The sequence below is a fragment of the Vipera ursinii genome, assembly GCF_947247035.1.
Source record: "Vipera ursinii genome assembly, chromosome: 17".
Taxonomy (NCBI): Eukaryota; Metazoa; Chordata; class Lepidosauria; order Squamata; family Viperidae; genus Vipera; species Vipera ursinii.
Window position 1 is genome coordinate 1,365,192 of NC_139530.1, and position 138,345 is coordinate 1,503,536.

The 138,345-nt window shown below is 49.1% G+C and overlaps 9 protein-coding genes and 3 long non-coding RNA genes across 14 annotated transcripts; 7 read left to right on the plus strand and 5 right to left on the minus strand.

The window, feature by feature from the left end:
* Positions 1-15,099: 15,099 nt before the first annotated feature.
* WNT4 (Wnt family member 4) lies at positions 15,100-26,890 on the plus strand. The gene is made up of 5 exons (XM_083375443.1): positions 15,100-15,179; positions 23,176-23,411; positions 25,322-25,453; positions 26,046-26,188; positions 26,284-26,890. The coding sequence occupies exons 1-5, from the start codon at positions 15,103-15,105 to the stop codon at positions 26,749-26,751; spliced, it is 1,056 nt and encodes a 351-aa protein (XP_083231569.1). The 5' UTR covers positions 15,100-15,102; the 3' UTR covers positions 26,752-26,890.
* A 4,993-nt stretch (positions 26,891-31,883) lies between these two features.
* Positions 31,884-46,084, minus strand: CDC42 (cell division cycle 42). 3 transcript variants are annotated; one of them, XM_083375451.1, is made up of 6 exons: positions 45,985-46,084; positions 40,984-41,125; positions 40,192-40,264; positions 38,793-38,902; positions 38,323-38,520; positions 31,884-33,370 (listed from the first exon to the last, which is right to left on the minus strand). In XM_083375451.1, exons 2-6 carry the CDS (start codon positions 41,086-41,088, stop codon positions 33,281-33,283), a joined length of 576 nt encoding a protein of 191 aa, XP_083231577.1. In that variant the 5' UTR covers positions 41,089-41,125; positions 45,985-46,084; the 3' UTR covers positions 31,884-33,280. The 3 variants fall into 3 exon arrangements, with proteins under 3 accessions (XP_083231577.1, XP_083231578.1, XP_083231579.1); XM_083375452.1 differs by lacking the exon at positions 45,985-46,084 and adding an exon at positions 43,808-44,071; XM_083375453.1 differs by lacking the exon at positions 31,884-33,370 and adding an exon at positions 33,404-35,087.
* A 924-nt stretch (positions 46,085-47,008) lies between these two features.
* On the minus strand, positions 47,009-49,841 carry LOC310647883 (uncharacterized protein C1orf50 homolog). Its single transcript, XM_083375454.1, has 4 exons — positions 49,620-49,841; positions 49,061-49,147; positions 48,633-48,764; positions 47,009-48,345 (listed from the first exon to the last, which is right to left on the minus strand). Exons 1-4 carry the CDS (start codon positions 49,779-49,781, stop codon positions 48,160-48,162), a joined length of 567 nt encoding a protein of 188 aa, XP_083231580.1. The 5' UTR covers positions 49,782-49,841; the 3' UTR covers positions 47,009-48,159.
* Positions 49,842-49,946: 105 nt separating this feature from the next.
* Positions 49,947-57,842, plus strand: P3H1 (prolyl 3-hydroxylase 1). The gene is made up of 15 exons (XM_083375430.1): positions 49,947-50,483; positions 51,396-51,548; positions 51,950-52,139; positions 52,355-52,486; positions 52,902-53,045; positions 53,204-53,289; positions 53,660-53,712; positions 53,987-54,108; positions 54,327-54,454; positions 54,763-54,858; positions 55,115-55,265; positions 55,623-55,740; positions 56,120-56,195; positions 56,456-56,596; positions 56,839-57,842. The coding sequence occupies exons 1-15, from the start codon at positions 50,058-50,060 to the stop codon at positions 56,971-56,973; spliced, it is 2,151 nt and encodes a 716-aa protein (XP_083231556.1). The 5' UTR covers positions 49,947-50,057; the 3' UTR covers positions 56,974-57,842.
* On the minus strand, positions 57,007-63,713 carry LOC310647893. The gene is made up of 3 exons (XR_014493976.1): positions 62,953-63,713; positions 61,931-62,101; positions 57,007-57,571 (listed from the first exon to the last, which is right to left on the minus strand). It is a non-coding gene; the product is annotated as an uncharacterized lncRNA (long non-coding RNA).
* On the plus strand, positions 60,362-64,495 carry CLDN19 (claudin 19; the record flags this gene model as incomplete). The annotated part of the gene is made up of 5 exons (XM_083375459.1): positions 60,362-60,584; positions 61,944-62,108; positions 62,816-62,900; positions 63,822-63,980; positions 64,368-64,495. 5 exons carry the CDS (start codon positions 60,362-60,364, stop codon positions 64,399-64,401), a joined length of 666 nt encoding a protein of 221 aa, XP_083231585.1. The 3' UTR covers positions 64,402-64,495.
* Positions 64,496-66,571: 2,076 nt separating this feature from the next.
* On the plus strand, positions 66,572-68,592 carry CLDN16 (claudin 16; the record flags this gene model as incomplete). Its single annotated transcript, XM_083375633.1, has 5 exons — positions 66,572-66,685; positions 67,177-67,279; positions 67,855-68,019; positions 68,124-68,318; positions 68,504-68,592. The coding sequence occupies 5 exons, from the start codon at positions 66,572-66,574 to the stop codon at positions 68,590-68,592; spliced, it is 666 nt and encodes a 221-aa protein (XP_083231759.1).
* SLC45A1 (solute carrier family 45 member 1) lies at positions 68,041-76,392 on the plus strand. Its single transcript, XM_083375456.1, is given in 9 exon segments — positions 68,041-69,949; positions 69,985-70,842; positions 71,362-71,454; positions 72,021-72,245; positions 72,694-73,508; positions 73,510-73,705; positions 74,186-74,362; positions 74,951-75,156; positions 75,579-76,392. Coding segments are annotated over 8 exon segments (2,406 nt in total). The 5' UTR covers positions 68,041-69,949; positions 69,985-70,415; the 3' UTR covers positions 75,846-76,392.
* Positions 76,393-76,697: 305 nt separating this feature from the next.
* LOC310647877 (tumor protein p63-regulated gene 1-like protein) lies at positions 76,698-79,091 on the plus strand. The gene is made up of 5 exons (XM_083375446.1): positions 76,698-76,949; positions 77,342-77,433; positions 77,575-77,751; positions 78,196-78,349; positions 78,786-79,091. Exons 1-5 carry the CDS (start codon positions 76,758-76,760, stop codon positions 78,978-78,980), a joined length of 810 nt encoding a protein of 269 aa, XP_083231572.1. The 5' UTR covers positions 76,698-76,757; the 3' UTR covers positions 78,981-79,091.
* A 1,855-nt stretch (positions 79,092-80,946) lies between these two features.
* Positions 80,947-89,771, minus strand: WRAP73 (WD repeat containing, antisense to TP73). The gene is made up of 13 exons (XM_083375435.1): positions 89,690-89,771; positions 88,761-88,879; positions 87,800-87,952; positions 87,522-87,638; positions 86,387-86,459; positions 85,061-85,164; positions 84,756-84,842; positions 83,921-84,055; positions 83,650-83,727; positions 83,004-83,109; positions 82,731-82,856; positions 82,146-82,337; positions 80,947-81,348 (listed from the first exon to the last, which is right to left on the minus strand). Exons 2-13 carry the CDS (start codon positions 88,830-88,832, stop codon positions 81,233-81,235), a joined length of 1,359 nt encoding a protein of 452 aa, XP_083231561.1. The 5' UTR covers positions 88,833-88,879; positions 89,690-89,771; the 3' UTR covers positions 80,947-81,232.
* Positions 89,772-103,014: 13,243 nt separating this feature from the next.
* Positions 103,015-108,714, minus strand: LOC310647890. Its single transcript, XR_014493973.1, has 3 exons — positions 108,613-108,714; positions 107,047-107,208; positions 103,015-106,409 (listed from the first exon to the last, which is right to left on the minus strand). It is a non-coding gene; the product is annotated as an uncharacterized lncRNA (long non-coding RNA).
* A 4,705-nt stretch (positions 108,715-113,419) lies between these two features.
* On the plus strand, positions 113,420-119,152 carry LOC310647891. The gene is made up of 3 exons (XR_014493974.1): positions 113,420-113,602; positions 115,007-115,168; positions 115,806-119,152. It is a non-coding gene; the product is annotated as an uncharacterized lncRNA (long non-coding RNA).
* The last annotated feature ends 19,193 nt before the right edge of the window (positions 119,153-138,345 follow it).

Sequence of the window (138,345 nt, forward strand, 5' to 3'; positions counted from 1 at the left end):
CAGAAATTGTGGGTGATGCGTCACTGGAGTTTTTTAAGGACTCACTGATTGATTGAAATGGTCTAGGATCTCCGGTTTGAGCAGGGGGTTGGACTAGAAGACCTCCAAGGTCCCTCCCAGTTCCGTTTATTTTCTTGTTGTTTTTAACAGTGCAAAACCTGTCTGGATGCTGGAAGCCTTGAGGGGAAGCAGACCCCCCTCTTCCTTTGCAGGGCTCCTCCTGAGTCCCACCACCACAAGGAAGGGTAGGATGGGAGGCCCAGAATGCTTGACCTGCATCAAAGGACCATTGGAAATGGGGAGGCACTTCAAACCGGGAGAATCGGGAAACAGCCCGTGCTGCTCGGAAATTTAACAAGCTCTGAAACGCAACCTCCTGGGTTGGTTACGAGACAAGAGAAGCGAGATCAAAAGACGCAAGGCTATAAATTGGGCTCCTCCTCCGGCCTGCGAGATACAGATCTCTCCCATCCAGCTGTTCAGAGGTTTCTCCCTTCGTCTCGAGGTTCCAGCAAGTAGCCCAGGTCCTTATTGCAGGATTTTATATATATAATATATATATATATTTATATATATATAATAATTCACCCAAGGTTAGATTCTGCTGGGATCGGAAGGAAGCGTTTATTTGCTCCATGGCTGCATGAGTTTCATCGGCGGACGTTTTCAAGAAGACGCTGGGCAGCCATTTGTCTGGAATGGTGTAGACCTGGGCTCTCCTGCTCGAGCACGGGGTTGGGCTAGAAGACCTCGGAGGCCCCTTCCAGCTCTCTTCTCTTCTTCAATGCCTGGCATTGCATCTGTGCATGAGCGAGGACCTTCCACCCACCCACCCCGCTACCACCTTGCCAATCTGTGCCCGGGCGCTCGGCCTGTCACGCCAGTGACTCAGATGGCAGGGAGGAAGGGAAGCGAAGAGCGGAGAAGCGCCCAGGGAAGACGGTTGCAACCGGGCAACGGGCGGCAAACAAACCCCGGGGTGCGTCGGCCCGAGGGAGCAGGTTTGGCAGGACCACACCTGTTCCGGGCCGTGACTGACAGGGCAAAGGGATCCGTTCGCCCCCTGGCAAAAGGGCTGGACAGAGGTGAAGGGTTCAGAGCAGGAAGGATGGAAGCGTTCAGGTTGGTCTCAAGGAAACCCACTGGATCAAGCGGATCCACTCAAACCCCCTCCCTCACCCTTTCCCGACTCACTCTTCCAGGCCAGCCGAGGGGCAAGGGAGAAGACCCAGAACTTTGGGAGGGTGTGGGGGGGGGTGCTGAGCCAAGCAGAAAGCTGCCCTCCGTTCCATTTTCTCCCAAATCTCTTTTCACAGATGATGAAATGATGATTAAAATAATAATAATTTAAAAAAAAAACAAAAAAAAACACCACCACCACCGGCCTTCCCGCTCAGGAAGCCTGCGTTATCATCGGAGCTGATAGCAAAGGGCCAAGGCCGGGAAGCGGAGGAGAAACGAGGCTCCAGACCTGGGCTGGAAACCCCAGCGAAACCCCAGGAATCACCCAATGGAATCAGAAAGGCCTGCAATCAAGCTGGGTTCGTTCAATGCCAAAGGCTGAGCTTCTGCAAGCCCCTTTCAAACCAACTTTGCTTCACTACAAAAGGTTGAGCTTTTTGCAAGCCCCTTTCCAAGTTTCCTGAACTTTCGGTCCAAAGGTGCCACCGTGTGGTTCCCCCGCCCCCCCGCAAGTTGGGATGACGTCTGCCCGCCTGGCAATCCCTCCCGTCGCTTTCTCACAACGCCCGGGCGACTTCCTCGCCCACCACACCCTGCGGAGCCGACCGGAGCAGCACCAGGATCTGTCCTGCCCAGCACAGCCATCTTCCCAGCCCGCTCTGACATCCGGTGTGATTAAAGCGTCTCCATCCTGCAGGCCTTGCCTCTCCCGGCCTCCCCCGATAAGCAGAGAAGCAGCCTCCTCCTGCTTTATCCCAAGCATAACAAATAGGCAGTGGGTGAATTGGCACTCCGAGGGTCTCCACCCTCTTGTAAATCTTGGGCACCTTTGGGGGGTGGGGAAGAACTGGGCGAAGAAGCAACCAATCTCCAGCTATATGGTGGAGTTTGGGGTGGTGTAGCCGGTCCTTCCGTTGCAATGCTCCATTGCAACCTGCCCTGTTTCCACGACGACTCTTTCTCATCCTTGGTTTGCTTGGCCCAGTTGAGGAGGAGATCCTGCTTTTGGAGACAGATGTTTCTTCTGTGGCCCTGTTTTGCGCTGTTAAAAATCAGGGCCTTTTTTTCTGCATGAGTTGCAACGGGAGGCGTCGTTCTTACCTTCCCCTTTATTTTTGCAAGGATTTTCGCCCCAAAACGATGCTTTCTTTGCATATTTCTTGCTAAATACTTCTTCTTCTTCTTCTTCTTCTTCTTCTTCTTCTTCTTCTTCTTCTTCTTCTTCTTCTTCTTCTTCTTCTTCTTCTTCTTCTTCCTTCTTCTTCTTCTCCTTCTTGATCTGAAATGGTATAGGATCTAGGGGGGTCAGACTAGAAGACCGCCAAGGTCCCTTCCAACTCTGCAGTTCTGTAAGCCGGAGAAATCCGGGTCCTGCTAGATAGGATTTGGGGGGGGGGGAGGAGCAGGAGTGCCCATGCCCCAATTTCAAGAGGCTGCAGGAGGGGTGGCTGGAGAGCTATTTTCGTCCCCCCCATCTGCAAAGTCCAGCCGTCGTAACCTGAGCCCCCAACTTGGCGGGCACCTAGCGGGCCTGGCTGACTTTCGAGCGTGTCCCCCCTCCGTCGGGGTGGGGGGTGGGGATCAGGTTCCGGAGAGAGTCTTCTCTTACAGTGGCAGCAAGCAGGGAACAAGGTGATCGAGCTGTCGAATCCCACCAGCTGCTCCGGCCTGGAAAACTGACCGCTGGCCGGCTGGGGGCTGTTGATTGCAGCCTGATTGATGGACTTGCCAAGGGCTGCCGGGACAGCAGACGGAGGGGAAGAGGGGGGTGTCCCCAAATCAAGGAGAGGGGCACCAGCTTGTTTTCAAGCCCAAGGGAAGGGCTGCTTTGGGGTACGGCGCCTCATCTGTGGGAGGGAGGGGGTGATTAGCCAAGCCAGAGCCCCTGAAGGCCGCGCCACATGGACTTTGTAGGTTTTTTACCCTCGATAAATAAACAGCAGGCCAAAGAGGCGTTTCGCGAAGACAACTGGGCGCTGTGCCCGACAATCACCGGAGGTTTGCAAAAAACAGACTGGGTTCGGCCGGGTATTCTGTAAGGTCCCTCCTGCCTTGAGCAGTGGGGCTGGACTAGATGACCTCAGAGGTACCTTCCGGCCCGATCATTTCATGTACTATGCAGTCTCTGGTCGTAAACTCGGAATCTGTTCTCTTTCTCTCCATCTCTTTTTTTTCTTTTTCTTTCTTTTTCTTTCTATCTTTCTTTCTTTCTCTTTCTTTCTTTCATCTATCTATCTATCTTGAGAGAGAGATCTAAGCTTCTTTGCAAGTAAATACAGCCAGACCTCTCTACAAAACTGCTCTTTCCAAACTGCATTTTGATCCCTGGTCCAAATCTCCATCAGATAACTCGGTTCCCCCCTACGCATGAGGCTGGGGGGGGCTTCAGATCTGGTACACCTGATATCAGAATCCCCCAGGGATTGAATTTCCACCAGCCTCTCCGCATCTAGCTAAGCCCTTAAGCCTGTGGCACTCAATGGCGCAGCTCTGCTTGAGACATCTTAACATCCTCTTTATGAAACCAAGAGAAATAACCCCACCCAGGGCCCGGGCGGATCGGCTTCCAGAGGATGGCTGAGTTCCTTTCTTGCAGATAATAATTAATAAGTAATAGTAATGATGAGGAGGAGGAGGAGGAGGAGGAGGAGGAGGAGGAACTGTTAGATTTTTACCAGCCCCAGACTGTGAATCGAACTGAAGATTAAATCTTAAATAATGAGAACGAGAAACTGTCCCTGGGAGTTAGCACAGTCTGTAGGGCAGAAGCTGTCCCGGACTGCAAATCTGTTTGATCAGATACGAGTATTAACTGTTGAGTATCGATATAACCGTTAATTCGGGTGAATGGGAGAGATTAAGGGGAGAAACAGGAAGGAAACGCGACACAGGAGCTGCAACAATGACCTGTAGACGGCGGCCCTTGACAAAAACGACGGTTGGGTAAGAAACGGAGATATCCCAGCCCAGACGGGTTGGCTTAAAAGAGGGGTTGTGCTCACACAAATCGGCTGACTTTGAATGAAAACTCTAGATTCCTGAGAAGATTTTATTTCTTTTCCCAGAATAACAAGAGTTGGAAGGGACACTAACTGCCATAACTATGAGTCCGTGGCCAGGTGCCCGAATTTTGATCACGTGATGGAAGGAAGGAAGGAAGGAAGGAAGGAAGGAAGGAAGGAAGGAAGGAAGGAAGGAAGGAAGGAGAGAGAGAAGGGAAGGGAAGGGAGAAAAAAGAAAGAATAAAGGAGGAAAGTGAGATAGATAGATAGATAGATAGATAGATAGATAGATAGATAGATAGATAGATAGATAGACAGACAGACAGACAGACAGACAGACAGATCGATCATGGGGATGCTGACATGGTCGTGTGAAAAACAGTCCTAAATAAGTCACTTTTTCAGTGCCACTGAAACTTCAAACAGCCGCTAAATGGACTGTCCTAATTTGAGGACTCTCTGGACAATTTTTCTTTTTTTCTTTTGGCTCCCGCTTCCCTAAACTGGTGCTAGAAACCCATCTGGGTGGCTCCCTGGGGTTTTGACCCCCTCCTGCTCCTCCCCATCCGCATCCTTCCCCGCCCGGCTGGCAGAACCCTGCGAGAATTTCTCATTGCTTTTTCCCGGGGAGGAATCTCTCCTTGGTATGGACTGGGCTACGAGCGGTATTCCAGCTTCGGATTCCTCCGGCGTCTCCCTCCGGGGCTGGAATGGTGGTGTGCGGAGGGGACCCGGTCACCTGTCACCCAGGGGGAAATGCAGCCAAGCCCCCTCCTCTGAGCAGACCCACCCTCAAATCGGGCTCCTGCTCCCCAAAACTGCAATTAGTTCCTTGGCTCTCTTGGCACCTGTTGCTGTCCCTACTCTCCCCCCTCCGGTTTAATTGTACTGAATTAATTAATCTCCGGAAAGGGTTGGGCCCAGGAAGGAAGGAAGGAAGGAAGGAAGGAAGGAAGGAAGGAAGGAAGGAAGGAAGGAAGGAAAGACAAGGTCCCAATGCACAGAATCTCAAAACACCGCTGGGCTGAAGGTAAATTTGAAAAACAAAAGAAGCCCCCGCCTGAAAAAGCCCCTCCTTCAGCTGGGGACCAGAATCCAGCCAGACCTGGTGCCATCCTCTCAGCTGGGGGGGGGGCGCTTGACCAGCCAGCAGAGTTCAGGACATTTCATGTTGCTCCCCACCCACCCACCCACCCACCCCATCCCCTTGGACAGAAGACCTTGCCCCTCAATCCTTCTGGGAGCTGAGCAAGACGGGGAGGTGGGGGGACTAATGACTTTTGCTAATCCCAACCGGCCTCGGGGCTGCTTCTCTGGTTACGGCACCCGTGAATGAGCGCCTGTGTTTCTAAACGCCCCGGCTTCCTGGCATTTCAACCCCGGCCGGTTATCCATCCGGCAGCTTAAGGATCTGCCAGACACCTTGGGAAGCTGGGCACTGGGTGGCAAAGCCTGCACCTGGCCCTTGAGGAACCTCAACCGGGATGGTTCCTCTGGGCTTGAAGACATCCCCTTCCCCCAACCTCCTCCCGTTAGGCTAAAGTTTGGCATCCATGTCCCAGAAGGCCTTGGGGTGGGGTCTGGACCCATGTTAGGATGTGTGTGCGCGCGCGTGCAAGATTGCGGCATCGGAGGGTCAGCCACCAGTCAACAGCTGGTGGTTCTGGAGACGGGACCATCCGTGGTTGAAGGTCTGCCACAGGGTTCTCAAGCTTTCGTCCCTTTCCAGGTGTGTGTGTGTGTGTGTGTGTGTGTGTGTGTGTGTGTGTGTGTGTACTTCAACGCCCAGACTTCCCCAGCCAGCAAGGATTCTGGGAGTTGAAGCTCACCCATTCCGGGAGATGAAAGGGACCTTGGAGGTCTTCTAGTCTAACCGCCTGCTCAAGGCAGAAGATCCATTTTCAAGGGGCGAAGCTGGAGAAACGCTGAAGGGACCCCTTGCTTTCCCATCTTCAAGGTTGGGGGTGTCCCTGGGGGGCCTTCAACGCTCTTCAGATGCCTCCTTGCTGTTGAGACCCTCTCCTCCGTGGGGCAGGCATTCCCCCCTCGGCCGGCTCACCCCCATAGCAGCATTCCTTAGCATATTAAGCTACCTGTACAACCTGAGTCAGGGAGATTTCACACACACACACACAACACACACCTCCCCGTTCTCCGTCGGCAGCTACATTACCCAAATATTTGTGGCCAGGAATGTTCCCTGAAGCATTTCTGCGGCGTTCACCTGAGCAAGTCACGGCAAGGGAAGCCTGGCAATACAAAGGGTGAGGCCCAGGGTGTGGGGAGAAAGCGGGGCCGAGAAAGGGACTTACCTGGAACAGGTAAGGCGGGGTGTGTGTGTGTGAGGAGAGCCCGCCAAGATAATCTCGGCTGGCTTCTGAAGGACAGGGGAACGGCTGGAGGAAAGGGACCCGGGATACCCAAATCTTGAATCTGGGTCCTGAAAAGCAATATTGCTCACAAAGTCATCTTCTTGCCAAGGTGCAGAAAGAAAGAAAGAAAGAAAGAAAGAAAGAAAGAAAGAAAGAAAGAAAGAAAGAAAGAAAGAAAGAAAGAAAGAAAGAAAGAAAGAAAGAAAGAAAGAAAGAAAGAAAGAAAGAAAGAAAGAAAGAAAGAGGGAGGGAGGGAGGGAGGGAGGGAGGAAGGAAGGAAGGAAGGAAGGAAGGAAGGAAGGTGGAGTTAGAAACAAAGATAAAAGGGCTGGAAGGGATCCTGGAGGTCTTCTAGTCGAACCCCCCCCCCCCGCCCCTCCGGCCAAGCCAGAAGACGTTAGGCCATTAAGAAAAAACACACAGCCACACTTGGGTTTTCAGAGGTGTGCAAGGCAATTCTCCACTTCCAGCCACAACTGGGCCCAGGGCTTGCAAAGCAAGGCCACTGTGAGGTGAACTTTGAGGAGAGGAGAAGGGAGGAAAGGGGGAAAGGAGGGGAGGGGCCGGTGGTGGTGGCCTCGGTGCCCCCGTCCGTCCGGCTCTTTGATGCTCCCTCAAAGGCATCGGCCAGCAGAGGGAGGGACCCGGCCCGCCGTATTTCTTCTCCCCGAAGCCGGGGGGTCGGCCCGGCTGACCTCCGCCGACTGTGATTTTTGGCTGAACTTGAAAAGCTCTCCTCGGCCTTCGCATTCCGGAAGACGGGACTCGGCAGGGAGAAAGTGTCCCCTGCAGGGGCGAAGTGAAAGGCTGGGAGGCCCTTTTGAAGACGGAGGAGAGAGGGAGAGAGAGAGAGAGAGAGGGAGAGAGAGAGAGAAGGGCCGGAGGGAAGGATCTGGGCAAGCCCATCATCCTGGCCAGTCCCAGAGGAGCCCATCATCCTGGCCGCTCTTCGGGGCAAGGCAGAGCCAGGGTGGCGTCTCTGGTTGAGGAGGCACGGCATCCCATAATTGAAGGGAAGGAGGATCCGGTCGGATCCAGCATCCATCCTCTTCCTTCCTTCCTTCCTTCCTTCCTTCCTTCCTTCCTTCCTTCCTTCCTTCCTTCCTTCCTTCCTTCCTTCCTTCTCTTCTTCCAAAGCACCTAAGGGCAGGAGAAGAAGCAGTGGGTGGAAGCCTCGACAGCCATTCGACTGGGATGCTATCAGGACTCCTGGCTTGGGCAGGGGGTTGGACTAGAAGACCTCCGGGGTCCCTCCCTCCCAGCCCCGGGGTGCCACGCTTCTTCTCTGCGGCTCTGCCCCACCTTGCTCCCAGCCGAGGGGCGACGGCTGTTTCCACACCCCGGTGAGCATCACCCTGGCCGCCTTTCTCCGCAACAACATTTGACTCATCGCAACCCAAGGCTGCTCGCTGACAGCCAGCTGTTTCTGTTGCTTCCTTTGGCAGAGAGATCAAGGCAGAGCGGTGGGAGGGCGCAAACCGTTTGAAAAGGGGGAAAGTTGGGGCTGCAAATTTAGTTTTGTCTGCAAAAATAATAATAATAATAATTGAAAAATAAAAGGCTGGATTTTCTTCGGGGGGGGCATCAAAAGCTTTTTATTTTTCCCCCTTTCTTTTCTTAAGCGGCGTTATCACGACGGCAGGAGAAAAGTTATGTCTCAAAAGAAGCAATGTTTTGTGTTTGTGTGTGTGTGTGTGTTTTAATTTTTTTTTAAAAAAAATCCCAGTTATCGCAGAGCTCAATCGCCAAGCTATTTGATGAAGAAGAACAGACCGTTAGCAAACATTGGGCCTTAAATGAAAATGAACGGCTTGGGCAATTAACTTTTGCCCTCCTTTCTTTGGGGAAAGAGGAAGGATTTTAGGGGGGGGGAAGAGAAAGGGACAGGGTCGTTTTAAGGCAGATTGGCACCAAAAAAGGGCCTGCTCGGGGAGAAAAAAATAAATAAAATTCCTGGAAAAAGGAAGGCTGTTTGTCCAGGATATGCAGATGCTGCCAGATTTGTGTATAAATCAAAATCGTTTTTAAAAGCCAGCGCATCTGTTGAGACGCTGGCTCCTTCAAAGTAAAAGGGAATTTTATTTACAAATAAATAAAACTCATTCAGTGACTGTTTGAAGTTACAACAGCAGTGGGGGGGAAAAAGGGACTTATGACCATTTATCACACTTACGACCTCAGGATGGCGTGATCGACCTTCATTCAGACACTTGCCAACTGACTCGCATTTATGACGGTCACAGTGTCCCTGGTGTCAGTGGGCGGAGCCAGAAAGAGAAGGGGCGGGGCTTGCCAACCCATAGCATCCTTGTGCTCTTTTTTCTTTCCCCGCAAACCCGCCGTCCTCCCTGGACACTCGGGGTATAAAATCCTGTGCAAAACTCCTCAACGCAGCTCCAAAAGCTGGAAAGACGACATTCCAGGTAGATAGAATTACACTATTTGTGCGGTAACCCAAGGCGACTTTCCTGACCTGGTTGGCACGCCGGTACGGCATTAACCCGTTTCCGGAGCTGGCATTAAACCAGGAGACCGCTAACTCGCCGGACAATCTCAGATTGTGCAAGTACGCGGATGTGCAAAAAGGGAACAAGAAGTGCTCCCCGTGAAATCAGTGCATTGTGGGAATGTGTTTGACTCGAGCTAGTGAAGGGGGGGAATAAAGCAGGGGTCTCCCACCCCCGGGCTGTGGACTGGTACTGGGCCGCGGCATGCCAGCAACCGGTCCCCACAAACAAGCAAAGCCCCATCCATGGGATGCAGGCAGCACACAAAACCACGCGCCCTCCAGACCGCGGAAAAACCTCTCTGCACGGAACCGGTCCCTGGTGCCCGAAAGGTTGGGGGTCTCTGTGGTAGAGCACACACAGCTGTTGAGTAAGGACTGTTATCTGCAAGCGGTCCTCAACTTACGACGGCCGCTGTGCCCACAATTTCTCTTGCTTGTTAAGCGAGTTATCTGCAAAGTTTCCCTTGCTAAGTGAGACAGTCGTGAGTTTTGCCCCCTTTTGACGACCTTAATCGCCACCCCGGTTAAGTGAAGGGCAGCATCCCCGTTGACTCGGTTTGTCGGACGGTCGCAAAAGGGGATGGCGTCGTGAGCCCGTCGGGACGCTGCGACCGTCGGGGATTGTGGGTTTCGTTTTGGGTTTTTTTTTGCACTCTCTTGCAGAAAAAGGAAAGAGGGCTGCTTACTGCAGTTGCACTCCTCCAAAGTCAAGCCAGGGAAGGAAGGGCACGGCGCAGACGGGGTGGGGGGTAGAAGGGGGTGGGCGACAAAGGGCAGGACCCCTCGTCCGTCCGTCCGACGGATTAGCCCTCGGGGCCAGGCACGGAGGGAACTCGGGCCCGGCTTCGGCTGCCCGGCGGAGCAGACACACATTCTGCCCGCCACCTGTTTCCGATAAAGCTGCTTAATCCCCCTCCATAATTATTCTTTTATTAATGGACGGCCGGGGGTCTTGATTACAACCGGGGCCGTAATTAGGGTTTGGGCCGGGGAGCCGATACAAAAGGGATCGGCACGTGTCAAAATTTTTTCCAGCGGGGAAGGTTTTACGCAGCGCGACCAAAATAGATGTTTGTGTCTGGCAAACTCCTTAGTTCCTGTTTCACCCCTGCAGTTGTGAGAAGGGATCCAGATTAATCCGACAGGGAGGCTGGGGAGACGGGACGGCCCGGAGGGAGGGGACACCCGGGCTTCCCCTCTGGGGTCCCAGGCCCCGGGTTCCAAACTGCGTTGGAAAGACACAACTGGATCTGAATCCGGCTTGATCGGTTCAAGGGGAGAGGGGGGAGACCAGCTGCATCGCCGTAGGGCGATGCTACAAAATAGCCAATTCAACCAGAATAGAGCTGAAAGGGCCCTTGGAGGTCCTCTAGTCCAGCCCCCCTGTTCAAGCAGGAGACCCTAGGCCATTTCAATCGATCGATCGATCAATCAGAATATTCCCCAGCCAGTGTGCGTGGATCTTATGTCCCAGAATTCCCCAGCCAGAATGGGAGGACTTCAACTCCCAGAATTCTCTAGCCAGCATGCGGCTGGGGAATTCTGGGTGTTGAAGTCCTCCTCTCTTTGAGCGGCCAGGGTTGAGAAACGCTGATTTAATGGACCCCGTTTTGTTGAGTGCTATTCACAGCCACAGTTGCTTAGCGCCTCGGCAAGGAAACCAAGTGGCGCATGATTAGAGAACCTCCACAGGTAAAGGCAGTCTACCTCTGGATATGAAACTGGCAAGAATCTTGTGGGGGGGGGTGCAAACAACGGAAGGAGGGTAGAACAGTTAGGCCTACAGTTTCACAAGCCTAAGGCAGGCTATATCCGAAAGGATCCCTTCATCTGGATAAACCATGGATTGGTAAATGAGTTTTGCCGGTCCCAGAATCCCAGAAACCTATGGCGGATCCCACCAAACGGCTGAATTTTCAGCTTGCCGGGACGTTTCCCGAACGTGGCTCGTGGCCCAGTCCACAGGGGGGAGAGCGGGATCCGAATTAGCAAAATGTGTTTGTGTTTGCAATTTGTTTGACATCAACAGCCGGCCGCGGGGAGCCTGCGTCTGTGCAAAAGCTTGCTTGTTTTTCGGCACAAATATGTTTGTCTTGGTCTTTCTCCCTTATTTTTCCCTGCAGAGAGGCAAAAATGACAGCAGGCACTTCATTTTTGTGCCCCGGGACGGAGCAGGCGGCTTCAACCTGGGTAGGAAATAGAAGGCTACATTCACACATTTGTGGGAAGGCCACGTTTTGTGGGGAACCCCCAGCTATGATGATTTCTAAACCACGGTTCAGGGAGGAGGGACTACCACCCCGTTAAACCAACGAGGATTGACGTATTGTGAATCCGGTCCTTGACTCTTTTCCACATGCAGACAGGCAACGTCGGAATAAAGAACAAAGGCGGAGCATCGTAGAATGGAGAAGTCTTTAGAGGTCATCTAGTCCAGCTCCCTTCTCAGGGGAGGAGTCTTGGTACATCAGTGTGGCCTCTAATGTGGGAATCGGGGCCCGGCCCTCAGCACAAACCACCATGCCTAATTCTAGCCAGAAAGTCCAGGCTGAGTTAAAGATGAAATTGACCAAGTTGCAGTTGACAGACCAACATGCAATTATCCAGCATGCAATTGACTAGCAATTAACATGGCTCTAGGCACTTCCAGCAGAATAAAAATCAAGATCTATCTATCTATCTATCTATCTATCTATCTATCTATCTATCTATCTATCTATCTATCTATCTATCTATCTATCTATCTATCGCACTTTTACCATGTCTGGGAAAGACACCAATCCCAGCACAAAACTTTTGCCTGTTTTTTTAAAACTTGTTCAGTTTTACTTGTACTTTTTTTTTACTAGTTCAGCAGAGTACAAAATACAATGCAAGCAGATAAAAACCATCTTCCAATTCAGAAATTTCCTTGGAAAATTCTCTCTGCTAAGGTGGAGCTGAGGAGACGAGGCAAAGAAAAAGGAGAGAACGTGGGGGGGGGGAAAGGAGGAATATAAGCATTTGGCCCTCTTTAAATAAATATTTTGCCTGCGCTCGATGTAAACAATCCTGCATCGCGGGAAATTTTTGTTATCGTACAACATGCACAATCTTGCAACGTGGATAATGTTAAAAATTGATATCAGGGGTGGTGGTGGGGGGAAGTCGGTACAAGGATGTTTGCGTTCTGGGAAAGACTAAACTAAAGTGTGTTGTGTTAGAGAGAGAAAAAAAATGCTTACAGAAAAAAAAATTGTGTAGGCTAGGGCTAGGCTGAAGTCGCAAATAATAATATTAAAAAAATCCGGAGCAAACGTCCGTCGAGATAGATTCAAAACATTTCTGCCCACTTTATGAGAAGAAAGATTTCAGAGAAGGGGAGGCATTCCCAGAAACGAAGAAGGAAAAAAACCCTTTGCCAATGTTCGAAAAATGAGAAAAGCTGACGGGACATCAAGCAGGGGGAATGTGGGCTTATGATGCCGGCCGCAGCCCAGATCTTTTCGTGTCCCGGTTAATGATTGTTGATGAGGGTGAAAAGTTCCCAGCTTGCTCAGGAAGAGAAAAAAAACATTCATTCCCAAACCAAGAGGGCTCCTGGCATGCGGAAGACCTGAGAGACTCCGCTGGACGACATGGAAAGGATTCCGGGAGGGGAGGACCAAGGGCTGAGTGAAAAATTCTGCGAGGGGGAACTGGAGTTAATGGGGGGAAAATGGGGGAGAGCCCAGTGTCTCTTGCAGAAGGAGGAGAGGGGACTGATGGAAACAGAATCACCGGGCTGGAAGGAACCTTAGAGGTCTTCTAGTCCAACCCTTGCTCAAGCTGGGTATCCTAGAGCAGAGACAGGGACCGGTTCCGTGGAGAGAGGTTTTCCCACGGACCGGAGGGAGGGAGGGAGGGAGGGAGGAAGGGAGGGAGGGAGGGAGGAAGGAAGGAAGGAAGGAAGGAAGGAAGGAAGGAAGGAAGGAAGGAAGGAAGGAAGGAAGGAAAGCGAGGGAGGCCAGGTACCCTCCCTGAAGAAGGCGACAACCATTCTCCTCCATATCCTGGCCAAAAAAAAACCTCTGCAGGTTGATGAATCCTTTAAGTCTGTCTTTCCCATCCACGCAGCTTGAAGAGGAGTGGATTTCAACTCCCAGAATCCCCCAGCCAGCCTTAATTCTCCCTCAGTCCTGGGAGTTGAAGTCCACCCATCTTCAGGCTCCCAAGGTTGACCAAATCTGCTTTAGAGGAGGTGCATTATTTGAGTGTGTGTGTGTGGGGGGGTGTCTTTCTTCTTCCTTCACCTTCTTCTTTTGGAGGCCTCTATATTTTGCACGCTGGTTCAAGCCACCTGTGACATTAAACGAACCCATCGCCGTTTGCCAAAGCCACGCCGGGGCGCTGCCCATCCACGTGGCGAGGACAAGGGTGCCCAGTGTTTTTGCGAAGGAACGATGGGCCATTATTTGAGCAGAGGGAGGGCTGCAGGGAGAGGGCGAAGTTATTTCAGCCAGCCGGAGAGTGCGCATGGAGGAGGCCGGCTGCGCATTGCTGCACACTGAAGCACGGTGTCCTTTTGCCGTTTCGGTGGCCAGAAGCCAACCGGCTGGCAGTCCACTATTTGCTTTGGAACAGGAAGCGTTTCCCCTCTGCTATTTATACAGTTACCTCAGGAATAAACCAATTACTCGCGTCCGAAAACACAGCCACACGCAACGCCCGCGCCACACCTCTGCAAAATCGGGGGAAGAACGGCTTTGCAAAATGCGACTTTGCTCTCGGTTCGGCCGGCTGGGCTGTCAATTGTGTTTCATTAACAAACTGCAGTTAGACAAGGGTCCCAGAATAGCCTGGGAGAGGCTGGGTGGAAGGTTGAGGGGGGGGCATGAAGGAGGGAAAAAGAAGACAGAATAACAGTAGTTGGAAGGGACCTTGGAGGTCTTCTAGCCCAACCCCCTGCTCGGGGAAGGAAAAACTATACCATTCCAGACAAACGGCTGTCCAGTGTCTTCTTGAAAACCCCCAATGATGGAGCACCCACAACCTATGGAGGGAAGAGATTCCGCTGATTAATTGTGGAGGGGAAGGGAAGGAAGAAGAGAGAGGAGAGGAGAGAAGCCTTCTCAGCAACCATCACAAAGGCACACAATGCAGCCAAGCCACAACTCTCCTTTCAGGGCGAGGCAGGGGAGACTTTGGGGATCAGACGCAGCGCAGGCTCTTCTGCCTGCGGATCGAAACCGTCTTGAAAGCCCAGGCGGTGAGGGCAAATCCCGGAGGAGGAGAGAAAGAGCCGGAACAGGCCAAGGCCTGTCTGCGGTTCCCGTCGCACTTGGCTTTCGGCTCTGCCCGGCTTAGGTGGCACCGGCTAATTCCAGAGACTCTGGAACCACGCCTGCCTCTGCCATTACTCACTCACCCTCTTTCAAAGCCACTTTCTTACTCATCGTGGCCCTTCTGTCCTATTGACATTTCGGCAGAATGCATGGATTCCTAACAAGCAGAGTTTCCCAAGCCTGGCCATGGGTAGATTGGGGGTGGGGGGTGCTTCGAGTCCCAGAATCCCCCAGCCAGTTGTGCTGGCCTCCAGAGGTTGTGGGTGCCCCAACACTGGAGGCTTTCGAGAAGAGACTGGACAGGCGTTTGTCTGGTATGGCACAGACTAGACGACCTCCGAGGTCCCTTCTGGCTCTCTTCTGATTGATTGATTGATTGATGGAAACGGTCCAGGGTCTCCTGCTGGAGCCGGGGGTCGGACTAGAGGACCTCCCAGGTGCCCTCCGGCTGGCTCTTGCCGGGACGGAGCCCGGCCGGGCTGGGCGGCGCGTCTGGGCGGCCGGGCGGGCGCTCCGCCTCGGGGGTGTCCCCGTCCCGCCCCGAGAGCCGCCCCTGGGGCCGCGCCCCGCCCGCCGCATCCCGGCAGCGCCCGGCCGCGCTGACAGTCCGGCTCCGCTCCTGCCGCCGCCGCTGCTCTTGCTGCTGCTGCTGCTGCCCGGGCCGAGCGGGCGGGCGGCGGCGGCGGAGGGCGGAGGGCCGGAGGAGGAGGGCCGGCTGCCCGCCCCGCTGCAGGATGAGCCCGCGCTGCCTCCTGCGCTCCCTGCCGCTGCTCATCCTGGCCGCCTCCTCGGCCAACGCCAGCAACTGGCTGTGAGTCGGGCGGGCGGGAGGGAGGGCAGGTGCGCCGGGCTCGCCTTCTCACCTGGCGGGCGCGCCGGCCGAAGGGCGCGGGAGGGCGGGCGGGAGGCGGGGGAGGCGGTCGGGGGTCGCCGGGGGAGCCGCGGCGGGCGGGGAAGGGCAGCCCCCGGGGCTCCTCCGCCTCCCCACCGCGCTGGGGACTTTGGGGACTTTGGGGGACCCCCGAAGGAGGAAGGGAGGACGGGCTGGCAAAAAGGGAGGTTTGCTTATTTGGGGGGTGGGTGGGTGGGGGTCGTTTCTATCTTTTAGCCTGAGAAGCCGCTGGGAGTTACCTTGGGGGAAAGGCGGCCGGACGATCCGTTTTACAAATAAAACAAAAAATAAAAGCCTGGCTAGCAGAATCGTTGTGAAGAAATAGAATAGAATAGAATAGAATAGAATAGAATAGAATAGAATAGAATAGAATAGAATAGAATAGAATAGAATAGAATAGAATAGAATAGAATAGAATAGAATAGAATAGAATAGAATAGAATATAGAAGGGACCCCGGAGGTCTTCTAGTCCAGCCCCCTGCTCAAGCAGGAGGACCTATATCATTTCAGACAAGTGACTGTCTAGTCTCTTCTTTAAAACCTTCAGGCATGATAGATGAGAGAGAGAGAGAGGGAGAGAGAGAGAGAGAGAGAGAGAGAGAGAGAGAGAGAGAGAGAGAAATAATAGAGAGAGAGAGATTAGAGAGATGATAGATAGAGATAATACATTAGACACAGATGATGGATGGATAGATAGATATGAGAGAGAGGTTTTGGTACATGGAAACCTAAGGGAGCACACAGCCAGGATGAAGCCAGACGGAGGAATAAATGCTAGTTCCCAGGTTACTGCCACAATTTGAATGTTGACCCAACTTATCTTCGCGGTTCCCCGTTTAAAGGCTTGTAATCCAACTTCTCTGGGTAAACCTTTCATTCTTGGGCAAACAGTAAACCCACTTTTAGCCAGTTATCATCCCTTACACGATTGCCGCCGCGGTTGGACGATAAGACTTGAAATGACCAGCCTCCACTTTAAAGCCAACCGAAGGGACGATTTTGTCAAAATGTGCGGGTTTATGCCTTTTTTTATTCCCCCCCCCCTTTCTCTCACGGCTGACCAAGAACTGGAGAACAGGATGCTAAGGCTGGTTTTGCAGGCCCCGGAGCCGGTAACCGAGGGCTCGGATTGAAAAAGCTCGGGGGTTCGCCTGCTCTGTTGACCCGCTTTGTGGATGTTATTATGCAGAATAATTCTGCAACCTGCCCAGCTTCCCACCCTCCCCTTCTTCTCAAGAGGGTGAGAGGAAACAAAGTAGTTAGATCAGACTTACCTGCCTCTTCCCTTGCTTTAAATGGATGCTTTTGACGGCCGAACTCTGCTTCTTTGGTCTCTCGCGAGGCTGAAATAAGATACACGAGTAAGGCAATTATTGCTTTAAACGGGGATGGAAAACTAGAATTTATAGGAAGACCTCTTCGGACAGGGATTGATGATGGTTGCTCTCCCTCTACAGTGGGTCCGTTTAGATTTCTCTTGATTACCTACTCATCCTTCTAAACATACGTTTTTCTTTTGAATGCAAGTAGTTGGGAAAGTAGCTTTAAATTTTCTGTCTTCGTCTTTTTCTGGTATGCCTGTGAGAACCCCGGTTTCTTTGTGCGTGTGGAGCTGTCACCCCTCACAATCTTGCTTGCCTCCAGAAAACTGGAGGTTTTCAGGAAGAGACCGGACAGCCATTTGTCTGAAAATGGTATAGACTAGAAGACCTCCAAGGTCCCTTCCAGCGCTATTCTCCCGTTATTCTTATTATTTATTTAACTCAGTGTTTCTCAGCCGTGACAGCTTTAAGATGTGAGGACATCAGCTCCCAGAATTCCCCAGCCAGCAGGAAGAAAGCGACTTACGGCCGGTGTTGCACTTACGACGGTCGCAGCACCCCTGCGGTCACATGCCCCAAACTCAGGGGCTTGGCAAATGAATCATATTTATGACGGTCACATGATCCCCTTTGGCCACCTTCTGGCAAGCCGAGTCAAGGGGGGGGGGAGAGCCAGAAATCGCTTAACAAGCGTCTTACTAGCTTAACGTCTGCAGCGATTCGCTTAAGGAAGGTCGTAAAACGGGGCAAAGCTCAGTTAGCAGCAGTCTCGTTTAGCAACATAAAACTTTGGGCCCCGCTGTGGTCCTATGTCAAGGACTATTTGCTTTTCAACCCTGAAAGCCGGTTCATATATTGCAGAGCTAGCTATAAAAATCTCAGTGGCTCCACAGCTTCGGGCTGCGAGTGGGCATCAGCCATCGGCCGCAGGGGCTCAAGCGGTCCTCCCTCCCTCCCTCCCTCCCTCCCACCCCTTCCCCAGCCTTTCTTTCATCCGCTTTTGGCACCGGCCAAATTTGCAGCCCGCCTTGATTTTTCTTCCTCCAGTTCAACAACAAGTGCGATTAACAGTATCATAAAGACGAAGGCAAATATTTGCGGCTTAAATTGAGACCCGGATGCGGAGCTGGGACTGGTTCAAGAGAAACTGGGGCCCGGCCCGGCTGGCTCTCGGTCCGAGGACAACCCCAGTTCGAGGTGCCCCAAAGTGTGGGTGCGCGGGGCAGCCTTGAGGGGTCCTTCTCTGCAGGAGTGGAGGAAAAAAAATCCTTATTTATCCGGCCACGTCGAATGTTCGGCCTGTTCTTCTCCGCCAATCTGGGTTTTGCAGGGATACAGCTTACATTAAGGGTAGAGCCTGAGCAGGGGGCTGGACTAGAAGATCTCCAAGGTCCCTACCAGCTCTATTCTATTCTAGAGGGGTGCCAGGAAGGGAAAGGCCGGGCGATTAAGGAAACAAGGTTAAAACCTATGAAGGACGGTTGCAGGAATTGGGTATGTCTGGTTTAAGGAAAAGAAGGACGAGTGGGGACAGCCGGCTTCCAATATTTGAGGGGCTGCCCCAAAGAAGAGGAGGGGGTCCAGCTATTCTCCAAAGCCGCTGAAGGCAGGACAAAAAGCAACGGACGGGAACTCATCAAGGAGAGGAGTAACCTGGAAGTAAGGAGAAACTTCCTGACAGTTGGAACAATTAACCAGTGGAGCAACTTGCCACCAGAAATTGTGGCCGCTCCGTCACTGGAGGTTTATAACAAGAGAGTTATAAACCATTTGTCTGAAATGGTCTAGGGTCTCCTGCTTGAGTAGGAGGTTGGGCTAGAAGACCTCTGAGCTCCCTTCCAACTTGGTTATTCTGCTACAACGTGGAGTTTTAACACATTTCCGGATTTTGGAATGAAAAAAAACTGGGAAGGGGGGGGCGCTAATGAGAGAAAGAGGGGGAGGGCAAGTGGGGTGCAAACGGAGTAGCCTTTCGCGTTGTTGAGCGGTTTGGAAAAGCAGGTGCTGTCATTTTGCAAAATGGGGAAGGGGAGAATTTTTCCCCCACGCTTCAGACCCCCCAAGTCTTAATTCTGAGAGTTGAAGTCCGCAAGTCTTAAAAGTGACCAAGTTCGGAGACCCCCCCCTGCCTTAGAGAAAAAGCGACGATGAATAAAATGCAAGTGGGGTTTCACCACCACCACCACCCCCCTTCTTGTTGCATATTGTGCAAATCCAGCTGCTTTGGCAGAAAGACAATCCTTCTGCTGCGATTATGGGGTTTGAACCGGGCTGAACCGTATTTCTTCCAACTTTGGGTGGTTTTTGAGGTCTCAGGCCCGGTCTTGTCATCCTTCCTGTTTGCCCTCAAGATGCCAGGGGTTCATCTTGGACCGCGACGGCGACCCAGAAGTTGGACAATTGAGACTTTCAGCGCTGGGGGCCGTTTTCTTAAGATTGCCTGTGCGGGATAGTTGCATTTTCCCAGCTTCCCATTTAGCTTCTTTTGACCTTGAGATGAGGAACTGGGGTGGTGGGGGGGAGAGAGAGACGGAGGAGGAAAATGCGATGATTTTTCAAGAGATATTAAATACTTGGAGCAGTTCCACACTGGGATGTGTCTTGTCCTGTAGAATTTTTCTTCCTTTTTGGAAAGGGGGAGAAATCTTCTTGGGCTTTGCTGATTTTAATTTTTTTTTGGGGTGTGTGTGTTGTGTGTCACTACCCAATGTGCATCTGAAGAGAGGGGGGGATAAAGGGGGTCTGTGGCAAGCATGTATGTGTGTGTCGTCTCGGGCCTGTGTGTACCCGGGTGTGGGAGCCATCCCAGCCATTTTTTACCCTGGCGAGGAACTTATTCTTTTTTCCTTTAGGCAGTTGATGGAGACGGACATATTTTCACAGAAACCCTGCCCGGATTAGCGGTTAAGCTCTCCCAGCGCGTTTCGCAATAAAACAAGAGAGTGTTTAGTTCGTATACATAAATATTATACGAAAATATTATCTTTTCAAGAAAAGATAGGACCGCCATTTGTCTGGGATGGTGTAAGGACTCCTCCCTTAGGCAGGGGGCTAGACTAGAAGACCTCCAAGGTCCCTCCCAGCTCTATCACTTTAAAAGAGTTTCTAGAGAGAAGACGTTGCTGGAAATCGCCTCGCCATCCTTCCTGTGCGAAGTGCGAATAACGGTCCTGAGTCACATTTTTTTTTCAGCGCCGTCGTTAACTTTGAACAGGTCGCTAACCGAACTGTGTTAAGCCGAGGACTGTCCGTAGCGCACGGGCGCCCAGGCTGGGATTCGCTTTTTGTAAGGAGTAATCCGAGCGTGTCGAAGTGGCTCTCCGGAAACACCGCCATGCGAGGACTATCTTGGGATAACGTGTAAATGTCCGTGTCAACCTTTCAAGGGCTGTGAAGAGGGCCCCAAGCACTCTCTCCGGTCAGTCGAAACGTCAGGGCTGTGAGCCACACATTGTGCGATGTAGCCGAAAGGTTAAAGATGGCTCCTGGAGGCGGAGACCCCCGGCTGGTGGGGCCGGTGTTGGAGCAGGGCCCGGCATTCGAACGATGTGGCCCCTGGGATCTGCGGCAAAGCCTCGTCCTGACCACCCTCCCAAGGCTGCGCTTGTGGTGGGTCAGTGGGCTTCCTCAAACTCCTGGGAGGAAAGGCAGGATGTTGGCGGGAGGAAGAGAGAGAAGAGCAAGGAGAAGCGCTTACGAAAGAGACGGCGAGACTTTAGAACAGGGGTCTTCAACCTTGGCCCTTGGATGGCTGGTGGACTTCAACTCCCAGAATTCCTCAGCCAGGAAAAAGACTAAGGATGGCATGATAGCGGGGTTCCAGTGTTTGAGGGGCTGCCACAAAGGGGGGCAGGGGGGGGGAAAGGGCCCAGCTATCATCCAAAGCACCACAAGGCAGGAGAAGAAGCAACGGATGGAAATTAAATCAAGGAGAGAAGCAATCTAGAATTAAGGAGAAACTTCCTGACAGTGAGGACAATTAACCAGTGGAACAACCCGCCTCCAGAAGCGGTGAATGCTCCAACACTGGGAGTTTTTAAGAAGAGACTGGACAGCCATTTGCCTGAAATGGTACAGGGTTTCCTGCCTGAGCAGGGGGTTGGACTAGATGACCTCCAAGGTCCCTTCCAACCTTATGATTCTATGTTCTGTGCGTCTGGTGGGCATCGGCCCCTGCAACAAAGAGCATCTTGTGCCCCCTTTGGCCAGGGATATGTCCACCAAGGGGCCTTTTCCTACACCCTGGAAACCACCACCCCCCTCTCCCCGGCTGATCCTGCCCTGCGTTGATTTGTGTTCCTTTTCTTGTCGGTGTGTATAAAAAGGAAGGAGGATCTGTCAAAAATGTTGAAAAGGGCTCGGAGGCTCGCAAGACGTGTCGGGACTGGCATCCTTTGCAAATTGCCTTGCGTGAATCGAAGCCAGAGGTGCAGATCCTTGGGTGTGCTCCCAGCTCAAACCCCGAAAGAAAGAAAGAAATCGCTGGGTGGTGTGTGTGTGTGTGTGTAAAACCTAGTTCTCCTTCCCACCTCTTATCTTCCTGCTGCTGCCTGCATGAAGACACGTCTTTATTGAATTGGCAGCTTGTTAGGAAACTTTCCTACTAGGCGACACCAGTACATAAAAGGCAGGATATGCGGCAAAGGGGCAGAATCGCTAGAAAAGAACTTTCGTGGCTGGGGGTTAAACTGGGAGGTCATGCCAATCAAAGAATGACAGCGTGGGAAGGAAGGGACCTTGGAGGTCTTCTAGTCCAACCCCCTGCTCAGGCAGCAGACCCTAGACCATTTCAATCAATCAATCAATCAATCAATCAATCAATCAATCAATCAGAACAGAGCTGAAAGGGACCTTGGAGGTCTTCTAGTCCAACCCCCGGCTCAAGTAGGGGACCCCCTAGACCATTTCAATCAATCAATGAGGCCTTAAAAACCTCCAGTGAGGCACCTTTTCACGAAGCTCTGCTGAGCCACAAGACAAGACATCTGGCAGACTGTTTTTTTCCTTCGTTTCCCCCCCCTCTTGAGCCTGGAGGACAGCAGCTTTTATCGCTGAAACAACAGGCGTTAATCTTCATTTTCATCCTCCCCGTAGCAGTAATAAGCATTTGTTTGGGAAAGCTCTTATCTGGAGCATCTGTTTGGAAGGATTTGAAAGAGGAGTTCTGGAGACGCCTCTGCCTCTGCTTTGATGCTGCCATCGGCTGGAAAAACTCTGGGAACTCTCCCGGGGGATGGGGAGGGGGGGACAAGTGGGGGGGCGGAAGAATATGGTTTGACCGGCTTGCGCTGCCAAAATGGCAACCTCCTATGCTCCTGTCCTGGCCATCTGGTGATCCCTTGCAAAGGGTGCGTGACAACGGGTAGGATCAGGCATATATTACGTGTTGTATAGAGTTTTAATTGCCCTGTACACCGCCCCGAGTCCTTCGGGAGAGGGGCGGTATATAAATCCAAATAATAAATAATAAATAAATAAATAGAAGAGGGAGGGGGGTTGGAGAGCAGCCTATCTCAGGACTGCTTAGGAATCCTAATTAGGAACGGTGTAGGTTCCCCTGCTTGGACAGGGGGTCGGACTAGATGGCCTCTCGGGGCCCTTCCGACTTCTCAAAAGTCCCTTCCGGCCCGACGATGCCATGACTCCTTTGAGTTCAGCGAGGATGTGCTGGTCCCCAGCAGCTTTTCAGCCGCTGCAGCTGCAGCCTGCAGGGTTTGCTGACTTCGTGCAGCGGGGAGCAGCCAGGAGAAAAAAAAAAAAAAGGCCCAGCCTGGCCTTCGGGAGGGGGAAGCGGTTTGGAGGGAGCCTCCGCTGGATCACAGCGCTGCCCAGGCCGAGGGAGGTTCCTGGCAGCCCCTGTCCTCATTCTGCTGATCTTGGCCGGATCTCCACGGCTTTGGCTTCTTCTCCCAACGGCCCTGGGACACAGTGAGTCTCCTCAGGCCTGACAGGGCCGGCCCTGTCCACTTCCGTTTTGGGGGGAGACAAAGGACAGCTGTTGAGCTGGAGAAGCGACAGGATGCAGGACAGGTTTGGGGAAGGGGCACAGCCTGGGGGGGTTGGACTGGAAGACCCCCAAGGTCCCTTCCAACTCTGTTATTCTATAACCTATAATCCCAGATCAATCAATCAATCAGATCAACCTGGCTTAGGTGGGAACAAGCAGGCTGGGAATCTCCAGCTCATAGCCAGGAAGCTTGAGAAGAGTATCCGGCCGTTGCAAAAATTGGGGGTGTCTAATTGAATGAAAAGAAGGACTGGGGGGTGACAGGACAGCAGCCTTCCAGTATTTGAGGGGCTTCCCCAAAGAAGTGGGGGTCACCCTGTTCTCCAAAGCACCCGAAGGCAGGACAAGAAACAACGGATGGGAACTAATCCAGGAGAGAAGCAGCCTAGAACTAAGGAGAAACGGTCTAACACTGAGGACAATTATATACATATACATATGTACGTATACATATACAAAATAAAAATAGGAAATTAGGGGAAGAAGAAAGAAAGAAAGGAAGGGGGGAGAGGAAAAATACGAGCTACGAGGGAAGAAAAAAAAAAAGTTGGCCGAGTTTAATCCCCGTGTCCCCCCCCCCGGCAGGTACTTGGCCAAGCTCTCTTCGGTGGGCAGCATCTCCGAGGAGGAGACGTGTGAGAAGCTGAAGGGGCTGATCCAGCGCCAAGTCCAGATGTGCAAGAGGAACTTGGAGGTCATGGACTCGGTGCGCCGGGGGGCGCAGCTGGCCATTGAGGAGTGCCAGTTCCAGTTCCGTAACCGCCGATGGAACTGCTCCACCTTGGAGAGCCTGCCGGTCTTTGGCAAGGTGGTCACGCAAGGTACGGCGGTCCCACAGGGGGCCAGTGGGGAGAGGGCAAGGCGGCAGAGGAGGAGGGTGTGGGGAATTCTGGGAGCTGAAGTCCGTGCATTTTCAAGTCACCATGGTTGAGAAACACTGCATTTAAACGGCTCTCAATTCTTCTTCTTTCCTCCTCTTCTCCTTCTCCATCTTCTTTCCAACCTTCCATCTCTCCATCTCCATCTCTCCTTCCTCTCCTCCTCCATCCTCTCCTGCACCCTCTTCTCCGTCTTCCTTCTCCTCCTCCCCTGCACAGCTTTCCTTTAACAAGTCGGCCTTCCTAGTCGGTCACCAAAGCCTGCAATGAAATGTAGCGGCGAGGAACAAGAGCTTTTAGCCCAGAGCTGCCAAACCTGGTGGAGACATAGATTGCTTTCCCCACCACCTTGCTTTTAGGGCTCTGACGATCAAATGTTGTAGGTTTTTTTTTGCACCTTACTGACAGGTTTCCAGGGAATCTGCAGCAGAGGTGGGCGGGGGGGGGAGAGATTGGGTGGAAACGCTTCTCCTAAGCGCTTGCTTCTTCTTCTCCTCCATCTGTTAATCGCTGGATTTGCATCTGGCCTCCCTTTGAGGCAGCCAGCCTCCTCCTTTTCAAAAGCCCCCTTGGCTTCTAATTTAACTTTCCCTTGCTTGTCTTCAGGGAGGGGAAAGGCGGGGGGGGGGGCTGCTCTGTGCCCTGGACATACCAAAAATACCAAGGAATGAAGCTCGCTCTCTTCCCAGCGGCCGCAGAGCGAGACCAGCTTAGCTTCAGCCTGTCATTAACCACAATTAATTCAAAGGTCGTGCAGTTGCTTCTCCAGATGGAGGTGTCCCCGTTTCCCCCACACACACACTCTCTTCCCGGAGCCAAAGCTGCCCAGATTGGCCAGGTTTGGGCTTTGAAAGCCTCTCGCCCCGAAAGAGGGCATTTCTGCCCATTCCTTTGCTCCGTTTGGGGAGGAGAGTGGCCGAGGGAGGGAGGGAGGGCAGCGAAAGGGTCGAGACAGAAGCCTCTGTCCTGCCTCTAACCACCATGGGCAGGAACTGGATGTCGCAAGGTTTCATGGAGAACCGCTAAACCAATATTCCCTCTGGCTTGCAGAGGCCTGCCCCACCCCACCCGCCGGCATCGGGAGGGGAGGGGGGCACAGACCGCCATCTCTTCTAGAGCTTCTCCAGAGGAATGGGGGGGGGGGAAACAGGGCGATCTCCTTTACAGGGCCGGAAAGTTCGGCGAGAGACCAAGCGAGGACACGCGCAGAATATATTTAATTTATATGCTCAGGCAGGAGAACCTATACCATCTCAGACAAGCGACTGTCCAGTCTCTTCTTAAAAACCTCCAGGGATGGAGCGCCCACGACTTCTGGTGGCAAGCAGTTCCACTGGTTAATCGTTCCCACTGTTGGGAAGTTTCTCCTTGATTCCAGGCTGCTTCTCTCCTTGGTCAGTTTCCATCCGTTGCTTCTCCTCCTGCCTTCTGGTGCTTTGGGAGAATAAGTTGACCCCCCACACACACACTCTTCTCTGTGACAGGCCCTCAAATAACAAACCCGGTTGCCTTGTGTTCGTCTTCTTCTCCTCTTCTAGCGGCATCCGCTATGTCATCGGCTTGGGAGGACCCCGGCCACGAGTTGATCTAAGAGGCATGTTTCTGTTTGACTAAGCCTGCTCCCAAACGGCTCCCATTCATGCTGCTACTGACCACATCTAGGGGTCTTTTTTTGGACCAAGAGTTTTAAACACACACACACACACACACACACACACATCAAACTAAGAGTCAAAAGTTAGAAAACATATGCAGGTAATCCTCGTCGTACCAGCAATTCAGTGACCTTCACGACGGCTATAAGCAAGATGTGATCGCCGGCGTCTTTTTTCGTTTCGTTTCTGTTCTGCCAGGGACACGAGAAGCGGCCTTCGTCTACGCCATCTCCTCCGCTGGCGTCGCCTTTGCCGTGACCAGGGCCTGCAGCAGTGGAGAGCTGGAGAAGTGTGGCTGTGATCACACGGTGCACGGCGTCAGCCCTCAGGGTAAGGCTCCTCTCCTCCCCGTGGAGAAACGGGCCCGGCGCAGAGCTTCGGTGGCGTCGGCATCCTGTCTTACAAAACCGTGGGAGCCGTTTCGTTTAGCCGCAGGAAAACGCCGCCACGCGCTCCCTTGAAAGCCACTAACGCTTTTTTTTCTTGCGCTATCACACCGTTGTTTTATCAATTCGGGGGTTTTTTAAAATCCTTTTTGTTATTTTGTGCGAAGAGGAGGACGACTGTGAGGTCCTGGGTGCTCTCTGGACGTGGTGCTTTTCTTGCAGACATTTCATTTCACCCAACTAGGGAACATCATCAGCAGAAGAATGGAGTGGGCTTTGCATTTCTGGTATTGAAGATGTTCCCAAGTTGGATCATGAAACATATCAAGAGTGCACTGAGGACCCTACACTCCTCCTCCTCCTCTTCTCCACACACCCTGCTCTCTTCTAGCACTGACGATATTACCTAGCTGGGTCCTGAAACGTCTGCAAGGAAACCACACTCAGGGAGCATCAGGGACCCTGCACAGTTCAACGCTGAGCTACAAATATTCTCGTCTCTTGGCATCGAGTTCTTCCTCTGTTTCTGCCTCTAGGTTTCCAGTGGTCCGGCTGCTCCGACAACATCGCTTACGGCGTTGCTTTCTCCCAGTCGTTTGTGGACGTGCGGGAGAGAAGCAAAGGGGCGTCTTCCAGCCGAGCCCTCATGAACCTCCATAACAACGAAGCCGGGCGAAAGGTAACAGCGCCACGGGCCTGCCTACCCCTCCAGCAACTACTCCCAAGGTAAGCCTCGGCCTCCTCGTTGCAGCTACCTCAACTTCTTTTTCCCAGGCCATCCTGAACCACATGAGGGTGGAGTGCAAGTGTCACGGCGTGTCGGGCTCGTGCGAGGTCAAGACCTGCTGGAAAGCCATGCCTCCCTTCCGCAAAGTGGGCCACGTGCTGAAGGAGAAGTTTGACGGGGCCACCGAGGTGGAGCAGCGGAAGATCGGCTCGGCCAAGGTGCTAGTCCCCAAGAACTCCCAGTTCAAGCCGCACACGGACGAGGACCTGGTGTATCTGGATGCCAGCCCCGATTTCTGCGACCACGACCTCAAGAACGGCGTGCTGGGCACCCAGGGGAGGTCTTGCAACAAGACCTCCAAGGCCATCGACGGCTGTGAGCTCATGTGCTGCGGCCGGGGATTCCACACGGACGAAGTTCAAGTGGTAGAGCGCTGCAGCTGCAAGTTCCATTGGTGCTGCTTTGTCAAGTGTAAACAGTGCCACCGGCTGGTGGAAATGCACACGTGTCGGTGACCGGGGGAGGAAAGCCAGCCAGCCAGCCAGCCATGGATAACTTATGGGACGCGGTCTTGAGCTCCCTGACCGAAAAGGGTGGCGAAGGAGGGAACAGAGAGCCTTTTTTTAAAAAAAAGAAAGAGAAAAAGAAGAAAAATATTTAAAGTTTCCAATCGTGATTGTAATTTGGGGTTGGGAAGAGGGCATGGTTACCGTACACAAGTGGCCGTCGACCCACGACGGCCGCTGAGTTTTGCCCCCTTTTGCGAGACCTTGGCTGCCCCGGGTTGTTAAGTGAATGGCTGAGGTTGTTAAGCTAGTGAGACGGTTGTTAAGTGGATCGGGCTTCCCCACTGACTTTGCTGGTCCCAAGGTGGAAAATTTCTCCCTTCGTTCTCTCCTTGATTCCATCTTTTACTTCTTGTCCTGGCTTCAGGTGCTTTGGAGAACAGGTGTCCTTCCTTTTCTCTTGCTGTTTCCTTCCTTCCTTCGTCTTTCATTTCCTTCCTTCCTTCCTTCCTTCCTTCCTTCCTTCCTTCCTTCCTTCCTTCGTCTTTCATTTCCTTTTTCTCTTGCTTTTCCTTCATTCCTTCCTTCCTTCCTTCCTGGTATCCATCCATCCCTCTCTCTTTCTTCTGCCTTATAAAACCCTAGGGCTGGAAGATGATCTTGGAGGTCATCTAGTCTAACCCCCTGCTCCGGCAGGAAACCCCACACCATTTCAGTCAAATGGTGGTCCAGTCTCTTCTTAAAATCTTCCACTGTTGGAGCACCCACAACTTCTGGAGGCAGGTTGTTCCACCGGTTAATGGTCCTCACTGTCAGGAAATTCCTCCTTAATTCCAGGTCGCTTCTCTCCTTGCTTAGTTTCCCTCCGTTGCTTCTCGTCCTGCCTTCAGGTGCCTTGGAGGATAGGGGGGGGCAGAGCCCTCAGCTATTGGAAGACGGCTATCATGTCACCCCGATCCTCCTCTTTGTTAAGACTAGACATACCCAATTCCTGCAACCGTTCTTCACGTCCGGAAGAGACCCGACTGTCCGAATTGCTGGCTCCTTTTTTGCAATGCCTCTCTCCTCCTGGAAGGGCCCCACCTTTCCCTCAAAGAGGGAGGGGGCAGGCGGGCAGGCAGGCAGGGGGACCAGCATCCAAGGCTGCCTATTTCTGCCACAGCTGCGATGGGACGGGGGAGTCATGGGCTCACCGGAAGATGCGCCAGATGAGGTCCAGCTGTAGGTTTTTTGGGGGGCTGCTGAACGACACAACGGCAACTTCTCCTGGACGGCGAGTGCTGACTTGCGTGCCCAGAAGGGGCCAATATCTATTCTTTGTTCCCCCCCCAAAAAAGGGGGGGGCAGACCAAAATTTGTGCGAAGATTCATTGCTTGCTAACATTACACACACAAATAGAGATGGGAAGGCCTGGGGGGAAAAACCTGGGAAAAATTGGGGATGAGGGGGGGGGGGAGAGAAAAAGGATTATTTTTTTAAAAAAAAATTTCCAAAGCTGTTTGGAAAAAAATGGGGACCCCCCCCCCAGGCTTTCCCACATCTACATACAAAAGGCCACATTTTTTACCCCTTTCCTACTGTCCGTAGCCACACACAACGGGTCAAAGAGGCGCCAATTTGGGACGCTCAAGGGTGGGGTGGGGAGGGGGTGCTGCCCCATCAGGCTTGCAGGGAGGGTGGGGGGATACCAGCTTCTCTTTTTCGTCCCCCATCCTGAACGGGACCACTTTCTGCACACGGGGCTGGATAACCCCCAAGGGGGATCTGCTGTGCTGCGGCTGGGCGAGTTTTGGAGTTGAAGTCCACACATTTTAACGTGGCCCAGCTTGATACATGCTCGTCATTAGAAAGCGGGTAGAAATGTAAAAAATAAAAAATAAAAATAAAAAACCTGGGATTCTCTACAGCTAGTCCCCCACTTGTGATCAGTCCAAAATGTCTGTGGTTAAGCAGAGACACGCATTTAGACACGCGTTGCCCCGTTTTACGACTTTGCTTGCCCCAGCTGTTAAGTGAATCAAAATTTATGTTGCTAACGGAAACATTTGTTAATCTGAATTTTGCCCCATTTTGTGACTTTTCTTGCCACCTTTAAGTGAAACCCTGCAGTTGTTAGTCACAGAGTTGCTAAGTGAGTTTGGCTTCTCTGTTGACTTTGCTTCTTTGGGGGGGGGAAGGGGTGGGGGTGTCACGTAACTCCTGAGACATTGCGACCGTCGTAAAGGTAAGCCTGAGCATTTTGCTCAGCGAAAGAGTGGCTAAGTGAGCTCTCTCAAGGAGCTGGGGATTTTCCTTGAGGAAAAAGGCAACCGTGGGCAGTTCTGGCTGCCGGATTTTCCAAGTGAAATCCAGACTTCAGCAGCTGGACAGTACCCGCACCGACTGGTTTGGGAAGCGACTTCACAATTTTTACACCTGCCAAGTGTAAATATTCCCCAGCCAGCCTGTGTGTGTGTGTGTGTGTGTGTGTGTGTGCACACGCACAGGAACGATTAATCAATGGAAGAGCTTGCCTGCTGGAGTTGTGGGTGCTCCATCACTGGAGGTCTTCAAAAATAAGACTGGGCAATCATGTATCTGGGATAGTGTAGAGAATAACAGAGCCAGGAGGGACCTTGGAGGTCTTCTAGCCCAACCTCCTACTCAAGCAGGAGGCCCTAGACCAATCAATCAATCAGTCAGAATACTTGAAGGTCCTCCAGTCCAACCCTCTGCTCAATCAGGAGACCTTAGACCATTCCAGAGAAAACGTGGACCAATCTCTTCTTGAAAACCTCCAGTGATGGAGCACCCGTTAACGTCTGGAGGCAACTTCTGTTCCACTGTTTTCATTGTCCTCACTGTCAGGAAATTTCTCCTTAATTCCAGGTTGCTTCTTGTCTTAAGTTTCCATCCCTTGTTTTTTGTCCCGCCTTCTGGAGCTTTGGAGAACAGGGGGACCCCGCTCCTCTTCTTTGGGGCAGCCCTTCAAATATTGCTATCATGCCACCCCTAGTCCTTCTTTTCTCTAGAGTAGACGTACCTCCCTCCCTCAACCGTACATCCTACAATTTGGCCTCCAGACTCTTCTAGAAACGAAATTCGCTTTTAGCACCAGGGGTCAGTCTAACCCTGGCTCTCTTTGCTGTTGCCGAAACATCCAACACTCAGTGGAGAAATTTTCCCAACGTTCACAGCAAAGCTAGTGCACCACACAATCCTGCCCTACGCTCATCATGGCTGTTGTGGAAAAAGCTACGGCTTTTTCGGGTGGCTTTTTTTTGTGTGTCTGTGTGTGTGTGCTTTCGGCTGTCGTCATGCCGAGTTCCTCCTTTGGCAGCGGAGGAAGAAAGCAAGCCAATTTGACCACTTCCCTTGTGTGTTTCCTTTGCAACGGGGCTCACACAACTCCACCACCCTTCGGAGGAGGGTGGGTTGGTGTGAGATTTCAGAGGCTGCTCTTGCAAGCCGTGTGGTCGTTCGGCTCTTTATTTTTCAGCCGTTTTTCTCCAGCGTGTTTTAAAAAATAATAATAATAAAAAAATACTATGCAACTGGCTGCAGTAGAGAGAAAAGAGAGTGAAAGAAAGGAAGGGAAAGAGAGAGATAAAGGGAGAGAAAGAGAAAGAGGAAAGGGAGGAGAAAGGGAGAGAAAGAAAGAAAGAAAGAAAGAAAGAAAGAAAGAAAGAAAGAAAGAAAGAAAGAAAGAAAGAAAGAAAGAAAGAAAGAAAGAGGGAGGGACAGGCTGCAAACTTTCTAAAACTCCCAGGGATCTAATGCCAAGGCAGAGCAAAAGCAGGACTTTTTGACAAGTGTCTAATCGGTTAACCTGTGGAATTCATTGCCTCAGGATGTGCGGAGGGCAACCAGATCAGCAGGCTTTAAATGGGGACGATAAATCCACAGCTATTTTTGGATGCTGGCGAGAACTGCGACAGGCAACAATAGGAGGGCAGAGCTTGTTCTTCTCTCTCGCTGGCGCGCGGTGTGCGTGTCCCCTCCCGAAGAGGCAATTGGGCAGGTCACCATGAAAACAACATGCTAGAAGCTTCCGATGCGATTTCTGGAGTAGGTGTGTGTGTGTGGGGGGGGGGGGGGTGTTGCTCAGTTCTAGTGGCCTTCCATGGGGCTGCAAAAACCTTGGAAGAAAAGCAAGATGCCGGGATGCTTAACAACCATGTAGCTAACCTCTAACAACTGCAGGGATTCCCCTCAACAACGGTGGCAAGGAGGTTCGTAAAATGGAGCAAACCTCACTTAACAACCGTCTGGCTTAGCAACGGAAATCTTGGGCTCAATTCTGGCCGTTAAGTCAAGGACGACCTGTATGCTCATGTCTTTGTAAGGTGGGGGCCCCTGCCAACTCAAGGGCCACCCTGGATTCTGCAAGAACAGTTCGCCCCCACCGCCGGTGAATTTCCCCTGGCAGACTCTGGTCCCCACCCACCCCCGCCGCACACCCGGGCCCAGCTGTTTCGTGGGTCTTTCCAGAAAACCTCTTGTTGATGTAAACAACTTGGCAGCCGGTCCTTGAGATGCAGCCAAGGCTGTTCCGGAAAGTTGCTGGAAATATAAACGACTAGATTTGGAGGCTTCTGGATTCAGCCAGACCTCCCCTAAAATTATATATTCCACAGCAGAAATTTGGGGATGGGGGGGGGGCAGAAATGGAGAAAGAGCTGTCTAAACCGGCTCAGTTCCCCCACCTAGTGGTTCTTTTTTCCAAAAGTGCAGAGCGGAGCTTCGCAATTTTAAGTTCCAACTTTGCTGTTCGGAAAAAAAAGCACACTCCGCAGACAAACTTTATTAGAACTGTCCCGGGGTTTTATCTAATCCGGTGTCAGCTCCTTTAAAGACGGGCGGACTTCCAACATCCAGAATCCCCCAGCCAAGCCTTGCTTCGGCGTGGTGGTGACTGACCACACACGTACGCAGAGTTTTCATTCAACCGTTTTCTAAACGGGACGACGTCAGCTAAGAAGAGCCCCAGTCAGCAGAGATCCGAATGAACTGGGAGATCCAAATGAATGCCAGGGGAGGGAGGAAAGATTTCAGCAGCTGGAGACATTTTTTAAGTGGATATTGGGCTTATTTTAAAGAGACAAAACCCGAGATGCCAAGGAAGGAAAGGGTAAGTAAAAAAAACTATGCTTAGCCGGGCTTGTGAAGATAGGTTTTATGTTTAATACATCTGGAGGGGGGGAAAAAGGCATATACAAAGAACTCAAGACATGGAGAGGGGAAATAAGCATCGGTTCAACACTAAGGAGTCTAGAAGAATTAGAATCTGGGCAGATCTGAGAAGTTATTAAGCCAGGGTGTATTTGGGGAAGATCCCGATGACCGCTGGAGTTTAAGAGATCCCCACCCATCAGGAGACCGAGGATGGGGCCTGGTTTGATCACCGCTTCTGCCAGCCTTCACCCTACGCTACTGTCATTATCTTCTCCTCCGCCTCTCTTCCGATGCAAAACCCACACAGCGAGTTTGCTAGCTTCCCACTCTTGCCACAGCTGAAGGCAGAGACACGTCATATTGCTGATGGCAAGAAGCCTCCGCTTACCAAGAGAAGGGATGGAGGAGGGACAAACCCCAGAAATGGCCTTTAATAAAAGCAGGCTCTTCTCTCTTTTCCATTAAACAGCTCATATATTGCCAGGTGTGCTGGTTTGCTTTCGTTTTTTCGGAACTCAACTGACAAGAACAAAAACAAAAAAAAAACCACCTCAAAAGCATCAGCAATTGGCAAAAAGGGGTGGGATTCCCCCAGTGGGAACAAACGCGCGCAGACACACAGACACACACAAAAGCTTTTGGCTGAACGGACCGATGACGACGGGCTAACTGAGGTTTTGTGTCTTCCAAAAGAGAGGGCCGAGGTTCCCGACTGCTTTGGAGGAAAGAAGGGGAAACGAGAGCGCCAAGCAAGGCAACTTCAGAGGAGATGAACACACACCTCCCGACAAAAGGAGCACCATTTTCGGGACGGTCACTCTCGGCTCGCAGAATCTCCCCCAAGGACTGAAGCCTGCTCAACCCTTCAGTTGGAAGCTGGCTCCAAAAATAACACAACGGGCTCCAAAAATACGGCCAGCCTAGCAGGATGGAAGAGGGTCTCGAAAGCTAGAGACTTAAGAATTAGTCTGTTACAGGAAGAACAAAAATCATTTAAGCATGCCTGAATCTCAAAAACAAAACGCAAAAACAAATTCAACAGTAACCCAAAAAAAAAAAGAAGAACAAAAAAAACCCCTGGTACTAATAATCAGTGCCGAGATACGTTACTCTACGTTGGGTTTTTAAAAGAATTAAGTCTAACTGAAGGGCACTGGAAGAAAAAGGCTAACGGGTTCGCCTTTCGCACAGAGAGCGTGATGGGGGAAAGGGTGCGCGGCATTTTGTCATTATTGCAAAAAAAAAAAGTTTTTTTTTTTTAAAAAAAATGAAAATATTGGAAAAATCTGACTCTTTTTTTTTTAGTTTCGATTTCAACATTGCTTTTAGTATGACATCAACACCAGGCTTGGCAGGAGGGGCCGTGAAGAGGCAAGAAGACGTTCATAGCAGTGCACACCTGCGGCTCTTCTTCGGTTCCGGGGGCTCCAGAGCAGCCAGTATCGCTTCGTCAAATACATTCTTTAGTCCTTTCTGAAAAGGGGCAAAGAGAAAGGGACGGTCTCATTGTCTGGGTTATTCAAAGCAAACAGAATTTAAAACAAACAAACAAAAAAAAATACCCAACAAAGACAAAATTAAAACTGAAGTTCGGAGGAAAACGGGGGGGGGGGGGACTCTGCTATGAAGCAATATTCCTAGCCGGGTGTGCTTTTATGGATTTAATTACGGCCTGGACCGAGGTGGCGTTACTGAAAAGCAGCTTGAAGCTTTAAGATGCGAAGGGCCCCCCCCCGATGCTTCAAAGGCAAGGAAGTAAGCCCGAGCACCCCCCAAATTTGAAAATCTTGGAGAGAGAGAGAGAGAGAGAGAGAGAGAGAGAGAGAGAGAGAGAGAGAGAGAGAGAATGGAGCTGGCACTCGCTGATTGCACAGGAGCGTGTGGAGAAATGAAAGCAAGCGTGTCCGATCTTCACCTTTTGAGAAGCAATGTGTGTGACACGGGGGGGGGGGTTTGGAAAGAAAGGAGAAGCGAGTCTAGGGAAAGTGCCAACCAGGTTAGATCAGAAGCAAGTGAGAACGTGGGGTCCTTCCCCCCCGCCCCCCCCCCCAAAAGTTTGCTGGAAGACCCCGATCGATCGGCAGTTACTGAAGCAGCAAAGGAGGACGCAGAAAGAAGTGGATGGTGTAGTCAAACCCGGTCCAGCGTGAGAGCGCAAAGGTGTTAAAAGTGAAGCAAATGAACAACAGACAGGAATAATGCTTCATCAGGCATTTATACAAACAGCTATTTTTTTTTTAATTTTGAAATGTTCAGGTACTACAATTGGAGATCATTTCCTTTCTTTGGACAACAGAGGTCAAAAAAAGTGTGACGTTTCTTTCCCCCCCCCACCCCCCAGAGAAAAGCTTTACATGTTTACAGTGCAAGCTTTAAAGAAGGAATCCAAGTGATTATCACCACGTCCCTGGAAAACAGATGTCGGCCCTCGTCAAAGGAGCGTGCGCTCCAGACACACACACACACACACACCCCCAGGACCCCAACAAACATTGCACGACACCACAAACAACCAAAAGTATAGCAAAAACCCACTGCACGGAGGGGGAAAAATCATTTTAGTATTACTTGCAGGTCAGCATGTCAGGTACAATCATCATGCAAATACAGTTGAGAGAGAAAGAGGAGAGGAGAGGAAGGAGGGAGGGAGGGAGGGAGGGAGAGAAATAAGATTGTACAGTCTTTTTCATTGAGATATAAAAATCCTACCATTTTTTTCAATTATTCCTCCCAATTTTTTTTAAATTATTCTAAGCAAAGCTACCACGGCATCTCCGAGACCTACTCGTATACGCTTATTAAAGAGCCAGCACATTTTCACGGTTCTATTTTCATATTTCATAGCCACACCCATTTTTTATTTTTATTTTTTTAAAAAAGCAGTATCTAATCCCTTCCCAGCCCTCAAAGCTAATACAGAGTTTGCTCTAAGACATTAAGTAAAGACACGGCTTCTTTCTTTCGTTCAGGATGGTTTTATTGGCGGTGATGGCGTTGTTGTTGTTTTTTTCAACCAACTTTCTACAGCAGGATAGAGGAAGCGGCGACAAGAAAGGAGGAAAGGAAGAAGAAGAAGAAGAAAAAAAAAGAGGAAGCTGTTTTAGAATATACAGCATTTCCGTTTGGGTTGAGTTTCCGGGGGTTCGAGAGCAGCTAGGATAGCCTCATCAAATACATTCTTCAGACCTCTCTATAAGACAGAGGGGAAGGAGAAAAAGATAGCAGCCTGGTTAGAGGTTTAGAGACACACACACACACGAGCACACAGGCTAGCAAGCAGATTCAAAGAGCATTCAGGAACAAAAGGTGAAGGAGATTTACTTTGGGCACAAAGTAGATCTCTGGAGGAAGAAAGGGGAGGCAAGCAGAGCACAGGGGGCTAGCATGCGTTCTACCTGAACACCAGCCTCCACGGCTCTAAACGGAGGTCTTTACTTAAACGTGACCTTATAGTCTTCTTGGCTCTAGTCTAAAGCACATCCACAGAGGGGAGGAAAACGACCTGATTTTGTGTGGTTGGAGGCTTAAAAAAGGAGCCCAGGCCCAAAGGACTCTCGTTCTACTCGAAAGCGCTTGACGATACCACTAGCGTCAGCCCCACGAGCCGCAGTGGTTTCTTCACCGCTTACCAGCAACCAGCTCCCTCGACAGAAACCAACCAGGTTTCTGTGTGAAAACATTTGCTACTGCAATGCGTTGCCAAAATTTACTGGATAGGGTGAACCAGCTGTCAAAGGGTGGCCGTTTCCAAATAATTAATTAATTAATAATAATAATAATAATAATAATAATAATAATAATAATAATAATAATAATAATAATAATAAAAATAATAATAAAAATAATAAAAATAATAAAAATAATAAAAATAATAATGATGTTGGAAGGGACCTTGGGGGGAAATCTAGTCCAACCCTCTGCTCAGGCAGGAAACCCTATATCATTTCAGACCAACGGCTGTCCAGTCTCTCCTTAAAAACTTCCAGCGTTGGAGCACCCACAACATCTGGAGGCAAGGAGTTCCACTGATTAATTGTTCTGTCAGGAAGTTTCTCCTTAGTTCCAGGTTGCTTCTCTCCTTGGTTAGTGTCCATCCGTTGTTTCTTGTCCTGCCTTCGGGTGCTTTGGACAATTGCTCGACTGCCTCTTCTTTGGGGCAATTCTTCACTTACTACTCTCAGCACACACACCCCTCTCAGAGTTACTCTCTTGTAAGATGGGAATCTATGCAGATACGATTGATAAAATAAATAATCTGCGCTCTGGTTTTAATATTTCAACCCTCCACACGCAAAGTAAAATTAGAGAAAGAAAGTTTTTCCAACAGCTGTTCCCGTACAACTGGAACGCTGCTACCCACGAAGGTGTTAATTTGCTACAGAGACCCATACTTCCAGGGGAAACTAATTACATTCCTGTTTAGACAGCTCCCTCCCAATTTTCTGGGGCGAGCAAATTCAACCTCTGGGATTCTCAGTCAACTCCAGCAGTTGCAGACATCCCAGTAATAAGACAGAAAACATAACAAAACAAAAATAATGGTTCAAATAAAACGCCTTGCGTCTGTGGGCAACAGCCACATCAGCACGCAAAGTCCCGATCTGCAGCAAACAGGCTGTTTTCCAAGAAAAGAAACACCACTGCCGTAGCCAGCTGTGAAACTGGATCTGTCTAAATCTACCGTGAGATATATCGGCATGAGCTGAGAATCTTTTATGACCTGTCTCCAGAAAAGCTTTCAAGTATGGTTCAGGTGTGCATCTATTTATGAAAAAGCTTTCTAAAAGCTCGTTTTCCAAGAGAAATGAGAATTTTGGAGTTTTAGGGCCAACTGACGTCTCCTAGGAAGCTAATGTGACATGAAACAAGCAATTTATTCTAGGCTGTACGTAGCCACAACACTTGAAATCAAGAAAGAAACATGATTCTGTTTCTTTTTACTTCTGTTTGGTTTTCTATTCTTCTTATTATTATTATTTCCCCTTCTTTATGTGCATTAAAACAAGAACAACTTTCTTTTAAAGCTAACCACATCGGCAAAGGCTTTCCTTCCTACCCAAGTGCGAGAATTAAGTTCCTCTGTACGCACCTTGATTTCTGCTGTTTATTTTACACTTTGCACTCCAAAAGGCCAAGCTCCCTCTCAAAAATAGGTCTAAATACGGGAGAAACACTCTCTGTCTCCAGCCCCACCCCCTTGAAGAAAATACTTCCAAAGCTTCCCCTCGCTGACACTATAATGTGGTCCAGGTAAGACTTCAGTTACAGGTAGTCCTCGACTTAACAGCGGTTCACTTAGCGACCGTTTGAAGTTACAACGGCCCTGAAAAAAAGGGGCTCGTGACTATTTGTCACACTTTAACTGAACAGATGCAGCGATTCCCTCAACCCCTGCGGCAAGGAAGTTCGTTTAAACGGGGCAAAATCCACTGAACAAACGTCTCGCTTAGCCACGGAAAATTGGGGCTCCATTGCGCTGGTTAAGTCAAGGACTACCTGCCCTTTATTCCCCACGTCGCCCTCTTCGTGCCGGATGAGAACTCCGAGGGCTACGATTCAAAACTGTGGGTTAACACCACCCCTTTGGCTGTCCGGTGCTGTTTCCGACAGTGTTTCACAATTGTGGGGCTGTGTTTGTGTTCATCAGGCACACTTTGAAACTCAGGCAGTTGCCCCCCCGCCCGCCCTATCCTCCATCCCACCAAATTCACCTGCCGTATCACCATCGTCGCCCCTCCCTGTCTCCTGCCATGGCTGACCCTTTCCTCTAGGAGCCCTGCACTAAGAGAGCACAGGCAACCACCCAGACCCCACGACAAATGCCCTTTCTACTGGCATCCCAGGCCACAATCCTAATGAGACACCCAGTTGAAATCCTGCAGGGTGAGGCTGACAGAGATTCGGGGTTGTCCGACAAGCCCAACCGCTTGTTTCAAGCTGCCACCTCCTCCTCCTCCTCCTCCTCCTCCTCCTCCTCCTCCTCCTCCTCCTCCTCCTCCTGCCTTGGCAATTATCCGATTTGTCTACAAAGAGCTCAGGATACTGAGGTACCAGCTCCACCGGCAATCGGGTTTCAAATCAGTGGGAAATTAAATAGGAATGGTTGAACTTATGTTTTCGGTGCTGTAATGGTTAATGGACGGTGACCCCACCCTCGTTGTTTGCTCTCTGCGATCCAGTTTGCTAGGTGGTTGTCTTCTTGTTGTTTTTTTTTACACTGGCTGCAAAAAATTGCTCCAAAAGATTTGCCGAGTGATCGGATTCCTACAGTCGGTTTCTGAAAGCTGCACAAAGCCGACGACGACGACGAGAACCTTCCGAGAGGAATTTCAAACCTGCCAAGCCCCGTCGCCCTCTGAGCTTTCTTCCCCCCTCCCCCCTGCTAACAACAGCCACGCAGATGGATTTAAAGAGGGGGGGCTTACTTGTGTGAGCGCAGAGCACTCCACGTATTTGACAGCCTTCAAGTCCCGCGCCAGTTTCTCCGCCGCCTCGGGAGTGATGGGCTTCTGCTTATTCTTGGCAAGCTTCTCAATAGTGGAGGGGTCGTCTCTGAGATCAATCTGCGTCCCGACAAGCAGAAACGGAGTCTTCGGACAATGGTGAGTGATCTCAGGGACCCACTGAAGAGGAAACAAACGTACCGGTCACAATGTAAAAAATCAACCACACGAAGGAAACGCCGGGTTGCGGCCAGGAGGGTTAAAAGCCGCGACGGAAGAGAATAGTTGTAGCTCAGGATGGAAGGGTGGAGTCCGTCCCAAATCGTGGTTCTTTCCCTTGCAGACGGTTCATAACCAAGCTGGTTCAATATCCTAGCTTGGTAATGAAAGGTCCTCCGAGGGAACACCACGGATTGAAAACATTTGCACGTTTGCGGGCTGGACACCCTCACCTTTTCCTTAACGTTCTCAAACGAAGAGGGCGACACCACAGAGAAGCAGACCAGAAATACATCTGTCTGTGGGTAGCTGAGGGGCCGTAATCTGTCATAATCTTCCTGTCCTGGGGGGGAAAAAATAAAAGAGACCGACATTAGAAACCTGGTCACGGGGTGGAGGAAAGGGTAGAAAGAACAAAATTTTACCTAGGTATACAGGAAGTCCTAGATTTATGACAATCGACCCCCCCAAAAAAATCTGATGTTGCTAAGTGAGAAATTTGTTAAGTGACTTTTCTCCCGTTTTACGACCTTTCTCGCACACACAGTTGTTAAGTGGATTGCTTCGGGACACTGCAACCGTCATAAATACGAGTCAGTTGCCAAGCGTCTGAGTATTGATCACCTGATCCTGCGAGATGCTGCAACAGTCGTGTGAAAAATAGTCGTAAGTCACTTTTTTACAGTGCGGTCGTAACTTCGGTCACGAAAGAAACGGGTGTTAAGTCAAGGACTATCTGTACCTCTGTTAGAATTTGAACTCTGATAGGTCAGTCTGAGAAAGGAATTCTTACTGAACGAGATTCCAGCAAAATTGCTTTCTCTTCTTTCAGGTGACTCAAAGGGAAGCATCCACTTCCACCCATGACTCAAGAATTCCAAACGATACCATGTAAATTAGCAGGATGCAGTTCCCAGAATAAAATTTAGTCGCACTTTCAGATTGTTGCTTCTTAACAGGAAGAATGGCACAGTTATCTGCCCTTGGGCAGAAAAATCAAGGCTTACTCCAAGGTCAGACACGACATGCTGTCATTCTCCACTTTCTCCGGAGAGATCAAGGCCACGCTTGGTAAATAAATTTAGCGTTGCAGATCGCTACCTATTCCCCATAGAAGCAGAGGGAGTTCCACTTCTGAGAAAGCTGTACATTCCCTAAACATTTCCTTACCATCTGGGGATCTGCCACACTTGCAAACTGAGATCTATGCAATGCAGGAAATGACAGCTATAGTCATCCTATGTGTCAGTTCCCAACTAAGAAATTCTGGTGGATTCACTCAGTGTATTCATGAGGCTGGAAGGGATTTTAAAGAGGATACAGGAGAGAAGCAAGAACTATCCACCAAGTAATATTTTATTCCTTCCCTCTGCTAGAGAGGCTTCCAAAACAGCTTACAAATTAATTAAAACTTAGTCCCACATAAGGACAAGGGGGTGGAAAGGGACAACAAACAAACTAGCATTCTTTATACTATACTAGTTTGGGCAGATATAACATTACTCTGATATTTGGCATACTTATAAACTGACGTTTATTAAAAAAAAATCAACAGTCAATCAAGCTGTGCTATAGCAACTACAACGCAGGTCACCTTCTTCATCAAAGGATGAACAGTCAAAAAGCAGTTACCTGCTGTATCAAACAGGCCTAAGGTGTATGGCTCCCCGCCAATCATCACTGTTACAGCATAGTTATCAAACACCTGGAGAGTTAATAGAGAAGAAACAACTTTCAGAACCAATTATTCTCTTCCAAACACAAAACATACCTGGGACTCAAAATCAACTATTTATATAGAAATATGAACCTGTTAAGAAATCCATCGCTAATGGGTTTCAATAACCGTCCAATCAAGTTGGGAAAAGCAATTATCTCCTTTCAAAGCTTGCTACCACCAAGTTAATCAGCGAAATGTATCCTTAACCAACAGGCAACAACAACAACGGTGACCACAGGACCCTAACCCTGTTCCACTTGGAACCATTATTTCTAATCAAACAATTAAGTCAACATGTAATTACAATACAATACAAGGTTCCCACCTACAAATCAAAGGCCTTTTAAGAAAAACTAACATTCTGGCATTTGACATTTTAAAATACAATGTTGTTACAGATTAAATACCAGGAAACTGAATGCTAGATTTTCCTTAAGCCTGAAAACTAGTCAGTCGGTCACTCACTCAGGCCAACCCAGTTCATAAGGTGGGTGGGTGTTGTGGGGAAAACTAGGAGACAGAAGCATTAGGTATATTTACTGCCTTGATTTCTGTATAAAAAAAGGCAGGAATAAAAATTTAAACTAAGCAGACGGTGGCCATGTGCTATGGTCAGTATTCATGTGTGTCTAATTAGCAGTGCCATAGTTCTCTGTTCTTTAGCTTTGTACAAGAAAAAAGGAAAGTAACACCTTTTTACTCACCGTTGGTACATATTCAGAGGGAAATTTATTTGTTGTATAAGAAATTAGAAGACATGTTTTACCAACAGCACCATCTCCCACAACGACACACTTAATTGTCTGCATAGTTCACGTTTCTTGCTATAACAGGTCCAAAATTAATCTGGGGGGAAAAACAGTATGTAATGTAATTGCGTGAAGGATAGAAAATATTTTTTTAGCATTGCATTTTCTTCATAGGCCTCTCAAGATATTCAGCTACAGTGATAGAAACCCCCCCCCCCAAAAGCAGATCAAAGAGAACGGGATCATGAAGGGGAGATTAAAACCATTTTCCCCACATAATCTAGCTGATTATAAGATTCCAAATTATACTTTAGCTTTGTTCCCTCACAAGGAAAGTTCCAGGAAATCCCACAACAAATTTGCTGTTCACAAGGGATCCTGGGCGGTAGAAACATTGATGAAAAGGCTCTAACTCATGACCAACAAGAAGCTGAAAGCTCTCTTTTTCCCCCTCAAACAGAAAATGCCAGCATTTGCATAACAAGCCTTGTACAAGTTTTTCTATAAAGCAGGAATATGAAACAAGAGGTTATGTAGTACAATGCAAGTAAGTTATATTACACATTGTGCAGTACAATGTAAAACTTTCATTCTTCGTAGTAGCTCTAAAATTCATGCCAAAGTTAGAATTTGGTTTTAACCATGAGAACTTTCCTTCCTGTTTTTGCAAGTAGGCCCTCAGAGGTAACAATCACATCCCAGCTTATGTCTATCATTTGTACATTACACCAAAGAACATGCTTTTTCAGGATGCTGAAATCTACCAACCCCAAAATCCTTGCGCATTTTTAAAATTCTGCTACAAGTCATCCAGAGGTTCTTAGAAGTTGGCTCATTCGTCATGTAAATGTAGAGACGAATTATTTTTAACAGCAGATTTATACCAAGTAACGACAATACTGTACAGCCCCTCCTATTAATGGGAGTGTCCCTCTACATCACTGAACTTTGACTGGTTTCTTTTCATGTTTCTTAACATCAACAGGCACAGCCACAAGGAAGCAGAGCTGCAAAAGTACTGGAGACTATTGATATTGCATTTTAGGGAATTGGAGTAAATAATAATCATAATAAAAGCTTGCTAAGACTTCTTTAATATTAGAGTCTCATCAAGACACATCTCCCCAGTATATGATTATTTTCTTCTGTTATGCAGCCACAGTAAACCTGGCCTATTTGTTTGTACACAAACTTTACTCTCCATTGTGGTACAACATCTACACACTTCTGATTATTTTTCACTCAGTTTGTTACATTTGTTACATTTCACCTTAAAATGGAAATGTTCATTTTTAAGAGTGTAAACAAAAATGGGTAACAAATATATGGATCTCCACTCTGTCAGAAAAGGTTAAAATAAGCCTCTTTTAAAATTCAACAAGTCATAGAAAATCTTCTTCTTGTGCCATATCCGTTATCGGACGTTGGCGATCATGTTTTTATCAGCAGCCAAACAAAATAGTGCTGCTGAGTTTTGCCCAAACCAGTCCCTTAGATTTTGAAGCCAGGATGTCCTTCTTCTGCCTAGACCTCGTTTCCCTTCCATCTTTCCCTGGAGGATTAAATGGAGCATGGCGTATTTTTCTGGATGTCCCACCTGTCCGAAATATTCTAACTTTCGTGTTTTAATTGTTTTGATGATTACCCTCGGCTTTTCCAAGCGGCTTATCACCCCCTCATTTCTGATCTTGCCAACCCAGCTTAGAAAATGAAGAAGCTAAAGTGCTCTAAGTCTTTTTAGAATTCAAACAGACAACCAACACCTGTCACATAACAGCCCAGATGGATTTTTCATCTACTGATAAGACGAAAAAAAAAATCTGGATTGTGGACATTGTCTGGAGACAGAAGAATAGAAGAGGAAAAAATGGGGAAAGTCGTAAAGTAATAAATATCTGCAAACAGAAGTAGAACAACTGTGGCAAAAGAAAGCAAAGTTAGTACCAATAGGAATAGGCGCCTTGGGTGCCATCCCAAAACATCTGGAGCACCACCTGAGCACTGACAAAATTCCCATCAGTCAACTGCAAAAGCCACTTTAGGGAAAGAAATCTTGAAATTGCCTTTGCAACACTATCCTATCAACGTTTTGCTTCTTATAAGGCAGCTTTCTCCACAAATGTACAGGAGAGAGAGAGTGTATACAATATGGTTGAAATTGGACAGCCTACATCCAGTATTGAGCAATATCTAATTCTTAGCACATGTACAATTCCAGTAACTGCAAAATATCATAGGATTCATTACAAAGCAAATTTAATGATTGCTATCCATCTCTTGACATTTAAGCTGGGACTAAAAAACTGTTTATTACATATTCTGCACAGAAGTTGAACAACTCCTGAAAGGTTTTATCATGACATGTTTGAACACATTTTTTCCAAAACAGGGTGAATATCTAAATGGTATTAAGACTCAGGTCGAAACGACTGATCAGAGAAGCCAATCAACACAAAGGAATATGAGGGAGGACCAATCAACAGGCTGATTGATCTTCCTTCCCACTCACCAACACAAACTAATGGGCAGAAATTTTCCAGCCCTCTGAGCAAACGCAAACAAAACGTAAGCAAACCAGAAACAAAAGTAGATTTGCAATCCCTCAAGTTACTTGCTCTCCTGCTTTATGCCTGTCTGGCAACCGGACTGGGACAGAGAAACCAACTTTTGCAGGCACTTAGCCCACCCACTCCTCCCCCTCTCGGAGGCCAGCCTTCAAATCAGCCAAGGTAACATTAAGGGCTCCTTTCACTTCAGTGCCATCTCAGGCTACGCTTACCTTCAAAACCTCTCCCTATCTCTTTCCTTCACACAATTCGGTCCACACAACCCCAATCCGGATCGGTAATAAAACCTAAGCTTCGGTGTGGCCCATTGGGAGTGCTTCGTATGTCAAGGAACAACACAGAAACTCTTTCTTATTCTCCTGAGATGGGGAACAAAATGAGGACTTTCTAATTCAGAGGTGTTTTTTTTTATATGAGAACTTTTCAGCTTAAAAACAAGACACAAACTTTATGTTATAAATACAGAGAGCTACTTCAGGTTCAATCTACAAAGAGTAATAGTTTAATTGAAGGCAAGGTAGCTTCACTTTTTTCAGAATGTCCAAAATATGAATTCAAAATATTGACCTAAACAAAATATTATGAGACAAATTATATACTGAGTTCATTCATAAAGAATACCAAGGAGACTTCAGTTTTAGCTCTCTACAAATATTATATACTTCTAAGGAGCAATCATTAAAGGGCTATCATTTCCACATTACTGGTGAGCCAATCTATTTGAATATGTAGAAAACTGTTTAAAAATGCTCAAATTCAAAACTCACTATGTCATTATGTAAGAGAATTCACTTTTACGATTCCTATAACTGCTTGCTTAAATACTAGTTACCAATATAACTGTATAATCTGCATTTATGCTGTTGGGTCCCCTAAATTATTTCTAAATTAAAGGCATTAGTTATTCTTTATCCTAGATCAAGAAAATAAATGGACAAACTATAAAAATTCTATAGGATTAAAGGAAAATAGCGCTGTTTAAATCAGAGCTTTTACAATCCCTTTACTTCTGATCTTGAGAAATATCATGCAAGATATTCAAGTTAGTGATGACATAGTATAATCCTGTTTTTAACCTACGAAATACAAGGCTACAGACCCATCCTTGAGACAGTGGGGTTGAAAAGCTGCAGAAGCCTCCTCTACAGTAATGAGAAGACCTCACAGATGCAAATTTGCATGTGGTAGAGGAGCAAAACTTGAAATGCTGCCATTTTGCCTGCTCTCATTCAGGCAAAAGAAAATATGTCAAATATTTTACCAGCCGTAAATCTCCCATTAGGCAGACCATGGGCAAATTTAGCAACTTTTAAGACTTGTGGATTTGGCCGCCTGAGAATTCTAGGAGCTGAAGTCCACAAAACTTAAGTTGCCAAGTTTGCGGACCCCAGAGGCAGGCCATTACATTTTGGGTATATACAACATACATTCAGTACTGTACAGGGAGGGCTATTTCCACCCTAAATTAATTGGCAGTTTATATCCCCAGTGTAAAAAACAGGAGTGACATTCGCGGACAATGCAAAAGAGCACTTTGTTCACGTTTAAACCTGTTGAGATGTCAACGGGGAGGCTGAGCAGGGCTGGTGCAGCCCAGCAGAAGTGGGCGAAACCCCCTGCTGGCCTCTCTGTCTGCTGCCCAGCCAGGGCCCTATAGAGAAGCCCCCTCCCCACTGCCATACCTGCAACCGGGCCCCTTTCCTAAAAAACCCCCACCAGCCCCATCTTGCCAAGCCAGGAAAGGAGGAGGAGGAGGGAGGGAAGGATATGGAGGGAAGGCAGGAAGGCCTCTCTTCCCAGCCGCCCCCTCCTCCGCGACGGACCCCTCCCCCTGCCCTTCTCTTACCCTCCCTCCCCCAGCGCCGGAAGAGAGGCCGATCCCTCCCGCGGCCCCGCTCTCTATGGCCTTCCGGGCCTCCTCCTCCTCCTCCTCGCCCCCTTCCTGGAGGGGGGGAGGGGGGAGAGAATACAGGAAGGCACCTCCGCCCCGCCCCCACGGGAGACCCCCACTCGGCCGGCCTTGTGTTTGCACACACGCACACACGCACACACACACGCACCCCGGTTGGCCCCTCCAGAGCGCCTCCCTCCCCGCCCGATCTGCGTGCCTAACTCCAGGGCCCATCCTCCCCAGCCGCCTCCCGCCGTCGGTACCCCGCCTCCCGTCCTCCCCGCGCGAGGACAGGCCGCGGGGAGGATGGGCGTTGTAGTCCCCCGGCCCGATCCGGCGCCCCCTCCCCCTTCCGGTAGCGGCGCCCCTCCCCCACCCCCCGGGAAAGGGCCGAGCTGCCCTCCCCCACCAAGGCCGAGCGCCCCGGGGGCATCGCGGCGGCCGCCTCCCCTCCTCCGACCGGGCCGAGAGTCTCCGCCGCCGCCGCCGCCGCCTCACCTCAGAGCGCTGCTCCGCCGGGCGTTGGCAGCTCGCTGCGGGGTCTCCTCGCCTGGGCAGCAAGGGCGGGCGGGCGGGCGCGCTGACGTCACCGCGTCCCTGCAGAGGCGGGGCTTGAGGCGGCGCGAGGGGAAAGGCCCGCTCCTCGCCGGCCCCGCCTACCGAGGAGGCCCCTCCCTCCGCTGCGCGCCGCATCTGCGGCGGGTGGACTGGGCCGGCAGGGGGCGCTTCGCACGTAGGTAAGCGCAAAGGCTAGTAGTGTATGCATGTATGCACACACACACACATATATGCATGTGTATATGTATACACCCCCAAAGGTTACAGTACCTGCATGTACGTTTGCATATATCTGCATCTATGCCTCTGCGTGCATATAAACACTTGCCTATACACGAATGCGAGATGCAGAGTACCTGTATATACTGGACATGCAGAGATATGTCCGTGTGGCTGTATGAATTGCATACACAGAAACGCACAGGCGTATGCATGCCCCTGTGTGGGCTAGATACAGTGTGTATGTATTGCATACATGCATGCCTCTGTGTGGACACACTTACATGCTAGATGTGTGCACGTAAGTATATACGTATTTTATATGCTGTACACCCTCATTTAGCTGCCCAGGCAGGGTATATTCCTATTTTGCTACCTGTGGGGGAAAGATGGCCCTGAGTTGTGCTGCTTTAAAAAGTATCACTTAGTGGTAAAGTCCTCATTTAGTGACTGTTCAAAGTGACGCCACTGAAAAAGTGGCTTTGCGACTGTTTTTCATGCTTACGACCACTTGAAGCTCTGCCATGGTCACATGATCAAAATTCAGATGCTTGGCAACTGACCCGTATTTACGACGGTTGCAGTATCGCCCAGGGATCATGTGATCTCCTTTTGCGACCTTTTGACAAGCTAAGTCAAGGGGGAAGAAGCCAGATCCATTTCACGAACGTGTGACTAATTTAAACATCGCAACCATTCCAGAGAAAAGGCATCTACATTTAGGGATGACTAGAAACCCCTCGTAGACATTTCATTTCATTTTTATTAGATTTTTATTCCATTATTTTTATAAATAATTCAAGGCAGCAACCTTATCCAGCAGTCCTTCAGCCTCCTATTTTCCCAGCAACAACAGCCCTGCGAGGTGGGTTGGGCTGGGAGAAGAAAAAAAAAGAGACTGACACAAAGTCATGTCATTTTGCATAAAACAGGGGGGGAAATACACTCATGGTTTTGATGATTATAGGGGGAAAATTGAAGAAAAGGGAACTTTTTGTAATCAAGCAAGATCATTTTATTTATCTTTGCTGCAAAGGAAATCGGAAACTTCTTTGTATTTTTAAAAATTCTTTCTCACTGCACTTTTGTGTTTACTTTTTTTCCTTCTCTTTCTTTGTTCCATTTCAACTAGTTTATCTTCACTTTTAGGATCTTTAATTTTAATATCCAAAATGTTAGGAACAAGATCTGTTGTCCCATACCAGACATTCAATCCTCAGTGCAATGGGATTCCTAGCTAAACGAAACTCCTAGTTAAATTTCCTTCCTCTGATTAAAAAAAAATAAGACAAAGAAAAACAACTGTGGTTTTCTTTCAGTCCAAAGTACCACACAGGGGCTTATTGGGAAAATGAAAATAAAACCCCCCAAATATGTTCATTCTATAAATAGATAATCTTCTCCAGTGGGAAGGCAAGACATAAATATAATTAACGGTGCATTGTTATCCCACGGAGCACAATCATGTTCGTTGAGGATTTTATCCATGGCAACTGGGTGGGACTAAATGACCTCCAAGGCCCCCTCTTACCTTCTCTGCTGAAGAGCAAGGGGATTCCCATCTTGGGGGAAAAAAGGAGAGACGGTCTTAATCTGAACTGTTCCTTACAGGTGGTGACACGGATCGAGGCTAAATTACTACTTTTTTCGAGCTGCTAAATTATTTTATTCAGGCAGCTGTCCCATCATTAAATGCCTAAAACCGCACGGATGGGGAACTGAAATCCACCCAATTAAAAAAAAAAATCAGCAAATGTTTCCAGATATCCAACAGGAAATTGTCATCGAGTCATTTTGAACCCTCCGTTTCTCAAAAGGCAAGCAAGAGAAGGGGGTTTGCAAAGAGGAGCCCGAACGTCTCCTTAATTTTTCATGGGCACCGGTGACAAACGACCATCACATTGTAAGGCCGCGGAAAGTGGGTTCGCTGCAGGGGGGCAAAACGGTTTGTTGGTCCAGCAGCTTCTCCAGGACGTTGAGCTGGGCGTCTCGCTTCTCCACCTCATCCGAAGGCGTCCAGGAGAGATCGTGCTGCAGTTTGTAGGCGGCGAGAAACTCGCTGGGGCAGCTAGCCCCCCACTCCTAGATGGAAGGGAGAAACGAGCACGTTAAGGAGATCCCTGAAAGGAACAGTGTACGCACCCCACTTTTGCCAATTCTTCTGTAAAAGGAATGGGACTGCAATGAAATGGAAAAATGACCAAACTCTTTGTAGTGGGCCACGAACATCATCATCAGATGCTGGGCTGGGTCTGCAAAGATTGGACAATTCTGGGAGTTGAAGTTGCCAAGGACTTGAGGGTGGAAAAAGATATATTTTTTTTCATCCAGGGTTTATATTGCGCCAGCATTTTTCAGCTTATAAATACCTTTGGGGATAGCAAAGAGAAATAACGTTGGCCAGTTTCTCTCCTGTACAGGTAATAAGTATTTCCAGGTTTTTTCACAAAGTTACAGGCCACATGGTGAAGGTCAGCGTCTCTTTTGGCGTCTTCCAGGACCTACAAAGTAAACAAGGACATATTTTGGGCATAAAAATGGGCCAATCAAACATCGATTTATAATGTTGGGGTACAACTTACAGCCATCCATGTAGTGACCACCTAAAATCATAACAGTACCGAAAAAAGTTCCTGTTAAATTTAAATTACCTAGACAGTTTCTGTTAAAATTAAATTACCGAGACAGGAATTACAACAATGTTTCTCAACCTCGGCAACTTTAAGCTGTGTGGACTGCAACTCCCAGAATTCCCCCAGGATTAATATGACCTTGATAATTCTAATCTGGCATTTACCTTTCTGGCTTGTTCTTGTAAATATCGGATTTGTTCTGCAATGACGGTCAAGCGGCTGCAGGCGTTCGCTCGGACAAATTCATCCGCCTGCGGAAACAAAAGGCCCGCCTCTGAAACAGCAACTCGGGATTGGTGTACGAAATAAAATGAATAATAATAATAACAGCAGTAAGTATTAATGATATATTAATAAAGCGATTTGCAAATTGAAGCTCAGCGATTATGGAAGAAGACGTCAATGGTTCTACCAATTTGTGAATCAAACTGAAGATTAAATCAATATTAATATTAATAATATAAAAAGCCCAGAGGAAGAGCCCCCGAATGCCTGAGGCTGGGAAGAACCAGGTCCTCAGAAATTCCCCTAAGAAGGGAGGGGGCCTGTCGTCTATTGTAAAATTAGGGGTGTGTTTTTTTCCCATTAACCCCAAGTAATAGACTCTTATCGTTGGGATTCCTCCGCCCTAACCCACTAGGTCTCCCCTGGGTTCATTCTGGACACCCCCAGGGGCCGAGATCCCTCGGCACTCTGCACATGCCCAAAGGCACTCTCGCTCACCTTCTCCACGTGCTCGGCCAAGGCCACCAGATCCGACGGCTGCGCCTTCCGAGCCGCGCGGGACAGCTGGAGAGCCTCGGAGGCGCCCCGTCCGATCAGCGCCGAGTTGTCCGGCGGAGGAACCGGGACGGCGGCGAAACCCGCTTCTCCCTCGGCCGCCATTCCCACGGCAGCGTCAGCCCCGCCCACTCCGCTTCCCTATTGGACGCACGCCCGCGCGTCCGGATCGGAGGCGTGGCGATAGAGGCGGGGCGGAAAGAGCGGCGCCGGCTGAGGAATTCTGGGAAACGCAGTAGGAAAAAAATTCCGCTGCGGAGGTTCCCTCGGCCACGTGGTGCTGAGAGAGGGGGCGGGGCGGGCGAGCGGGGCGTGGCCGAGTGGGCGGAGCTCCAGCCTCCAGCCCTGCCGGGCGTCGCGCGCCCTTCTTCTCCCGCGGAGATGCTGCGGCTGCTGCTTGCGCTGCTTTTGCGGGCGATCCTGAGCCCGGCCGAGGGATCGCGCTCCGCGGAGCAGCTGCGCCCGGCCGACGAGCTGCTGGCGGCCGGGGCCGAGGCGTACGGCCGCGGGGACTGGCCCGGGGTCGTCCTGCAGATGGAGCGGGCGCTGCGGGCGCGGGTGGCGCACCGGGAGCGCCTGGCCGGCTGCCGCTCGGGCTGCGCCGCCAACCACTCGGCCGAGGATCCCGCGCAGGCACCGCGCCGCCCGCTGGGCGACCTGCGCTTCTTCCGGCAGCTGCTCCGCCGCGCAGCCTGCCTCCGCCGCTGCCTGCCCGACGGCCCGTCTCGCTACCAGCTGGGCGAGGAGGTGCAGCTGGAGTTCCGCAAGCGCAGCCCCTACAACTACCTGCAAGTGGCTTATTTCAAGGTGCGCAGGGGGAGGGGGCTGGGGGCCGGGGAGGGTCTCCCCCCCCCGGTTGGCACCGCCTCTGCCCCGCGGGAAGCTCCTTGGCGTGTTTTTCCTCTGCCCTCCCCGCCGCTCTTTCCTCTGCTGCGCTGCCCCTTCGCATGCCAATCCGAAGCGAGGAAGCGCGCAATCGGAGACCGGGGGGGGGGGTTGCAACCCTTTTGGGGTGGGGGAGGCGCCGGCTGCTCGGCTCTCCTGGTGGGAGGGGCCCGGTGCCACGTCGGTCGAGGGGGCTGCGCGCTCTCCGCTCGCACCGCCGCATCCGCTCCGCAGGGTCTCGGCGCCGCCCGCCCTGCGCTCCCCTTCTCTGGGCCTTGACTGGTTTGGAGTTGGGGGGGGGGGCTGTAAATGCCCAGATGGAAAGTTTCAGGTCAAAACTCATGCTCAACCCCCCCCCCTTTCTTTCCACTTTCTCTTTTTCTTTCCTTTCTTCCCATTCATGTTTATTTTCCTTTGCATCCATCATACCCTTCCTCCCTTCTCTCTTTTCTTTCTTTTTTTCCTAACTCTCTCTCTTTTTCCATTTTCCATCCTTCTCTCCTCTGCCTTCCTCTCTCCTCCTCCTCTCCCCTTTATTCCTTAATTTTCTTCCCTCCCTCTACTTCCCTTCCTCTTTTCCCTGACTCTCTAGAAAGGGGCTGTAAAGCACTCGTGAAGCGGTCTATAAGTCTCAGGGCCATCTGTAACTTTTTAGAGAGCCCAAACTGATGGCTGAGTTTTGATCTCCCCAAAAGACAACCAGCCGGGCGGTTGTTTCATTTAATAACTCGCTCCTTCTTGTTACCGTTAGCCGAATGCAGTGGCACTCTTGGAAATTTTGGGGGGCAGAGGGCCCCCCCGCCCAAAAAAATCTGAATTTCTGTTCTTCGTCAGATCAACAAGCTGAGCAAGGCCGTGGCAGCTGCCCAGACTTTTTTCTCGGCCAATCCAGACCACGCCGAGATGCGGCAGAACCTGGCTTATTACCAGATGATGGTTGGTGTCGAAGACAAGGATTTTATCGATTTGGAGGCTAAGCCCCACATGGTGAGAACGCAACGCATTGATTTTTTTTTTAAGAAAAAATTGAACTGCGGAACTGCAGAAAAAGAGAGGAAAAAGAATCGTAGAGGGCATGTCTTTATTCAATTTAAGTTTTTAGTTTTGATTACATTTATGATTAAATGTCACCATACTGTTAGGAATCGGACAGAGAATAGAGCTGGAAGGGACCTCGGAGGTCATCTAGTCCAGCCCCCTTCTCAAGCAGGAGACCTTAGGCCGTTTCAGACAAGTGGCTGTCCAGTCTCTGCTTGAAAACCTCCAGTGATATTACAAGTACTCAAGGACTATTTATAACAGAATTAATAGCTGGAGATGCTAAAACGGTCCTGTTTTGCTTTCCTGGAGCTTAAAGCCGGCTGTGCCTTCTCCGATTCTCTCTCTAGCAAGATTTCCAACTCGGTGTAAGTTACTACACAGAGGAGAACCCTCAGGCAGCCATTTTGCACCTGGAGAAGGCGCTGAACGAGTACTGGGTAGCGGACGCCGAGTGCCGGGCCCTCTGCGAAGAGCCGTATGACTATGACGGTTACAACTACCTCGAATACAATGCCGATTTCTATCAAGCCTTTATCGGTGAGCGCAGGGAAAAAGGAGGACAAGAAGTCCCATAAGCCTGGGCGGGAAACAGTGGGATCTGGGTGGAAGAAGACAGGGTATCCGGGATGCCCGACGTGGTCAACCCTGCAAAGATTTTCAGAAAATTGGTTATCAGATATTCTGCTGCTGGACATGGAGGCTCTCTTTAGCACATCCCGAAATATGTTTGTCCTCCTATTTTAATATGGCAGATCATTACGCCCAAGTGTTGAGCTGCAGGCAAGGCTGTGTGAATGAGCTGGCGCAGGAAGCCGGTCAGGAGAAACCCCATGAAGATTTCCTCCCGTCTCATTTCAACTATCTGCAGTTTGCATATTACAACAGTATGTGGGGACAGAAAGGGGGTGGGCGTTAATTGCACTCCACTTCGTCTTTCAGGTGGGGAGGGGGTCTCTCAGGGAAGGGGGCTGCCTTTAAACTGAGTTTCGCTGGGCATGTTGGTTTCTTCTGCAGCGGTTTTTCAGCGGGATATTTGGAATTGTTTCCAAAGCTGCCGGGGAAGTGAGAATATTTCGGCAGCAGAGGCTGTGGACGATGGGGTTGTGGACTCCCAGCTCCTGCAGCTGAAAAGCCATTGTCTGTCAGATGCAGCGGGGAAAATCAAGCCGGCCTCAGGATAAGAGCAAATCCGTCCTCGCTCATTAAACCATCAATGCTGGCTCAATCAAAGCAGTAATGTTCATGCATGGTCCGGCTATTTTGATAATGTTCCAGTTTTCCCCTAATTCTCCATTGCAGGTGGCAACTACGGGAAGGCCGTCGAATGTGCGAAAACCTACCTGCTCTTTTTCCCAAACGACGACGTGATGAAGCAAAACGTGGCTTATTACGCAGCCATGCTGGGGGAGCACCTGGCCCAGCACATCGGGCCCAGAGAGGCAGGTTTTCTCCCCCGCCCCCCAGGCTTGAAAGGGGGCCTTTAGCAGGAAGGGAGGGCCCCCACACCCAATGGAAGAGAGAGATGGCCATGGGTATCTTCCAGATCTCGGCTGACGCTGAACTACGCGGTTATTTTTCGTGCTTTTTTCTGCTGTAGAAAGTCCAGACTTATCGCCGGCGCAGTCTTTTAGAGAAGGAATTGCTATTTTTTGCATATGACACCTTCGGGATTCCTTTCATCGATCCGGTAAGCAAAAGCTATATTTTCCTGAAAATTGGTTAAGCAAGTTTAAGCGGGTTGCCTCCATTTGCTTTGTTTGCGTTGTTATGCAGTGCCCTGAGGCTCTAAAATAGCCATTTTTGATAGTGACTTAAGACCAGCGAGATTGAACTTGAAATGCAAAGGAAAGAGGAACATTTTGAGAAAATGCAAGGTTCAAATTTAGGCTATCAGACGGGTGGACTTCAACTCCCAGCATTGGATGCTGGCTGGGGGATTCTGGGAGTTAAAGTCCATCCATCTTAAAATTGCTAAAGTTGAGAAACATTGGACTGGACCATTGTTTTGTCCAGAATGGCGTGGCTGTTTTTTTTACTGTCCTTATTTTGTTTTGAAGGACACGTGGACCCCAGAAGAAGTGATTCCCAGAAGGCTTCAGGAAAAACAAAAGTTAGTTAAGACATGTTGTCCCTTCTCTGCTTCTCCTTTTTCTCCTCCGGCTTTCTGACCGGAAGTAATCGTAATGGCTGATCTTTTCATAGTTGTGTCCGCCAATAGCTCCATGAATCTGCCCCGGGCAGAATAGCACTCTTTTTTTCTTTTTTCTTGTTAAGCGAGCACTGCAGTCGCTGAGTGAATCCGTGGCTCCCCCAGGGTGCCTTTTTTTAACCTTAAAACTGGAAGCAAATGCCCGTTTTCAAAATCTCCACTCTTAACTCCGCAGGGTTGAACGCGAGACGGCGGCTCGGATCTCAGAGGAGATCGGTAATCTCATGAAGGAGATCGAACATCTGGTGGAGGGGAAAACAAAGGAATCTTCCGACATGAGTAAACTCGTACGGGAAGGTGAGGCCCGAAAATTGGGGTCTTGGGAGATTCAGGAAGCCAAAAATGGGGGGGGGAGAGAATCCATTACGAGCAAAGCTGAGCCCCAAACTTCAGCTGCTTTTTCATTTGCCCTGTTCACCGCCCTGAGTCCTTCGGGAGAAGGGCGGTATACAAATTAAATTATTAAATTAAATTAAATTTGTATTTTTGTATTTTTATTTCCCGCCAATCCTTAGGGGGTCCATTGCTGTACGATGGCCTCAAGGTGAGCATGAGCTCCAAGGTCCTGAACGGATCCCAGCGTGTGGTGGTGGACGGACTCCTCTCCGAAGAAGAGTGCCAGACCTTGCAAAGGCTCACGAATGTGAGTAACGCACCATGGGTTTTGTAATCCCTTTAAGCCTCCCCTTGTTAAGACTTCTGCGTGCTACCTGTGGGGATTTGTTTTGGCCACTAGATGGCAGCGTTGCAATTCTCTGCCTGGGTAAAGAGCCAAAGTGAACTTAAAAATTCCTCCTTTGTCCCACTTTATTTTTCCTTTTGGCATTTTTATCTTTTAAATAAATGGGTCCAAGCAAAAGTTTGGAGTTTTCCTTCGGTCGCGGAACTGGGATTTTCTTTTCCCAGTCGGAACAAATTTTATCTGCGTTATATTTGATATTTGAATTGCAGGCAGCGGCTTCGGCGGGGGACGGTTACAGCGGCAAAACTTCACCCCACACGCCCAGCGAGACCTTCTATGGGGTGACGGTCCTCAAAGCCCTGAAGGTAACTCTCCGAGAGAGCAAACCTCTGGGATTGGTGAGCTGTTCTCTGGAAACATAGGGCCCTTCAGAGGTCTTCTAGTCCGACCCCCAGCCTTTCGAAAGACAGGTCCCAAGCTTGTGGAAGGCAACTTCTTTTTTTTAAAAAAAAAAACCTCGGGGGATTTTTAAACTGATGCCTAAATCCGAGCGTGGCTCCCGACGGTGGGAGATCCTGGTTTTGAATTTGGGCTGACCCCGGGTGCGGGTCTCGCCCACAGCTGGGGCAAGAAGGCCGAGTCCCCATGCAGAGCGCCTACCTCTACTACAATGCCACGGAGAAAGTCCGTCGCGTGATGGAGTCCTATTTCCGCTTGGATGTGCCTCTGCATTTCTCGTATTCTCACCTGGTGTGCCGGATGGCCATCGAAGGTAAGCAGGTAGACTCTGTGTGTGTGTGTGTGTGTGTGTGTGTGTGTGTGTGTGTGTGTGTGTGTGTGAAGACCAGAAAGACACAAAGGCTGGGAGAGTAGAAAGGAGGGGTAAGAATTCCACCCACCCACCCCGAAGTTTTTCCTCGTTCGGCTTTCGCAGAGCACGAATTTCCAGCTTGCCTTGAGGACTAGAAACTTGCAGCGTCTCAGCTTTCTGTTTTTCAACCCAACGGGGAGGAGTTTGGACTCCCCCTCCCAACCCAGCTAGGTGGGTTGGATCCGTAACTCCCAGGATGCCCGGTTTTTTTTGTGGGGGGGGGGGAGATCAAAAGTGATCTTCCTGTCTCTCCCCTAGATAAGCAGGTGGACCGAACGGATCCCAGCCACCCTGTGCATGTGGACAACTGCATCCTCAACGCCGAGGCCATGGTGTGCCTCAAGGAGCCCCCCGCGTACACCTTTCGGGACTACAGGTGAGTTTGGCTGGGCATCTAAAGAGCCCATCCTCCCCTACTGCAGAAGCCTGGGGAATTCTGGGATTTGAGGTCCACAGGTTTTAAATTGTCACAGTTGGACACCCCTTCTACAGATGAATACAGCAGATTTGCAACATTTCTCATGGAATCTCTTTCCTGATCTGGCCTACCTCGAAGGGCTGACAGATCCAGAGAGGGGAGAGAAGAGACTAAATAAAATAGACCACTTCGGAGCCCTTGACATGGGGCTACCCTTGAAGACCACTCTGAAGAGACAGCTGCTTCTCCTTTTAGGATCTGGTCGATAAAGTTGATTTTTTTTTTGCTCCTTGGGGTTTAATCTCCCAGTAAAGAAAAGCTCTTTATCGCTTTCCAGCGCCATCCTTTATTTAAACGGCAATTTCGAAGGAGGAGAGTTTTATTTTACCGAGTTGGATGCCACCACAGTGACGGTAAGCATGTTCTGCGTTTCCAGTTGTGGGGTTCAGCCCTTAAGTTTTTTTATTTATCCTTTGCATCCCGCTTTGACACTTAGTCCTCAACGTACGACCGTTTCGTTGAATGACCGTTCAAAGGTCATTAAACGGCATCTGTTGGGAGCCAGCAACTGAGGGGGCCATGATGGATTTGGGGAGGGAGGAGAAATGAGGATTACACACTTAAGTGCTTTGGGGATCCCCATGCTCCCCCCATACCCCAATTTTCTCTTCAGGCAGAGGTGAGACCCCACTGTGGCCGGGCGGTGGGCTTCTCGGCCGGATCAGAAAACCCTCATGGCGTGAAAGCCGTCACAAAGGGCCAGCGCTGCGCCATCGCCTTGTGGTTTACGCTGGACCCCCGCCACAGCGAACGGGTGAGTGCGCCGCCTCTTTGGACCCAGGGCCGGTCAAAAAAGTCAAAATAGCTGCCATCCCTGCACCTCAAAAATTTGCTTACGGTTACAAAGGCTGGAGCCCTCGCAGGGCTGTCAAAATGGATGCTGGCTCGGGAATTCTGGGAACGGAAATCCAGGGGTTGCAAAGTTACGGTTTCCAGCTGTAATTAGTCAAAACACGCACCCCTTTTTCTCTCTTCCCCCCCCCCCTTCCCCCCCAGGAGAGAATACAAGCCGATGACTTGGTTCGGATGCTCTTCAAAACCGAAGAAACCAAGTTCCCCCCCGAAACGGGACCGAGCCCGGAAGAGACCAAAACGCCCCCCAAAGAGGCTGAAAAGAAAGATGAACTATAGCTCAACATCTGGTTCAAACAACATGATTTGGAGGCACCGAAAGACTGGGGTGTGGATTATTGGTCTCCGGGGCAAGAGAGAGAGAGAAAAAAAAATTTGACTATAAACAGCTCCCAGAATATAGGCAGGAGATATCGGGGTACCCCCTTTCCCCATTCCTTGAATGACGATTCTCGCAAAGTCACAGGGGATCTTGGAGGTCCTCTAGTCCATCCCCCTGCCCCAAGGGAGGAATCCTCATACTGCTTCGGATAAAAGTTTTCCATCTCCGGGAGACAAGGCTGTTTGTGTCGCTTAGTAATCCTCAACCTAGTGACCGTTCAAAGTTACAATGGCACTAAAAAATTGGACCTAGGACCGGTGTTTCAAACTTACGACCGTTGCAGCCAGGATCAGAAGTCAAGTGCTCCTATTGACAACGATTGCAGACTCCCGGGATCACGTGATTCAAATTGAGAGGCTTGGCAACTGACTCGTACTTATGACGGTCACAGCGTCTCCCGGTGGCGTCCTTCTGACAAGCCAAGTCCACGGGGGAAGCCGGATTGACTTAACAACCGTGTGACTGATTTAACAACCGCAGCGATTCACTGAACAACTGTTGTAAAACAAGACAAAACTCACTTAAGAAATTTCTCACTTCGATTCCGGTCTCCCTCGCAGCCGTAAGCCGAGGACTCATTGTACATGCCTTTTTTTTTTTTTTTGCAACGCTCTTTGCTTGAGTTGCCTTTGAACTCTCTTAATGCTGATAGGATATTTTGACAATTTGAAACCGGAGAGAGAAGGAAAATTTAATTAAAGAAAGGAAAGACAAGGTATATTTAAGGCGTGCACTTCATCGAAAGATTAAAATGCTTGAGAAAATAGCCTGGTTTGTGATCAGCCTACAAAAAGACAGACCCACAAAAAACTGGAAAAGGGAAACAATTGGGCTTTATTTAATTGATTTAGCAAGACAGGAGGTTTTCTTGTCAAGGAGGGAGGGAAACACGGCAAAAAGAATCATGGAAAAATTCTCATTTTTCTAGAAAAACTGGCTGTAACGTCCCGACCTAGGACACTACTCCAGCTCCCATCATTCCCAGCCTGGCCAGGGCTTGCGGAAGAGAATGATAAAAGTTCCCCAAACTTGGCAGTTTTCCTTGGCAGCAAATCGGACAGAGCTTGGTCTCCTCCAGAAGTAACAGTGAGCAATTGGTGACTTACTGCCTGTCCTTGGACTACGTCTCCCATCATCCCCGCCTCTTGCCCATCGGCAAGCGGGCATTGATTAAGCCCTATGCCTGGTTTTACCGTCTCGCTTTTCAACTGGAGTTTCTCTGTCATCGTGTGGGGCAGGACATCCTATAGCCATGCCTAGCAAACCGTGGTTTATCATTTAGCCTGTTCATGCTGGCTTGTGTTTGTTTTTTCAAACAAACCAGGGTGGGTGAAGCTGGCTAGTGGAGGCATTTGCCCCCGTTGGAGAGGGAGGGAAAAAAAATTACTAAATCCTGGAATGACCAATTCCTCCTTCCCTCGTGCGCAATTGTCACCCATCTCTGACTTGCAAATATTTAACCGTTCTCATTAACAATCCGGTCACGCTCAACTTCTCGATTTCACCTTAAATCTGCTTGTGAGCTGGTCAGCTGCTTCTCAGGTTACGACCGTTCCCAGAATTCCAAAGGAATTCACGCGCCTCCCCCCTTCCCCTAGACTATCACAGGGAAGCGTTTCTGGGGCGGCCCTTGAAGGCTGTCTGTTCCTGTCCAAAACGTCAGATGGAGTTTCATAAACTCCCTTTGCCGCTGTTGTTAAGTGAATCAGTGCAGGGCGTGGTCGTTAAGCGAACGGTTTCTAAATGAAGCGTGGGTAATCCTTGACTTAGCAATCACATTTGCCCAAAATTTATGTTGCTAAGGGGAAACCTCGGTTAGGTATGTTCTGGCCCTGTTTTACAATTTTTCTGAACCTCTGTTGTTAAGCAGATCGTTGCATTTGTTAAGTTAGTCACACAATTGTGAAGCGAACCTCGTCTGATTTTGATTGTCAGAAAGTCACAAAAGGAGATCACGTGACCCCGGGGGACATTGCGACCATCGTAAATACGAGTCAGTCGCCAAGCTTCTGAATTTGGATCACGTTAAGTGTGAAAAACTTAATGCAAGTCACTTTTTTCAGTGGCAGCGTCCCTAAAAGAATTGTTTGAACTTTGAACTGCCACTAAATGAATTCCAAGTCGAGGACTACCTGTATAACATCCAATAATTGGAAAAATACATTATTAACGTCTCAGTTCCCGTTTAGGAGTCTCTCTCTGTAGATGTTTGAACATTTTTCCCTCTCCAAAAAATGGGATTTTCTGGACTTTATTTAGAACTAAAAATAGCGGAAAAGACAAAAAGATTCTTCAGCTGTTCAGTGGTCTGCAGCACCAATCAATAATAATAATTGATTAGCTATCAATTAATGGAGGATTATATCCCACGATGGCTTCCGTTGAACGGACACTCGTAATTATTTAAACAGACAAGGATGCTCTATTTTCTTAAAGAAACTCAAAGCATCTTTTACAAAATGCCACACACACACACAAAACAAAACAAAAAAACAACCCAAAAAAGTTGCACACATTCTTGCCTGGTGTGTGTCAATGCCTTTTTTTGTTGACAAACGCAACCCACTTGGATTCCAGGCGAAATGGCAAAGCAGCCCACACAAAGCTTCGGACACAAAGCTCGCCTTGCATCAAAATGCAAAGGTTTTAACCTGATTAGCATGCTTGCTCATGTTCTCTCTGCCAGCAGAGCCAGAAAAAAAGGGGTGTGTTTGTGTGTGTGTGCGTGCACGAGGGGGGGGGAGTGTGTTCCAGCAGATCAGGTCTTCAGGATGCCTTCGTGCACCAGCGATCCAGGGCCAAGTTGGATGCTACGTTCGGCTTGCGTTGGCGATGATCTTTACTGCCAGATTTCCAGGCTTTTGTCCTTGCAAACCTGGCTTGCTTTGATTTGTGAGCCAACAAACCCAGGTTTGGAGGTCCGGGGTGGTGGTGGTGGATCACGGTGGATAGACACACATTAATTATAGTATAGTATTATTATGGTATGAGATAGCGCACACACAGATACATACATCTAGTATATGCACACACACAATAGAAGGTTAAGACACGGCGCTCACCCGTGGTCTCCCATCCTGGCGAGAGTCTCCCGGGGGACACCCCGAGCGCATCCAAACGCTCCTGTTCCCCGGGCTGCCGCCCGGCGCCCACCTCTGGCTCTCCCCGTGGTCCCCCATGGCTGGCGCTTGTCCAGCTCCCGCCCCGAGCAGGGAGGGAGGCGGGCGGGCTCCTCCCGCGGCCGGGCCAGGCGAGGCGAGGCGCCGGCGGCAGTGGGGCTCGAGGATGGCCAGCGCGGGGCTGCAGCTGAGCGGCTACTTCTTGGCGCTGGCCGGCTGGGCGGGCGCCATCTGCGCCTCGGCGCTGCCCCAGTGGAAGCAGAGCTCGTACGCGGGGGACGCCATCATCACGGCCGTGGGTCTCTTCGAGGGGCTCTGGATGAGCTGCGCCGCGCAAAGCACCGGGCAGGTGCAGTGCAAGCTCCACGAGTCGCTGCTCTCGCTGGACGGTGCGTGCGTGGCTGTGTGTGTGTGTGTGTGTGTGTGTGTGTGTGTGTGTGGAGGCGCTCTGGACGCGCTCAGAGGCGCGCTTGCCCCCCCCCCCACCATCACTGCCAAAAGCACCCGTGGCTGGGGAAGGGCCAGGGGAAAGTGGGGTGTGGTGGGGCGCAGATCTCTCGCTTTGCTTTGCTTCCCCGGGAATGGGGCATTTCTGCTTTTTTTCCTCTTTTTTAAAAAACCCGGGTCTTGGGAAACGGAGCTCCGCCACGCGTGAAACTTTTCCGGGGCGACGGGGCGGGAAAATTTGGATTTGGGGGCTCGGCTTCAGTCTTTCAGGCTTCCCGACCCGTTCTTCTTTTTTAACCCGGCTCGTGGGAACGGACCTCCGACGCGCGTGAAACTTTCGCCTCTTCAAAATCTGTCTCCCGCTGCTTGTTGGGCGACGGTGAGAATATTTGGATTTTCTGCTCAGCTCCAAAGGCTGCGATTCCAGGCTTCCCGACCTGGATTTTTTTTTCTTTCCCTCTCTCCCTCTCTTTTTTTCCTTGAAGAATTTATTTTCTCTTGACTTCGGTCCTGCCCGGTTGGGCGAGGATGTGCCGGTCGAGGGAGCGGCGTGCAGAAGGAGTGTCCCGGGTGGGAGCCGGGCGTGGATCCCTGCCACTTTTTGCCAAAATAAATGTGATGATGGTTTCGGAGAGGTTTGGGGGGGGGGGGGTTTCTCCATCCTGGTTGGGTTGCCAGGATGAAAAAAATTATCTGGTGGTCTTCTTTACTCTTTTGGAAAAATTTGGGATTTTTTTCAAATTAAACCCCAGGCGTGGGTGTCTTTAAGAACGTAAAATTCCCCAGGATAATCCTTGAAAAATTGTATTGTGGAGGGATGTCCCTTAGTTGTTCATTTTCATTTTTTTTTACCAAACTTCTGGTCGCCTTGGGATGCATAACGTATGACCGTTATTCATGCTTACGACCGTCGCAGCATCGCCCACGTGATCCGAATTCAGTCGCTCGGCAACTGACTCGTGTTTACGACGGTTTTGCGGCGTCCCGGGGTCATGTGATGCCCCCTTTTACGACCTCACGACCAGCAAAGCCAAGAGGGGGGGAAGCCTGATTCGCTTATCGACCGTGTGGCTAACTTAACAAGTGCAGCGATTCACTTAACAACGGCGGCAATGGAGGCTGTAAAACGGGCAAAGCTGCCTTAACAGCTGTCTCGCTTGGAAGCGACGGAAATTTTGGGGCTCCCTTCCTTGTGGTCATAAGTGAAGGACCACCTGCACTGACTGCCCTTCCCGCCCACCCCGCACGTTCTCGCTGCTTTTCCACTCTGCACGTGACCCAATGCTACCTTGCCTTGGCAGTTCACATCCAGACGTCTCGGGCCCTGATGGTGGTCTCCATACTGCTGGGCTTCGTGGGGACGGTGGTCAGCGTGGTCGGCATGAAGTGTACCAAAGTGGGAGACCAGAATCCCGTGGCGAAAAGCTGGATCGCCGTCTTGGGAGGCGTCCTTTTCATCCTGGCCGGTAAGGGAAACATTTATTTAAAAACAAAAAAAAACACACCTAGCCTGAAAATTAATTGGAGGAAGAAATAAGGACAGGAAACCAAAAAGACAGAGAGAGAAAGAGGCTGAAAGAGGGGAAGGGAAGGGAAGGAAGGAGAAAAAGAAAGAGGGAATGAAAGGAAGAGGGGGGGAAAGGGAGTGAGGAAGGACAGGAAAAGGCATTGTCTGTCGATCTCAGGTTTCACCCTGTGCTGGTCGAGGGCCAGAATAAAGATATTATGGAATTCTTTCCAGGAGGGAGGGACCTACATCCACATTCTGGTCAGGGGTGGGGGTGAAACAGGGAACACTTCCAACACTTGTGGGAGTGTTGGAAGGAATTGTGCTGCTGGATGGTAAGAGAAAAGGGAGGGAGGGAGGGAAGGAAGGAAAGAGAGAAAAGAGAGAGAAGGGAGGGAGGGAAGGAAGGAAGGAAGGAAGGAAGGAAGGAAGGAAGGAAGGAAGGAAGGAAGGAGAGAGAAGAAAGGGAGGGAGGGAAGGAAGGAAGGAAAGAGAGAAGAGAGAAGGGAGGGAAGAAAGGAAGGAGAGAAAAGGATGGGAAGGAGAGAAGGAAGGAAGGAAGGAAGGAAGGAAGGAAGGAAGGAAGGAAGGAAGGAAGAAGAGAAAAGGGAGAAAGGGAGGATTGCCCCCCACCCCCAACACACTTTTATCTTTTTTCTCTTGCAGGGCTGTGCACAGCCGGGGCTGTTTCGTGGTACGCGTCACGTGTGACCTACGATTTCTTCAACCCTGCCACCCCCCTGAATGCCAAGTGAGTAGAGGCGCCATTTGGGGCCTCCGTCTGGATTGCCTTTTCTACCCACTCCTTATTCGGAATTTCAGTGCCCCGAGCTTTCTTCTTCTTCTTCTTCTTCTTCTTCTTCTTCTTCTTCTTCTTCTTCTTCTTCTTCTTCTTCTTCTTCTTCTTCTTCTTCTTCTTCTTCTTCTTCTTCCTTTTTAAAATAACAGGGCTGTGAAAAAAAAAGTATTTTCTCCATCTCAAAAAATCTCATAATGCCTTTCCCGGAGGCCTCCGCTGTCGGCAGAACGACAGGGGAATTAAGGCTGGTTTGGGGGGGGGGGGAAACAGCCCAAATTCTGCCCTTTTGCTTCCCCCGAGTGGAGCTTCCATTTTCAAGAGCACGTTAGCTCTGAAAAACCAGAGGAATTGGAAGCCGACGCAGGTAGTCCTCGGCTTACGACTACGATAGAGCCCCAAATTTTAGTGGTTAAGTGAGACACGGGTTCACTGAGTTTACCCCATTTTATGACCTTTCTGGCTGCGGTTGCCAAGTGAAATCCCCGCAGTTGTTAAGTGAGACAGACGGTTGTTAAGTGAATCCGGCTTCCCCCATTGACTCTGCTTGTCAGAAGGTCACAAAAGGGGATCCGCGTGACCCCAAGGGGACGCTGCAACCGTTGTAAGTACGAGTCAGTTGCCCAGCGTCCGAATTTTAATCACACGGCTGCAACGGCCGTAAGTGTGAAAAACGATCATCAGCTTCCTTTTGCAGTGCCCTTGTAACTTTGAACGGTCACTAAGTGAGCGGCAAGTCTAGTTCATCTCCGCTGCAACCCAATTAGCTTTCCCAGAAGTCAAAACAGGCCATCCAATTCATGGGGTAACAAACCAGCGTTGGTCAGATCCCGGTTAGAACCTGGTTCTGTTCTTAACAGAGGCGGTTTCTTCCAGGTACGAATTCGGACCCGCTCTGTTCGTCGGCTGGCTGGCTGGCAGTTTGCTCATCCTGGGGGGCAGTTTCCTCTCCTGCTCCTGCCCCAAAGCGGAGGACAGGCGGGGGCAGCAATATTACCGCCAGTCACAACCTTCGACAGCCACAACAACGAGAGAGTACGTCTAAGGCCCCGCCCCTCGCCTGGATCTCTTCCTGCGTGACCCGGCGGGGACACCTTCCCGGAGGAGGCTGGACACGTAGAACATGTGTGCCGTTCTCAATTCGGGAGGAGGGCGGGTCAGACTAGATGGCCTCTGGGTGTGTTTCCCCTTTACAAGTCTCAGGGTTGCTTTTCGTACAGGAAGGGGGTGGGTGGGTGGGCAGGCTTCCCAATTCACGCCTGGGAAAGCAGTGACACACACAGACACCCCTTTTCCCCAGCTTTGCAAAAACTTGCAGCGTGGGTGTGCACAAACACACGCACAAACACAGCTTTCCTTGCATTTATAGTTTGGCAACTAACAGCCCTCTTTTTTTTTCTGTTTCCCCCCCCCTTTTTTCAGGCCCCCCGTCAAAAGGGGCAACCAGTGCGTATAACACCTTCCGATGTGTGAAGCCCAAGAAGGCGGTAGTAAAGATCTTAAAATAATTTTTAAGAAAATAAAACATCAATAATCCAGTTTTCCAAACATTCAGGGTGTTTATTTTGGGGGTACTGCCGTTTTTGTCTCTGTGTGTGCCCCATTTGATGCGATCATGTTCTACTTTTTTTTGTAAAATAAATAAGTCAATAAATTCTTGTATTCGGTTGCTTTGTACTGTACTTTGTACTTTGTCTTCTTAAAACATTTCCGTTGGCAACTCTTAAAAGATCTATTCTGATTGATTGATTGGATTGATTGATTGATTGATTGATTGAAATGGCCCAGGATCTCTTGCTCGAACAGGGGGTTGGACTAGAAGACCTCCGAGGTCCCTTTCAACTCTTGTTAGTCTGTATTCTCTTACTGAGTAGCGGAGACTCCTTAATCAGCCAGGCTGCTCTTCAAACTTGGTTGTTCAACCGAACTTCTTTTTTTAAAAAAAAAAATTGGGGAGAAATGGGGGAGGGACCAGGGCGCTTACAGGAAACCCTCATTAATCTAATTTTTCTGCACAAATGGATGCTGCAAAGAAACAGCTGGAGTGCAAGGCGGCAAAGCTTCTCCTCCTGGAGCTTTCGGCATCCAGCTGGGATTTTGCTGGACTCGTCGAGACTTTTCTCTCTAAAAGAAAAAAAAAAATGTTCTGCAAGAGTGAAGCTCAACTTCTTGTTTTGGCACCACAAAGCCTAATTGTGCAGCGCAGCAACATGCTGCGATATTTTTCACGGAAAGAAGGATGGAAACATTTTCTGTCGGCCGACAAATCACGTGTTGAGATTCCTTTACGTCCTCTTGCAAGACGTAGCTAGGAGTGACCTCTCCAAGTTGCAACAGCAGTGAAAAAAGTGCCTTATGCCCATTTCTCACACTGAGGACCGTTGCAGCATCCCGAGTCACGTGATCAAAAGTTACTTCTGAGTTACTTTTCTCAGCCCCGTCGTAACTTCGGTCGCTAAACAAACTGGCGTAAGTCAAGGACCTGTATGGATTGAGCTTCTCTCCTTTTTCAGTATAATTTTCAAGAAAATTGTTATTTTTTTAAAAAAAAAATTGCAGCCCGCAACGCAGTCGCTCTTCAAAATCTTCCATTTCCCGCGTAAGAGATACCCCCATTGTTATTTTTTTGAGACAAATTAATTGGAATTATTAATAACCCAGCACGCACACTCCTTGTGCCTTCCAAAACATGACGGATGGAGTAACCGCCGAGTTGATTTTTCCCGTGCCAAGTTTTTGAAGATGTCAACGTCCACCTGGGTGCTTCCTGACCCATAAGCATTTTAATTGCGAGGAAGCCCATCACCGCTTAAATCCCAAAGCCGGATGGACATAAAAAGCAACATTTTACTCCCCAATTCGAATTATTGCTATCACGAGAGCGGGCAGCGTTACATGAAAAGACCTCTTTGATTTCTGAAATAAATTCTGAAGGCTGTTTTTCCATCTGGTTTCCCTGGCCCAAATCTTTACTCCTAATTCATAAAAATATTGGATTGTTTTAACCCAAATTGGGGGGCACGATGTCCAGTTAGCCTTTCTTTTTACAAACCGGAGCTGGTTCCTGGACCGCCCATCCATTGTCAAGGTAAGTTTTTTTACTTGTTTTTCAGCACGAATTCTTTCTTTCTTGTTTCTTTGCATTTTTGCTCAGCCATAGAAAAGGAAGGAAGGAAGGAAGGAAGGAAGGAAGGAAGGAAGGGAGGGAGGGAGGGAGGGAGGGAGGGAGGAAGGAAGGAAGGAAGGAAGGAGAAGGGAAGAAGGATATGGAGAGGGGAAGGAAGGAAGGAAGGAAGAAAGAAAGAAAGAAAGAAAGAAAGAAAGAAAGAAAGAAAGAAAGAAAGAAAGAAAGAAAGAAAGAAAAAGAAAGCTTTGAATCTGCTGACTATATCACGATCATGATTTAACACAATGGGCAGGCTTACCGATGCTCAAAATAAACAATTATACTCCTTGGTGGAGAGTTAGACTAAATGACCTCCCGCTTTTTAAAATTTATCCTCCAACAATGTTAGCAACGCTTTTCTATTCATATCGCGATGGGCAGGGGGGTTGGACTAGAAGACCTCCCAGGTCCCTTCCATCTCCTGTTTGAAGCTTTGTTTTGCCTCCCACCAGTCCTGCCCATGGCCGCCGCTTTGCAGTTGGCGTGCTTCTTCCTGGCTCTGCTTTCCACCGTCTTCCTGGGGGCGGCCACCTGGTCGGATTGCTGGATTGTGAACGCCGATGACAGCCTGGAGGTCAGTGTCAGGAGAACGCCAACAGTGTGTGTGCATCTGTGTGTCTTTGCGTGTGCGAGAAATCTGGGTTTTTTTCCCCTTCTCTTCCTTCTTCCTCTGAAAAAGTCCTATAGAAGCATTTTTTTTCCCTGGATTAAATGGGGAGTGGGGAAGGCAGAGAGGCTGGTGGGACTAGAACACCCCATCGCCTGGTGATTGGCCCAAAGTCATCCAGCCGGCTTTCATGGCTAAGGCAGGACTAGAACTCCCCGTCGCCTGGTGATTAATTTCCACCCAAACCGTCATAGATCGGGATCGCATGATCCCAGGACGCTGCCGGCGGCCTTGCCAAGCACCCCAAAAAGCCATGATGTGACCAGGGACTGGGAGGGTCTGGATGTCGGCAAACCTGTAGTCACGATGTAACTTTGGCGAAGCCCAAAGTCATATCTTCCAACGGACGCGATTCGAGGACTACCTGTAACTTAAGCCAATCGCCTTTCTTTTCTTAGGTCAGCCACAAATGCCAAGGACTCTGGAGGAAGTGCGTCACTAACCTGCAAGACGGCATTAAGACCTGTGACCAGTTCGATTCCATTTTAGCAGAACACCCCAGTAAGTGGTTTTAACGCAACCCACAAAATTCTTCGGCCCATTCAGAACAATGCAGTTGACACAACAACAATTTTTCCGGCAATTCAGCCAAATATTTTCTCCCCTTCCAGATCTAATTCTGATTGACTGATTGATTGAAATGATCTAGAACAATCATGGCAAACCTTTCAGGGACTGAGTGCCCAAACTGCGACCTAAAACCCACTTATGTATCACTGGGGGGGGGGCAAGTGGGTGTGGCCTACTGGAGGAAAATTCCGCTTAGGGGTAGGGTTAGGTCAACATGGACTCATACAGGAAAATGGACATCACCATTTTTTATTTTTTATTTTGCACACAGTGGTGGAGGTCTAAAACAAAAAGGTTTTACAAAACCCAGCTGAAGGCCTAGGACTGGGGCGACGACGTGCGTGCCAACAGAGAGGGCTCTGCGTGCCACCTGTGGCACGTGTGCCATAGGTTCGCCACCACGGATCTAGAATCTGCTGCTTGAGAAGGGGGTTGGACTGGATGACCTCCAAGATCCCATCCAGCCCTGTTATTTTTGTTCACTTGACTGTTTTGCTCCCTGGCAGTGAAAATTGTGGTGACGAGGGCTTTGTTGATCACTGCTGACATGATTTCGGGCTGTGCTTTGGTGCTCCTGGCGGGAGGTCTGGATTGCATCAAAATCTTCCAGGATGAGCCACAGATAAAACAGAAGATGAATTCGGTGGCTGCACTGGCACTCGGGACTGGAGGTAAGCATATATCGTGCTAGTTTCACCGCCGCAACGGAGCCCAAACTTTCTGTTTCTAAGCTAGACTAATAACAATGGTCATTTTTCTTGACATGCCTGCCCAGGTGCGCTGGGGATGGTGGGCTCCCTCTGCTACGCCATCAACGCCTACCTGGAGAGGGTTGCCCATGTGCCTCACAACGTCTTTCTGGATGCCCACCAGGACTTTGGGTGGTCTTGCTGGCTGGGCCTGATTGGCTCGGCAGGAAATTTGGTGGCCTGCCTTATCCAGTCATGCTGCCTTCATTGTTCCTACACAGGTCAGTGAAATGGGTACATAGACATTGTCCCTGCATTCTATTCTATTCTATTCTATTCTATTCTATTCTATTCTATTCTATTCTATTCTATTCTATTCTATTCTATTCTATTCTATTCTTGCCAGCCCAGATGTTGCCTTTGCATCCCGTTGCAATCTCACTTTTTCTTCCTGGTCATTAAACAGGAGCTGACCTGGGCAGGAAGTCTCAAGGCGCCCCCACAACTTTGCAGAGATCAACTTCCGAAATGTATGCAGTTGCTTCCCGGGTCTGATGTACGAATCGGCGTTAGGAGATCCCGTCTCTCGCATCCCGGCTTTTGGGGAGGGCAACGGGGGGGGGGGGGAACCCGCAACAATTTGCCTATGTTGAACCTGGCGGGGCAGTCCTCAATTGACGACCGCAACGGAGCCCAATATTTTTTTTTAAAGCAAAACATGTCTCTCTCTACTGGAGCCGGTCTGCTGTGAAGGATGGAAGAAGCAAGCGTCAGTCACTAAAGGAGAAATCTTTAGGTTTCTGGAATGTTAGTGGACTAAAAGGAAAATAAAAATGAATTGGAAATCTGTTGCTTAGTTTCATAAGGAGATTTTACTGGTTGGAAACTGGAAGAGGGGTAACTGCGATCAGTGGGTCTAAATTTGCACACTGTACCTGATTGTCCTGGATACAGGTATTATTTCCAAGATTTTATTTTATTTTATTTTATTATTTTATTTTATTTTATTATTTTATTATTTCATTATAATTTTTATTTTATTTTATTTACTTTTATTTTATTTTATTATTATTCTATTTATTTATTTATTTTACTTGTTAATTATTTTTTGTTTTATTTTATCGTGGCGGTGAGTTCCACAGGGTGACAATGCTGCACGGCCTCCTTTCCCAGCCAAAGCTGGACATCTCCCCTTAGCCTGGCAAAAAGAACATATTTTTATTTATTTCATAGATCACCTTCAGATTCTCCCCCCCCCCCATCAGCTAAAAGCAGAGAGGCTGAGCTTTCCTGCTGTCCTGTCCCTTTAAGAGGAGGAGGGAGGGGAGAGAAAGTGGGCGGCTGTCTGCGGAACTGATGGGGGGAGAGCAGAGGAGGGCGGAGGCTGGTGACATCACCTCCCAGCCTGAACCCTCAGCTTTCCTTATGGGGAGGGGGCGGGTGAAGTGAGCAGGGGAGCTGGACCCCTGATCTACCCAGGCTGAGGTGCTGAAATCCAGTTCCCGTCTCCCAAGGATGCTCCTTCATCCCTCGTGATCCAGGTGAGATCTTCCTACATCTGGTACCCAACTGCCTCGCCTCCAGGCCCTGCAGAGGATCCAGGAGCCAAGCCTCTGTCTGTCCGGTTGCTGTATCTCCCCCATCCCCTTGGCTGGTGGGGGGAGACAAAGAGAGAGATGGGGGTTCCCGTATCCAGATTCCCACATTCCTAGATGGGCCGTGATCTCCCTCAGTCCCTTTCCCCAGCACCACCAATTAAAACTGCTTGTTAAGGCCAGGAGGGAGATGCCCTGCATTTGCTCCCCGGTGCTGATTTTTTCCCAAGTTTCTAGTCCTCTTGATTTTAGATTTCTGAGCAGAGGGAAGCTTTCCTCATCGGTCAGTGGCAAGCCATTGAGCATAAAATAATAGGGTTGGAACTGGGGAGGGACCTTGGAGGTCTTCTAGTCCAACCCCCCCCCGACCTCAAGCAGGAGACCCTAGATTTCTAGATTGATTCTCTCCTTGATTAGTTTCCATCCTTTGCTTCTTTTCCTGCCTTCAGACGCTCTGTAGAATAAGCCATAAAATGTTTCCTATGTCACTGCATGCTCCACCCAAATTTAATTGGTCCCTTTAGTTAGGGCAGTCACTTTTCTTCGGATCTCCTTAGGAACCATCGATCGGCTTCCCAAATCAAAATATTTGGCTTTAGGCTTGGCAGATGGCCCTCCCCACGCTTAGAAATCTAGCACGTCAGGGATATGAGCTTAACTTTCCGGCACAAGGAGGGCTGGCCTCAAATCCCTTACTGGAGCCCAGCGATTCGAGACTGCCGACAGCTTTTACCTCTCCCTCCTTTGGGCCCAGCCAGGTCATCACCTACAAGTTAACTCCCAATGTCTGCTCCTTGCAGCAAGTCCAACATGAGCGGCCCGACGGTCCTCACGAGTCCATCTGGCGAATTGCTCTTCCCTACCGTCTCTTCTCCGGATCTCTGGAGGACTCAAGTGGTGAATTATTCCGGCTCCGTCCCCCGGCACATCAGCCATCGGGCCAACAACTTCAAAAGGCATCCGAAGCGGAGGAAACCAATCGGACCCTCCCCGCCTCCTCCTCCCAACACCCCCTGCCCGAAGGACTGGGCCCCCTTCGTAGAGATCCACCCGGAGAGATCTTTCTTGAAACTGCTGTTCAACGGGTGCATCTTGTTCGGGATCGAGTTCAGCTACGCCATGGAGACGGCCTACGTCACGCCGGCCCTGCTGCAGATGGGCCTTCCCGATGAGCTGTACGGGATGGTGTGGTTTATCAGTCCGATTCTGGGTGAGGCAGCTAAAATTGGGGACGGGGGTCTGGAAATCCAAAGTGCCGTGGGGTTTCCTGCGTAGGACCGTTTGATCCACCTGTCTCGGCTCTTGTCAAGAGAGCCTTGGGAAGAAGAGCTGTTAGGGGGAAAGTAGCCAGCGACTACGCCCCGGGAAAAGAGGGAGGGTGAGAAGGAGACTCTAGATTAAGCCATCTTGATTTTCTTTGATGTAAGAAGTGGCAAACTGGGCTGGTCTTCCAAGATTCTATCTGATAGAAGAGAAGATTTGCAGCTTAGGGCTGAATTGTGGGGTCCTGGGTGTTCTCTGAGCATGGTGGTTTTCTTGCAGACGTTTTATTACCCAACTTGGTAACGCCATCAGTGCCAAAAGGCAGTGGAATCTGCACTCTTTATATACTAGTGGCTTGTCCTGACAATGTTGGTCTGAGTAACAGCCTAATTTAGGAACCATCAAGAACACGTCTACTAACGTGGACAGCCAAGTCCCTTGACTCCAATTTCCTTTGTTATCCTAGGTTTCTTGCTGCAGCCATTATTGGGGGCTTGGAGTGACCGGTGCACCTCCCCCATGGGTCGGAGAAGACCTTTCATCCTTGTCCTGGCGATCGGTAATGGGGGGGGGGAGAGGCAGACTCCCTGCACTCAGAAAGCTATATCCCACTTAAGAAAGTCTGAGTTAAAATACTGACATGCTACCTTTCTGCTTGCGGGGAGATGCAATTGGCTTATTGCTTTTAGCTGGTTTGGAAACGTGCTTCTTCCTGTCAGTTATGCTGGGACACAGCGCAGGGAAGGTGTCGCTTAATTGTAGCCTGATTTGTGGAAGATGTTTCCGTATTTATGGCAGATGTAATCCTTGGGCAGGTCAAAGGGTCCTTCTGAGAAAGGGGTTTTAAGGGGTGAAGGCAAATGCCGTACACTTTTGCATGATGGGCGCCCTACTTGGAGTTATTTGCCTCCCTGAGTTGTGTGAATCCACCCAGGGAGCATGCGTAAACTGACATCTGGAAGAAAAGAGAGGTAGAGGGATTTGGAGGTAGGAAAAGAGAGAAGCGACATCAGAAGAAGAGAGAAGTAAGAAGCTTTGCAGAAATGGGTGGGAATGTGGGTGTTATGGCCCGTTGACTGCGTGATCGTACGGTTCTTCCGGAGGATGTTTCTGCCTGCTTTGCAGGGGCGTTGATGGGACTCTCCCTGATGCTAAACGGCCGGGATATCGGCGCTGCCGTCTCCGACACAGGCAACAATCACAAATGGGGCATCGCGCTGACCATCTGCGGTGTCATCTTGATGGATTTCTGTGCCGACTCTGCTGACAACCCCAGCCATGCCTACATGATTGACGTCTGTCGCCCATTGGATCAAGACCGGGCGCTCAACATTCATGCTCTTTTAGCTGGTGAGGTCCCCACAAAGTTTGGTTCTTGAGTCGTTGCTAGATGTTTCCCAGCAGCCCTGAAGCTGAACCGAGCCAAACCCACTGGGCAGACTCAGTTTCTCGAATTCAGAGCCTTACGTGAACCCTTTTTAACAGGAATTGTAGTCTGGCAGCTCCAATAATAACAACCACAGTCGTGTCGTGCTTTGATTTAAGGCAAAAGTATCAGGCACCCATTTGCAGCTCTTTAAAGTAGCTGCATCCATTCATTTGAAATTCTTCAAAATAGCTGCATCCAACTGTTTGCGACTCTTTAAAGTAGCTGCATCCATTTGCTTTACAGTGCTGCACCCATCTGTTGGGAACTCTTCAAAGCAGCTGCCTCTTTTTCCTTTACTGGAAAAAGGATCTGCCTCTTTCTAGGGATCCAAAAGGAAAACTGACCCGGACTTTGGTTCCTTCCTTGTAGGACTCGGCGGTGGCTTCGGCTATGTCGTTGGAGGAATTAACTGGAATGGCACCGCCTTCGGGAAGGCCGTGGGGGGACAGATGCGCGTCATCTACATCTTTACGTCAATCACCCTGACGCTGGCCACCCTCTTGACTTTGGTCAGCATCCCCGAACAGCCCTTGCTGTCTTTCGGCAAGCAGAAGAAGATCATGAAGAGCCCCAGCTTGACGCTCCCGCCCTCTCCCCCACTGCTGTTTGAGGAGTGTCCCCCCGACAGCTCTGTGGGGTCCCAAAACCCGGTCCGCGTGTATGCCAACTTTACCAGCCCCATGTCTCCACTTAGCCCACTGACTCCGCGATACGGGAGCCTGATCAGCTGGGACAGTTCTCTGACAGGGCTGAACGATTTCGCCTCTTCCTTCGGCACCTCAAATATTGACAGCGTCCTCATTGACTGCTTCACCAGTGGGACTGATGGCTACTTGTCCATCCCGGGAAGCTTACCAGGGCAGGGGGTCAGCGTCAGCCTGCCCAGAGTTCCAGAAGGGTTCAATTGCCCCGAAAATGCTGCGTTGGAGAGCCGGGAAAATGGCAGGGAAGAACTGAGGGTGGGGTCCTTGGATGCAATCAAACCCCGTTCGTCGGGGATCCTGAAACGGCCGCAGACTTTGGCCATCCCAGATATCATCACCGGGAACCTTCCAGAAAGCTCTCGGCGAAGGAATGTCACGTTCAGCCAACAGGTGAGCTGGAAAAGCAGCCAGGCTCACTTGCTTGAGCCTCCCGTAATTCTAATTTGGAGGCATACTGCATTGTTGTTTGTGAGCTTCCTGTGCGCCCCTTTTGATTGATTCAGCACTGATTTTTTGGATGCAGGTAGCAAATATTTTGCTGAATGGGGTGAAGTACGAGAGCGAGTTAAACGGCTCAAACGAAGTCTATGAACAGCCACTGTCGATAAAGCTTTTGTGTTCCACCGTTTGTCACATGCCAAAAGTCCTTCGCAATCTTTGCATCAACCACTTCCTAGGTAAAAAAAAGTAGATTATTTCCAACATTGGTTTGATTTTTTTTTCATCTAGGACAGAGTTTCTCAACCTCCGCCACTTTAAGAGGCGAGGATTTCAGCTCCCAGAATTCCCCAGCCAGCAGATCTGGCTGGGGAATTCTGGGAGCTGAAGTCCTCGCCTCTTAAAAGTGGCAGAGGTTGAGAAACACAGCTCTAGGAGGTCGAAGAGATCTCTGTGGTTCTCCTTTTTCCTTCTCACCTGCTTAACCTCACAACAGCCAGGAGAGGTAGGCCAACCGGTAGGTTAAGCTAAGTCCTAAAGTGGTTTTCTGGATGCGGGTTAGCCCTAGGTGCTGATCCAAGAATTGTGGCTGGTAAATCCTGGTTTGTTGTGTGCCTGGAAAGATTCTCATTTGAAAAACGTAGCTTGGGGGAAACCATCTTTTCTAGCCATCTCCAGTTTCTTCCGACGTGTTTCTTGTTACCTGACCCCGCTTTCAGGCTGGCTGTCGTTTGAAGGGATGCTGCTGTTCTACACCGACTTCATGGGGGAGGTGGTCTACCAAGGGAACCCCAAAGCCCCCCCGGATTCAGAGGAGCGCCAGAGGTACAATGCCGGCGTCACCATGGGGTGCTGGGGCATGTGCGTTTATGCGTTCAGCGCGGCCTTGTATTCAGGTAATCGGCGGGATTTTTGACTCGGGCGTTGCAAGAGTGGATGACAATGGTGGTGGCGGTGGGGAAATCAGGAGAAGGGAAGGATGCCGACCCCCGAGAAGGCTATGCCACTTTGCAGACAAGGTGACGGGTCCTTTAAAGAGGAGGCTGCATCCATTTTAAGGGTTGTCTCATTGGGGTTTTGAAGAGTTATTCCACTGGTGGATTTAATTCTCAAGCTATGGTGGAAAGTTCCCCTTCCTTCCACCATCTCTCTTCTTCCTTCCTTTTGTCTCTCTCTTTCCTTCCATCTTTCATCTCTCCTTCCGTCTTTCCTACCTTCCTTCCTCTCTTCCTTTTCTTTCATTCCTTCCTTCCCTCCATCTCTCTTCCTTGTCTCTCTCTCTCTCTCCTTCATCTTTTTCCTTCCTTCCTCCCTCCCTTTCCTTAAAAAAAGCATGGATAATCAAAACAAATGCACAATGAAGATGATAGGTTTGTTTCAAATAATTTATTTGCAATTGACGCATTTGCAGTTTGCAGTATCCCAGTTGAATGAGCTGGGTTATGTACGTTGAGGCCATGAATTGAATTTCCTTCCTTTGGCAGCCTCCCTTGAGAAACTGGAAGAATATTTCAGCATCCGCACGCTGTATTTTATAGCATATTTAGTTTTTGGCCTCGGCACCGGTCTGGCTACCTTGACACGAAATACCTACGTGATCCTGTCGCTTTGCGCCACCTACGGAGTGCTGTTTTCCACCCTCTGCACGCTGCCTTATTCCTTGCTGTGTGACTACTATCAAAGCAAACAGGTATTGCAATTGTTCAAATTCCTCAGCTGTAGGGTCTCTGGGCATGCACAGAGGGCCCTCATCTTTCAGAGGGGAGTCACTTAGAAAAGGACGCTCTAAGCATTTAGAGGTTGTTTAGAAATGAGTTAACTTTTTACTCCATGACAGTGTTGCAGATGGGTGGCCTTCCACTGCCAGAATTCTGGGATAATCATGGCTGGTTGGGGAATTCTGGGAATTGAAGTCCACCCCTCTTCAAGCAGGGGAGGATGAGAGAAACACTGCTCTATAATTACAGTATTGCCTCTGCGTTTTTTCTTCTCTATAATTATTATTATTACTGCCATGCAGTTATGCAAGGCATGAAACTAGGAAGTTTGGCAACCTTTTAAACATTTTAATCTTCTTTCCCCCCCCCTCTCTTTCATCCTTCGGGGAAACAGTTCGCCGGCACCAGCAAAGACGGGACGAAGCGAGGCATGGGTGTGGATATCTCCCTGCTCAGCTGTCAGTATTTCCTGGCCCAGATTCTGGTCTCGGTCGTCATGGGCCCTTTAACGGCAGCGGTGGGCAGTGCCAACGGGGTGATGTACTTTGCCAGCCTGATCTCTTTCGTGGGCTGCCTGTATTCCTCGCTCTGCGTCTTTTACGAGATCCCCCCAGGGGAGGAACTGGCTGATGAACAGCAACCCCTGATGCTGAGCATATGAAGGAGGGCAAAAATAAATAAATAAATAAAAATAGCAATTCAGGACGTGTGCTGTGCTACCCCCACTTTTTTTTTTGAGGGGGCGGGAAGGATAATCACAGATGCATATCTAATTAAAAAAAATAAAAATATCCAAACTGGCTCCTGTTTTTTTTTGTCCCCTTTTCTGGTTAGAATATCAAAATGTCAAAGGTGGTAGGGGTCTCAGAGATCATCTAGCCTAACCCACTGCTCTGGATTTCAAGGAAGGGCTTGCACGGAGTGGCTACTCCCTTTATTGACTCCGGAAATAGGAGGGCAAAATTCCTGATTCATACCGGACACGCTGCCGGAGGGAATTCTGGGAGGGGAAGTCTTTAAAGCAGGCAGGCTGGGGGATTCTGGGAGGTAAAGTCCACGAGTCATAAAAGAGCCGAGTTTGAAGACCCCTACTATAAACCAAGGGTCTTCAAACTTGGCAACTTTTAAGACTCGTGGACTTCCACTCCCAGAATTCCCCAAACAGCATTCCCACTTGCAACTTGCACGCGTTTATTTGCAAGGTGCACTTTCCCGCGAACGCAACTTGCACGCGTTTATTTGCGTGGTGCACCTTCCCACGAACGCAACTTGCACGCGTTTCTTTGCACGGTGCACCTTTCCGCGAAGGCACCTTGCAGAAACGCATCCTGACGCGTAAGGAAGAGCACAACGGAGTGGGGTGTGTGTGTGTGTGTGCTTGAACCACTTCCCGCGCACTTAACCCGCCAGCGCTTGCCCCCGCGCGCGGGGAGGCGCCTCTCGACTCGGCCGTGAGTCTACGAGTCAAGACTCCTCCGCGCGCCGGCCCCGCCCCTTGCGGGCAGCGGTTGGCGGCCGGCGCCTGCGCAGAAGGCGCCTAGCCGGGCGGCCGAGGGAGAGGCCGCCGCCGGCGATGCTGCAGCTGCGGGACTCGGAGGAGGGCGCCGGGCCGGCGCTGCTGGTGCCGGCGGCCGAGGCCGACGTGCCGTTCACGCCGCCGGGAGACGTGGATGCCTCGCTCGGGGCGCCCCGGCAGACGCTGCGGCCGCTCACCGTCCGCAACCCCACCCGCGGGGGGCGCCTGAAGGAGTACTTCGTCTTCCGGGTGGGCGAGCGGGGGCGCATGCGCGGCGGGGGGAGGGAGGAGGAGGAGGCCACGCCCCCCCGGGGGAGGCTGCGCCCAGCTCTGGAGGCTCTACGGGGCCGGGAAAGCAAAAATGACAGTATTATAAAGCAGGCAGTTTAAAAAGATCTATCTCTGTATAAAAGTGCATGTAATTACATATATATGTAGTATAGATGTTTAATATATATTAGTAATTGCATATTTTTCTAATATATTAATATAAAACTCTACATAACTACTTAATAATCTAGACATAATCATATATATGTATATATGCTCGCTCTCTCAATATATAGATAAAATAGATAAAATTGTATTTGTATGGGCACCTATCACAAAACACCTCTCTCTCCCCCCCCCCCCCCGTTCAGCCGGGCACCATTGAACAGGCGGTCAACGAGATCCGGGTGGTGGTGATGCCTGTGGAGGACGGGGAGGTCCAGAGCGTCTGGCTGCTGACCGAGTAAGTCAGGACCCCCGAAGCCGCCTTCTGCCTGGGCACCAGAGCAGATCGGCATAAAAATTAAAACTTTTTCCGTAATTTCTCTTCTCAGAAGAAATGCTCAGCCATGCTGGCCTGCTCGCTTTTCCTCCCCTTTTGCAGGATCGACCACTGGAACAACGAGAAGGAACGCCTGGTCCTGATTACCGACCGGTCCCTTTTGATCTGTAAATACGACTTTATCAGCCTACAGTGCCTGCAAGTGACCAGAATCTCGCTTAACGCCGTCGACACCATTTCGACGGGCCAGTTTGAGTTTCCTCCCAAGTCGCTTAACAAGTACGTCCCAAGAGAGTAGCAAGCGTCAGAAGGGGCCTCGGAGGTCAACCCCCTGCTCAAGCATTGAGTCCCTACACCATTTCAGGGGTGGCTGTCCAGTCTCTTCTTAAAAGGCTCCAGTGATGGAGGACCCACAACCTCTGGTGGCAAGCCGTTCCACTGGTTAATTGTCCTCACGGTTGGGAAGTTTCTCCTTAATTCCAGGTTGCTTCTCTCCTTGGTTAGTTTCCACCCGTTGCTTCTTGTCCAGCCTTCCCCTCCTCTTCTTTGGGGCAGCCCCTCAAATACTGGAAGACTGCTATTACGTGCCCCCCTAGTGCTTCTTTTCTCTGGACTGGCCATTTAACGAGGGAAACACTCGTGACTTGCTCCTAAGGTTCCCCAGCTCGTTTTGTTAAGCTGAAACGGTGGTGTGAGCAAAGGTGTGCGTTCTCCCTTCACCAGGCGAGAAGGCGTCGGGATTCGAATCCAGTGGGACAAACAGAGCCGGGCTTCCTTTCTCAATCGGTGGAACCCTTGGTCCAGCAATGTGCCGTACTCCACCTTTACCGAACACCCCATGGCTGATGCCGATGAGAAGATCGCCTCTCTCTGTCAGGTCAGATATTATCCCGTGTGTGTGTGTGTGTGTGTGTGTGTGTGTGTGTGTGTGTGTTTTAAAGGAGTTTAGATGACTCGCAGTGGGAAGAAGGAAGTGGGCTGGCCAGCATCGTGAAAACCTGGTTTCTTCGAACTGGAAGAGAAAAATATTCCTTGGTCATTTGCTTTCTTTTGGAGAGCCTCTGAGGCCGCTTGGTGCAAATGGGTCTGGAGCTTTCTTCCTTTCAGTCCCAAGAAGCCCCCACACCCATTTGCACCACTCAGGTGACCCCATGGACAGACAAGCCTCCAGGTGGCCTCAACGGCTCTCTAAAAGGATGCAAATGACCGGGCTGTCTGCAAGGAATATTTCCGAGGTTCTGCCGGGATGAGACAACCTTTCGGTGTCCTTCCCTCCTCCCCACACACACTTTTTTTTCCCTTTCCTTCTGCAGCTGGAGAACTTCAAAACCCAGCTGGTTCAGGCCGTCAAGAAGGCCCACAGGGAATGTCCTCTGCCAGGGCGGGCCAACGGCGTGCTGCTCCTGGAAAGACCGCTTCTCATCGAAACCTACGTGGGGCTGATGTCTTTCATCAACAACGAAGCCAAACTGGGCTACTCCATGACCAGAGGGAAGATTGGATTCTGAAAAGCAGAGCAGAGCTCGCCGTCGCCCCCCTGGAAGAGTACGGGGTGGGGGGGGGAAGAAAACAAAAGCCCGTCGATTTTTTTTCCCCCAGCTCGTCAAAAATGTTGCTGATCGTAAAAGAAAAAAAGAAAAAAAATCCCGACGGATCAAAACGAGAGAGAGGAGTTGCCGTTCACACTGGAACCACAATCTTTTCTCCACTCCTTTCGTGTGTCTCGGATAAGACAACTGTATGTTTTCACGCATGCTCTGGAGTCCTCCCCTCCCCGTGTCCACATTATCCTGGGTTCCCTTCTTGCGGGATGGCTCAATTCTTTCCCACGATAGCTTGAGGGTCACTAATTCTTTCCTATGGTTTAAAAGGGATGGCGGCTTGTCAGTCTCACCCTGGTTGCAACTACATCTTCTCCTCTCCTGCGAGCAAAGCACGAGTTGAGAGGGCTGGTTCAGTGGCGCCCGCGTTTTACACAACTTCCCCGCAGTCACGCTAGAGAAAAGTCACTTCTCCCACGCCGTGAAATTCTGCACAACGGTGCTCGTTTCCTGGGAATTTTGCGCCACACAGAATCACGTTTTTGCATCGAGGGGGGGGGGAAGGGAATTTTTGATCAGCTTTAAAGACAGCTTTTCAGTCCGAAAGCGGGGTACTAAATTACCAAAGCCTGCGGTATCGAAGCAAGAATGTAGTTTTAATCCAAAACGTCCGATTTTTCTCTCTCGGTTTTCAAATCCACCCGGTGCTTAACGTGGGTGAAACCTAGAGGTGGAAACTCAAAAGGAAAAGGTGAAAATTAAAGATACTGGTTCATCCAGGCCAAAAGTCTTCAGAAGAGAAATATATCAGAGGAGAATGTCTACTGCCGCGTGGGGAACAATCATTTTAGAAGCACAGATTTACTTTTCGATGTTTCCAATGTCTGCATTCCTTAAATTTCTCAAGCAGGCCCTTTTAAAGATGGCTGGGCTTCCAACTCCCAGGATGCCCCAGTCAGCCCTATTATCTGAGGAATCCTGGGAGTTGAAGTCCTGGCTCGGCTGAGAAACGCCGCCTTAAATCTATCCAGAACTGAAATTTCTGCTTCCCAAACATAGATCCTCTTGATACCTCTTTGTAATTCCATGTTCTTGGCAGCGTTCATGGCGGACCCCCCAAAAAAGGCTGCTGGGATGACGCCGAGTGTGTGTCCTTGTTTGTGTGATAAGTTGTGTATCCCGAAGCTTAATAAAACTGAAGTCCATACGAATCGCAGAAAGCATTGATCCATAAATCCTTTCGGTCTGGCTTTGTTTCAGCGGGGACCGCTCAGTGCTTTGATTGGCCTCGGGAATCGGAGGCCTGCGGGGAGTTTTGCGGGCAAGGGGTGGGCGCGCTCACAAAATGGTTGGCAAGGCAAGCTCAGCCACTTCGCAGTGGCTTTCCAGTCAAACCAAGGTAGCGATGGGAGAAATTCAAGGCAGATGCTTTGCAGTGAGCTGGGTTTCCTCTGCACGGTCGTTTCCTTAATACCATTTTTTAAAAAGATGGGATGGTTACCGAGGTGCCCTCATTAACCCGTTATTTGCTTTATAAGCTACGACTCAAGGTCCAGTGTTCTGGGTGGTTTAATGAGCAAAAAAGCTTTCTGGGTCCGTACTGCCTTTGAAAGCCAGTCTGAAGATTGCAAAATTTAACAGCGCCTCAAAAGCACCAAGATGGATTACAGCCATTTAGGATGTGGATGGAAGACCACTAGGAAACCTTACAGCTACAATGAGCCACTTCCATACTAGCCAAGACATCTATTTCTCCTTCCTTCCCTTCTCCGGTCCCTTCCATCTCGCCCTCCCGCCCTATCCAGGGACCTGGCTGTCACACAACATTTGCCCCCCCTACACACACACACACACACACACACACACACACACACAGAGTCAAACAAAAGCAAAGTAGAAATCGCTCTGCTTTACCCTCCATGGAATGCAAAATTGCTGCATTCTCATTTTGACCGCACTTTACACAACAAACACTTTTATTGAAAATTGGGGAAAACAACGCAGGTTGCCTGCCGTAAAATATACATCCTTAGTTCCTTTTCACGGAAAGCAAATTCAAAACCGGGTCTCTCTGGCCCACTCAATTTTATGTACAGATTTAAATTACAAGTTTGTGCCTAGAAAACCAGACAAACGAACAAATCGAGACTGACTTGTTTCTTTGAGAATTGAAAGTTAAAAACAACTGACAATTTTTTTTCACTTAGCTTTGGATCCGGCTACTTTGCAGCTTCTCCTTCTCCTTCTAAGTAACAGAGGCAGAAATTGTCCTTGCTCAGAAGAATCAGAAAGTCTCCACTTGGGTGCCAGCAAAGCGAAGTCACTTTGAAGTCACCTGCGCACAAAACAATAATTTTTAAAAAAATAATCATCATCATCCTTTTTTCTTTTGCGATAATTTCCAGCGTTTCAGGTATGCCCTTTGAAACAGAGAAAATAAAAATAATATCTAGTGGCCAAAAGTGCCTTAATGGGTTATATCAGGTCAGAGTCACTGGGAGGCAAACCAACGGTGAAAGTGGGGGATTCTGTGGGATGGTTGATGATCAAGTGCCGTCTGGTTGGCTGTGCGGTTGATTTGGATTCTGAGGGGTTTGTAGGCTGGTTGTAGGTCCCAATGACCCTGGTGTAACCTACCCATCAGAAGACCCATCAGGAGACCCACTCACTCAACACACCCACCCCTGAAGCCCTTATAAATAAGAGCCGTAGTGGTGCAGTGTTTAGAATACAGGATTGCAGGCAAAACTCTGCCCACAGCTAGCATGTTCAATCCAGACCGGCTCAAGGTTGACTCAGCCTTCCGTCTTTCCAAGATCAATAAAATGAGGACCCAGATTGTTACGGGGGGGGGGGGAAGCAATATGCTGACATTTGTAAAGCGCTCAGAGCTGTAAAGCACCGTGAAGTGGTATATAAGTCTTAAGTGCTACTGCTAGGACGCTGGCCTCCCTTAAACTCCGCTGAAGGCGTTACCTAGCCTGGTAACGAAACACTCGGCAACCAACCAATCGACAAGCCCGGAGTACGAACCTCCCCCCTCATGACAGGTATTCGTTCACCGTGTAAGCTTCTCCAGTTTAAATTCCAGCGCAAAATAAATGCTCGAATTATTACAATGTACGCCTTTACCTTCCATGGGTATCTGCACGGATGAGCATCCTGCTGGAGACCAGAGATAAACTTTCGTGTTGCCGGTGCACAGAGCAAGCCGAGATCGATGGGGGTCCCACTGGAACAGCTGAACGGGACTCAAGTGCTCCAGGACCACCGCGGGTTTCATCTTCTGAACATCCCAGATCCAGACAGTGTTTGGGAGATTGTCTGTTAAAAAACATACCCAACCGTTAAGAAATAAGGGCCTGACTACAGCCAAACATATTCCTAACAGATAAGGAGGTTGAGTTGGGATTTTAAAAAATCCTTTTTTAATATTGTCATTCATGCTGATTTTAAGTCAGCTACCTTTAAACAAGCTGGTGGGAACTTATTAGCTAGCTTTATCTTAAGTTTAAGATAACTGACTTAAAATAGCCATGAATGAAAACTGACCCGGGGCAGGATTTGGGGGCCTCCATGTAACTTTTAACACACTACAGGCATCATCATCATTATTTATTCATTAAACATGAACCTCGGTCAACTGAACATTTAAATTGACTGGTGCTGATGGTTGACACAGGTTGCTGTTGTTGATGTTATTATTATTATTCTGACCGTTTTTGGTTGCTAGGAAATTGTTATCCGAACTGAAAGCTAAGGTTGCGACGCCAATCCTAGGATTCGCCCGATCCGTTGGAGGTTTGACGTGATGCAAAGAAAGCGGGGCTTGGACGACATCGTCTGAAACGCAAACAAAAACAAGATATTTACTTCACCTTTGCTCCTAGTTTTAACCCCTTTCACTTTGGTCTACTTTTCTTTCATGCGGTGTTTTTTTTCTTCCTTTTCCCAAACTTGGCAACTTGACCTTTAACCCCCCACACTTACATTTCGTCTTTTGGCTGAAGAGGGCACTTGCCATCCTCTTGCTGGGCGGAAAGGTCAGTTTTTCCAGGTCCACTGCTGGCGTTTTCTCTACTTCCTTGTACACAACCTAGACGGGAAGTTCAATCTGGCTGGGGTCCTTCCCAAAAGCACGACGTGAACCAAAATGGATCGTAGGCAATAAGGGACCTTGGAGGTCTTCTAGTCCAACCCCCTGCACCCACGGCTCCCGGTGGCCAGCTGTTCCACAGGTTAATTGTTCTGTCTTGTTCCTCCCATGCTGATAACGCTCCCCTGCCTAATACAGGCAGTCCTCGACTTACAAGCGTTTGTTTAATGACCGTTCAAAGTTAACAACGGCACTGACGTGATTTATGACCATTTTTTACACTTACAACCATTGCAAAATCCCCAGGGTCATGTAATTTACACTCAGAGGCTCAACTGCTTCACCTTTATGACGACGGTCACAGTGGGGGGGGGGAGGGAGGGCGATCCCCTTTTGCGAGAAAAGCCATAAAACGGGGCCCAAACCCCCTTTAGCCAATTTCTCAATCGGCAGCATAAATTCTGGGCTCCGTTGCGGTCATTAAGGCGAGGACTCCCTCTCTCGTACTCCCTAAACCATGGACGACGTGGGAATTCTTACAGTTTTGGGATGGGTGACGTTGGGGGGATGGTCAAATTCGGCAATCTTCGTCCAGGTCACGTGGTTCAAGATCCGGACCTGGTAAAAAGAAAAGGCACCCCTTTTTTTTTCCCCCGACAGTCGATCAACGATGGAGGGATTGAGAAAGCCGTAGTAAAATAAACAAAAAAAAACTATTAAATGTGGACTAGCGTTTGGGATAAATTTCAGACCCTGCGCAAGGGGGAAATGGGGAGGGGGAGTTTTTTGAGGAAGGTTTGGCCAAGCTCACCTTTCCGTCGTAGCTGCCAATCGCCAAAAACTGACTGCTGGGGCTCCAGGTGAGGGATTTCACCCCCAAGGACCATTCGTAAGCGCTGTAGGTCGAAAGGAGACGTCCGTCGAGAGAATAAAGCAGGACTTTATACTGGTAAACAAAAAAAAACCTGTCTAAGATGATAAACTAAGATAATCAACTAAGACGAGGAAACCCCTGGAGACTAACACCTACGAAGAACGGCTGCAGGATTTGGGTTGGGCCAGTCGAAGAGAAAAGAGGGACTGGGGGGGGGGTATGATAGCAGCAATCCAGTGTTTGAGGGGCTGCCCAAAGAAGAGGAGGGGGTCAACCTATTCTCCAAAGCATCAGAAGGCAACGTAAGAAACAATGGTGGTAAACTGACCAAGGAGAGAAGCAACCTGGAATTAAGGAGAAACTTCCTAACAGGGAGGACAATTAACCAGTGGAACAGCTTGCCACCAGAAATCGTGGCTGCTCCATCACTGGAGGTTTTTAAGAAGAGACTGGACAACCAGTTGTCTGGAATGGTCCAGGGCCTCCTGCTTGAGCAGGGGGCTGGACTAGAAGACCTCCAAGGCCCCTTTCAGCTCTTACTCTGATTTATTGAAACGCTATAGGGTCTCTTGCTTGACTTCACAACCATCCATTTTGGGACCTTTCGAAATTGCAACGATTTACAACTTTCCCCTACGAACCGCCAACAGCATCCCTATGAATCAAAATTTGGCAACCAGCGTGTATTTATGACAACTTGCAATAAATGTCACCCTTGCCATAAAGTTAGAGCTCTCTCTCTCTGTGTATGTGTGTGTGTGTGTGTCCTCACCTCCAGGCAGCTGTCCCACACAGCCAACACGCAGCCGTTGGGGGCCCAATCGATTCCGACGGCATCCTGGGTCTCGGTCTCAAAATGCTTGGGAGACAAAATACGAGGAAATAAGGAAAACCAAGCGGCGACTGAGAAATCTTTTACCTGGTGTGGGGAAAAACCTCAGATGACCCCTGAACCATGGAATTTTTTCTCAGCTCAACCCACCTCTGAGCCCAGAAGAAAAATACTGGACAAAGCATGGTGGGAATTCCGCACACCATCATCAAAGAGGTCGCGGTCCAAAAAACGGGATTTCTTACTCTCAAAAGCTGCCAGTCACTGCAGACAAAGAGGCTGACGTGATCTTTGCAGTCCCTTCGCTCCACCAGCGCCAGATAGCGCCCGTCTTTCGTGAAAGCCAGGCCTGCGAAATAATAAAATAAAATTAAAAATAAAAATAAAATAAAATGTTAAAACTAAATTATAAAATAAAATAAAAACATAAAAAGTAACAAATACAATACAATGAAATAATAAATTATAAAATACAATACAATGCAATAAAATAATAAATGTTAAAATATAAAGTAGAATAAATTATAAAGCACAATGAATGAAATAATAAAATAAAAACAAAAAGTAATAAATACAATAATAAAAATAAAACAAATTATAAAAAACATAAAAAATAATAAAATATAAAATAAAACAATAAAGTAAATTATAATACACAATACAGTACAATAAAATAATTTTTCATGGAATGGGGAATTAAATGGCCAACACACTGCCGGTTGAGCTCCGGATGGCATCGGACCTCCGATCCTTCTGTCGCGGGTTGAAGACCCACTTGTTTGAGTTAGCTGGTCTGGCCTGAAGGGGAATATGGGTTTTCTAATTGGTTTTATTATTTTTTATTGCTGTATTTTAATTGGGCATGGTTTAATTCTCTTTTAATTTTTGTATACCTATTTATATATGCCCTGTGAACCGCCCTGAGTCCCTAGGGAGAAGGGCGGAATAGAAATCCAATAAAACAACCAAGAAAGTGACAAAAAGGATCAAGGGAAAAACAGGAGTAACGTTACGTATTTTTTACATATACAAGCACACACAAACAGCACACATAATACGGGTATATATTTTATTTTATACATATAAATGTGTGTGTACATATGTATATTATTTTATTTTATATAAACTGGACAGGTGAACTCCAGCTGACGGAGCAGATATTTAGCGTGGCTCCTGCGAAAGGCTGCAGACAGGTTAGAAACGACACAAAAATGTCGTTGTGGTTTTGCATTGTTGTTTTTTCCCCCCCCTGGCTGGCTATTACTACGGAGCTCTGGCATTTCCACAGCCTGAAAACAGCTGTGTTGTTTTCCCCTCCATCCGCAACACGATCCTGTGAAAAGACCCTCAAGCATTTGCAGACAGATGTGATGCACGCCGGCTTCAGCCTACAAGTTGTGGAATCGTCTTAAATGATTGGCTAACCGGTGTTTTAAAATCCCAGAAGGGACCTTGGAGGTCTTCTAGTCCAGCCCCTTGCTCCACCAGGAGAACCTATACCTTCTCAATTGAAATGAAATAAAATAAAAGTAAAATTGAAATAAAATCTGAATTTAGTCCACTTCACTTACCCTGCTGGCAAGTTTTGGGATATTTGATGTAGGACACCGATTTCGTACACAGGGACCAGACGGTGATCCGTAGCTGTTCAAGGGAGACAGAAAAAAAAGGGTCGATTTAGTTTTTGCTTATGTGATGGAACGAGGAAATTTCCTAGCGACTTTCCTTCGTGGCCCAACCTCCATTCTACTGTTAGATTGGTCTTTATTTTATTCTTTTTTTTAAAAAAAAATCAGCCAGGATTGCTGCCACATTAATCAAGTTGACCTTTTGTAAAAAAAAAACAAAAACTTGAGCCAACAAACCACAAGGATTTTAGAACAGGAATTTTCTTGGCAGAAGACAGCCGAGAGGAAAAAGCATGTACAGATTAGCTGTCTAATACAGATAATTCTTGACTTACTGACCATTCGAAATTACGGCATTGAAAAAAGTGACTTACGACCGTTTTTCTGCCAAGCGCGGAAAATTACTGGGACCGCAGACCAATTATAAATACGAGTCAGTTGCACAAGCGTCCGAATATTGATCACATGAGCCTGGAATTGCTGCAACGGTCTTACGTGTGAAAAACGGTCACAAGGCTCTTTTTTCCAGTGCCGTCGTAACTCCGAACAGTCACTAAACGAAATAGTGTTCAGTTGAGAACTACCTGTAGTATATTTAGACAAATTTGAATCTCCTCTCCATCCTTTGCCGTTTTTTTTTTAACCCCCCGGTACAGATCGAAACAATTTTAAATTTAAAATAAACACCCACCACCACCACCCAAAAATGCAAAGGATGGACGCTAAACGGAACTTTTAATCCTTTCCTTTGTCATTTTAATTTCCTTTTTTTTAAAAAAAAAAAAAAATTTAGAGGTTCCGGATGCCTTGCCGTTATTAGGAGCCTTTGAACAGGGGAGATAGATGCTCGGTTCCTTAAGACCAAATTTGGTGGCTTAACTAACTTTGGGCAATGTTTTCCTACAACCAGCCACACCCCCTAATGCTAGATAGACAGGATAAGGCATCAGCTGTTTCTCTCTTTTTAAAAAGAAGAAGAACACAGCAAGCTATTTAGGGGCTCGAGGCAGACGGGGGCATTCAGAACTCTTAGGAGAAGACACACACACACACACACACACCCAGATTTCACACCCACGTGGAATTCGGTGGTGTTCAGGATGTGACGCCCGTCGGGACTCCAGGACGAGGCCACCAATCCGGCCGAGCCTTCGTCGATTTTGCAGTGCCAGTCGGGGTGTTCCAAGCACCAGACCTAAGGAAAGCAAAAACAACAACGGTGGCAAGAAAAAATTATTTTTCCCCCTGTTTTTTAAAACATTTTAAAACCCTTTGGGTTCTGCTCCCAAATGCAAGCTTTAATTTAATTAAAGGCCAGATGAGGGGCAGATTCATTGCAATCGCCAAGGTACACACCTGCACAATTCCACGTTTATACATAGCGCAGAAGATAAATAGAGAGTCAGAAGACCACTCAATATGCTGGATTTGATCCAGGCAGGTAAACAGTTGCATAATTTGAAGAGTGCTGACATCTCGGATCACCAAACGGTATTGTACCCCAGACGCCTGAAAAATTTTAATTTTAAACACAGCTTAACCATTTTTATCATACAGATGCATGACGTCTCTTAAAATTCCAAAGATATTAACTCTCAAGCTGTTAAGAATTTTGCTCCCTCCAGTCTCAACTGGCAAGCCTGACACCGAGAGACGATCGGCACTGTAGCCCCAAAACTTTTGCTTTACCGCTGCCCAATTTTAAGAATAATTTATTAAATAAATATGCCGCTCTGCTAGCCGTGGCTCAGTGGTCTATCACTGTTAAGAATGTTTTAAAGCATCAATGTTTTTATTCCCTGGCCTAGCATAAACAAACGGATTAAATTTAGAGAAGGTAGAAATTTCAGTATTGATACGTAAGAGATGTACAAAAAAATCCCTAGATTTTACTTGATATTTTTAAACGACAATATTAGAAATACTGTATTCATTTGATTACCTTTAAGATTATTTGATGGTTGAATTATTTTATGTTAATCATCTGGTGTCTAGTCTAATTCACACATAATCCTAAATTACAAGTTTACTTTTTTTAAAATTTAGCACAACGTGCAAACTTGGCTTTCCCTTTTAAGCCAACCTTTCCAAAAATGGGTTAAAAGTAAGAGAAATTGGCTTCACAACCAGCATTTAGCCCAAGTGCATTCTGCCCCCTTCCAACTGTCCTGCATAAATCATGATTTTTGACTTGGCATGAAGCAAACCGGGATTTAATGCAATGCCTCCCCCAAATATAAACCGGCAAATTATAATAAGGAAAAAGACACACAGCCAAATCACACTGCACAACTTAAAACCACAAATGTCTACTCACCACGTATTTGCCATCTGGGGAAAATTTGCACAAGTGGTTGGAGGCTTTAAAGAGTTCAGAAAAATTCACCATGGTTCAACTTCGCAGAAGAACAGACCCAGAGGCTTTTGTTGCAGGAACTGAAATACACAGTTGTAAAACAAACCAACCACTTTTATTTATAGAGGAAAAACAAAAAAGACTTACAGTGAGGCGCATTAGACACCCTCCTATCCTAAAGAAAGAATATCCTTCCATTAAACAAATAAGCGTATTATTCAAAAGGAAAGCTGCTTTTCTTCCAAAAATTAAACAGAAAATGATAACGGAAGCTGACAAAATAATTATAAGGACCCCCTCAAATATCCCAGCTTCCCCCAAATCAGAAAACATGGTGATCTCTGCACCCCCCAGCTCTAATTTTTGCAAAACGATAACAAGAGGAACTGCTGCCCTTCAAAAGGGGGGAAGGGGATCCATAAACTTCACACTAATCATGGGGGGGATGTCTCCCCTAAAATATATATTAGGGCATCCCAATTTATTCTCCCTTTAAAAAAAATCCTTTTTAAAAAGATGCTGTTCAGACTGCTGCAAGTTCCCAAGAAGTTGGAAAAGTTGCACTTAGCAATTATAGTTATAATGTAAACCAATTAACTGGCATCGAATTATGGAAAAAAATGCAAATTATTTCCAACCCACACGAGGGAGGGGGTCTTTAAAATAAAGGGGGAAGGAAGAGTTCCTCACTTAGGGGGGGAACGGAGGGAGACCCTCAAAAGGGAGGAGCCCCCCCAATTCTAACTAGGGACCCCCCTAATTAGGCAGGCTGGACAGAGCTTCCCCTTAAGCCTGACAAGGGGAAGTGCAGGGGGGAAGGAAGCCCCCTCCCCATAAATTGGGGGCCTGGGCAAGAAAAGGGGGGGCTGAAGTGGGCGGGGCTTCAATACCCAGGGGAGACGACGAGGACCCCCCTCAGTTTGGCGGAGGCATCTCCCGCCTGCCACCGCCTCCGGCCCGCTTCGAAGGCGCCGGCCAATCGGGAGCCTCTTTCCAAGCCGGAAGAGGCGGGGGAAGAGGCGGCAGGAAAAAGCTAGGGGCACGACGGGAGATGTAGTCCGCGCGGGGAGACGCCTGTTTGCCGCTTAGGGAAAGCGATGGAGTTCTCTTTGTTTTGATTTCCTGCAAAATCAGCCTTTTTTTCCCCAATTTGTACCGACAGGCCAATTAATTATTATAATATCCGGGATGCGTTCGCTGGAGGGGTGTATATAACTCCGTGCATCAGGGCTCGTCAAACTTGGCGACTTTGAAACGCCATTTAAAAGCTTTATTTCTTTTGGCGGCCGCAATTCCCGCTTTGACCACAGGATGGCAGGTTTCCGTCCCATAGCATTAGCACGGAGGCCTTTCCGACGGCCTCGATGCCGCTACCGCTAAGGGACGGAAAACAGTGCCCTCCTGTGGTCCAAGCCGGCGTAGCAGCCAACCAAAGAAAAACCTTTTAAATGGCGTTTTAAGATTAATATTCTTTATTAATAAAAGCTTATTAATATTAGGGCATTTTATTCTGCGCCTGTGACCCACCCGCCGCCCTATTAATATTAATAAGGCTCTAATAATAAAGATAGAGAATAATAACCTTAAAATGCGGCGGCCGCAATATTCCGTTTGGCCACAGGATGGCACGTTTCCCCGTCCCATAGCGTTAACACGGGAACCATAGTAGGCCTTTTGCCTAGATCGGGACACCGAGAAGCGAAGCCACAAAGCGCAGAGCGTCCACATTCACAGAGACCTTCTCGATATGGCGGACTTCCTGTCCGTCCAAATTGTCCATCCCCCGATTTATATGGAATCGACCCTCCTATTATGGCCGACTTCCTGTCCGTTCCTCTTAGTCTTCCGTGCCAACTTCCTTTCTCAGCGACCTTCTCGCCATGGCGGACTTCCTGTCAGTCCTCTATTACGCTAGGGTCGTCCGCCAGTCCCTTCGACAAGGACCTTCCCAGTATGGCCGTCATCGACTTCCTCTCCATTGGCCGCACGGTTCTCTGCTTCTTCCCGTCCTCTTTTCTGCGCTCTGCTGCCGGGCTGCGAGTCTACCGGCAAGGCCGCAAGAAGGAAAGGTAAGCCGAGTCGTTCCAGAAAAAAACCGGGTTTGTCTATTACCTCGTTAGCGGGGGATCCCCAGCTGCCCCCCCCCCCACTCCCGCCACCCTGGCCCTCCTTTGGTCCTCTCCCCTAAGCTGACCGCCTGCCCTGCTATGTCTTTAAGGAGATTGTACGTATGTACCTTTGTATTTAATAATAAGAATAACAACAGCAACAAGAAAAAGAAGTTGTAGTTGGAAGGGACCTTGGAGGTCATCTAGTCCAACCCCCTGCTCAGGCAGGAAACCCTATTCCATTTCCGACAAATGGCTGTCCAGCCTCTTCTTAAAAACTTCCAGTGTTGGAGCACCCACAACATCTGGAGGCAAGCTGTTCCACTGGTTAAACTGAACCCGGACAAGACTGAATGGCTGTACGTACCGGCAAGCCAGGAGATTCAGAACGTCCCACTGCTTAACATTGGGGACAAGTTACTTCCCCCTGCTGATAGGGCCCGCAACCTGGGTGTCCTCCTAGACTCGCAGCTCTCCCTGGAAGACCACATTGGAGCCGTGACCAAGGGGGCCTTCTCCCGGGTTCGACTAGTTCGCCAACTACGGCCTTATCTAGACCTGGATTCCTTACGTACAGTCACCCATGCCCTTGTGACATCTCGCCTAGACTATTGTAACGCTCTCTACATGGGGCTGCCCTTGAGATCCACTCGGAAGCTTCAACTGGTGCAAAGTGCGGCGGCACGGACACTCTTGGGAGCCTCCCGATACTCCCATATCACACCTCTCCTCCGTGCGCTGCACTGGCTTCCGGTTGCCTTCCGTGTGAAGTTCAAGGTGCTAACAATGACATTCAGAGCCCTACATGGCATGGGTCCGGACTACCTACGGGAGCACCTTCTGCCGATGTCAGCACCCCACCGTCCTGTGCGCTCCCACAGAGAGGGCCTCCTCAGGGTGCCACCGCTCAAGGAATGTCGGCTGGTGGCCCCCAGGGGGAGGGCATTCTCAGTGGGTGCGCCAGCCCTCTGGAACACCTTACCTACCGAAATCCGGATGGCCCCTGACCTCCGTACCTTCCGTCGCGACTTAAAAACTTTTTTGTTCCAGCAGGCTGGCCTGGCATGATAGCGTTAATTGGGGTCCCAGTTTGTGTTCATTAGTGTTTCTTATTATTTTATTGTTCGGTCTGTATTCTTCGTCCTTCCTCTGTACACCGCCCCGAGTCCCTCGGGAGAAGGGCGGTTTATAAAAACTAATAAATAAATAAATAAATAAATAATTATTGTCACTGTCAGGAAATTTCTCCTTAGTTGTAAGTTACTTCCCCCTTTGGTTAGTTTCCATCCGTTGCTTCTCGTCCTGCCTTCAGGCGCTTTGGAGAATAGCTTGACTGCCTCTTCTTTGGGGCAGCCCCTGAGATATTAGAAGGCTGCTATCACGTCACCCCTCACCCTTCTCTTCATTATACTGGACATACCCAATTCCAGCAACCTTTCCTTATACGTTTTAGCCTCCAGTCCGCACTCTTTCTACAGTCTCAACATGTTTTTTACATCGTGGTAACCAAAACTGGATGCAATATTCCAAGTGTGGCCTTACCAAGGCCTTGTAAATAGATATTAATACTTCACGTGATCTTAATTCTGTCCCTCTGTTAATGCAGCCTAGCGCTGTGTTGGCTTTTTTGGCGGCTGCAGCACACGGCTCGCTCATATTTAAGTGATTGTGCACTAGGTCTCCAAGATCTGTCTCTAACTACTGTTGAGCAAGGTGCCACCTATACTGTATCTCTGCATTTGGTTTTTCCTGCCTAAATGTACAACCTTTCTTTTTTCACCATTGAATTTCATTTTGTTAGATAGCGCCCAGTGTTTAAGTCTGTCCAGATATATTATCTTAAGCCTATCTTCTGGAGTGTTGGCTATTCCTCCGGCTTGGTGTCGTCTGCATATTTGATGGGTTTCCCCATCTATCCCCTCATCCAAATCGTTGATGAAGATGTTGAAGAGCACTGGGCCCAGGACAGAGCCCTGGGGCAGCCCACTACACACTTCCTTCCATGTAGATGCCGTTCCATTGAGGACCACACGCCGAGTATGGCCTGTCAGCCAGCTGCGAATCCATCTAGTGGTGATGCTGTCTAACCCACATTTTTCTATCTTATCAAGTAGTAGTTTGTGGTCTATTTTTATCAAATGCTTTACTGAAGTCCAAGTAAATTATATCCACAGCATTCCTCTGGTCCACTAATTTTGTCACTCGGTCAAAGAATGTAATAAGATTTGTATGGCGTGATGTTTTTGACAAACCCATGTTGGCTTTTAGTAATAACTTTGTTTGCATCTAGGTGTTTATGTTTACGTTTGATGTTTCTAAACGATATTCCTTAGAGATATCTATATTAATATACACTGAATATTAAATATCTAATTGAAATAAATTGTGTACATTTTATTTAAAAACAATACACACACACAAACATATATAAATTGATATAAAAATAAATATAATTTATTTGGAAAATGTATATAACATATCAGTGCCTTATAGGTTTATCATTGAAAGTATGGATAAAACGGGGGAGACGAGTAGTTGGAACTCACGGAATTTATTAATTTGTTTGCCGTCCATCTAACTTTGTAGAACTTTGTCCAAAGGCGGTGCACGCTCAGTTCAGCCCACCTAGCCCAAGTTAGGACATGTGGGGCTGCAGCGTAAGGGGGCTTCTCCCTGCCTATCTGCTTGTCAACGGAGGCAACGCCTCAGGCCTGGTGACAGTTTTGGAGTTGCAGGGCCATCACATATAGCCAGGATGGGGGTGGGGCTTTCTAAGCCACGGCAACCAGAGGTGGGCCCTACAGCCCTAAAGACACTTTGTTGGGCCTCTCCTGAAGCGTGGCCACCGCTGGTCAAGGTGGCTTTGCCAGCCCTCAGAGGACACCCTGGTCGATTCTTGGCCCTCACACCCTATTCGGTGGCTACCCCGTAACTCCAGAGCAGTTCTTCCAGGAGGGATCCGAGTCCCCTCTGCGTGTTCACCGGGTCATTTTGGAGCCTCTGGACAGTCTCTCTATCCAGCGATGAATTCAACTGTTACACTGAAACATCTTTCCTGTAACAGTATTTTGTTAAAACGAGATGCTGCCCAAGCCCCAGCAAAGTTTGGGGTGTCATTTCAGTGAGGCAAAATTGGGGATGAAGAAGTCCCGATGACCCAAACCACCCCCGTTCAGCATCGGGCTACCTCCGACTGGCACTCGGTTGGGGCAACAGGAGGGTACATGCAGTGCAGAGATCCCCAAAGCCTCTTCCCATCGCACAGTGCACCCGGATGCAGGGAAACAATCCAGCTACACACAAAGGGTCAGGAGTTGTGCATGCAATCTTGTGGGAAAAGGCGGAAAAGGAAATCCAATTGGTTTTGCAGCCCTGGGCTGCTCCTGCTGAAGCCCTGCTTTCAGTCTGCATCTCTTCACCCCAACAGTTTGGCCGCCTATCGAGTGCAGGAATGAATCCGAAAAGGAGATAAAGGGATCTGCGGGCTCGGATAGGAAATGCTAAACAAAGTGGCTGTTTTGGGGCAGTTGCCTCTAGGAAGGAAACTGCAATTTTAATGATTTTAACATAAACCCAAAGTAAGTTGAATGAAACCTACGTATATCCCTGCTCGTAAGAGGCCACAGCGTCTGCAAGCCCAGGTGTCTCGTCTTTAAGTTGGGGTGGGGGCAAGGCCAGGGCAACAGGGCTGCAAATTTAGCCAATATGGAATTATAATTACATCCTGATACAACCGAGGGGATTCTAACAGGCACAAAGCATCTCTGCACAATTTCCGCAAGCAACTTGAACCGCCACAACCCAGTGGAAGAGCTTTGGAATATTCTACACTTTGCCTATTCCGGGTGAGCTGACAGACTTAATAGACAGTTGTGATTGATTTGTGATGTTCCTTTACATGCCGTCTTTTCGTCCCAACTCTTCTGCAAGCAGCCAAAGACGTTCTGCTTCTCTAGCCACACAGGAAGGGAGGCCAGCGTTTGGGGCAAGCAGTCCTAGAGTGAGAGTCCTGCGCTTAAAGAAGGAATCGCAGCCACAACAGGAAATAAGCCCTTTTAATATGATGTTAAGATTATTATTCTGTATCTATTGAAGCTAGGTCTGGCAGCCACCAAAAGAAATAAATCTTTTAAATGGCATTTTAAGATGATTATTCTTTATTAGTAAAACCTTTTTAATGCTAGGTTGTTTAATTCTGCGCCTGCATCTCAGCCAAATGGCCATCTGTCGCCCTATTAATATTAATAATGCGTTAATGTTAACAAAATAATATTAACATATTTAAGAATAAGGTGTTAAGAATAAAGATGGAGAATAATAACCTTAAAATCCTATTTAAAAGGTGTATTTCTTTTTGGCGGTCGCAATACCCGGTTCGACCACGGGAGGGCGCGCTTTCCGTCCCATCGCATTAGTATTGAATCCCCCGTAGGCCTTTTGCCGAGGATGGGACACCGAGAAGCGAAGCGCGAAAGCGCAGAGCGTCGCCGAAGCGTCCCCGCTCTACGCTTCTCCCAAAGGGACGAGCCGCTTCCGTCGGACTTGTGCGCATGTCTGCCGTCTCGTTCATCACGTGTAATCTCCGAGAGACCTTCTCGGCCAGGCGAATTTCCTGTCCGTCGATATCCGTCGTTCCCATGGACCTCTCCGTCATGGCCGACTTCCTGTCCGTTCTTCTTAGTCATCCGCCAACTTCCTTTCGCGGCGACGTTCTGGGCCCGGCGGACTTCACGTCCGATCAACAAGTTAGAGTCCGTAGATTTAAAACGCTATTAAAAAGCTTTATTTCTTTTGGCGGCCGCAATTCCCGATTTGACCACAGGATGGCAGGCTTCCGTCCCATAGCATTAGCACGGAGGTCTTTTCGACGGCCTCAATGCCGCTATCGCTAAGGGACCGAAAACAGTGCCCTCCTGTGGTCCAAGCCGGCGTAGCAGCCAACAAAAGAAAAACCTTTTAAATGGCGTTTTAAGGTTATTATTCTTTATTAATAAAAGCTTATTAATATTAGGGCATTTTATTCTGCGCCTGTGACCCACCCGCCGCCCTATTAATATTAATAAGGCGCTTAATAATAAAGATAAAGAATAATAACCTTAAAATGCGGCGGCCGCAATATTCCGTTTGGCCACAGGATGGCACGTTTCCCCGTCCCATAGCGTTAACACGGGGACCATAGTAGGCCTTTTGCCTAGATCGACACAGAAAAGAAGCAACAAAGCGCAGAGCGTCCCCTTTCACATAGACCTTCTCGATATGGCCGACTTCCTGTCACATCAAAAATGCCGTCCCCCAGGGTCATTGGAAAAACGACCTTTCCATCATGGCCGACTTCCTGTCCGTTCTTCTTAGTCATCCTCCAACTTCCTTTCGCGGCGCCGTTCTGGGCCAGGCGGACTTCACGTCCGATCAACAAGTTGTAGTCCGTAGATTTAAAACGCTATTAAAAAGCTTTATTTCTTTTGGCGGACGCAATTCGCGCTTTGACCACAGGATGGCAGGCTTCCGTCCCATAGCATTAACATTGGGCCTTTCCGACGGCCTCAATGCCGCTATCGCTAAGGGACCGAAAACAGTGCCCTCCTGTGGTCCAAGCCGATGTAGCAGCCAACAAAAGAAAAACCTTTTAAATGGCGTTTTAAGATTATTATTCTTTATTAATAAAAGCTTATTAATATTAGGGCATTTTATTCTGCGCCTGTGACCCACCCGTCGCCCTATTAGTATTAATAAGGCGCTAATAATAAAGATAGAGAATAATAACCTTAAAATGCGGCGGCTGCAATACTCGGTTTGGCCACAGGATGGCACGGTTCCCCGTCCCATAGCGTTAACATGGGAACCATAGTAGGCCTTTTGCCTAGATCGGGACACAGAGAAGCGAAGCGACAAAGCGCAGAGCGTCCCCTTTCACAGAGACCTTTTCGAAATGGCGGACTTCCTGTCCGTACAAATAGGCCATCCTCCGGTTTATTTGGAATCGACCCTCCTATTATGGCTGACTTCCTGTCCGTTCTTCTTAGTCTTCCGTGCCAACTTCCTTTCTCAGCGACCTTCTCGCCATGGCGGACTTCCTGTCAGTCCTCTACGCTACGGTCGTCCGCCAGTGCCTTTGACAACGACCTTCCCATTATGGCCGTCATCAACTTCCTGTCCATGGGCAGCACCGTTCTCTTCTTTTTCCCGTCCTCTTTTCTGCGCTATGCTGCCGGGGTGCACAGTGAACTGAAAGGGGCTACAAAGGCTTTACATAGCCCAGCCATGAAACAGCGCCCTCCTGTGGTTCTTTTGGAAGTAGCGGCCAGAAAGGGGCTTCTAAGACCATCTATAGCCCAGGGCGTGAAACTCTGCCCTCCAGTGGCCTTTTTGGGCGTAGCGCCTTCGCGAGCCCTCCCGGAAGTGCCCATCCTTCCCTCCCTCCGTCGGCAACCGGAAGTGGGCGGAGCAGGGCAGCCGTTCTCCAGTTGGGCCTGGCCTGGGCGGCCATTTTGCGGCGTCGCGGAGGCCGCAGTCGGGGAGCCGCGTCGGGGGACCCGAGCCCGGCAAAGGAGGTGAGCTCCGGGAGGCCCTTCGTGACGGAGTGCCGGACTACCGGCCCCATGGTGCTGGTCCTCCTGAGCTGCCCTAGCAACGGGGTGGGGGGGAGGGGGGCGTTGGGGCCGAGCGAAAAGCGGGGAATCCCGGACCCGGGTCGGGCAGGTCGTGCGAACGCAGCCGGCGGGGCTCCTGAGAGGGGAAGCCGGACACGTGTGGCTTTGCCGGCCGGGCTTCCCTCCGCCTCTCCTGCCGGGGGGACGAGGGGGCTCCCTGGTGGGTTCGGAGTTCAAATCCTGGCTTGGGTCCTTCCCCCTCGGCACAGGCGGAGTTGCCGAGGGGGAAAGAGGCTGGTTTGCCCTCCCTGGGCTGAGCCGTCAACCAGGGATCGTAAACCGAGGAAGTTTAGGGGTTTTTTAGGGTTTGTTTATATTGAGCCCCGAAGTTCAACCCAGTTTAACTCTTTGGGTTTCTTTATTGTTTTATCTTTCTCCGGCCACGCGAATGAAACCCGACAGAATGCAAAAACTAGGAAGCAGCCAGACGGTCTTCCAAACGTGAGAAGGGCGCCCAGAGAAAGTGCAGCTTAAAACCCCGGGTGGCATCGCGGAGGAGGGAATCTCTTGCCCAGGTTGGCAGGAGCCTTAAGGCTGGGGAACTTGGCTTCCGGGCTTTCAGCTGGCCTGGCAAAGTGGGAGAAATCCCATTTTCCGGTGCGGCTCCAAAGGAAGAAAAGCCAGGTCCCTGAACGTAGACAGGCAGCTGATGGAACAGGCTAGGTAGGATACAGGCTTTCCTTCCGGTAAACAGAGATAGCTCTCAACATTTGTGATAGTTCTCAACATTTGTTGTGACACATTTGAGTTTTGCCCCATTTTATCGCTGTTCTTGCCACAGTTCTTAAGTGAATCTGACTTCTTGCCCGTGCATTTTGCTTGTCAAAATCGAAACATCCACCCGTTTTTAATGCCTCTTGATGCTGCTGTGTGCGGGTGCCTCATTTCCCCTTTCCTTGCTGTTTTTTCTCCAGGTAGCCAAGAGGGTGGGCCGGGTGTTGTATATGGCCAGCTTCCCGGTGGCTTTCCCACTCCACCCGCCCGCCCTGCGACCCACGGATTGCAACCCGCCTCCCGCGGAGCTTCGCCCACCCTCCACCGGAAGGCAGCTTTTGAAGTAATACCAAAGACGAAGCGATCCAGCGTCTGAACTCCGCTCCATGTTTATTTTTTATTTTTTGGATGATACGACACAGCCAGTCCTGTGGATTACCTTCTTTCTTTTTCTTTGACTTTCTGTTTCTATCTTTGGTGTGCATCGTGTTGCTTTTATTGCTTGTCCCCATCCTGCCCTTTCTAGGCATTTGCTCCTTAGAAGCCCAGAAGCAGCAGATTACCTGCCCAGGGAGTTGTTAGGAAAAAGACAGAAACAAACAGGTAGGATATTGTACTTGGGGGGGATCCCAGTGCTTCCCTTCTGGATGTGTGTGTGTGTGTGTTTGAGACTGAGACTGTGTCTCTTAATGCCCTCTGAGGTTGCTGCCTTGCAGACGTTTCGTTACCCAACTAGGTAACCTCTTTAGTGCATGGATGACGTTACCTAGTTGGGTAACAAAACGTCTGCAAGAAAACCAAACTCGGAGAGCACCAGGGACTTGAGTTCAACCCTGAGCTACATTCTCCTCTGTGTCTGTGTGTGTGTGCATACAACACAGAGATATTCTCCATTTTAATTGGCTTTTGTGCACAAAGAATGCAATGCTTGGTTTTTTTAAAAAAGGCAGGACAGCCTGGGTGAGGATATGGAATTGCACATTTTCCCTGGTATCCACACCCAGGAGTTAACATGGAGCCCTTGCCAGCATTCAAAGAGAGAGAGAGAGAGAGTGTGTGTGTGTGTGTGTGTGTGTGTGTGTGTGTGTGTGTGTGTGTGTCTTGGTGCTCTCTGAGGTTGCTGCCTTGGAGACATTTCATTACCCAACTCGGTAACCTCATTAGTGCATGGATGACGTTACCTAGTTGGATAACGAAACGTCTGCAAGAAAACCAAACTCGGAGAGCACCAGGGACTTGAGTTCAACCCTGAGCTACATTCTCCTTTGTGTATGTGTGTGTGTGTGCACATACAACACAGAGCTATGCTCCATTTTAATTGGCTTTTGTGCACAAAGAATGCAGGGTTTGGTTTTTAAAAAAGGCAGGGCAGCCTGGGTGAGGATATGGAATTGCACATTTTCCCTGGTATCCACACCCAGGACTTAATATGGAGCCCTTGCCAGCTTTCAAAGAATGTTTGTGTGTGTGTGTGTGTGTGTGTGTGTGTGTGTGTGTGTTTGAGACTGAGACTGTGTGTCTTGGTGCCCTCTGAGGTTGCTGCCTTGCAGACATTTCATTACCCAAGTAGGTAACCTCATTAGTGCATGGATGAGGTTACCTAGTTGGATAACGAAACGTCTGCAAGAAAACCAAACTCGGAGAGCACCAGGGACTTGAGTTCAACCCTGAGCTACATTCTCCTCTGTGTCTGTGTGTGTGTGCATACAACACAGAGATATTCTCCATTTTAATTGGCTTTTGTGCACAAAGAATGCAATGCTTGGTTTTTTTAAAAAAGGCAGGACAGCCTGGGTGAGGATATGGAATTGCACATTTTCCCTGGTATCCACACCCAGGAGTTAACATGGAGCCCTTGCCAGCATTCAAAGAGAGAGAGAGAGAGTGTGTGTGTGTGTGTGTGTGTGTGTGTGTGTCTTGGTGCTCTCTGAGGTTGCTGCCTTGGAGACATTTCATTACCCAACTCGGTAACCTCATTAGTGCATGGATGACGTTACCTAGTTGGATAACGAAACGTCTGCAAGAAAACCAAACTCGGAGAGCACCAGGGACTTGAGTTCAACCCTGAGCTACATTCTCCTTTGTGTATGTGTGTGTGTGTGCACATACAACACAGAGCTATGCTCCATTTTAATTGGCTTTTGTGCACAAAGAATGCAGGGTTTGGTTTTTAAAAAAGGCAGGGCAGCCTGGGTGAGGATATGGAATTGCACATTTTCCCTGGTATCCACACCCAGGACTTAATATGGAGCCCTTGCCAGCTTTCAAAGAATGTTTGTGTGTGTGTGTGTGTGTGTGTGTGTGTGTGTGTGTGTGTTTGAGACTGAGACTGTGTGTCTTGGTGCCCTCTGAGGTTGCTGCCTTGCAGACATTTCATTACCCAAGTAGGTAACCTCATTAGTGCATGGATGAGGTTACCCAGTTGGGTAACGAAACGTCTGCAAGAAAACCAAACTCTGAGAGCACCAGGGGCTTGAGTTCAACCCTGAGCTACATTCTCCTCTGTGTCTTTGTGTGTGCGCATACAACACAGAGATATTCTCCATTTTAATTGGCTTTTGTGCACAAAGAACGCAGGGTTTGGTTTTTTTAAAAAAGGCAGGGCAGCCTGGGTGAGGATATGGAATTTCACATTTTCCCTGGTATCCACACCCAGGAGTTAACATGGAGCCCTTGCCAGCTCTCAACCAACTTTTGTGTGTGTGTTTTTGTGTGTATGAGAGAGAGAGAGAGTGTGTGTGTCTTGGTATCCTCTGAGGTTGTTGCCTTGGAGATGTTTCATTACCCAACTAGGTAACCTCTTTAGTGCATGGATGACGTTACCTAGTTGGATAATGAAACGTCTGCAAGAAAACCAAACTCGGAGAGCACCAGGGACTTGAGTTCAACCCTGAGCTACATTCTCCTCTGTGTGTCTGTGTGCGCATACAACACAGAGATATGCTCCATTTTAATTGGCTTTTGTGCACAAAGAATGCAATGTTTGATTTTTTAAAAAAGGCAGGGCAGCCTGGGTGAGGATATGGAATTGCACATTTTCCCTGGTATCCACACCCAGGAGTTAACATGGAGCCCTTGCCAGCTTTCAACCTCTGTGTGTGTGTGTGTTTGTGTGCTTGGCCACTTGGGTGGAAAAAAGAATGCAGGGGCTAAACTTTTAAAACACCCCTGCAGTCTTTTTTTCTCCCTCCCTTAGTGCATTTTGAACAGAAACCACACTTAAGCCAAGATAGCTCAGTAGGACCTTAGCTTCATGTCAAAGTATCCATCACTTTAAAATTAAGGCTTTCCAGCAAAGCAATTGAAATAATAAAAATGAAGAGTTCACTCAGTTTATAAAAACAGGTACGGGTCGGGCTGCGTCCTTCACAACTTAGATTCCTGGGGACAGGGAACATTAAAGTTGGGGGAGAGGGCGGTGGGTACACACAGCCCAGGTTACTTGGTCTGAGCCAGCTTAGACCAAAGCGGGTAAGTATGGGATGGTACCGGCTGTGGGAACCCCACCAGACGGCAAAGGACACGGAGAACAGGTAAGAACAGGTAAGTTGGGGGTGGAGGGTACAGGTGCTGGGAAGGAGGAGGGGGGACAGGCAGGCCAGGGGCTTAGAGAGGCAGACTCAGCCCTCCAACCACCTGGCCTGCCTGCCCCCTCCCAATCTTCCCAGCACCTGCATTTCCCTCCCTCCTCTTGGCCCCCCCATCTTTGGCCCCAAGGGGTGCCCGAGGTAGGGAGGGGCAGGCCCTGGGTGCCCCCCCAGGCCTGCCAGGGTGGATGGGGCATCTCCCCAGGGCTCCCCTCCTCTTCCCCTCCCTCCCTCCACCCCAGGAGGGCTGCTGGGGGCTAGGCGGAGGTGGGGGGAGCCCTGGAAGGAGGTTGGAGGCTGACGGGGTGGCTCCTTGCCAGGGCTCCTTGCCAACGCCCCTTCCTCTCCCCTTCCCAACTCCCCTGGTGCCACGGGTGCAGGCACGGGCAAAGGAGGGAATGGGAGGCCCTGGGGTGAAGGGGGGGCATCGGCAGGCACAAACTCCTCCCTTTAAATGTTGGGGAGAGCCTGCCCATTCCTCCCCCCTCCCGGGCCTCCCTTTCCCTCCTGAGTCTTTGCCACCCACGGGGTGCCTGCCAGATGGCACCAAGGGAGCTGGGAAGGGAAGAGATGGGGTGTTTGGCAAGGAGACCCCCCCCCCAGCCTCCAACCTCCTTCCAGGGCTCTCCCCACCTCCGCCTAGCCCCCAGCAGCCCTCCTGGGGTGGAGGGAGGGAGGGGAAGAGGAGGGGAGCCCTGGGAAGATGCCCCATCCACCCTGGCAGGCCTGGGGGGGCACCCAGGGCCTGCCCCTCCCTACCTCGGGCACCCCTTGAGGCCAAAGATGGGGAGGGGAACCAAGAGGAGGGAGGGAAATGGGGGGGAGGGTGGGGTGGGGGGAGGGTGGGTGGGGGGGGAGGGTGGGCGGGTGGGAGGGGAAAGAAAGAGGCGGGATGCTGCACTTTTCACAATTTTTATTAGAGGTCAAGAAAACAAGAAGTACACCCCCCCTCTGGTTCCCCACCCTCCCACCCACACCCTCCCCCCTCCCCACCCACCCCCCAACCCACCCCCTCCCCCCAACCCACCCCCCACCTCCCTCCCCCACCCCTTTGGCTTCAATCCTGGCCTAGAGGGGGCCTGGGGGGGGGAAGAGGAGATCCTGGGAGGAGGGGGGAAGTTCCCCCCCCTCCCAGGACCTCCCCTCCCCCCCCCAAGGCCCCCTCTAGGCCAGGATTGAAGCCAAAGGCATTGGTGGGGGCTGAGGGAGGCTCAGGAGGGGGGGGCACAGAGAGAGCAGCTTGCCAATGTCTTTGGCTTGAAGTGGGCAAAATGCCCCCCCCCCAGAGCCAAGGACCTTGGCAGCCGCCCTCCGCCCTGCCCCGACCTCTCAGCTTCCCCCAGCCCCCACCAAGACCCTCGACTTCAACCGTGGCGCAAGAGGAGCTGGCAAGAGAGGCCCTGGGATGCCTGAGGCTGCCCCAGGGGGCTTGGACGCCCCAGACCTCCCCAGGGCCTCCTCGCCAGCCCCCCTTGGACCAGGGCTGGCCCCTGACCCTTTTTCCACCCCCCTCCAGCCTTCCAGGGCAGGACCCACCATGCACAGAGCTTGCGCCCTCTGTGCAGCCCTTGCTACAAGTAGGCATGCACAAGTGTATTATTGAAATTAAGTGCCGAGGTCTTGGAGCCAAGAAGCCCCTGTTTTGGACACATTGTGCATGTCTACTTAGACCAAGGGAGGAACTGCAGACTTACCTCAAGACACACCTGTTTTCTGGCTCACCTGTCTAGTTGCTGGGGAGATTGGGGCGGGGTTGAGGTTCTACAACAACTTTTCTCAACTTTGACAAGTTTTAAGTTGGGTAGACTTTCAACTAAGGCTGAAGTCCACCCATCCTTAAGCCTGCCAAGGCTGAGACCTACCGGAGACCCCCAAGGCTTCAGGGCTGAGGTGCACCCATTTCTGGGGGGTGGGTGGGAATGGCTTAAAGAACTTCAATTCCTGTACATTTGTAGCTGTGGGGATTTGCAATCTCACAGCTCAAAGGAACCCAAGTTCTGCGCATCCCAAATAAGTGGACCTCAGCCCCAAAACGTCTAAGTGTGGAGAATGACACACCCCAACATGGATGATCTTATTTCCCAGAATTATCCAGCTACGTTGCCAAGCATTCTGGGGGCCAAAGCTCTATTAGAAATTCTATGTTGGACTTTAAAATTCCCAGAATACAGACATAAACTGGAGAAGTCTGGGTTCCACCCGTTTACCTTCCATCTGTTTGCCCTCCCATCTGGATGGGAAGTTAACTTCATTCCCCGTAACTCTACACCCCAAGGTTGCAGAGTTCTGGGAATTGAAGGTTTCCCATTCAGATGTCGCGTTTCCTTGGTGTAAGAATTTTTAGCAGAATCCTGTGGAAGCCCACCTAGAAGACCTGGGACTTCTACCTCCAAGATTGAACTTCAATTCCCAGAATTCTCCAGTCTGCGTGCTGGAAAACACCAGAGATTGAATGGCACCCATCTGGTATTGTAGGAACTAGGGTATCCTATGCCCTCTGTGATGGAAGACTCCCAAGTCCCAGAATTCAGAAGAATTGGAGACCCATCGTCCACAGGACATTGACCTGTCTCCTGGATTGGTGGAGTGCAAGCTCCAGAATTCCTAACAGAATTAAGAGTTGGAGACTCACCACTTACCTTTCATGGGATTTGTCTCCGATTGGCAGACTCCCCAAGTCCTAGAATTCAGAACTGGGACGCCCCACCAAGAGACAGCATGGAGCCATCTCCAAGATTAGCTCAGTTTCCAGAATTCTCCAGTCCATGTGCTGGAGACTCCTGGAAATTAAGTCGCAGGAGCTAAATTAAATTAATTCCGGGAGTTAAAACTCATCCCTTTGAAATTTGCATCTTTCAATGGGCAAGCTTTAACTCCCAGTGTTTTAAAAGCTGCCGATTTCTGGGAACTGAGGTCCAGCCTTACAAGAGCCGTTTGGCTTTCTGAAAGCAAGAGTTCAGTTCTTGACCTAGCTGGTGGGTTTACATGACCCTGGAGATCAGAGTAAAGTCCATGTGCTGGAGACGGCTGGAAATTAAGTCGCAGCCATCTGGTGTCCTTGGGAATTGGGGGGCGGGTGGGTGGGAAGGGGACCTCAATCCTTAAAACTTATCTAGCCTAGGATTGCTAAGATTTCCGGGAGCTAAAACTCATCCCTTTGAAATTTGCATCTTTCAATGGGCAAGCTTTAACTCCCAAAGTGTTCTAAAAGCTGCCGATTTCTGGGAACTGAAGTCCAGCCTTCCAAGAGCCGTTTGGCTTTCCGAAAGCAAGAGTTCAGTTCTTGACATACCTGGTGGGTTTACATGACCGTGGAGATCAGGGTTTCTCCCCCTTAGCAAGATGTGTGGGTTTCAACACTCAAGAGTTCTGGAATTTGAAGTCCACGCATCTTCAAGTTAAGGTTAAAAAACCCTGATCCAAGTTCTTCTGACACCTCAACTTTGTCCTACAACCCGAATCTACACAATCCTACCAGACATCCGTAGTCTTTAACCAAGGCAAAAGCTAACAGCCGTTATGCCTTCACCCGCCCATCCAGTTTAAAAAGCTAGAGCAGCCGTGTTTTCAGATTTATGGGGACTTTGCATTTCAAGCACATCTCCGTAAACCACAAAACACGGTTCTTTAGCCAAGCTGAAGACATAAGACTCCTTCACCTAACTTGCAAATTACAGAGATATCCTGGCTAAGTTGGGGGAATCCCCTCCCGACCAATGCTATCCCCTTATCCTAGATCTGTTCTGTCAGGTGACCTCAAAAAACAAGTGTGTGGGTCTCAGTTCCCGGTGGGCACCACAGGTGGGGTGAAAAAAGGTCGCAATGCAGTGGGTCGCAATGCAGTGAAAGCTGCAGGGCAAAACGTTTCTCCATCGGGATGCAGCCGTTTTGCCCGCTGCAGTTTCAGTGCAAAGAGATCCAGGCCTTTGAAAGAAAACGACAACAGGCTGTTTTTACAAGCCGAGAACCAACGCAAACCTTCCCTTCCCATACAGAAATAAACATTGGGGGGAATTGGGGGTGGTGGTGGATTCAAAGCATGCACTGTGCTGTCCCGTCCAGCTCTTCCTGCTGGGTTTGGTCCAAAAAAGAGCCAAGTCTTTAAAAAAGAAAATGGTCTGTAAAAGTGTTCCGGCTGCAACTGCGGTGGGAAGTTGATCTTCATCTCTGCGTCTCCAGAAGAGGAAGGGGCAGCATTGAAGGCCGGCCTCTTTTTTCTTTTTTGAGATGGTTTTAAGGTTTTATTTTGAGATGGTTTTAAGAACCCACATTATTCGAAAGAGGCAGTTTTTGCAGCCATGGGGCACAGGCTTTTTAAGGCTCCCCTGCCGGCTGACCAATTTTCTGGCCTGTCCCTCGAGCGCACAAATTCGGCTTCAGGGCCAGCTGGAACAATGCAGCCCCTTCCCCACCCCTGCCCCCCCTACCCTCCAGTCTGTCCATCCATCAGTCTGCATTGGAAAAATCCAAGTCTTCCACCAGGTCCTCCTTGCGCCAGCTGTTGCAACTCTGCCCGAGGTTTCCTCCATTGAAGCGCGGCCTTCTCGTCTCCTGGAGAAGGAAAGAAAGACTTGGTGTCAATCCAACCTCATTGGGGACAAGGGGTGGGGGTGGCGGACAGAAAGGGCAGCTGTGTGCTAATTAATGTCCAGTGCTAATTAATGGATTGTCTGCAGAGCTCAGGAGGGGGCAGGACGGGAACGGCGAGATGGGCAGAATATAAGTTTTAATAATAAGTAGAGCAATAAATAAGCAAAGCAGATGGCTTTTTCTAAAGGAGATGGGAGGATCAAGGAGAAGAAAATCTTTATTCCCCCCTCCCCAATTTATTTGATGGGGGGCACAACCCTGTAAAGGGGGAGGCTTCCAAAACCCACATCCTAGAAATAAAGGGGAGGGGGAGAAGGGCCCCTCTCCAAATGAACAATGGCCCTTTAGTGACCTGAGGACTTCAACTCCCAGAATTCCTGAGCCTGCCTTGGAAGGAAGGAAGGAAAAGGGAGAAAGGAAGGAAAAAAAAGAATGAGCGAAATAGGGAGAGAAAGAAGGAGAGAGGTATGGGCGACTTCCTTCCAGTGTTCCACCATTTTCAGTGACAATGTGATAAAGTCTAATTGGCATCAGGGCGCTAATTATCAGCAGTCAGGCCATTCCTGATGTTCGGTTATATTGAAAATAAATCAATTACCTCTCATTTTTCAGGCAACACGTGATGGTTCTTCTCTTCATCCGAATCATCAAAATTAAGCAAAGTCTTCCCATTTTCTCCCAGAAACTTGTACAATTCGGGATCTCCTTCCTTTAGTCGAGAGAGCTGATCTTTACGCTCAGATCCATGACCTTTATTTTCCTGCACAACAGAGAAGAGTTTAACGAATTTAAGTTTATATATCTACATATCCAGCCAGGAAGTATTTTTTTAAAAAATGCTAATAAACCCTACAGATTTCAAAAGCGCTATATCGTGGCATCTGCTCAGAGGAGAAACATTACGGGTTTTGTTTCCTAGAAAGGACGAACAGAAGTCCTAATGGGCAGCTAGATAGATTTCATAAATGCAAGAAAATCAATTAACGGCAAAAGCCCTTCAAGAGACATCCTGGATTATTTTAGAATTTATAACTTTATGTATTCATAAATTATTTCTAATAATTTATTATGAGGAGGCCTTGTTACCCACTTGCTTCTCCTGAATTCTGAATCCCATTTAACTGCCAAAGCCACTGGGCTGACTAAACAAATAAAAATAAATGAAATAACTCAAGAGAGATTCGCACCCAGGACTCTCCAACATCTGGTCAAACTGAATTCACCAAAAACGTTTCAAAATTCTCAGGTCCACAAATCACAACAACGGGTTTTTAAAAATCTAATTTCTGCATTTTTAACCCAGGGGCTTTCAAAACTGAGCAGGAAAAGGGGACAATATAGAAAATGGCCCTTTAGCCTTCCATTTTATCCAGTGGAACCAGGTGTCAGGTCTCTGCGGCTAAAAATGACATGAAAATGGAGGGGAATCTTTCCGGTTTACCTGGAATTGTTCCCCAATGTTCCAAGTCTGCCGGCCTCCATTTTATATTTAAAAAATTCTATTTTTAAGAAATTACAATTCATTTGCCTGGCAAGCTGCTGCAAAGGTAACCTGCTCCCAACCGAGCTCCACCTGTGGCCGTCAATCAAACTATCCAGGTGTCGCTCACTCCCTAACTGTCCCTCCCAATTCAGCAGGTTAGGTAGGATGAGATAAGTTAGGTTGGTCTTCAAACTTGGCCCTTTTGACTTGTAGACTTCAACTCCCAGAATTCCTCAGCCAGCGTGCCTGGCTGAGGAATTCTGGGAGTTGAAGTCCACAAGCCAAGCTCGAAGACCCCCAGCTACGTTTAATAACCTGGGTTGGATTAATTAACGGGCAAAGGAAGACCGTTCGCTCGCGGGGCGTCCCCAGAGTCTGCCGCGCGTTCGTTCACACGAGCAGGCGATGCACGCGTTGGGTCGGACACCTAGGCTTCCCACCCGGGGGACACGGCACCCGTTCCTGCCCCCAACGAAGGCAATGCCAGGCGTTGCAACACAACGCAACGTGTTTTCCCCCCCCTAGGTTTGCAACAAGAGTCGGGGCAGAATGCGTGTAAACCCGAGGAGGAAACTCACCCAATTCCCCATTCTCACGAGTTTGCGGGGCTGCCCAATCCCGGAAGGGCTCCTACCCGCCCCCCGCTTCTTGCAAGGACGCCCCACTCGGCCCGGGACTCACCCGCTGCCCTCGGCCGGCCGGGCTTGCAGGCGCCGCGGAGCTTCGGGGGCGGCGGTGGGAGCCACGCTGGCCCAGCTTCCCTGCGCAGCTTCCGGGTAGCGAGGGAGAGGGCGTGGCCGGGCCGGATTGGCTGTGAGCTTCCCCGCCGTGATTGGAGGCGTCGCTCTCCGGCTGGAGCGCGAGGGCGGGACTAACAGAATAACGGAGCTGGAAGGGGCCTGGCGAGGTCGTCTAGTCCAACCCCCTGGCCAAGCAGGAAACCTCTCTCGTTTCAGACGAGTCCTCGTGCCCGTCCGCTCACCCCGGGGCGCGGCACGAAAAGGATGCGCCGCCGTGGTTATTTTACCCATTACAGCCTGAAACGCACTACAAAGACCATCTATATTGCACGGGACGTGAAAAGAGTGCCCTCCTCTGGTTATTTTCGGCATAGTGGCCTGAAAGGGACTACAAAGACCATCTATAGCCCAGGGCAGAAAAAGAGGGCCCTCCTGTGGTTATTTTGGGCACAGTGGGCCGAAAGGGACTACAAAGACCATCTATAGCCCAGGGCAGAAAAAGAGTGCCCTCTTTGTAGTCCCTTTCATCTACTGTGCACAAAATAACCACAGGAGGGCACTCTCTTCGTGCCCTGGGCTATACATGGTCTTTGTAGTCACTTTCAGGTCACTATGCCAAAATAACCACAGGAGGGCACTCTTCATGCCCTGGGCTATACATGGTCTTTGTAGTCACTTCCAGGCCACTATGCCCCAAATAACCACAGGAGGGCACTCTTTGGATGCCCTTTATTACATATGGTCTTTGTAGTCCCTACAGGTTGCTATGCCCAAAATAACCACAGGTGGGCACTGTTTTCATGCCCTGGGCTATACATGGTCTTTGTAGTCACTTCCATGCCACTATGCCCAAAATAACCACAGGAGGGCACTTTTTGGATGCCCTTTGTTATATATGGTCTTTGTAGTCCCATGCAGGTCGCTACACCCAAAATAACCACAGGAGGGCACTCTTTTCATGCCCTGGGCTATATATGGTCGTAGAAGCCCTTTTGTAGCTGCTACGCCCAAGATAACCACAGGAGGACGCTCTTTGGATGCCTTTTGTTACATATGGTCTTTGTAGTCCCCTACAGGTCTCTATGCCCAAAATCACCACAGGTGGGCCCTCTTTTTATGCCCTGTGCAATATATGGTCTTTGAAGTCCCTTTCAGGACTCTACACCCCAAATAACCACAGGAGGGCACTCTTTTAATACCCTGTGCTATACATGGTCTTTGTAGTCACTTTCTGACCGCTACACCCAAAATAAACACAGGAGGGCACTCATTCCATGCCCTGTGCTATCTATGGTCTTTGTACTCCCTTTCAGTGCACTGTGCCCAAAATAAACACAGGAGGGCACTCATTCCATGCCCTGTGCTATAGATGGTCTTTGTAGTCCCTTTCAGGCCACTATGCCCAAAATAACCAGAGGTGGGCACTCTTTTCATGTGCTCTACTATATAGATGGTCTTTGTAGTGCGTTTCAAGCTGTTATGTGTAAAATAACCACAGGGGTGCATCCTTTTCATGCCCTGTGCTATAGATGGTCTTTGTAGTCCCTTTCAGGCCACTGTGCCCAAAATAACCTCGGTGTCCCGATCCTAGGCAAAACTCCTAGGCCTTTTTAATGACGTTTTAAGATTATTATTCTTTATTAATAGAACCTTATTAATATTAGGCCACCTTATTCTGCGCCTGTGTCGCAGCGAAAGGGCCACCTATTAATATTAATAAGGCGCTAATAATAAAGGTAGAGAATAAGAACCTTAAAATGCCATTAAAAAGGATTATTTCTCTCGGCGGCAGCAATTCCGGCTTTGACCACAGGATGGCAGTTTTCCGTGCCATAGCATTAACATTGGGGCCTTTTCGACGGCCTCAATGCCGCTATCGCTAAGGGACCGAAAACAGTGCCCTCCTGTGGTCCAAGCCGGCGTAGCAACCAACCAAAGAAAAACCTTTTAAATGGCGTTTTAAGATTATTCTTCTTTATTAATAAAAGCTTATTAATATTAGGGCATTTTATTCTGCGCCTGTGACCCACCCGCCGCCCTATTAATATTAATAAGGCGCTAATAATAAAGATAGAGAATAATAACCTTAAAATGCGGCGACTGCAATATTCTGTTTGGCCACAGGATGGCACGTTTCCCCGTCCCATAGCGTTAACATGGGGACCATAGTAGGCCTTTTGCCTAGATCGGGACACCGAGAAGCGAAGCGAGAAAGAGCAGACAAAGCCTCTACCGGTAGCCGAGTCATTCTAGAAAAATGCCGGGTTTGTCTATTACCTCGTTAGCGGGGGATCCGCACCTGGAATGGGCATCTTGCGGCCTTGCCCGGTAGACGCGCGCCACGGCACCATAGAGCAGAAAACAGGCCTGGAAAAAGCAGAGAACGGTGCTGCCAATGGACAGGAAGTTGATGACGGCCATACTGGGAAGGTCCTTGTCAAAGGGACTGGCGGACGGCTGTTAGTTGACTAACAGGAAATTGGCCATGGCGAGAAGGTCGCTGAGAAAGGAAGTTGGCACGGAAGACTAAGAAAAACGGACAGGAAGTCGGCCATAATAGGTGGGTCGATTAGAAATAAACCGGGGGATGGCCAATTTGTACGGACAGGAAGTCCGCCATATCGAGAAGGTCTCTGTTAATGTGGACGCTCTGCGCTTTGTCGCTTCGCTTCTCGGTGTCCCTATCTAGGCAAAAGGCCTACTATGGTCCCCATGTTAACGCTATGGGACGGGGAAACGTGCCATCCTGTGGCCAAACAGAATATTGCGGCCGCCGCATTTTAAAGCTATTATTCTTTATCTTTATTATTAGCGCCTTATTAATATCAATAGGGCGACGGGTGGCGACACAGGCGCGGGATAAGATGCCCTAATATTTAATAAGCTTTTATTAATAAAGAAGAATAATCTTAAAACGCCATTTTAAAGGTTTTTCTTTGGTTGGTTGCTACGCCGGCTTGGACCACAGGAGGGCACTGTTTTCGGTCCCTTAGCGATAGCGGCATTGAGGCCGTCGAAAAGGCCCCAGTGTTAATGCTATGGCACGGAAAACTGCCATCCTGTGGTCAAAGCGGGAATTGCTGCCGCCGAGAGAAATAATCCTTTTTAATGGCATTTTAAGGTTCTTATTCTCTACCTTTATTATTAGCGCCTTATTAATATTAATAGGTGGCCCTTTCGCTGCGACACAGGCGCAGAATAAGGTGGCCTAATATTAATAAGGTTCTATTAATAAAGAATAATAATCTTAAAACGTCATTAAAAAGGCCTAGGAGTTTTGCCTAGGATCGGGACACCGAGGTTATTTTGGGCACAGTGGCCTGAAAGGGACTACAAAGACCATCTATAGCACAGGGCATGAAAAGGATGCACCCCTGTGGTTATTTTACACATAACAGCTTGAAACGCACTACAAAGACCATCTATATAGTAGAGCACATGAAAAGAGTGCCCACCTCTGGTTATTTTGGGCATAGTGGCCTGAAAGGGACTACAAAGACCATCTATAGCACAGGGCATGGAATGAGTGCCCTCCTGTGTTTATTTTGGGCACAGTGCACTGAAAGGGAGTACAAAGACCATAGATAGCACAGGGCATGGAATGAGTGCCCTCCTGTGTTTATTTTGGGTGTAGCGGTCAGAAAGTGACTACAAAGACCATGTATAGCACAGGGTATTAAAAGAGTGCCCTCCTGTGGTTATTTGGGGTGTAGAGTCCTGAAAGGGACTTCAAAGACCATATATTGCACAGGGCATAAAAAGAGGGCCCACCTGTGGTGATTTTGGGCATAGAGACCTGTAGGGGACTACAAAGACCATATGTAACAAAAGGCATCCAAAGAGCGTCCTCCTGTGGTTATCTTGGGCGTAGCAGCTACAAAAGGGCTTCTACGACCATATATAGCCCAGGGCATGAAAAGAGTGCCCTCCTGTGGTTATTTTGGGTGTAGCGACCTGCATGGGACTACAAAGACCATATATAACAAAGGGCATCCAAAAAGTGCCCTCCTGTGGTTATTTTGGGCATAGTGGCATGGAAGTGACTACAAAGACCATGTATAGCCCAGGGCATGAAAACAGTGCCCACCTGTGGTTATTTTGGGCATAGCAACCTGTAGGGACTACAAAGACCATATGTAATAAAGGGCATCCAAAGAGTGCCCTCCTGTGGTTATTTGGGGCATAGTGGCCTGGAAGTGACTACAAAGACCATGTATAGCCCAGGGCATGAAGAGTGCCCTCCTGTGGTTATTTTGGCATAGTGACCTGAAAGTGACTACAAAGACCATGTATAGCCCAGGGCACGAAGAGAGTGCCCTCCTGTGGTTATTTTGTGCACAGTAGATGAAAGGGACTACAAAGAGGGCACTCTTTTTCTGCCCTGGGCTATAGATGGTCTTTGTAGTCCCTTTCGGCCCACTGTGCCCAAAATAACCACAGGAGGGCCCTCTTTTTCTGCCCTGGGCTATAGATGGTCTTTGTAGTCCCTTTCAGGCCACTATGCCGAAAATAACCAGAGGAGGGCACTCTTTTCACGTCCCGTGCAATATAGATGGTCTTTGTAGTGCGTTTCAGGCTGTAATGGGTAAAATAACCACGGCGGCGCATCCTTTTCGTGCCGCGCCCCGGGGTGAGCGGACGGGCACGAGGACTCGTCTGAAACGAGAGAGGTTTCCTGCTTGGCCAGGGGGTTGGACTAGACGACCTCGCCAGGCCCCTTCCAGCTCCGTTATTCTGTGAGTCCCGCCCTCGCGCTCCAGCCGGAGAGCGACGCCTCCAATCACGGCGGGGAAGCTCACAGCCAATCCGGCCCGGCCACGCCCCCTCCCTCGCTACCCGGAAGCTGCGCAGGGAAGCTGGGCCAGCGTGGCTCCCACCGCCGCCCCCGAAGCTCCGCGGCGCCTGCAAGCCCGGCCGGCCGAGGGCAGCGGGTGAGTCCCGGGCCGAGTGGGGCGTCCTTGCAAGAAGCGGGGGGCGGGTAGGAGCCCTTCCGGGATTGGGCAGCCCCGCAAACTCGTGAGAATGGGGAATTGGGTGAGTTTCCTCCTCGGGTTTACACGCATTCTGCCCCGACTCTTCTTGCAAACCTAGGGGGGGAAAAACACGTTGCGTTGTGTTGCAACGCCTGGCATTGCCTTCGTTGGGGGCAGGAACGGGTGCCGTGTCCCCCGGGTGGGAAGCTTAGGTGTCCGACCCAACGCGTGCATCGCCTGCTCGTGTGAACGAACGCGCGGCAGACTCTGGGGACGCCCCGCGAGCGAACGGTCTTCCTTTGCCCGTTAATTAATCCAACCCAGGTTATTAAACGTAGCTGGGGGTCTTCGAGCTTGGCTTGTGGACTTCAACTCCCAGAATTCCTCAGCCAGGCACGCTGGCTGAGGAATTCTGGGAGTTGAAGTCTACAAGTCAAAAGGGCCAAGTTTGAAGACCAACCTAACTTATCTCATCCTACCTAACCTGCTGAATTGGGAGGGACAGTTAGGGAGTGAGCGACACCTGGATAGTTTGATTGACGGCCACAGGTGGAGCTCGGTTGGGAGCAGGTTACCTTTGCAGCAGCTTGCCAGGCAAATGAATTGTAATTTCTTAAAAATAGAATTTTTTAAATATAAAATGGAGGCCGGCAGACTTGGAACATTGGGGAACAATTCCAGGTAAACCGGAAAGATTCCCCTCCATTTTCATGTCATTTTTAGCCGCAGAGACCTGACACCTGGTTCCACTGGATAAAATGGAAGGCTAAAGGGCCATTTTCTATATTGTCCCCTTTTCCTGCTCAGTTTTGAAAGCCCCTGGGTTAAAAATGCAGAAATTAGATTTTTAAAAACCCGTTGTTGTGATTTGTGGACCTGAGAATTTTGAAACGTTTTTGGTGAATTCAGTTTGACCAGATGTTGGAGAGTCCTGGGTGCGAATCTCTCTTGAGTTATTTCATTTATTTTTATTTGTTTAGTCAGCCCAGTGGCTTTGGCAGTTAAATGGGATTCAGAATTCAGGAGAAGCAAGTGGGTAACAAGGCCTCCTCATAATAAATTATTAGAAATAATTTATGAATACATAAAGTTATAAATTCTAAAATAATCCAGGATGTCTCTTGAAGGGCTTTTGCCGTTAATTGATTTTCTTGCATTTATGAAATCTATCTAGCTGCCCATTAGGACTTCTGTTCGTCCTTTCTAGGAAACAAAACCCGTAATGTTTCTCCTCTGAGCAGATGCCACGATATAGCGCTTTTGAAATCTGTAGGGTTTATTAGCATTTTTTAAAAAAATACTTCCTGGCTGGATATGTAGATATATAAACTTAAATTCGTTAAACTCTTCTCTGTTGTGCAGGAAAATAAAGGTCATGGATCTGAGCGTAAAGATCAGCTCTCTCGACTAAAGGAAGGAGATCCCGAATTGTACAAGTTTCTGGGAGAAAATGGGAAGACTTTGCTTAATTTTGATGATTCGGATGAAGAGAAGAACCATCACGTGTTGCCTGAAAAATGAGAGGTAATTGATTTATTTTCAATATAACCGAACATCAGGAATGGCCTGACTGCTGATAATTAGCGCCCTGATGCCAATTAGACTTTATCACATTGTCACTGAAAATGGTGGAACACTGGAAGGAAGTCGCCCATACCTCTCTCCTTCTTTCTCTCCCTATTTCGCTCATTCTTTTTTTTCCTTCCTTTCTCCCTTTTCCTTCCTTCCTTCCAAGGCAGGCTCAGGAATTCTGGGAGTTGAAGTCCTCAGGTCACTAAAGGGCCATTGTTCATTTGGAGAGGGGCCCTTCTCCCCCTCCCCTTTATTTCTAGGATGTGGGTTTTGGAAGCCTCCCCCTTTACAGGGTTGTGCCCCCCATCAAATAAATTGGGGAGGGGGGAATAAAGATTTTCTTCTCCTTGATCCTCCCATCTCCTTTAGAAAAAGCCATCTGCTTTGCTTATTTATTGCTCTACTTATTATTAAAACTTATATTCTGCCCATCTCGCCGTTCCCGTCCTGCCCCCTCCTGAGCTCTGCAGACAATCCATTAATTAGCACTGGACATTAATTAGCACACAGCTGCCCTTTCTGTCCGCCACCCCCACCCCTTGTCCCCAATGAGGTTGGATTGACACCAAGTCTTTCTTTCCTTCTCCAGGAGACGAGAAGGCCGCGCTTCAATGGAGGAAACCTCGGGCAGAGTTGCAACAGCTGGCGCAAGGAGGACCTGGTGGAAGACTTGGATTTTTCCAATGCAGACTGATGGATGGACAGACTGGAGGGTAGGGGGGGCAGGGGTGGGGAAGGGGCTGCATTGTTCCAGCTGGCCCTGAAGCCGAATTTGTGCGCTCGAGGGACAGGCCAGAAAATTGGTCAGCCGGCAGGGGAGCCTTAAAAAGCCTGTGCCCCATGGCTGCAAAAACTGCCTCTTTCGAATAATGTGGGTTCTTAAAACCATCTCAAAATAAAACCTTAAAACCATCTCAAAAAAGAAAAAAGAGGCCGGCCTTCAATGCTGCCCCTTCCTCTTCTGGAGACGCAGAGATGAAGATCAACTTCCCACCGCAGTTGCAGCCGGAACACTTTTACAGACCATTTTCTTTTTTAAAGACTTGGCTCTTTTTTGGACCAAACCCAGCAGGAAGAGCTGGACGGGACAGCACAGTGCATGCTTTGAATCCACCACCACCCCCAATTCCCCCCAATGTTTATTTCTGTATGGGAAGGGAAGGTTTGCGTTGGTTCTCGGCTTGTAAAAACAGCCTGTTGTCGTTTTCTTTCAAAGGCCTGGATCTCTTTGCACTGAAACTGCAGCGGGCAAAACGGCTGCATCCCGATGGAGAAACGTTTTGCCCTGCAGCTTTCACTGCATTGCGACCCACTGCATTGCGACCTTTTTTCACCCCACCTGTGGTGCCCACCGGGAACTGAGACCCACACACTTGTTTTTTGAGGTCACCTGACAGAACAGATCTAGGATAAGGGGATAGCATTGGTCGGGAGGGGATTCCCCCAACTTAGCCAGGATATCTCTGTAATTTGCAAGTTAGGTGAAGGAGTCTTATGTCTTCAGCTTGGCTAAAGAACCGTGTTTTGTGGTTTACGGAGATGTGCTTGAAATGCAAAGTCCCCATAAATCTGAAAACACGGCTGCTCTAGCTTTTTAAACTGGATGGGCGGGTGAAGGCATAACGGCTGTTAGCTTTTGCCTTGGTTAAAGACTACGGATGTCTGGTAGGATTGTGTAGATTCGGGTTGTAGGACAAAGTTGAGGTGTCAGAAGAACTTGGATCAGGGTTTTTTAACCTTAACTTGAAGATGCGTGGACTTCAAATTCCAGAACTCTTGAGTGTTGAAACCCACACATCTTGCTAAGGGGGAGAAACCCTGATCTCCACGGTCATGTAAACCCACCAGGTATGTCAAGAACTGAACTCTTGCTTTCGGAAAGCCAAACGGCTCTTGGAAGGCTGGACTTCAGTTCCCAGAAATCGGCAGCTTTTAGAACACTTTGGGAGTTAAAGCTTGCCCATTGAAAGATGCAAATTTCAAAGGGATGAGTTTTAGCTCCCGGAAATCTTAGCAATCCTAGGCTAGATAAGTTTTAAGGATTGAGGTCCCCTTCCCACCCACCCGCCCCCCAATTCCCAAGGACACCAGATGGCTGCGACTTAATTTCCAGCCGTCTCCAGCACATGGACTTTACTCTGATCTCCAGGGTCATGTAAACCCACCAGCTAGGTCAAGAACTGAACTCTTGCTTTCAGAAAGCCAAACGGCTCTTGTAAGGCTGGACCTCAGTTCCCAGAAATCGGCAGCTTTTAAAACACTGGGAGTTAAAGCTTGCCCATTGAAAGATGCAAATTTCAAAGGGATGAGTTTTAACTCCCGGAATTAATTTAATTTAGCTCCTGCGACTTAATTTCCAGGAGTCTCCAGCACATGGACTGGAGAATTCTGGAAACTGAGCTAATCTTGGAGATGGCTCCATGCTGTCTCTTGGTGGGGCGTCCCAGTTCTGAATTCTAGGACTTGGGGAGTCTGCCAATCGGAGACAAATCCCATGAAAGGTAAGTGGTGAGTCTCCAACTCTTAATTCTGTTAGGAATTCTGGAGCTTGCACTCCACCAATCCAGGAGACAGGTCAATGTCCTGTGGACGATGGGTCTCCAATTCTTCTGAATTCTGGGACTTGGGAGTCTTCCATCACAGAGGGCATAGGATACCCTAGTTCCTACAATACCAGATGGGTGCCATTCAATCTCTGGTGTTTTCCAGCACGCAGACTGGAGAATTCTGGGAATTGAAGTTCAATCTTGGAGGTAGAAGTCCCAGGTCTTCTAGGTGGGCTTCCACAGGATTCTGCTAAAAATTCTTACACCAAGGAAACGCGACATCTGAATGGGAAACCTTCAATTCCCAGAACTCTGCAACCTTGGGGTGTAGAGTTACGGGGAATGAAGTTAACTTCCCATCCAGATGGGAGGGCAAACAGATGGAAGGTAAACGGGTGGAACCCAGACTTCTCCAGTTTATGTCTGTATTCTGGGAATTTTAAAGTCCAACATAGAATTTCTAATAGAGCTTTGGCCCCCAGAATGCTTGGCAACGTAGCTGGATAATTCTGGGAAATAAGATCATCCATGTTGGGGTGTGTCATTCTCCACACTTAGACGTTTTGGGGCTGAGGTCCACTTATTTGGGATGCGCAGAACTTGGGTTCCTTTGAGCTGTGAGATTGCAAATCCCCACAGCTACAAATGTACAGGAATTGAAGTTCTTTAAGCCATTCCCACCCACCCCCCAGAAATGGGTGCACCTCAGCCCTGAAGCCTTGGGGGTCTCCGGTAGGTCTCAGCCTTGGCAGGCTTAAGGATGGGTGGACTTCAGCCTTAGTTGAAAGTCTACCCAACTTAAAACTTGTCAAAGTTGAGAAAAGTTGTTGTAGAACCTCAACCCCGCCCCAATCTCCCCAGCAACTAGACAGGTGAGCCAGAAAACAGGTGTGTCTTGAGGTAAGTCTGCAGTTCCTCCCTTCTTCTAAGTAGACATGCACAATGTGTCCAAAACAGGGGCTTCTTGGCTCCAAGACCTCGGCACTTAATTTCAATAATACACTTGTGCATGCCTACTTGTAGCAAGGGCTGCACAGAGGGCGCAAGCTCTGTGCATGGTGGGTCCTGCCCTGGAAGGCTGGAGGGGGGTGGAAAAAGGGTCAGGGGCCAGCCCTGGTCCAAGGGGGGCTGGCGAGGAGGCCCTGGGGAGGTCTGGGGCATCCAAGCCCCGTGGGGCAGCCTCAGGCATCCCAGGGCCTCTCTCGCCAGCTCCTCTTGCGCCACGGTTGAAGTCGAGGGTCTTGGTGGGAGCTGGGGGAGGCTGAGAGGCCGGGGCAGGGCGGCTGCCAAGGTCCTTGGCTCTGGGGGGGGGGCATTTTGCCCACTTCAAGCCAAAGACATTGGCAAGCTGCTCTCTCTGCGCCCCCCCCCCCTCCTGAGCCTCCCTCAGCTCCCACCAATGCCTTTGGCTTCAATCCTGGCCTAGGGGGGGCCTTGGGGGGAGGGGAGGTCCTGGGAGGGGGGGGGAACTTCCCCCCTCCTCCCAAGATCTCCTCTCCCCCCCAAGGCCCCCTCTAGGCCAGGATTGAAGCCAAAGGGGTGGGGGAGGGAGGGGGGGTGGGTGGGGAGGGGGGAGGGTGGGGGGTGGGTGGGGAGGGGGGAGGGTGTGGGTGGGAGGGTGGGGAACCAGAGGGGGGGGTGTACTTCTTGTTTTCTTGACCTCTAATAAAAATTGTGAAAAGTGCAGCATCCCGCCTCTTTCTTTCCCCTCCCACCCGCCCACCCTCCCCCCCCACCCACCCTCCCCCCCACCCACCCTCCCCCCCATTTCCCTCCCTCCTCTTGGTTCCCCTCCCCATCTTTGGCCTCAAGGGGTGCCCGAGGTAGGGAGGGGCAGGCCCTGGGTGCCCCCCCCAGGCCTGCCAGGGTGGATGGGGCATCTTCCCAGGGCTCCCCTCCTCTTCCCCTCCCTCCCTCCACCCCAGGAGGGCTGCTGGGGGCTAGGCGGAGGTGGGGAGAGCCCTGGAAGGAGGTTGGAGGCTGGGGGGGGGGTCTCCTTGCCGAACACCCCATCTCTTCCCTTCCCAGCTCCCTTGGTGCCATCTGGCAGGGACCCCGTGGGTGGCAAAGACTCAGGAGGGAAAGGGAGGCCCGGGAGGGGGGGGGGAATGGGCAGGCTCTCCCCAACATTTAAAGGGAGGAGTTTGTGCCTGCCGATGCCCCCCCCTTCACCCCAGGGCCTCCCATTCCCTCCTTTGCCCGTGTCTGCACCCGTGGCACCAGGGGAGTTGGGAAGGGGAGAGGAAGGGGCGTTGGCAAGGAGCCCTGGCAAGGAGCCACCCCGTCAGCCTCCAACCTCCTTCCAGGGCTCTCCCCACCTCCGCCTAGCCCCCAGCAGCCCTCCTGGGGTGGAGGGAGGGAGGGGAAGAGGAGGGGAGCCCTGGGAAGATGCCCCATCCACCCTGGCAGGCCTGGGGGGGGCACCCAGGGCCTGCCCCTCCCTACCTCGGGCACCCCTTGGGGCCAAAGATGGGGGGGCCAAGAGGAGGGAGGGAAATGCAGGTGCTGGGAAGATTGGGAGGGGGCAGGCAGGCCAGGTGTTTGGAGGGCTGAGTCTGCCTCTCAAGCCCCTGGCCTGCCTGTCCCCCCTCCTCCTTCCCAGCACCTGTACCCTCCACCCCCAACTTACCTGTTCTTACCTGTTCTCCGTGTCCTTCGCCGTCTGGTGGGGTTCCCACAGCCGGTACCATCCCATACTTACCCGCTTTGGTCTAAGCTGGCTCAGACCAAGTAACCTGGGCTGTGTGTACCCACCGCCCTCTCCCCCAACTTTAATGTTCCCTGTCCCCAGGAATCTAAGTTGTGAAGGACGCACCCCGACCCGTACCTGTTTTTATAAACTGAGTGAACTCTTCATTTTTATTATTTCAATTGCTTTGCTGGAAAGCCTTAATTTTAAAGTGATGGATACTTTGACATGAAGCTAAGGTCCTACTGAGCTATCTTGGCTTAAGTGTGGTTTCTGTTCAAAATGCACTAAGGGAGGGAGAAAAAAAGACTGCAGGGGTGTTTTAAAAGTTTAGCCCCTGCATTCTTTTTTCCACCCAAGTGGCCAAGCACACAAACACACACACACACAGAGGTTGAAAGCTGGCAAGGGCTCCATGTTAACTCCTGGGTGTGGATACCAGGGAAAATGTGCAATTCCATATCCTCACCCAGGCTGCCCTGCCTTTTTTAAAAAATCAAACATTGCATTCTTTGTGCACAAAAGCCAATTAAAATGGAGCATATCTCTGTGTTGTATGCGCACACAGACACACACAGAGAATGTAGCTCAGGGTTGAACTCAAGTCCCTGGTGCTCTCCGAGTTTGGTTTTCTTGCAGACGTTTCATTATCCAACTAGGTAACATCATCCATGCACTAAAGAGGTTACCTAGTTGGGTAATGAAACATCTCCAAGGCAACAACCTCAGAGGATACCAAGACACACACACTCTCTCTCTCTCTCATACACACAAAAACACACACACAAAAGTTGGTTGAGAGCTGGCAAGGGCTCCATGTTAACTCCTGGGTGTGGATACCAGGGAAAATGTGAAATTCCATATCCTCACCCAGGCTGCCCTGCCTTTTTTAAAAAAACCAAACCCTGCGTTCTTTGTGCACAAAAGCCAATTAAAATGGAGAATATCTCTGTGTTGTATGCGCACACACAAAGACACAGAGGAGAATGTAGCTCAGGGTTGAACTCAAGCCCCTGGTGCTCTCAGAGTTTGGTTTTCTTGCAGACGTTTCGTTACCCAACTGGGTAACCTCATCCATGCACTAATGAGGTTACCTACTTGGGTAATGAAATGTCTGCAAGGCAGCAACCTCAGAGGGCACCAAGACACACAGTCTCAGTCTCAAACACACACACACACACACACACACACAAACATTCTTTGAAAGCTGGCAAGGGCTCCATATTAAGTCCTGGGTGTGGATACCAGGGAAAATGTGCAATTCCATATCCTCACCCAGGCTGCCCTGCCTTTTTTAAAAACCAAACCCTGCATTCTTTGTGCACAAAAGCCAATTAAAATGGAGCATAGCTCTGTGTTGTATGTGCACACACACACACATACACAAAGGAGAATGTAGCTGAGGGTTGAACTAAAGTCCCTGGTGCTCTCTGAGTTTGGTTTTCTTGCAGACGTTTCGTTATCCAACTAGGTAACGTCATCCATGCACTAAGGAGGTTACCGAGTTGGGTAATGAAACATCTCCAAGGCAGCAACCTCAGAGAGCACCAAGACACACACACTCTCTCTTTCATACACACACACACACACACACACACAAACATTCTTTGAAAGCTGGCAAGGGCTCCATATTAAGTCCTGGGTGTGGATACCAGGGAAAATGTGCAATTCCATATCCTCACCCAGGCTGCCCTGCCTTTTTTAAAAAACAAACCCTGCATTCTTTGTGCACAAAAGCCAATTAAAATGGAGCATAGCTCTGTGTTGTATGTGCACACACACAGAGACACACACAGAGGAGAATGTAGCTCACAGGGTTGAACTCAAGTCCCTGTTGCTCTCCGAGTTTGGTTTTCTTGGAGACGTTTTGTTATCCAACTAGGTAACGTCATCCATGCACTAATGAGGTTACCGAGTTGGGTAATGAAATGTCTCCAAGGCAGCAACCTCAGAGAGCACCAAGACACACACACACACACACACACACACACACACACTCTCTTTGAATGCTGGCAAGGGCTCCATGTTAAGTCCTGGGTGTGGATACCAGGGAAAATGTGCAATTCCATATCCTCACCCAGGCTGTCCTGCCTTTTTTAAAAAAACCAAGCATTGCATTCTTTGTGCACAAAAGCCAATTAAAATGGAGAATATCTCTGTGTTGTATGCACACACACACAGACACAGAGGAGAATGTAGCTCAGGGTTGAACTCAAGTCCCTGGTGCTCTCCGAGTTTGGTTTTCTTGCAGATGTTTCGTTATCCAACTAGGTAACGTCATCCATGCACTAATGAGGTTACCTAGTTGGGTAATGAAATGTCTCCAAGGCAGCAACCTCAGAGAGCATTAAGAGACACAGTCTCAGTCTCAAACACACACACACACATCCAGAAGGGAAGCACTGGGATCCCCCCCAAGTACAATATCCTACCTGTTTGTTTCTGTCTTTTTCCTAACAACTCCCTGGGCAGGGAATCTGCTGCTTCTGGACTTCTAAGGAGCAAATGCCTAGAAAGGGCAGGATGGGGACAAGCAATAAAAGCAACACGATGCACACCAAAGATAGAAACAGAAAGTCAAAGAAAAAGAAAGAAGGTAGTCCACAGGACTGGCTGTGCCGTATCATCCAAAAAATAAAAAATAAACATGGAGTGGAGTTCAGACGCTGGATCGCTTCGTCTTTGGTATTACTTCAAAAGCTGCCTTCCGGTGGAGGGTGGGCGAAGCTCCGCGGGAGGCGGGTTGCAATCCGTGGGTCGCAGGGCAGGCGGGTGGAGTGGGAAAGCCAGCGGGAAGCTGGCCATATACAACACCCGGCCCACCCTCTTGGCTACCTGGAGAAAAAACAGCAAGGAAAGGGGAAATGAGGCACCCGCACACAGCAGCAGCAAGAGGCATTAAAAACGGGTGGATGTTTCGATTTTGACAAGCAAAATGCACGGGCAAGAAGTCAGATTCACTTAAGAACTGTGGCAAGAACAGCGATAAAATGGGGCAAAACTCAAATGTGTCACAACAAATGTTGAGAACTATCACAAATGTTGAGAGCTATCTCTGTTTACCGTAAGGAAAGCCTGTATCCTACCTAGCCTGTTCCATCAGCTGCCTGTCTAGTTCAGGGACCTGGCTTTTCTTCCTTTGGAGCCGCACCGGAAAATGGGATTTCTCCCACTTTGCCAGGCCAGCTGAAAGCCCGGAAGCCAAGTTCCCCAGCCTTAAGGCTCCTGCCAACCTGGGCAAGAGATTCCCTCCTCCGCGATGCCACCCGGGGTTTTAAGCTGCACTTTCTCTGGGCGCCCTTCTCACGTTTGGAAGACCGTCTGGCTGCTTCCTAGTTTTTGCATTCTGTCGGGTTTCATTCGCGTGGCCGGAGAAAGATAAAACAATAAAGAAACCCAAAGAGTTAAACTGGGTTGAACTTCGGGGCTCAATATAAACAAACCCTAAAAAACCCCTAAACTTCCTCGGTTTACGATCCCTGGTTGACGGCTCAGCCCAGGGAGGGCAAACCAGCCTCTTTCCCCCTCGGCAACTCCGCCTGTGCCGAGGGGGAAGGACCCAAGCCAGGATTTGAACTCCGAACCCACCAGGGAGCCCCCTCGTCCCCCCGGCAGGAGAGGCGGAGGGAAGCCCGGCCGGCAAAGCCACACGTGTCCGGCTTCCCCTCTCAGGAGCCCCGCCGGCTGCGTTCGCACGACCTGCCCGACCCGGGTCCGGGATTCCCCGCTTCTCGCTCGGCCCCAACGCCCCCCTCCGTTGCTAGGGCAGCTCAGGAGGACCAGCACCATGGGGCCGGTAGTCCGGCACTCCGTCACGAAGGGCCTCCCGGAGCTGACCTCCTTTGCCGGGCTCGGGTCCCCCGACGCGGCTCCCCGACTGCGGCCTCCGCGACGCCGCAAAATGGCCGCCCAGGCCAGGCCCAACTGGAGAACGGCTGCCCTGCTCCTCCCACTTCCGGTTGCCGACGGAGGGAGGGAAGGATGGGCACTTCCGGGAGGGCTCGCGAAGGCGCTACGCCCAAAAAGGCCACTGGAGGGCAGTGTTTCACGCCCTGGGCTATAGATGGTCTTAGAAGCCCCTTTCTGGCCGCTACTTCCAAAAGAACCACAGGAGGGCGCTGTTTCATGGCTGGGCTATGTAAAGCCTTTGTAGCCCCTTTCAGTCCACTGTGCATCCCGGCAGCATAGCGCAGAAAAGAGGACGGGAAAAAGAAGAGAACGGTGCTGCCCATGGACAGGAAGTTGATGACGGCCATACTGGGAAGGTCGTTGTCAAAGGCACTGGCGGACGACCGTAGCGTAGAGGACTGACAGGAAGTCCGCCATGGCGAGAAGGTCGCTGAGAAAGGAAGTTGGCACGGAAGACTAAGAAGAACGGACAGGAAGTCAGCCATAATAGGAGGGTCGATTCCAAATAAACCGGAGGATGGCCTATTTGTACGGACAGGAAGTCCGCCATTTCGAAAAGGTCTCTGTGAAAGGGGACGCTCTGCGCTTTGTCGCTTCGCTTCTCTGTGTCCCGATCTAGGCAAAAGGCCTACTATGGTTCCCATGTTAACGCTATGGGACGGGGAACCGTGCCATCCTGTGGCCAAACCGAGTATTGCAGCCGCCGCATTTTAAGGTTATTATTCTCTATCTTTATTATTAGCGCCTTATTAATACTAATAGGGCGACGGATGGGTCACAGGCGCAGAATAAAATGCCCTAACATTAATAAGCTTTTATTAATAAAGAATAATAATCTTAAAACGCCATTTAAAAGGTTTTTCTTTTCTTGGCTGCTACATCGGCTTGGACCACAGGAGGGCACTGTTTTCGGTCCCTTAGCGATAGCGGCATTGAGGCCGTCGGAAAGGCCCAATGTTAATGCTATGGGACGGAAGCCTGCCATCCTGTGGTCAAAGCGCGAATTGCGTCCGCCAAAAGAAATAAAGCTTTTTAATAGCGTTTTAAATCTACGGACTACAACTTGTTGATCGGACGTGAAGTCCGCCTGGCCCAGAACGTCGCCGCGAAAGGAAGTTGGAGGATGACTAAGAAGAACGGACAGGAAGCCGGCCATGATGGAAAGGTCGTTTTTCCAATGACCCTGGGGGACGGCATTTTTGATGTGACAGGAAGTCGGCCATATCGAGAAGGTCTATGTGAAAGGGGACGCTCTGCGCTTTGTTGCTTCTTTTCTGTGTCGATCTAGGCAAAAGGCCTACTATGGTCCCCGTGTTAACGCTATGGGACGGGGAAACGTGCCATCCTGTGGCCAAACGGAATATTGCGGCCGCCGCATTTTAAGGTTATTATTCTTTATCTTTATTATTTAGCGCCTTATTAATATTAATAGGGCGGCGGGTGGGTCACAGGCGCAGAATAAAATGCCCTAATATTAATAAGCTTTTATTAATAAAGAATAATAACCTTAAAACGCCATTTAAAAGGTTTTTCTTTTGTTGGCTGCTACGCCGGCTTTGACCACAGGAGGGCACTGTTTTCGGTCCCTTAGCGATAGCGGCATTGAGGCCGTCGAAAAGACCTCCGTGCTAATGCTATGGGACGGAAGCCTGCCATCCTGTGGTCAAATCGGGAATTGCGGCCGCCAAAAGAAATAAAGGTTTTTAATAGCGTTTTAAATCTACGGACTACAACTTGTTGATCGGACGTGAAGTCCGCCGGGCCCAGAACGTCGCCGCGAGAGGAAGTTGGAGGATGACTAAGAAGAACGGACAGGAAGTCGGCCATGACGGAGAGGTCCATGGGAACGGCGGATATCGACGGACAGGAAATTCGCCTGGCCGAGAAGGTCTCTCGGAGATTACACGTGATGAACGAGACGGCAGACATGCGCACAAGTCCGACGGAAGCGGCTCGTCCCTTTGGGAGAAGCGTAGAGCGGGGACGCTTCGGCGACGCTCTGCGCTTTCGCGCTTCGCTTCTCGGTGTCCCATCCTCGGCAAAAGGCCTACGGGGGATTCAATACTAATGCGATGGGACGGAAAGCGCGCCCTCCCGTGGTCGAACCGGGTATTGCGACCGCCAAAAAGAAATACACCTTTTAAATAAGATTTTAAGGTTATTATTCTCCATCTTTATTCTTAACACCTTATTCTTAAATATGTTAATATTATTTTGTTAACATTAACGCATTATTAATATTAATAGGGCGACAGATGGCCATTTTGCTGAGATGCAGGCGCAGAATTAAACAACCTAGCATTAAAAAGGTTTTACTAATAAAGAATAATCATCTTAAAATGCCATTTAAAAGATTTATTTCTTTTGGTGGCTGCCATACCTAGCTTCAATAGATACAGAATAATAATCTTAACATCATGTTAAAAGGGTTTCTTTCCTTTTGTGGCTGCTATTCCTTCTTTAAGCGCAGGACTCTCACTCTAGGACTGCTTGCCCCAAACGCTGGCCTCCCTTCCTGTGTGGCTAGAATAGGAGAACGTCTTTGGCTGCTTGCAGAAGAGTTGGGACGGAAAGACAGCATGTAAAGGAACATCACAAATCAATCACAACTGTCTATTAAGTCTGTAAGCTCACCCGGAATAGGCAAAGTGTAGAATATTCCAAAGCTCTTCCACTGGGTTGTGGCGGTTCAAGTTGCTTGCGGAAATTGTGCAGAGGTGTTTTGTGCCTGTTAGAATCCCCTCGGTTGTATCAGGCTGTAATTATAATTCCATATTGGCTAAATTTGCAGCCCTGTTGCCCTGGCCTTGCCCCCACCCCAACTTAAAGACGAGACACCTGGGCTTGCAGACGCTGTGGCCTCTTACGAGCAGGGATATAGGTAGGTTTCATTCAACTTACTTTGGGTTTATGTTAAAATCATTAAAATTGCAGTTTCCTTCCTAGAGGCAACTGCCCAAAAACAGCCACTTTGTTTAGCATTTCCTATCCGAGCCCGCAGATCCCTTTATCTCCTTTTCGGATTCATTCCTGCACTCTATAGGCGGCCAAACTGTTGGGGTGAAGAGATGCAGACTGAAAGCAGGGCTTCAGCAGGAGCAGCCCAGGGCTGCAAAACCAATTGGATTTCCTTTTCCGCCTTTTCCCACAAGATTGCACGCACAACTCCTGACCCTTTGTGTGTAGCTGGATTGTTTCCCTGCATCCGGGTGCACTGTGCGATGGGAAGAGGCTTTGGGGATCTCTGCACTGCATGTACCCTCCTGTTGCCCCAACCGAGTGCCAGTCGGAGGTAGCCCGATGCTGAACGGGGGTGGTTTGGGTCATCGGGACTTCTTCATCCCCAATTTTGCCTCACTGAAATGACACCCCAAACTTTGCTGGGGCTTGGGCAGCATCTCGTTTTAACAAAATACTGTTACAGGAAAGATGTTTCAGTGTAACAGTTGAATTCATCGCTGGATAGAGAGACTGTCCAGAGGCTCCAAAATGACCCGGTGAACACGCAGAGGGGACTCGGATCCCTCCTGGAAGAACTGCTCTGGAGTTACGGGGTAGCCACCGAATAGGGTGTGAGGGCCAAGAATCGACCAGGGTGTCCTCTGAGGGCTGGCAAAGCCACCTTGACCAGCGGTGGCCACGCTTCAGGAGAGGCCCAACAAAGTGTCTTTAGGGCTGTAGGGCCCACCTCTGGTTGCCGTGGCTTAGAAAGCCCCACCCCCATCCTGGCTATATGTGATGGCCCTGCAACTCCAAAACTGTCACCAGGCCTGAGGCGTTGCCTCCGTTGACAAGCAGATAGGCAGGGAGAAGCCCCCTTACGCTGCAGCCCCACATGTCCTAACTTGGGCTAGGTGGGCTGAACTGAGCGTGCACCGCCTTTGGACAAAGTTCTACAAAGTTAGATGGACGGCAAACAAATTAATAAATTCCGTGAGTTCCAACTACTCGTCTCCCCCGTTTTATCCATACTTTCAATGATAAACCTATAAGGCACTGATATGTTATATACATTTTCCAAATAAATTATATTTATTTTTATATCAATTTATATATGTTTGTATGTGTATTGTTTTTTAATAAAATGTACACAATTTATTTCAATTAGATATTTAACATTCAGTGTATATTAATATAGATATCTCTAAGGAATATCGTTTAGAAACATCAAACGTAAACATAAACACCTAGATGCAAACAAAGTTATTACTAAAAGCCAACATGGGTTTGTCAAAAACATCACGCCAGACAAATCTTATTACATTCTTTGACCGAGTGACAAAATTAGTGGACCAGAGGAATGCTGTGGATATAATTTACTTGGACTTCAGTAAAGCATTTGATAAAAATAGACCACAAACTACTACTTGATAAGATAGAAAAATGTGGGTTAGACAGCATCACCACCAGATGGATTCGCAGCTGGCTGACAGGCCATACTCGGCGTGTGGTCCTCAATGGAACCGCATCTACATGGAAGGAAGTGTGTAGTGGGCTGCCCCAGGGCTCTGTCCTGGGCCCAGTGCTCTTCAACTTCTTCATCAACGATTTGGATGAGGGGATAGATGGGGAAACCCATCAAATATGCAGACGACACCAAGCCGGAGGAATAGCCAACACTCCAGAAGATAGGCTTAAGATAATATATCTGGACAGACTTAAACACTGGGCGCTATCTAACAAAATGAAATTCAATGGTGAAAAAAGTAAGGTTGTACATTTAGGCAGGAAAAACCAAATGCACAGGTACAGTATAGGTGGCACCTTGCTCAACAGTAGTTAACAGATCTCGGAGACCTAGTGCACAATCACTTAAATATGAGCCAGACGTGTGCTGCAGCCGCCAAAAAAGCCAACACAGCGCTAGGCTGCATTAACAGAGGGACAGAATTAAGATCACGTGAAGTATTAATATCTATTTACAAGGCCTTGGTAAGGCCACACTTGGAATATTGCATCCAGTTTTGGTCACCACGATGTAAAAAACATGTTGAGACTGTAGAAAGAGTGCGTGCTGGAGGCTAAAACGTATAAGGAAAGGTTGCTGGAATTGGGTATGTCCAGTATAATGAACAGAAGGACCAGGGGTGACGTGATAGCAGCCTTCCAGTATCTCAGGGGCTGCCCCAAAGAAGAGGCAGTCAAGCTCTTCTCCAAAGCGCCTGAAGGCAGGACGAGAAGCAACGGATGGAAACTAACCAAAGCGAGAAGCAACCTGGAACTAAGGAGAAACTTCCTGACAGTTAGAACAATTAACCAGTGGAACAACCTGCCTCCAGAAGTGGTGAATGCTCCAACACTGGAAGTTTTAAAGAAGAGACTGGACAGCCATTTGTCTGAAATGGAATAGGGTTTCCTGCCTGAGCAGGGGGTTGGACTAGATGACCTCCAAGGTCCCTTCCAACTACAACTTCTTCTTCTTGTTGCTGTTGTTGTTCTTATTATTAAATACAAAGGTACATACGTACAATCTCCTTAAAGACATAGCAGGGCAGGCGGTCAGCTTAGGGGAGAGGACCAAAGGAGGGCCAGGGTGGCGGGAGTGGGGGGGGGGGCAGCTGGGGATCCCCCGCTAACGAGGTAATAGACAAACCCGGTTTTTTTCTGGAACGACTCGGCTTACCTTTCCTTCTTGCGGCCTTGCCGGTAGACTCGCAGCCCGGCAGCAGAGCGCAGAAAAGAGGACGGGAAGAAGCAGAGAACCGTGCGGCCAATGGAGAGGAAGTCGATGACGGCCATACTGGGAAGGTCCTTGTCGAAGGGACTGGCGGACGACCCTAGCGTAGTAGAGGGCTGACAGGAAGTCCGCCATGGCGAGAAGGTCGCTGAGAAAGGAAGTTGGCACGGAAGACTAAGAGGAACGGACAGGAAGTCGGCCATAATAGGAGGGTCGATTCCAAATCAAACGGGGGATGGACAATTTGGACGGACAGGAAGTCCGCCATGTCGAGAAGGTCTCTTTGAAAGGTGACGCTCTGCGCTTTGTCGCTTCGCTTCTCGGTGTCCCGATCTAGGCAAAAGGCCTACTATGGTCCCCGTGTTAACGCTATGGGACGGGGAAACGTGCCATCCTGTGGCCAAACAGAATATTGCAGTCGCCGCATTTTAAGGTTATTATTCTCTATCTTTATTATTAGCGCCTTATTAATATTAATAGGGCGGCGGGTGGGTCACAGGCGCAGAATAAAATGCCCTAATATTAATAAGCTTTTATTAATAAAGAATAATAATCTTAAAACGCCATTTAAAAGGTTTTTCTTTTGTTGGCTGCTACGCCGGCTTGGACCACAGGAGGGCACTGTTTTCCGTCCCTTAGCGATAGCGGCATCGAGGCCGTCGAAAAGGCCCAATGTTAATGCTATGGGACGGAAAACTGCCATCCTGTGGTCAAAGCGGGAATTGCGGCCGCCGAGAGAAATAATCCTTTTTAATGGCATTTTAAGGTTATTATTCTCTATCTTTATTTTAGCGCCTTATTAATATTAGTAGGTCGACGGGTGGCCTTTTCACTGCGACACAGGCGCAGAATAAGGTGGCCTAATATTAATAAGAATAATAGTCTTAAAATGCCATTTAAAAGGCCTAAGGTCCGGACTGAAAGGGACTACAAAGACCATTCATATAGCACAGGGCATGAAAAGAGTGCCCTCCTGTGGTTATTTGGGGTGTAGCAGCCTGAAATGGACTTCAAAGACCATATATTGCACACGATATGAAAAGAGTCCCCTCCTATGGTTATTTTAGGCACAGTGGACTGAAAGGGACTACAAAGACCATATATAGCACACAGGATAAAAAGAGTGCCCACCTGTGGTTATTTTGGGCATAGCGACCTGTAGGGGACTACAAAGACCATTTGTAACAAAGGGCATGAAAAGAGTGCCCTCCTATGGTTATTTTTGGCACAGTGGACTGAAAGGGACTACAAAGATCATATATAGCACAGGGAATGAAATAGTGCCCTCCTGTGGTTAATAATACAAATAATTCTTGACTTAGTGACCATTCGAAATTACGGCATTGGAAAAAGTGACTTACGACCGTTTTTCACACTTATGACCGTTGCAGTCTCCCCGTGGTCAAGTGATCAAAATTCAGATGCTTGGCAATGGGCTCATACTTACGACGGTTGCAGTGTCTGGGGAGGGGGTGTCATGTGATCCCCTTTTGCAAAGTCAAGGGGGAAGCCGGATAAATTTTACAACCATTTGTCCAACCTAACTGCAGTGATTCACTTCATAATGTTGGCTGGGAAGGTCGTAAAATGGGGATAATCTCACTTAACAACGGTCTTGCTTAGCAATGGAAATTTTGGGCACAAAATTGAGGACTTGCCTGTAACGAGGCAGAACGCCAGCAGGACCCAAGTGTTTTTTTGACCTGCTTTCAGTTTTTCCAAAACAGACCCCCCCCGTTCTTTTTTTTTTTTCCAAACCCCCATTGCTGGCTTAACACACGTGAACCAGCCTCACCTCTTCGTGATCGGGTGTCGGGCGCGCAGCTGCTCTTCGGAAGGGAGAAAACAGCAGCATTGTTGAAATACCAAAAACAACAGCAGCTGAAAAGCAGCAATGGGACAGAGCTGCTCCAGAAAGAGAGCGTGGAGAGGTTTTGACAAGGCCGGGCAGCTGGCAAGGCGCCCCCACCCACCCCGTCCCACGAAGACCCCACGCTCCCAGCACCTGGCATTCCTGGTGGACCTCAGCTTTATCCCAGACTTGATGGGGTCAAGTTACCCAGAAGAGGCCCGATCTGATAGCCAGGGATTTGGGTGGGTGGGAGGGTGGATTGAACAAAATTTTGGACTGAAACACACCCCCCCACGAGAGATAGAGACAGATAGATAAATAATGATAGATTGATAGATATAGATGATAAAGATATATAATGATAAATATAGATGATGATGATGATGATGATGAAGATAGATAGATAGATAGATAGATAGATAGATAGATAGATAGATAGATGATAGATATAGATGATAAATTAGATAGATATATAGATAATAGACAGATATAGATATGACATATATATAAAGATATATAGATATACTGTACATACTGTAAAGATAGATATAGATGATAAATAATGATAGATTAGATATAGATAATGATATAGAAATAGATGATAATGATATAGATGATGAATGAGATTAGATATAGATGATGAATGGATAGATAGATAGACAGATGAACTGAGACAGATGGATAGGTAGACAGGTAGGGAGAATAGATATAGGTAGCTATAGGTAGAGAGAGAGAGAGAGAGAGAGAGAGAGAGAGAGAGACGCACTCAGGTCACCACGATATAAAAAAGATCCTGGGACCCTAGAAAGCGTACAGAGAAGAGCAACAATATATTTTGAGGCACACTTGAGAAATGCCTGGAGTTCTCTACACACCCTAATCCTCCATCGGCTCCGACAGATGATGGACTGGGAAGGGTCCGGCAGCCAGCCACGGAGACCCCCGCCTTGTCCCAGCCAGCTGTCAGTCTAAGTTATCAGAGCCCCTTGTTTACCGACCCAGAGTGCGTCTACCCACGCGGCATGGCAGCTGGCCGAACGCAAGCCCGCCAGGGGTCAACACGAGTTCTCCAGCCTGAGAAGAAGCATTTCCCCATCCGCCCCCGTCTCCACCTGCCCCGAGGGGTCGACCCCTTCCCAAGACCCCGGGAGCAGTGCAGAGAAGAGCCGCGAAGAGGATTGGGGGGCTGGAGGCTGAAACATATGAAGAACTGCCGACAGCTACTTTAATGAAAGGAAGGGCCGGGGGTGACACGATAGCAGCCTTCCAATATCTAAGGGGCTCCTATAAAGAAGAGGGGGGGATCCCACCTATTCTCCAAAGCACCAGAAGGCAGGACAAGAAGCAATGGAGGAAAGCTTGTCAAAGAGATCCACCTTAGAGTTAAGAAGACATTTTCTGACAGTGAAAATAATTAACCTCCAAGGTCCCTTCCATCATCATCATCATTATCATCATCATCATCATCATCATCATCATCATCATCATCATCAGGATTCCCTCCAGATGTTGTGGGTGCTCCAACACTGGAGGTCTTCAAGAGGCAGAAGGTCTCCTGCTGGACCACAGAGCTGGACTAGAAGCCCCCCAGGGTCCCTTCTGACTGTTATCTATCCTTCCTTCCTTCCTTCCTTCCTTCCTTCCTTCCTTCCTTCCTTCCTTCCTTCCTTCCTTCCTTCCTTCCTTTCTCAGAATTCCACTTTTTTAAAGAAAGATCTGTGGTTATTAATTAAAATGACTTCAAAGTCATGATAGCAGCATTGCAACATTTGGGGGGGCTGCCACAAAGAAGAGGAGGGGGTCCCACCTCTTCCCCAAAGCCCCAGAAGGCAAAGACAAGAAGCGACAGATGGAAACTAACCAAGGAGAGAAGCAACCTGGAACTAAGGACTACTCTGCTGATAAAATGAGTTTGTGTGGTTGTTAAGTAAATTCAGCATATCCAATTCAGTGGATGGAAACTCTTAAAACGTGCCCGAAAAGTGTGACGCAACCACAGGATGCAAGTCATAAATTCAAGCCGGTTGCCAAGTGCAGAAATACAAATTACTGGGACCGCAGACCAATTATAAATACGAGTCAGTTGCCCAAGCGTCCGAATATTGATCACATGAGCCTGGAATTGCTGCAACGGTCTTACGTGTGAAAAACGGTCACAAGGCTCTTTTTTCCAGTGCCGTCGTAACTCCGAACAGTCACTAAACGAAATGTTGTCCAGTCGAGAACTACCTGTAGTATATTTAGACAAATTTGAATCTCCTCTCCATCCTTCGCCGTTGTTTTTTTTTAACCCCTCCCCCCGTACAGATCAAAACAATTTTAAATTTAAAATAAACACCCATCACCACCACCACTCAAAAATGCAAAGGATGGACGCTAAACGGAACTTTTAATCCTTTCCTTTGTCATTTTAATTTCCTTTTAAAAAAAAAACAAATTTAGAGGATCCGGATGCCTTGCCGTTATTAGGAGCCTTTGAACAGGGGAGATAGATGCTCGGTTCCTTAAGACCAAATTTGGTGGCTTAACTAACTTTGGGCAATGTTTTCTTACAACCAGCCACACCCCCTAATGCTAGATAGACAGGATAAGGCATCAGCTGTTTCTCTCTTTTTAAAAAGAAGAAGAACACGGCAAGCTATTTAGGGGCTCGAGGCAGACGGAAGCATTCAGAACTCTTGGGAGAAGACACAGAGAGAGAGAGAGATTTCACACCCACGTGGAATTCGTTGGTGTTCAGGATGTGACACCCGTCGGGACTCCAGGACGAGGCCACCAATCTGGCCGAGCCTTCGTTGAATTTTGCAGTGCCAGTTGGGGTGTTCCAAGCACCAGACCTAAGGAAGGCAAAAACATCCCACTTCTAATGAGGTCTCTTGCCCTGGAAAGGGGGTTGGACTAGAGGACCTCCAAGGTGCCCTTCCAGCCCTGTGATTCTATGCTTCTCAGTCTCCAGCTGAGAAGATTCAGACGCCTGGCATAAAGAACAGGAATATCCACCGGGATCATGAAGGACTGTGGTTGGACCACGCTACAAAAGTAAGCTTTTTTTCCTCTCTCTTTCTCTCTGTCTCTCTCTTTTGTAGAAAGCCATACGCAGAGTCCGCAACTTACGATCGTTTGTTTGTTTAGATCCACTTAACGGCTGTGTTACCACCTTATCAACTGCAGTGTTTTGCTTAACAACGGTGGCAAGAAAAAAAAGTCGTAAAACCAGGCCAAACTCGCTTAAGGAATTCCTCAGTCAGCAGCACAAATTCTGGGCCCATTGTTGTTAAATTGAGGACCACCTGCATTACGATTTAATAATAATAAATATTATTCAATATTGTCTAATAAATACATACGGATAAATGGAGTTGCCGTGCTATTTTTTTAAAAGGCCATCAGGAAAAGTAAAAATAATTTCTCCCTCTAAAGATACATACGTTTCTACAACATCTGTCAGCCTCCAGTTTTGTGCAATATGCAAAGATCACACATTTTAACATTTGGAGTGAAGGCTGGGAGGAAAAGAGAGAAAGGCACCGTGTCCTGCCTCTTTAAAAAAACAAAAAGGCGGAATGCCTCTATTTATCAGTACTCCTTGGCATACCGCCACAGTTAGGATCCGCGCTTCCGTCACTAAGTGAGACGGTCATTAAACCTTTTAGCTATAGAATCAGACCTCCTCCATTGCTGGCCGGAAGCCAGCTTGGAAAGTGGCCAAAAGTGACCACATGATCCCAGACAATACAACTCTTGTAAATAAGGGCTTGTTAAACTTGGGACGGTTGTTAAAGGAATGGTCAGGAATCCCTATTCCCCTGGAGACGCTGCAACAGCCCTGTGGACTAGTCGTATCACTTTTTTCCAGCACCCTCGTGGGTTTTTCCAGTGCCGTCGTAACTTTGAACAGTCGCTAACAAAATGTTGTAAGCCGAGGACTTCCTGTGCATTGGGCAGAACTGCAGAGTGCCTTTACAGCTGTGTATCTTTCCTTTAAAAAAGGCACGCTGCTCTTCCCAAATTGCAAAAATTGTGACTTTTTCCAGGGAAAACGCAATCCATTTCCAATTCCACCTCTTTCCACCAGAGGCTGCTGTCCTCCCTTTTCTGCTGCCTGAGGAATTTTGGGAGTTGAAGTCCACAAGTCTTCAAGTTGCCAAGTGTGAAGACCCCTGCTCTACATCTATCTATATCTATCTACTCTCTCTCTATACATCTGTATCTGTATCTCTCTCTCACTAACTCATCTCTCTCTACCTATACACAAACACATATACATATACTCTCCATCTCTATCTCTATTTCTCTCTTATCACTATTTAGCCCTCTCTCCATCCATCCATCCAACTCCCTCTGTGTGTGTGCGCGCGCGCGTGCGTGTATGTGTGTGTGTGTGTGTATATATATATATATATATATATATATATATATATATATATATATATATATATATATATACATACATACATACATACATACATACATACATACATACATATATATATATATCCATACCATCATATTCCTCATAAACCGATTGGATTATCAATCATACCCACCCAATCGCGCACCGTTTCCAACACCCCACCCCGACCCTCTCTTTAATCCCTTCGATTGGGCTTTACACTCAATTCGGATCGGGTGCCTCCCCTTTCCGAGTTGTTTGGCGAAGAGAAACCACTTCGACTCCGACTTCAGCGCTCCAAGCGCCCGGTTTGGAGCTGACACGGAGATCCAGATTCAGACAAACCCCCACGGACGTCCCAGGTCTTTCATTCCCACGAGATGCGGGTGTTGGGTCTCCAATTCCGCGCCCTCCCCCCCCACCTCCCGCTCCGGGTTAGCAATTAATTGGGTCTCGCCTGTATTTGAAAAGTTCTGGGTGAATTATAAATCCATATAATTACGAAGTCCCCCCGCGCACACGCTTTATTAGAAAGAGTTCAGGTAAACAAATGAACACCTAACACGCAGGAACACACAACACACAATTATCCACAAAGACAGCCGCGGTGCGTAGATCTTTTTTAAAAGGAGTTTTATTGGGTGGAGCGCTTAAACGCGGCAGAGGAAAGCAAAAATAGACCACACGCAACAAACCAACTAATTTTCTATCGTTGTCACCATCGTGGCTAGAAGCTAGTTTATGATAATTTTTTCCAGGAAAACCAACTTGTTTTAAACCAAAGGCCCCATCGAGAGGATAATTATCCGATGGGGCGTTTGGTCGAAGCAGAAAAAAAGTGGAGACATCCATTGAGATTAAAATGGATTGTTTTTTTTAAAGGTGAAATTAAGTGTTCGAGAGAGTTAAGGTTTCGTGGGAGAGGTGCGAGAGTTGGGAAGGTGTGTGTGTGTGGGGGGTGTTATTTGGTTGTGTGTTGTTGTTTTTTTGAGAAATCTGCGATTTCAGAAGAAAAGGACCTTAAGCCAATACGAGTAAGACTAAATTGGCAGGGTCAGGGTTTAGAGAAATAATATAAAATATAGAACATAAAACACAAAACACAAAACGTACAACTAAAATATAAAATATAAAAGTACAACTGCCCAATGTTCAGTATAGAGATTTGACCAATAAATTGTTCCACCCAGTCATGAGTTACAAAAACAAAAATCGCATCCCAAACGGTAGAATCACGTCTCAAACGGAATAATTCATAAAACGATAGCAGATCTCCAGCGCGCCCGATCCGGAATAATAAAATCCTAGGAAGGAAGAAAAGGAAGGAAGATTCCACGCCAATATATATATATATATATAATATATATATATATATATATATATATATATATATATATATATATATATATATATATATATATATATATATATATATATATATATATATATATATATATATATATATATATATATATATATATATATATATATATATATATATATATATATGTTTGTCCATTATAAACATTTTCCCTCCACGAATTATGAGAATCAGTAGGAGTGAAAAAGAACGAAAGGCGAAAGTTTTTAAAATCTCCTTTTCGGCCCATTTGACGGTGTGTGTGCGTGCGCGCGCGGCTGTGTGCACGCATAAAATGCAGAGACACATACGAACACACACACACACACACACAGAGACACACATATAGACAAACATTGTTTTTTTATCATTTCTAGAGCACAAACCACGGAATGCCAGCTCCTCGACAATTCTCGTATATCAAGCGAATTACAAAAAATATTTTTTTTAAAAAAAGAAAAATTATTTTTTTAAAAAGAAAATTAAAAGTGAGACATTTATGTGCCGATTCGGGAAGCCCATAAACTGTTAAAAGGTTGTCGCGCTCGCACGCACGCACGCACACACACACACACCCCGGCCGTGACTCTTACCCCGTTCACACGACCTGCTTCCCTTGCGGGGAAATGGAGCACCCCAGCAGCATAAAAATAGGCGAGGGAGGCAAGGGAGAGGGCGGACTACAACTCCCCTCATCCCGAGG

Coding starts and splice junctions, on each gene's coding strand:
- LOC310647883 (XM_083375454.1), bottom strand. CDS start 49,781: ATGGCGGCCGAGGGAGAAGCGGGTTTCGCCGCCGTCCCGGTTCCTCCG. Junction 49,148..49,619: donor TGGCCGAGCACGTGGAGAAG/GTGAGCGAGAGT, acceptor TTGTTTCCGCAG/GCGGATGAATTTGTCCGAGC. Junction 48,765..49,060: donor TACAAGAACAAGCCAGAAAG/GTAAATGCCAGA, acceptor TTTACTTTGTAG/GTCCTGGAAGACGCCAAAAG.
- WNT4 (XM_083375443.1), top strand. CDS start 15,103: ATGAGCCCGCGCTGCCTCCTGCGCTCCCTGCCGCTGCTCATCCTGGCC. Junction 15,180..23,175: donor GCCAACGCCAGCAACTGGCT/GTGAGTCGGGCG, acceptor CCCCCCCGGCAG/GTACTTGGCCAAGCTCTCTT. Junction 26,189..26,283: donor ACAACGAAGCCGGGCGAAAG/GTAACAGCGCCA, acceptor TCTTTTTCCCAG/GCCATCCTGAACCACATGAG.
- P3H1 (XM_083375430.1), top strand. CDS start 50,058: ATGCTGCGGCTGCTGCTTGCGCTGCTTTTGCGGGCGATCCTGAGCCCG. Junction 54,109..54,326: donor GAGTAAACTCGTACGGGAAG/GTGAGGCCCGAA, acceptor GCCAATCCTTAG/GGGGTCCATTGCTGTACGAT. Junction 55,741..56,119: donor TACACCTTTCGGGACTACAG/GTGAGTTTGGCT, acceptor ATCGCTTTCCAG/CGCCATCCTTTATTTAAACG.
- WRAP73 (XM_083375435.1), bottom strand. CDS start 88,832: ATGGTGAATTTTTCTGAACTCTTTAAAGCCTCCAACCACTTGTGCAAA. Junction 87,639..87,799: donor ATAAACGTGGAATTGTGCAG/GTGTGTACCTTG, acceptor TGCTTTCCTTAG/GTCTGGTGCTTGGAACACCC. Junction 83,110..83,649: donor ACGTCACCCATCCCAAAACT/GTAAGAATTCCC, acceptor CTTCCCGTCTAG/GTTGTGTACAAGGAAGTAGA.
- LOC310647877 (XM_083375446.1), top strand. CDS start 76,758: ATGCTGCAGCTGCGGGACTCGGAGGAGGGCGCCGGGCCGGCGCTGCTG. Junction 76,950..77,341: donor AGGAGTACTTCGTCTTCCGG/GTGGGCGAGCGG, acceptor CCCCCCGTTCAG/CCGGGCACCATTGAACAGGC. Junction 77,752..78,195: donor CCTCCCAAGTCGCTTAACAA/GTACGTCCCAAG, acceptor TCCCTTCACCAG/GCGAGAAGGCGTCGGGATTC.
- CDC42 (XM_083375451.1), bottom strand. CDS start 41,088: ATGCAGACAATTAAGTGTGTCGTTGTGGGAGATGGTGCTGTTGGTAAA. Junction 38,521..38,792: donor TTGAGAACGTTAAGGAAAAG/GTGAGGGTGTCC, acceptor TTTCCTCTTCAG/TGGGTCCCTGAGATCACTCA. Junction 33,371..38,322: donor AGTGCTCTGCGCTCACACAA/GTAAGCCCCCCC, acceptor GCCCCTTTTCAG/AAAGGACTAAAGAATGTATT.